Source organism: Talpa europaea (genome assembly GCF_964194135.1).
Source record: "Talpa europaea genome assembly, chromosome: 7".
Lineage (NCBI taxonomy): Eukaryota > Metazoa > Chordata > Mammalia > Eulipotyphla > Talpidae > Talpa > Talpa europaea.
In genome coordinates this window covers 16,093,501-16,237,679 of record NC_140074.1, presented here as the reverse complement: position 1 = coordinate 16,237,679, position 144,179 = coordinate 16,093,501, and the positions used below count along the sequence as shown (strand labels likewise).

Here is a 144,179-nt window from a genome sequence, read left to right as displayed (position 1 = left end):
TTAGATAAGCCATTCACAAAACAAGTATAAAAACTAAAATGAGATTTTTGAATTTAACTTCATTTTTATTTCAAAATCACGAAACAGTATGTTCACTAACAACCAGGTAATGCCATGGATGAAAGGCATACTTAATTAGTTGAAATAACTTTGGCATATGTTCAAGAAAGACCTACTACAAACCAAGCTAAAATACTATCTCATTTTCTGTTATCATTTGCAAAGATAAACTTCTTATTAGAGGAAGTCCAGATTGACATGAAGGTGAAAATATTTGATACAGTTCAAAAGCAAAATGTGAATATTTCTTTATCAAAGTAAACTATAGTTCATTTTTAAAAGCCTTGCTTAGTCTTTAATTATCTTTTGTTAAAATAAACTTTGCCTTAGTTTACTGGAGTAGGGAGGGATGCCTTAGAGGTTGACCGGTCCAATCCCATCCCCCCTGCTAAGGGAAAAAGCATGGACCTTGTGTCTCAGGATTAGGGGAAATGGCTAAGAAGGAAAGGAAAAGAAAATTGCTTTTCCAGCTTCTGTAACTTCCCATGTAACCCACAGAGAAAAGCAGGCATCCCTTGGGAGGAAATAACAAAAATGCCACAGTAGATCAGTAGATGGATGAATGAAGCCTGAGTCCCTGCAGTGTATTGGAGTTCTGCCCTTTACAATTTCATGTAAACCCTGTGCCTTGGTTATAGTGGTTTTCAGAAGGCTAAATGGACAATTACTACCAAATAGCCCTCTCCTCCTTGGGTCTGTACCCTTGAAGCTGTTCTCTTTATCTCACTAGAAATGTCAAAGTCAGAGAAAAGTAGAGAAAAGTCTGAATAAACTATAAAAATCCAGTTGCTTTGTTTCCTTTTCCTAGGGCATACTTGAGATAGCAGTTTAGATCATAAGAGGTATTCCTAAGAGACTTAGGAGACAGCTAATTAAAAGGAATGTCAGGTAGTAAGAAATAAGCCTCTTTTTTTTTTTTTTCCAAAATTACTCACCACTGTTTTATCTCTAAGGTATTCCCACCTAAACCAAAAAATGGTCCCTCCCCCAAAGTAATCATCCATCCAAAGTTTCTGTAGTCAGTATCTTTTCATTCAGCATCGATTGGCTTCATAATACAAATTGGGCTATATTCAAATCATAATCTGACTTATCAGATTTTTGATTCCTACAATACCTCATCACCTCACTATACACTGCTATCTCCCTCCCTCAACAATAACCTCAACATGCATGACAGGAGTAGGTATTTTTCTTAATTATGTTCTCAGGAAGAATTAGCATGTGAAATAATGAAAATGATTTTTTTAAAGATTTATCTATTTATGCATACAAGAGCCAGGGCACAGGCCAGAAGTGTGGGGGGTGAGAGGACCCACCAGAGACAGAGTGGGGAACAGAACAGGCAGACTGACTGAAACACACTGCTGAGGGGAGCAGCGGGTGAGCCAGGAGAGGTCTGCCACGCCATGTCCATTGCTCTCTGGCTGGCCCAGGGGATCGAACTCGTGCTGCAGTGGCTGCGGACAGCCCCATAGGCCGCATCTCAACCCTTTGTGCCACCAGGGAGGCCCTGAAAATGATTTTTTCAAGTATATCAGATTATCTGAAATTCCAAGTCAATGTTTTGACGTTGTATGGTCGTAGCTTAAGAAATTGTAAAATAAACAAATTGTAATGTAAACAAAATGAAGACTTCCAGATGAAGACTGGATAGGAAAATTAACTTTTAACACATTGCACCCAGGAAGAAAACTTCCATGTGGTCAGACCCTTTGTTCTGTCTCCTAATAATCTGGTTTTGTCCCTATTAGTCCATTGTGATAAAAGCATCAATCACACAGACACAATACACATTTCTTTAATCTCTGCAAAGATTTCTTCACTTGCTGGGAGAGATGTGCCTTTTTATATTACTTAAACTAGCCACACACTTCCCATCATTCTTTTCTTCACCACCACCTTCTTGACTTATACATAATTATTGAGGAATGTTACTTAACTGAAAGGAATAGTGCTCTGAGTTTGAAGAACCAGCTCTGAAGCTGGCTTACTACTTGAAGGTCTTCAGGGTCCTCACTTATTCTTCCTGAGAGACTATTTCTGGTATATAAACCCTGTTTCCCAAGCTATTAAGAATGTATCCAATGTGTGCAAAATTGCTTTAATGTATAAGTGCTATAAAGTTGTAGTTACCGAAACTCCCCTGGTGGCCTAGCGGTTGACCACTGGGCTGCGAAGCTGCCTCTGCAGTGCCTCTGCAGTGTCAGTTCAAGGGTCCCACATGGCACGCAGACCTCCCCTGCCACCCGCTGCTCCCCTCAGCAGTGTATTTCAGTCCATCTGCGTGTTCTGTTCCCCGCTCTGGCTCTGGTGAATTCTCACCCTCCCGCACCTCTTACGGTTCCCCAGCTCTTGTATGCATAAATAAATAAATCTTTAAAAAAAAAAGCTGTGTGGAGATTTCTTGACCTACTAAACATAGAGCTTCCATATGATCCAGCAATTCCACTCCTAGGTATTTACCCAAAGGACACAGAAACATCAATTCCAAAGAACACCTGCACCCCTATGTTTATAGCAGCACTATTTACAATAGTTAAGCTTTGGAAACAGCCCAAATGCCCAAAAATAGATGACTGGATCAAGAAGATGTGGTACATATACACCATGGAATATTACTCAGCATTCAAAAAAGATAAACACATGCAATTTGCAGCAACATGGATGGCGCTGGAAGGGATCATGCTCAGCGAAATAAGCCAGAAAGAAAAAGAAAAATACCGGATGGTCTCACTCATAGCAGGAATTTAGAAAACTTAAATAAGGGACCAGGAAAATGAATAACTATAAGAAAGTAAAAATCAAAATCAACAAAAATCTATGAACCAGAGACACTTTTGGGGGGGTGGGTGGAGGGAGGGGAGGGATTGGGGTCAAAATGGGGGGGTTGAAATTGTATGGGGAATATAAAAATAAAATTTATTATTAAAAAAAAAAGTTGTAGTTACCATATTTCCTTAACTTGTTCCTTAACTTGTTTCCTTCACTTGTTCCTTAACTTGTTTCCTTAACTTGTTCTCATCACCATTGCCTGCACACAACATCTATGATTAGTACCCAAATCTTCCCTTCTCAGTTGCATATGTCTTAGAAGCATAGTGTCTGTGTCCCTCTAAAAGAAATCCCTTCTGTCCAAGGCTAGTTCTACCACTGGTCCTTATATATATATCCCATATTGTACATGAATCTTCCACACCCTCTAACTGTCCGACAGTTTCTCCTATGGTTTTAGCTTTTTTTCATTGATTTTTCCTCTTTATATAGAAACGCATTAATCTTTCTTCCATTACTTTCAGATTAAAAGTTCTTAAGATTAGTCTACTTCACATCCCAATTTTCTTTCCAAACACTGCTCCCTCTTCTCCCCCGAAATTGCTTTTGTGAACATGACAAGAGATATCTTAAATGTTAAAATTATTAAACTTTAAACTTTTATTTCAATATAATTTCTTTGTGAGGTTTAACATTGTTAACTACTTCCTCTTTGAGATAACTTTTTCTTTTGCATTTATGACATGCAAAGAAATTAATTCTCTTAATTCTCTTAACTTTTTGTCCACTCTTCATTATTTTCCCCTAGACATCTCATTGTTCTGCTTCTACAAGAGATTAGTGGATTTTAGCTTGCCAAATTAAGTAAATTCTTTCCTTTTGGCTATTGGATTGATTCCAGAGATCCCTATGCATGAGGCTAACTTCATTCTATGATAGTGATTTTGTGATTTGTATAACTATATAATGAAAAAATGGATCATGACTACTTATTTTCCAGAGATTTCAAAAGCATAAGTGGTTATAATTTCTAACAACAGTTAACATGAGTTCAGTTTAAGTCTTTTCTAAAGCTATGAAAGCCTCAGTGGTAACAATAAAAAACCCACAAAAATCATTAATAGATATGCCCTGGATGCCATTTACTAAACGGTAAAGTACCAGGGTCATTTGAGCATTTTATTTCCATCAAATACTACAAACATTTTCTTTCTCCCTCATTGAGGCAGGTGTCAAGTGGTTAAAAGAACTCCACTCATTTCCATTAAAGTATGAGGTCTTCCACCAGTCTGTGAGCTCCCTAAGGTCTGTGATGTGTCTTCTCCTCCGATCTCACAGTGAATGTTTATTGAATCGAATTTGTTTGGGTGACATAAACTAAAAAGGCAGGGGAACCACTTTGGAAAGCAGCTTCAAAGTTCTTTAAAAAGGTAATAATTGAGTTATGACATAATTCCATTCATATAGGTATGTACATGAAAAAGTTGAAAACATTCACACAAAAGCTTGTACCACAAATGTTCATAACAGCAATATTCACAATGGTCTAAAAGTGGAAACAACCCAAATATCCATCAGCTGATGAATGGATAAATAAAACACAGTATTTTATAAATATATGTACACAAAGGAACATTATTCGGCCATAAAAAAGAGTGAAATACTAATATATGCTATAACATGAGTAAATCGTGAAAGCATGATGAAAGAAACCAGTCAATAAAGGAGGCTCCATACTGTATGATTCTCTTTATAGGAATGCCCAGGTCAGACAAATTCAGAGACAGAAAGTATATTAGTGGTAGCTCAGTGATGAGAAGGGAGAAAGTTGAAGGATACATGTTTATTTTGGAGTAATGAAAATGTTCTAAAATTAATTGAAGTGATATTTGCACAACTCTGAATACTAAAAAAAATAAATTATACACCTGAATGTGTATATATATATATATATATATATATAAAAGATTTATTTATTTATTTATACAAGCACTGGGTACAGTCAGAAGCACGGGAGGGTGAGAGAATTCACCAGAGCCAGAGCGGGGGAGCAGAACAGGCAGACTGCTGAAGTACACTGCTGAGGGGAGCAGCAAGCATGGCAGGAAAGGTCTGCAGACCATGTGGGACTCTCGCCGGCAGCCGGGGATCGAACCAGCGCTGCAGAAGCTGAGGGCAGCTTCGCAGCCCAGCGCTCAACTGCTGCGCCACTGGGGAGACCGTGAATGTATATTTTGATGAATGAATTATATCTCACTTAAAATATATTATTTAAAAAAACTCTATAACAGTTAAAGGAAATGTAAATCTAGATTAAAAGTCTGATTAATGTGGAAGAGACTTAATAAAATTACTAATTATTTTTTAGATAAAGAAGAGGGTGAGGAAGTTGTGCAAGAGCCCTTTGATCATTCTCTCCAATTTTGCTAAGAACAGAAATGTCTAGCATCACTAGCAGAAGAGTTTAGCACCACGACGGTAATTCAAGGGGGCCATTTTGAAACTTATGCAAAGATAGGCAAAGTTTCTGTTCCTCTGGGGATGTTTAGGTAGGTCAGTAAGTAGGCAGGCAGGTGGGTGGGCTAGTGGGAGGATGGGTGGATGGATGGATGGGTGGATGGATGGGTGGATGGATGGGTGGATGGATGGATGGAAGAACGATGGATGGATGATTACACTTGTTGGGGGGGAAAAGCAAATATATACAAACTTGTGTTTTTATAAATATAATTCAGAGTGTTCTTTGAGATGGAATATTAGAATTGGTAGAACTTTTATAGTTTTTCTATTACGATTTTTTTAAGATTTATTTTTTATTTATTTATGCATAGAATTGGGGTGAAGGCCAGAGGTGCGGGGGTGAGAGAATTCACCAGAGAGAGTGGGGAGCAGAACTGGCAGATCTACTGAAATACACTGCTGAGGGGAGCAGTGGGCCAGACAAGAGAGGTCTGCTACTCCAGACATATATTAAATAATATATGTGGGTTAGCAACCTGGTCAGTGATGGAACTCTAGCCTCAGTGGTGCTAGAGCTGAGACTTAACCCCTATGCCACCAGGGCGGCCGTCTATTATATTTTTGACAGCTGCTATGGTTGATTCAATCCTATTTTTTACTGTGGTTGAAGTATGCCTGTTGAGATTTGTCATCTAAGCTCCCATTTGCTAGCCTTTGCATATGGTCAATCATTTGATTATTTCTAAGCAACATTTTTTCTTAATAAAATGAGCGTTCCTTCTGTAGGAATGTATACAACAAAAAGTAGAAGTGAAAACCTTCTAACTTAGTCTGGTTACAAACTTGAGTACCTATACCCCTGGTACAATTGTCAGTCATTTAAACCTCTTTGTAACTATTTAAAAAATGGGGCATATGACTAACTCCTTTTTTAGACAGTGGTAGTAAATAGATGCTTCAAAATGTTGAATTAAAGATATATTTTAATGTGTGAGTATATTATAACTCAAACATGTCTAATCAGGAATGAAGCTATCTGATCCTACAGGAGGAAATACTTCTCTGATGATTTAGGGTCAGTGTTGTCTAGTAGAAGTATATAATGTGAGTCAAATGTGCTAATTTTTAATTTATAGTACTTATATTAAAAAGTAAAAGGAAACAAAATTAGTTTAATAATATTTTGACCTAAGATAGCCAAATATTTCAAATTTCATTAATAGAGAAATTGTTAAGATATATTCTTTCCTTTCTTTCATTCTGTGTATCTTAGAGATCCTGTGTATTTTACCATTATAGTTGATCTTAATTTAGATTAGCCATGTTTCAAGTAGTGAATTGCAACCTATAGCAGCTACAAGTTGAACAGTATAGATTTAGATTTTATAAACTTTTATTCTGATATAGGAAGGGCTGAACTGCCAGAGGAAGCCAAATGGCAGTTTTGTTAAAAGGAGGAAGACTGTTTCATAAGGGGTAAAGAAACTTTCCTGTGTGAGATTATAATCTAAAGTAGGACATTATGCATTTCCTCTGATTACTCTTAAGTTATAGACACATTTCATTGAAGAGCAATGTTAATTCGTCTGATGAAGAAAAAATAATATGTGTATTTGTTAGGATTATTTTAGGTGCTTTCTTCTTAGTGGGCTTTCTGAAAGATTCTGGCCAAATCTTCTGTAACTTCACTCTCTAAAAATATCAGAGGGTTGGTGCATTTTGCTTATGCTATTAACTCTAGCATTCAAAAACATTTTGCAATCCATGTTATATGGTGTATTTTGTATGATGCCATTATCAATAATATTACTTCATTTTATCCATGTACCTAAAGATTAAGCCTTAATTGCCAGAGTTGAAATTGAAAAGCTTTGAATTATGAAACTTTTCTAAGAAAGAAAACCTTTAAACTGATACCCACATTGGAAGAATCAGTACAGCACACAGTTTCCAGTCTTCCCTCCAATGCCCCCACTTCCCCTGTCAAAAAAATAATACACTGAAAAAATCTGTTTCACTAAGATCACTTTTTTATTTAAAATAATATTTAAATAAAATTAAATTATTAAAAAATAAAATTAATATTTACATGGGGTAACTAATAGAAGTTTAGGTGAAGTTACAATTTTCAATAAGGATTTATTTTAACATGATTTTTTTGAGGTTTTGCAAATTATCCAATATTGTTTAACAGTATTTAATGTGAGCTGGATCACACAAATAAACTTACATTGCAGTCTGCTACCTCTGCAGCTCTGCATGAAGCTCTCCCTGCCCCCTCCAGACACACTCTGCTCCCCAGGCCTTCCTCTCAGCCTCACAGATCTCTGGCACTAATATCAGCAGAGGAAGGAGTGGGGATGAAGGCAACTGGATTAAACAATGGGGAAGGGAAGAAGACAGAGTAGGCAAAGTACCCTGTGACCTTAAAATAACGAGCCGTGTTTTCCTGTGTGTCTGGTGAACTGTCTCTAAAGACAATTCCAAAAAAGAAGCTATAAAAATATTTAGAACAGAGGCCATAACCTTGAGCTAAGAGCCTGCCCTACCAATTTTGCTACCTTGATACCCACCCCACCTTTGAATGTAACTGAAAAGCTGATTTCAATGTTTGGAAGTTGAGGAAGGGGGGGTGACGTGAGGATCAGTCTTACTCCTTCAAAGTCATTGTTTATAATTTCATGATCTTGAAACAGTCAATTTAGCATCCTACTTCTTTTAATGCTCCCATCTTTTATGAAAAGATAGTTAGGATCTCTTAGTTGAGATAGAAATAAATTTTCCAGGGCCTCCCGAGTAGCGCAACGGGTTAAGCACTGCACTATGAAGCAATCTGCAGCCTCTGCAGCAGGAGTTCAATCCCCGGCCAGTCAGGGAGAAACCCACACAGCAAAGTAGACCTCTCCTGTCTCGCCCAATGCTCCCCTCAGCAGTGTACTTCAGTCAGTCTGCCTGTTCTGCTCCCTGCTCTGTCTCTGGTGAATCCTCTCACCCTCCACGCATCTGGCCCATACCCCGTTCTTGTATGCATAAATAAATAAATCTTTTTTTTAAAAAAAAAAGAAAGAAATTTTACATTTTAATGACTTGAAGTGGGACTCTGATGTGTACCTTTTAAATTTATTTATTTTTTTTTTACAACAGAACAACAGCATAGTGAAGGAGCAAAGACGAGAACTTCAAGGCAATGAGATTTTTAAATAGCTGTGGTATACAGATTAATGGCTCCCAAAGATGTTTACATACTCATCTTCAGAACCTTACATGACAAAAGAGACATTGTAAATTTATTATTAAGTTAAGGATCTTGAGATGGGAAGATTATTCTGGATTATCTGGGTGGACCCAATGTAATCACAAAGATTCATTTAAAAAGAGACTGGGCGGGGGTGGGGGGAGCGGGTTCAAGTTAGACACTTAAAATGTGAGGATTAGAAGCAAATGTTGAAATGTTATACTTTATACTTAGAGGAAGGGACCCTCAGCCAAGAAATGCAGGCGGCTTCTAGAAGTTGGGAAAGGAATATCCCCTAGAACCTCCAGAAGAATTTTAGCCTAAGACCTCTGAGATAATAAATTTGAGTTGCTGTAAACTACAAAATTTGTGGAAATTTATTTATAGTAATGATATATGCAACATATACCTCAACTCTCTGTAGTTAATTTTTTACCCACTATAGTTTCCATCCATATACTTACTCATCCTAATTTCATTGCCAATAATGGAAATTAATGGTATGAAGTTCACCATTGTGAAGCAAAACATATCTATACATATAAGGGCAACTATACCAGCAAGTAAAGCTACCTATTTCCATTTACCAAATTAATTACACTTATACATATTGAATAAAGAAGTAACCAAAACCAAAATTCCTGTCCAGATGAAGGTTACGTTGTAATGGAGGAGACAGACAATAAACAAATAATGCAGTTTCTTGTGATGATACTTTTCTTGGTAAATGGAAGTAGTGACTGATTCCGGAAAATTAAGACAAGTATCCCTTTGAAAATCCAAAATTGCCTTGACCCACAAGTCTAGAAACCTTTCCTGACCACCTAATCTAACCCCCATCGCCAACATACTGTTGACATCAATCTATTTTATCCTATTCATAGTACTTACATATTTTCTTAATCTCTTTCTACTTCTTAAATTTTTTATTAATGTCTGCTCTCATCCTTGACCGCACTAGAATTTGAGCTTCATAACACAAGAGAGATGTTCTATCTTGAACAATTATAATAGGAATCTAAGATTTTGTTAATAAAAATGAAATCAATAACCATACCATAAATCTGGTATAGCTTATAGTATATTTTAATATGTAACTGAAAGTGGACCAATGCTTATCAATGATTCCTGGAATAGTGCTTTGTATATGATAACGGCAACTACAGTTTAATAAGCAAGTGATTAATTTTGTTATTGTCATAAAGTTCTGAATTAAGAAGCATGCTCAGTGTTGGATAATCAAAGGAAATTGTGGGATAATAACTAAAACTAGACAAGCATCACACATACAGTTTTTCTTTTTTTTGTTGTTGAAGTAATACTGCTTTACAACATGATTCAGCGGCATAGTATCACACCTCATTAGATGCAAGTTATCACACCTGCCACAAATGGACCCATAGTCTTCCACTATCATTCATTCTATATAGAACTTTCTTCATGGGTTTCCTTCTTCCTAGAGATATCACAAAAGCCCGGTAGTTAGTCCTACATTGGCTAACAAGATTGTGATATCACTACCTTTCCAGGAGAAGAAAGAGTTACAATACAGAGGATATCTGGTTTCATAAAAGTGGCGAACAGATAAAATAGTGGCTGAGAGCATGGGTTCTGGAGTCAGAGAGATCTGGGTTTTAATTCTAGGTCTGCTACTTGTTAGTTAGGCAACCTCTCTTGTCTACCTTCTCTAATTTTCAATTTAGTAACTACAAAGTAAGGAAGTAATGTCTCCCTCATTAATTTAATTAGATGAAATTAACTAATGCAGTAATGTACCTGCACAGCACCTACCACCAGAGTGCTCAATAAGTAATAGCAATTAATACTATTAAATGGAAGTTACTCTATATTCCCAGATATTATGTAATGGAAATATAAAGATTTAAAACTTTAATGGGATTTTAATTTTGCAGTCTGGCTGTATTGTATTAAGGATTTTTTTTTTCACGTTAAGAACAAATTGCCTCAGGTGATCTATTTCATATCTTGACTCTCCGTTGATGAATTCTAATAGATATGTACAATTTTCAAGTATTCTTGCATAAGCCTTTTATTTTTAAAATGTTCTTCATTGATACATTCACATATTTAAATGTATAATTTTAGATAATGCATGAGTGTGATCGTATACATGTTTTCAGAGGAAAGATTTTTAGTCTCCTCTCTTTCCCCTCCCACTTTAGCCTCCTTAATATCCCATTCCCTTGGGAACCCAGGTTAATAGCCTAATATGTACTCATCAACTTTTTTCTCAATTTATATAATTCAGAGCAGAACTTATTCACACATATTTATATAGCTATGAACATGCAGGTTTTTTGATCATTAATTTAAACAATGGGGCTGCATTCTTAAATATGTTGGTTTTCTCACCCAACAATACCTAGAGGAAGTACCTCCAATTCATTTGAGTATAACATGAATTTGTATTTTAATGGCAGCACAATACTCTATGATTTAGATGTAGCATTACCTATTCAGTAGTACCCCAATTGTTGAACATTCATTTTGTTTCCTTTTTTTGGCACTAAAAATAATGCTGCAACAAACATCCTATATGTTTTTATCTACTGATGTGTTTGTTTCCTTGGATTGCTAGGTTGAGAGATATGTATATTCTCAATTTTAATAGATATTGATAAAATAAAATTCTCATGTTTTGTCACTTTTACAGAAAAATGCCACTTATACATAACAGTTATGTAGCAATAAGTGTGACACCTTCAAAAGATAAAAGAACAATAAGTTTCTGGTAAGGAAGTTCCAAATAAAGATGCATTCCATTGGGATATGTCCTTCTTTCTAATTACTGTAATTGGGAAGTGGAACTGGGTAGGGGATGGAGGCAGGGAGCTGGGGACTTGAAGAAGAAAGCATATGTAAATAGAACTCTTTCCAAGTTTACTTTCATCAATAGGTGACTTTCCCCTCCTTAAGTGTGCTGTCTTAAAACAGGATGTCTGAACATCCTGGTAATACACAGCCATGTAGCTGTTACACACTTTTTCTTGCAAGTTCATTGACTCATTCTTCTGGCTAAATAGTTTGTGATGTACAGCATGCTGGTACATACCACTGAAATGTTTTTCATTAATTTTCGGTGCTAATGAGTAGTAGAAGAAGAAAGAAAGAGTCCTAAGAGCAAGGACTGTCCTGTAAAAGGAGAGATAATGCTTTCATGTACTTCAACAAGTGCTTAAAGAAGTCTTATAGTTATTTTGTGCAGTTCACTAAGTTTACAGTGCACCTTTATAGGGAGCAGAGTAAAATGTCATGATTTACAATTTGGAATGAAAAAAATGTTCATAAAACAAATTTATCAGGCGAGAGAGGATAGGAGTGGGAGCAGAGGGGAGAGGGGCCCAATAGTTTATGGTAAAGGACTGTGGGTGCTTTGGTGGGGTGTGTGGTGGGGAAGAGGCATAAACCTATTCCCCTCAACATATATAGTAGTGTAAACCAACATTATCTCAATAAAGAAAAATTATCAGACCAGTTTGATAATAGGAAGAATAATAACAGTGACTAGTCAGCATTTTAAAAAGTTTCTCCATTAGTAATTTCCATAAGGAAATCCATAATTATATATAATTATATAATATATAATTATATATTTCCATAAGGAAATATATAATAGAAGAGAATGACGTATTTGCACATTTACTTTGAAAATATGTGAAAAGATGAAAGTTGGCCATAAAGAAACTTCAAACTGGCAAATTCACAACTATAAGACCTTTCCCCTGAAGATCACTGGAAGGGTCAAATTAATTGAATCAAGTAAACTGAAAAAGACAACATGGAAATGAAATTTGAAAAGAGTGGATATAAAATTTCAAAGTTAGCTCAAGAACAAATCAAACTTTCTTACACATATGTTCCATTTATCATGAAAATATGTATTTTTCAGTATGTTTGTCTAGAATTCTTATAGAGCTCACTTTCTCAGTGTATTGACAAAGTAGGTAATGACAATACCACCTTAATTTCTTAACAATTTTGTTTTCTTGCTTCTTGAATCACAATTGTGCTTAATATGAGAGTGTTCTGGAAAATATTTACAAGTATTTTACTGAAAAATTAGTTATCTTTTTAAAGAACTACACACACTTTTATTATTTTTAAAAATATAACTCACATTAAGTGGGTAATGTGTTTGTGAAAAGAGAAAGATTCTTCCTCAATTCCTCAATTCCTGGGAATAGTTGGGGCAGGAGATTTAATGCTCTCTTGCAGCAGCATTGGCTTTGTCTTTCTTCATCAGTTCTAGGTTTGGACAAACTCTGAGTCTGTTCTTTATCAGGTTTCCACTGAACTGAAAAGAAGGGGTGAAGGTACAGACCAGGCATATCTCCCAGCGTGGGAATGTGACTAAGAAGTGCTGTGTCTCTTCTTTTAAGTCCAAATCTTCAAAGAGGGTAATGATTAGAGGATAATTCAAACTATAGAACTGAGGAAATGCACAAACCTAATACCTGTCAATAGGAGTGATTCACAACTTGGTTGCATAAATGGAGGAAAAAAACAATCTTTGATATTAAAAAAACTTACATATAGTTGCTGAGATCTGCCCAAACTCCAAATAATTGTTCCCATAATTTGGAGAAAATTTTGAAAATTATACCTTGGTATTACAAAACTAATCTAGCAGCAATTCAAATTCAACACAAAGCAAATAGAAACCTCTTCCTCACTAAACTGTTTCTCTGCTTTCAACTCCTGTTTCTGTTTGACAGAGCCTGTTAACTTGTGTTCTGTTTACATTTTGGATTCTGTTACTCTGTGTTTTTAGAGAATTCAGAACAGGAAAGAATTAACTCTTTCATAAATACTGTGTAATAGACCCTCTCCTGACTTCAGGTCCTCATTTGTAAATGAACCAAGCCATGTGGATAGAAATAATATAGAACTTGGGTACCAGAGATGTTTGTTCATACCACAACTCCTCCAGAGCAAAGTCACCCCTGAAACCCCCACCCCTAGTCTTCCACGTGGTATAAAAGTTATGGTTGCTCCACTGTCTGTGGTATAAGCAATGACTCAAGGATCTAACTTGTTTTTTGAGAGTAGCTTTATCAAGACATAATCCACATACCATAGAATTCATCCAATCAAGGGACCCATGGATTCTGGCAGGGAGGGGGGTGATTTGTGCTTTGGTAGTAGGTGTCATCTGATACTATCACCTCGGTGTATAAGTCAGTGGTTTTTAGTAAATTCACAGAGTTGCGCAACAATTACCATATCAATTTTAGAAATTTTCATCCCTTCAAGAAAGCCCCTAGTCCTTAGCAGTCACCCACCCAACCATCTCCTTCATCTTCCACCACTCCCTACCCTAGACCTAGACAACCACTAAATGGATCCACACAATATGACTGGATTCTGTCACTTAGCATGTGTTTTCAAAGTCTACCCTTGCTGTAGCTATTTCTGGCTAGTACACACATGTGTACTAGATCTTGTGTGAACGTGTTTTCATTTTTCTTGGTTATATATAGAATTCCTAGGTCATATAGTAACTCTATTTAACCTTTTGCAGAACTGTGGGTCTGTTCTCCAAAGTGATTGTATCATTTATTTACATTGCTACAGCAGTGTACCAGTGCTCCAGTTCTCTACATCCTAGACAATTCTTGTTATCATCCGATTTTTCTCATTATAGATGTTCTTGTGTGTGTGTAAATGGCATCTCATTTTGTCAAACACGTTTTTAAATGTACTTTCAACTACTCTGCTTAATTTTAATTTCATCTTATCTCCTCTTCCAGAGGTACAAGGAGTCACTAATTTACAATGTTTTAGAGATTCTGCAATGTATATTACACCCCTCCCTGTCCCACCAGTTGATTAGCGGTGCTATTTCTATGCCTACTTTATCAGGTAACTCTGGCCCAACCATTTTCCAGCTTCTAAATTTTTTTGGTTTCTGTCTTTTCTCCCACTTTCTTTATCTTGTTGATTTTATTTATTTATTCATTTATTTTAAATTTATTTATACAAGCACTGGGTACAGTCAGAAGCTAGGGAGGGTAAGAGAATTCACCAGAGCCAGAGCAGGGAACAGAACAGGCAGACTGACGAAATACACTGCTGAGGGGAGCAGCGGGCACTGCAGGAGATGTCTGCGCACCATGTGGGACCCTTGCCGGCAGCCGGAAATCGAACCGGTGCTGCAGACAGCTTCGCAGCCCAGCGCTCAACTGCTGTGCCACCAGGTGAGGCCTTATCTTGTTGATTTTTAATCCTTAAACAATTCATTTATTTTAATGGATTTTGAAAGGGAGGAGTAGCTAATGCATCTGATTAATTTACCATCTCTAAACTAGAAGTTCATTTTCAGTTCTATTTCCATGTTGACATTTGTAAAAAGGCAAATAATGAAGTTTATGAAATGTTTTCTGTTTTTTAAAAGGGCAGTCAAGGCATAAGCCACATTGCTTTAGGAAATAAATGATAACACAAATGTACTTGAATTATTTATGATAATTTTCTATTGTGTTTACTTAAAAGTTACATAAACATTACTTGTTTGGTATTTTTATTATTTTTCATATCACTAATTTATTTAGCCTTTCAGTGTCTAATATGGCTTTTCTTCATCCTTTAGTTGAATATTAGACATGTGACGTTAGATTCCTTTTATGTGATTAGTATTGTCTTGGGATTTTATGTTTTTGTATAGGAAAGTGTATCAATTGCTTTAAATACATTTCCCCTCCTCTTTGGAGTCTTTAAGTGTGCTGATGATTTATGGAGGTTGAGAAGTCCCAAGGTCTGTTTGTTATAGGACAGGGAGAGGGGCAGCCCAAACCCCCGCAAACCTGCCTATTTTAAATGGGTTCTGCCATTCGCCGCATCAGCACAAAACATAGGAGACTTTAATGGGAAGGAACGTTAATAAAACTAGGAAACAATACAGGTAAGGCAAAGAGTCTAGTTTCTAAATGAAGCACCCAAAGTTACCCGTCCCCTCGTGGGTAAAAGTCCATCCAAATGGGATTGGCCCAGAGCAAGGCCCCAAAGCCTGCCACAAGTCTAAAGCATCTTCCAGTGGGGACCCACAGAAAAGGGTCACAAACAACCAGACAAGCCCGGAAGGAAAAGAGCAAAATCAACATCAAGATAAAAGCTGCCATTGTCACCTCCCCATGGGTCTCACCCACATCTGTGTCACCCTGTCCACGACCAAAAGGCAAGTGCAGTTTCTTCACGTGTCTCTAGGCTCCATGCGCCTCCTCCAGGTCTCCTTCTGGCTCCATCCTGCTTCCTTCCTCAGTCTCCTCTGCAGCTTCTCCTCTTCCTGCTCAGCTCCACCCTCCCTTGGGTGGGGCAGGGAACCTCCCCCTTTCCTGGGGACCACCCTGTTACATGTTGTCAATAAGCTGGGATCCCAGCAAAGTCAATGAGTGTATTGCAGCCTGAATCTGAAGGTCTGAGAACCAGGAGCACAAGTGTTGGCCAAGATGTGGAGGAACTGGATTTCTCCTGCTATGCTCAGTTGATCTCTGTCTTACTACTCAGCTCCCAGATTTTTCTCGTCCTCTGGGCTCCAGTGCACAAGCCTGAGCTAATGCTGTGGCTTTTCTCATTTTGGCTTTGTCTCTTCCTGAGATTCTGGGGTTCCTCTGCTTGAACCTCAGCAAGGTGATAAGGCCCTTGATATTTGCTGTTCTTGGTCCTCCTTCCTCTTGGATGCATATAGTAGTTCCTGGATGGAGCTTGCTGCTGTCTCACTATGAACAGTTGTTTTCAACTTTCAAGTTAATTACTGAGATATAATATTTCAAGGGATGACTTTACTTAGATACTTAACTTACTGAGATAATGTTTTATGACATGTTTTAAGTGTACAGCCTTACAATTTAACATGTGTGTAAACATCACCATTAGCAATTCTAAATTTCATCCACCACCATACAATTGACTCCCTTTACCAGTTTCACCCATGCTAAAAAATTACTTTGTACGTATTCTATCCCAGGAAATATGCTAAGCATGGTACATACTTGCTTTCATATAATCTTTACAAAAACCTCCGTAGGGAAGTACTTTTAAACAGCTATTATAGGTAAGGAAGCTGAGGCTTAATGTAACATGCTAGGAACTGGTGGGCTTAGACCCTTATATTTGCTTTTTTGATCTGAGGCCTGTTTTCTCAACAATATGCTGTATTATACTGGGGGAGACTCTCACTTGATCAATTTATAGACAATCCAGGTTGGTCAAATCTGCCAGAGTATAAATTGAGTGTCTGTCTGTTTCTACACTGTTCATGGGTCTTTAGATATTTTGTATTTTATCTGTATTTTTGAAAAAATGTCTACAGAAATTTTTCATGGATCTGTAGATATGTTTTACATTTTAAATTAAACACATGTACATGATTTAATAAGCTGATCCTCCTTATGGATTTTCTATCCTTTAAAACAGATTAAAATACGTATAATTATCATCAGTTAACATTAACCTGACAGGAGGCTGGATTGCCAGTTTCAGAACTGAAATATGCAGGAGGAAAAAAAAAAAACCTCCTTACTTCAAAAAACAACCACCTAGTTTCTATTTCGAGTTGTTTTGTTAAATCCTCATTACAAATGGCTTTTTGTTGTTTCTGCATCTGACAAGGATTGTGATTGCCATCTCAATGGATGGGTGTGACTGAAAAGATGATACACAATCTAACATTCTTCCCAAGTTAATTTTGTTCTCCTTTTCCATCTCTTACCCACTTCACTGAAGTGATTAACAGAAAGAGCTTTTAAGACAAAGGAAAAACTTATTACAAAGGCCCCAAGAGGGAATGGCTTATGGACTATGAGTTTAGAATGTTCCAGGAACAGTGAGGAGGGCATTGTGCGTAAGCAGAGGGCAAGGGGAGGGCAAATCCAGATAAAGCTGGAGAGGTTGGCACGACTACTCCTTCAGGGCACTGCAGACCACACCCAAGAGTTCACACTTTGGAGCTGATGAGCAGTCACAAAGGGCAGGAACTGGCTATGTCACCAATGCCAGATGTAAGAGATTATCTCATTTTACCTCCACAAATCAAGAGAAAGATTTTGACCTGAGTTCTTAGTAGTTTTTTAGGCAGTTTTAGAAGTCAAATAATGTTTTATTATTTCACAGTGACATGCTATATTATTCATTATCCTGGAGAAGTTATCTTCACTTTCCTCTATGGACATATACACATGGACATATAAATTTTATGTGCATATAAATGTTATGTGCCAAAAGCAGCTTCTACATAGAGAGCTCTTACGGGATATTTAACACATCAGTATTAATTGAACAAATGCCTATTTTGTAGAAACTAGTCGAACTGCCTTTATTTGGTCTTCTAGAGTTTTCAGAATTAAGTTCTTCAAACTGAATATTTCCTAAATAGTATTTCAAGGCTCCATACTTCACGTGTCAGTTCTATAGCCTTTTATAGAAATAGCTGCTTTTTCATTCTGACATATTTCATTGAGCATAATTCCTTCTAGCTCCATCCATGTTGCTGTGAATGGTATGAGTTTATCTTTTTTGATTGCTGAATAGTATTCTATTGTGTTTATGTACCACATTTTCTTGTTACAATCATCTATTCTGTGTGTAGGGTAAGGAAAAATGTCAGGCTTTTCTGCCCTCCCGCCATCAGGATAGATGATGGATCCTTGTCCTGAATGCATGCCTGATGGCAGGCACCTGCAGTAGGGTGTGGGCATAGGTAGATAGGATTCAACTGGGCTAAGACTGGGCTTTTAAGGGCATCACGGGGACGCCAGCAGAAGCAGAAAGAGAAGGAGAGAAGCCAAGAGAAGCTGAAAGAGAAGCCAAGAAGCCGAAAGAAGAAAAGAAGCCAGAGAGCCCAGACAGAGTGAGGACTTCCTGGAGGCTGGGAGGACTGCCAGTCTCCCGGCCCCCCAGCACCCCTGCCTGCCATATGCCTGGTGAACCCCAATAAAAGCCTGAAAACCCGCTGAGGGCCCTAGGACTCTGACTCCTCCTTTGCCCGGTCTGCTGGATCGGAAAACCTGCTCCGTGTCTAGTCCTGCCTTTACACTGTGACATTTAGGTTGTTTCCAGGTTTTACCTATTATAAATAGGGCTGCAATAAACATAGGGGTACAGGTATTTTTTTGAACCAACAACATGTGAGTTCTAATTACCTTATGTCCTACTATTTGGTATTGTCAAGTTTTTAAAATTTTGCTTATTTTTCACAATTGTGTAGAGATTTCATTGTGATTTTAATTTGCTTTTTCCTAAGAACTAATAATGTTGAGTATTTTTTCATGCTGGAAACATTCCAAATAATGAATAAACTGTGGAATGTCCGTACAATGGCATAGTAATAGGCATAAGAAGGCGCAAACTATTCATACATGCTAGTACATGAATTTGTCAAATGAATTATGCTAAATGAAAGAAGCCAAATAGAAAAAAAAACTATACATTTATAATGTCTTTATATCAGACTCTGGAAATGTTAAAACAATAGGGACAGAAAACATGTAAGTGATTGCCTAGGGTTGTAGATTAGGGGAGGGGATTTACTGCAGTGAGGCCACAGGGAATTTTTGACGTGATGGAAATTGGCATAATTAGAATAGTTATTATATGAAGGCATGCATTTGTCAAAAATTCATAGGGCAATACACTTAATTTTCACATCACACCCATTAGGATAACTACTATTTAAAAAAAAAAAAAAAACACCAGAAAATAAGTGTGGGTGAAGATGTAGAGAAGTTGAAACCTATATGCCTTTTTTATAAGAATGTAAAATTGTGGGGTTGTTATAAAACACAGTGTGGGGTGTCTCAAAAATTTGGAAATAGAATTATCGTATTATCCAGCAACTCCACTTCTGGATATGTAATATCCGAAAGAACTTATTTGCATACACATGTTAATTGGGTTGTTATTCACATTAGCCAAGAGACAGAAGTAACCCAAATGCCCATCAAATGATGAATGGAAAAAGGAAATGTGGTATGTGCATCCAATGGAATGCTCGTCAACTTTCAAAAGAATGAAATCCTGGTACTGTAATTTGTATGAAACTTGAGGACATTTTGCTAAGTGAAATTAGCCGATCACAAAAGGGCAAATACTGTATGATTCTACTTACACAAAATGTCTAAAGTAGTTAAGCTCAGTAGAAGCAGAATTGTCAGAAGTTGGGGCAAAGGGTGAATGGGGAGTTGTTTTTCATCAATATAGAATTTCAGGTTTCTAGAGAGCTTCTGCAAAACAATGTGAATATAGTTAGCACTATTGAAATGTATATTTAAGTGACAAGTTTTAAGTTATGTTTATACCACTATTATTTATTTTCAGGTTTTTTTAGCATTACTGAAAATAGGTAATGCATCTGGATTAGTTTCCAGACATAAATGTTGGTGAACTGTTCAGAGTGCCTATCACTTATTACTGTGAAAAATTCTGATTATTAGCAAATGTTTGAGAAACACTGAGACCATGGCATTGTCCTGTTTCTCAACACACTTTCCTCTTCAATGTTTGATAATCCTTGTGTAAAACAATCTACAACACAACACAACAAACTTTCCTGCTACACAACTCCTTCTAGTATATTTTTATATCTTCGTTGGAGGAGGGGTCCACTACTCATAATGATAAAACAATATTGCAAAGTGCCCTGAAAACATCAGCCCCTTCATTTGTTGACTCAGGGACCGGCGCCAGTATTGGGGACTCCAGAGACCCTGAAATGCACTGGATAAGGGGGCAGGCAGAGTTGGCACCTAGGATGGAGGGTGCAATGTTGAAAAGTTGCAGGAGTGAGGGTGCAGAGTGGAAATTACTGACTTGAAACTCAGGCTCAATACAGAACAGCTGGAGCCTGAATGAGGTGGAGGGGTTTGGGGGGAACAGGTTGGGTTACCTATGTCTCCTCACAGAGGTTGCTACTCACCATTTAGCTGAGATAGTCAAAATGTTATAGCACAGGGAGAGGGGCAGCACAAACCCCGCAAACCTGCCTATTCTAAATGGGTTCTGCCATCCGCCGCATCAACACAAAACATATGAGACTTTAATGGGAAGGAACTTTAATAAAACTAGGAAACAGGGCCTCCCTGGTGGCGCAGCAGTTGAGCGCTGGGTTGCGAAGCTGCCCGTAGCCTCTGCGACGCCGGTTCAATCCCCGGCTGCTCCCCGGCCACCGGAGGAGGGTCCCACATGGCGCGCAGACCTCTCCTGCCGCCCGCTGCTCCCCTCAGCAGTGTACTTCGGTCCTTCTGCCTGCTCTGCTCCCCGCTCTGGCTCTGGTGAATTCTCTCACCCTCCTGCGCTTCTGACTGTACCCAGTGCATGTATAAACAAAACAAACAAATAAATAAATAAAACATGCCTCTATTAAAAAAAAAAATGCATGTCTATCTTCTAAAAAAAAAAAAAAACCTAGGAAACAATACAGGAAAGGCAAAGAGTCTAGTTTCTAAATGAAGCACCCAAAGTTACCCGTCCCCTCGTGGGTAAAAGTCCATCCATATGGGATCGGCCCAGAGCAAGGCCCCAAAGCCTGCCACAAGTCTAAAGCATCTTCCAGTGGGGACCCACAGAAAAGGGTCACAAACAACCAGACAAGCCCGGAAGGAAAAGAACAAAATCAACATCAAGATAAAAGCTGCCATGGTCACCTCCCCACGGGTCTCGCCCACATCTGTGTCACCCAGTCCACAACCGAAAGACAAGCGCAGTTTCTTCACGTGTCTCTAGGGTCCATGCGCCTCCTCCAGGTCTCCTGGTTCCATCCTGCTTCCTTCCTCAGTCTCTTCTGCAGCTTCTCCTCTTCCTGCTCAGCTCCACTTTCCCTTGGGTGGGGCAGGGAACGTCCCCCTTTCCTGGGCACCACCCTGTTACAATCCCCCCTTTTAATTTTTATTCCACCATATCTATGGTGGCCTGGGGACCACCCTGTTACAAAAACACCTGCCACTCCCAACCCCAGGGCTAAAACAAAATAACAAAGGAAGATGGAATAAACTAGAATTCAAGCACCTGTTAACAATAAACAGAAATGCCCCAGGATAAGGTTCCTTGCTGGACAAGAAAACTCCAGGCCTGTGACTCCATATCAACTACAAACCATGCCCAATGCTGCATCCAGTGCCCATAATAACTCTAGAGCAGAAGTGGACAGGAGACTATGAGAAACGTGTTTTGCAAACATCCCAGGCCGCCTAGCTTCAGGCAGCTTGAAAGAGCAACTTGGAGCCCTTGATATCATCCCCACAGGTTTTTAATATGCAGGGAAAACAAGCCAGCAGGGAGACAGCAACTTGAACCCCTGCGAATCTTTATTTACACTTTCCTTGGGGGTTTCTCTGGCGTACTCCCATGGTCTCTTCCTCTTGCAGCCATTCCACTGTACCTTGTATGTGACACCACCCCCATAGCCTCAGCCTCAGGCTTAGGTCCCACGCCCATACCATGTTCCAGGTGTCAGCCATCAGGCATGCATGCCCCAGGCCCATGCTCCCAAGCGCCTTCTGCATTCAGGGCCACAGGTGATAGCCCTAGAGGCTGGCAACACAAAAACCTGACCATCTTCATTTATCCTACAGACTCTTAAGACTGAGGACTGGTCTAGAGGGAGGTGCCACTGTGGATCCCACCTCACAACTCTGGTACCCCAGCACCGTAGGAAGCTTCAATTCCTGAAGGGACTCCTTTGGTGCCTTACAGCCCTTGTTTCTCTTTTAATCCATTACCCCTCTCAAGGACCAGTTTTCCAATTACTTCAACAGGTTGAACAATCTGAAAGTCTACCCCGATCACAATCCATAAAAATTAAAAATGGGAGACAGAAGAACATGCCACAAATGCTGGAGCAAGCAGCACCCCTGAGAGGAGTCTCAATCCAGCAGAACTGCAGATTGTGACGGAAGAGGAATTCAAGGTAAGAGTGCAAACACTTAAACTCAAAAAAATCCAAACGAGGGCATAAAATAGAAAACTGGGAAAATATTGCTTTGTCTATTAAGGATCATATGCTTGTACGTAGAGACTCAGTGAGAGAGAACAACAGCTTTCTCTTTGGCGCAACAATTTGAAGTTACTAAACTTAAAGAGGAACAACTTCTAAGGTGGTCTGTCTTCTAAAGAGAAGTTATTGCTCTGTCTTCTACACAATGCTCAGCTGAAGTTCCCACTTAGAAGCTATTTGAGGTCATTTCTCTACCAAAATACATTTTTAAAAGGGAGTAGAGTGAAAATTTATTGTCTATAAAATCAGCAAACTTGATTTTAAAATAATGATCCAAAATCTTCATTCTAAAAATCCTTGACCTTTGAATTAATGGTAACTTCCTTCTCAAAAGGTGACCTTTATTTTTTTCCCTAGTCTTAGCCTTAGCCATATGGCCTGATTTCGTGACTAGAAGTTGGCAGAAGTAGTGATGTTCCAAGGCCTTATTAAAAGGTAAACTGAGGCTTATTAAAAATTTTTAAGACTTTATTTGAGCAGAAATTAATTCAAATTGGGCAGCAGTGCCACACTGGAAGTGGAACATTCCTCTGGGGGCTTGGGGATGGGAGACATTTACAAGGAAAAGCTGGAAGCGAAGTGTAGAAAGTCATTGGCTAGGCCTAATCTAGTTGGCAGTTTGTGATTGGTTGGCCTTAGCGTTTTACTTTTAAAATCTATGCACTTGCAGATGTAGATTTCCTTAGGTATGCTGCTGCTGCATTAAGAGGCCATGCCAGTCTAGTAGGCTCCGTGTTTAATCAGCTTAAAGCTTAAAGAGAACTTGCTTATTTTCACTTTGTTGAATTTCTGAGCCTGCCATGTTAGCCAAGCTGGCTTGCTAGAGCACAAAAAGTGTAGCTCTTTCAATCCTGTGGCCACACAGCCCCTGAAGCCGACCTATGTAATGATTGGCATTTCACTGCAGACACGTGAGGCAGGTGAGATAGGCCTGCTAAGCTCAGCACTGTACGTTGAGCTGAACTACTGACCCAGAATCATGAGCTATGTAAATATTCATTATATTAAGCCGTTAACTTTGGGGTGGCTTACTAGGTGCTGGTGCTACTATTGAAATAAGTTTTCACAGGTGAAGTGACATCTGAGTTATATTTTGAAAGATGAATGAGTGTCTATTTTTTTCTTGTTTGAAGTTTTTGTTTGGTTCGTTTTTGAGGGGATCATGGCAATACCCTCTGTGTCTGAGACAAATTGGTCTCAAGGTTGTTGTAGGATAGTCTAGTTATTACCCTTTCCTTAGGCCTTGAGATAACAGCACAGGATCACCTGAAATAAAATGCACAGCCCCTTCCTTAAGGGGTGTGCCGTCTAACTGGAAAGGCGTCATACATGCCAAGGAAATAGCAGAAGGGGAAAAAAATGCATGAAATTGGTGTCTCATGGCTGACAGGGTACCCAAGCAAAAGCTACTAAAATTTTACTATGAGTACCACCCTTTGCCATTTAACACACAATGCCTGATTTTGTCATTTAACTTCCTGTTTTGATGCACAGTCTCCTTTGCTGGGACTGTGTAATTCTGAGCTACAAAAGCAGAGGCCTCATCCATATCTGTCTCTCTCCTTACGGTGACAAGCACATAGCTGGCCCATTTAGATGCTTAAAAAAAAAAAAATAAAGGTTTAGCGTAAATGAGGTTTGGAGAGGGTCAGGTATTTTCCACAGCCTTGAGCTTGCTCCAGACCAGAGTGGGTGTTGCCTCTTTAACTGTGGTATCCTGGCTGAAGGCCAACACTTAATTGTTGATGACCCTTCCTTTTCTGCTGGCCATGGAAAAAGTTCATGAATTTCTTAAGAAGGCAGATGTGATGGCTCTAGAGGTTCAGTGCCCATAACCTGCAAAACGCTGAATGCCTGGCTAAGCTATAGGAAGCCGGCACCCCACTCCATTTGTTCACCCCCTGGAGGCCACAGATTACGCAAATTCTTATTTGTCAATGAGTGTTTTTTTTTAATTATTTTTTATTGGGTAACTGGTTTACAACACTTTATATATTTTAGGGGTATAAGTTCACACCTCTCATGTATGCTACCACATCACACCCACCACTACCAAAGCTCCTATGATCTTCCATCACAGCCTGAAAATGGGTGTTTTAGGGTACCTCCTACTGCCCTGGGTCAACTCTCTCAGGACTTCTCCCAATCTTCTTCATTTCTACATATATGCTTGTTTACTTACATGTTGAAATTATACAAAATTATAAAGAAGAAAATAAGAATTACCAACAACCCAGAAATAATAGCTTCTGGTATATATTTGTCACATATATGTAGAGTGTGTATGTGTGTAAATTTCACGCTGTTCAAACTTTTTATTTTCCAAACAGTATGCCACAAATATTTTTACATGTTTCATTGTCAATATGCTTCCGCCACAGCATTTTGACATTTGTCTGTTATTTCATTGTGTACCATGATTTCCATAACATAATCCATTTTGATGACTTAAACTGTTGCCAATCCAAAAATCTGATTACTGTCAACAAGGCTTCTATTATACATAAATGCTCTTATTTATAAATGTAGGGACACATCTGTGATTTTGGCTTGGAGAGTATCATAGAAGTGGATTTTCTGGGCCAAAGGATATGTTTAGTGTTTATTTAAAATGTATGTGCCAGACCACTGCTCAGGTCTGGAAATTTAATGGTGAATATACTAGATATGATCCCTGCTGCATAAAACTTCCAGTTACATGGTTATGGGGCAGGGAAGAGACAGTAAAAAGATAGACATAGATATATGATGATCAATTGCAATTGGTATGAAATAAAAGGGTGAGCTGTTGGGAGAAAATAATGGGAGACCTAATTTGGATGGCATGGTCAGGGAAGAGCTTTTCAGAGTCAGAGACCTAGATAGACAACCAGGAGTTAGTAAGGCAAGGATGCAAACAGCATTTCAACCTGTTCAGTGGTTGGAGCAGCTGAAACCAATAGAAAGCTTGTCTACTGATAGATGGCTACCAACACGGCTCTTCAGGGAATGGAAATGTCCTGAGGATGGACATCACCAGCTTTCTAGAGAGGGGCTGTGGCCATGTATGTGGTATTTCCTTAATATGTTATTGGGGATATGTATTGGGGAGAGTCCTGTCCAGACATGGAAGTAGCCTCTCCCTTCCCTTGGAAATCCTGGCATGCCATCCAGTTTTGCAACTTTTCAACCTGTTGCCAATCAGCTCTGTTGACCTATTGGCTCCTCAGTGCTTGGGGAAGCCTGTACTATTTCTTGGTTGGTTCTCCATAGGGCAGAAAGCTGGAGTAGACTTAATGTCTGGGTGGTAGTGTTCATAAGTTATCTTCACTTTTTTTTTTTTTAAGATTTATTTATGCATACAAGAGCTGGAGTATAGGCCAGAGGTGTGGGGGTTGAGAGGATTCACCAGAGACAGAATGGGGAACAGGACAGGTGGATTGACTGAAATACACTGCTGAGCGGGTGAGTCAGGAGAGGTTTGCTTGCCATGTGGGTAGCTCCCTGGCTGGGGATCTAACTCGTGCTTCAGAGGCTGTGGACAGCTTCATAGGTTGCGTCTTAACCCCTTGCGCCACCAGGGAGGCCCCAAGTTATCTTCACTTTCAACCTGGAATTTACATACCAGCTATTCAAACACTTCAGAAAAGTTGGTTGGCCTTTGACTAACTGCAATCACAGGCTTAGAAAATCAAGCAGTATTTATCAAATGGAGTCAAAGAATATTCAGAGAATATCACGAATAGGTTAACAGTAAAAAGGATTAAATGGGATAATCATTCTGGTTCCTGGAAAGTAATATTATTTTTTTTTTGAACTTTTATTTTTTTTTAAATAATAAATTTTATTTTTATATTCCCCCATACAATTGCAAATGCCCCATTCTGACCCCAATCCTTCCCCTCCCGCCCCCCACCCCCCAAAAAGCGTCTCTGGTTCATAGTTTTTTGTTGATTTTGATTTTCACTTTCTTATATTCATTTTCCTGGTCCCTTATTTAAGTTTTCTAGATTCCTGCTATGAGTGAGACCATCCGGTATTTTTCTTTTTCTTTTTGGCTTATTTCGCTGAGCATGATCCCTTCCAGCGCCATCCATGTTGCTGCAAATTGCATGTGTTTATCTTTTTTGAATGCTGAGTAATATTCCATGGTATATATGTACCACATCTTCTTGATCCAGTCATCTATTTTTGGGCATTTGGGTTGTTTCCAAAGCTTAGCTATTGTAAACAGTGCTGCTATAAACATAGGGGTGCAGGTGTTGTTTGGAATTGATGTGTCTGTGTCCTTTGGGTAAATACCTAGGAGTGGAATTGCTGGATCATATGGAAGCTCTATGTTTAGTAGAAATCTCCACACAGCTCTCCATAGTGGTTGGACCAGTTTGCACTCCCACCAACAGTGCAGAAGAGTTCCTTTTTCTCCACACCCTCGCCAACATTTGTTGTTGCTAGTTTTTTTAATATGTGCCATTCTCACTGGCGTGAGATGGTATCTCATGGTAGTTTTGATTTGCATTTCCCTGATGACAAGTGATGTTGAACATTTTTTCATATGTCTGTTGGCCATTTGCATTTCCTCTTCAGAGAAGTTTCTTTTTAGCTCTTCTGCCCATTTTTTGACTGGATTATTTTCTTTGTTGTTGCTGAGTCTCATCAGCTCTTTGCAGATTTTTGTGATCAGTCCTTTATCATTAGTGTTGGGTGCAAAAATGTTCTCCCAGTTGGTGGGGTTTCTCTTTGTTTTTGTTATTGTCTCTTTTGCTGTGCAGAAGCTCTTTAATTTGATGTAGTCCCAGCTGTTTATCTTTGTCTTCACTATCACTGCTTTGGGTGATGTGTCTGTAAAGATGTCTTTGATGTGCAAATCCCGTAGTGTTTCGCCTATATTTCCTTCTATGTATTTTATGGTTTCAGGTCTTATGTCTAGTTCTTTAATCCATTTTGAGTTGATTTTTGTGTATGGTGTGAGGTAGTGGTCAAGCTTCATTCTTTTGCATGTAGCGACCCAGTTTTCCCAGCACCATTTATTGAACAAACTTCTGGAAAGTAATATTAAACTACATAACTCTTTTGGAAGCTAGACAAATAAGTTATACTATGGCACAGCGGTTGAGCGCTGGGCTCCGAAGCTGCCCGCAACCTCTGCTGCGCTGGTTCCATCCCCAGCCACCCAGTGAGGGTCCCACATGGCGCGCAGACCTCTCCTGCCGCCCGCTGCTCCCCTCAGCAGTGTACTTCATCAGTCTGCCTGTTCTGCTCTCCACTCTGGCTCTGGTGAATTCTCTCACCCTCCTGTGCTTGTGACTGTACCCAGTGCTTATATAAATAAATAATTAAAAAAAATGAATTACAGAGAAAAGGAAGAAACTGAACCACTTATTCTGGATAATGGCAGGAGAATGAACTTGCTAAGAATTTTGGGTAAGCATAGATATTTCTGGATAACAGGGGTAAGAGAAAACTGGGTAGCTTTTCTGGATAAGAGAGAGGCAGCCCAGAAAAGGAAGTAGGGTTGCACCTTCAGTCCATAAAAACTAACCACCAGAAGGGAGTGTGAGCAATGACGACTTCCTTGTGTGGCCATAAAGCACAAACAGAGGAAGCTTGTGCTTAGGGAGGCAGGTGCTCTGGAGCTTGTTTATTCCCCAAACCCTCCATTGCTGCTCCATATGGTCTGGAGTTGGTGGACCTCACAAAGTATCAACCACCACATTCTTAAAATAGAGTACATTTGTGACCCTCCCAGGTTTTCTTAGAGACAGAAATATAAAACTAGCATCTTGGAAATGCCCAGATGAAAGGACCTGGGAATCAATTTAGGGATGCTCAGAGTTGGACAATTTAGTGGCTTAGACATGAGATTTTACAATTAGAAAGGAACTGAGTCATATCCAGTCTGAATCCCTTATTTTACCTTTGAGGAAACTGAGGCCTAGAGATGGGAAATGACTTGGCCAAGGCCTCACAGGCAGATCATGGCAAAGCTGGGACTAGAAGCCACAACCTCCAACTCCTGGACTGGTTCTTTATAATGACAAACTGAAAGCCATCTCTCAGGAATTGAGAATAACTTTCTGGCATAAGCTATTAAGACTGAACTCTGGGACAGAATGGAAAGACAAAAATGAGTGTTAACACTTAAGAGGAGCCTTCTGTGGAATAGGCACAGTGCCATATGTGTTTATATCATTTTAAAACTCCTTTAATCCTCTTAAAGACCTCATGGAGATACTGCCATTTTAGAGCTGTTAAAACTGAGAATCAAAGAGATTAAGTGACTTGTCTTAGACCACACTTATGACTGAGTCGGTATTGCAACCCAGGTGTGCCAAAGCCTTTCTACCCCTGCAAATTGGAGACATCAGTTTGCTTTCAAGATCATTACTGATGTGATAAAACCTGGGACAGAAATTAGGTAAGACTAACAACGTTTACCTTTTCCTGTGGTAAGTGGGGGGGAAAAGGAGAGCAGATAATTGTTTCCTCAGGCACAAAGGCAGGGTGATGGATTACTCGATTTTAAAGTCATAATTTGTATTATGGAGAAATTATCTGGATAAATTTAGGGTCACTAATATCACTTAGCTATAGTTACTTTAATGACTACTTTCCTTTTGGCCTGTGTACTCTCTCTGCTCTTAGGAATAATATTTTTATCACAGTCTAATTACTTATGTTTGGATTTTAACCAGGTTACTTTTAAATTTTTGGATAAAATTTACTTCTGTAAAACTTTTGGCTCATAGCCATGAATCCCTCTCATTACTAAAATTCTATGGCAAGTTTTTTAAGAAATTAGATTATCTTCAGGTGAATTGTTAATTGAAATGAAAGCTATAGCCAATAGCACAGATACCTTTGGGGTCTCCACCAACAAATAAAACCATCTGTGTTTAAAAAAAAAAACAAAAAACCCACAAAAAAACAGGCTAACAATTTTGGACTCTGGTGTCCATGGCTACATTGAGCACAGACCTCCCTGATAATCACTCCAACTTTAATTGCCTCTCGCGTTGTGTTTTCTCATCATGAAAAACTTTTCCAATTCAAACCATGTGCCTTAAAATGAGAAAACAAAAGCAAAAACTGCTCCCCGCCCCCCCCTCAAACCCCCTTTTGTCAGGGCCCCCAAGTGGTCCCGGGAGAGCTGTTAGCGCTCTGAGAAGGACTGGTCATCATCACATACCATACATAGGTGGAGAGCTTGTTATTCTCAGTTTCCCGCCTATGAGAGGATACCCCTATTGTTTCTGAAAATGCTGACCAGGACCCACACTTCAACAAAAATTCTTCTACCTCTACAACAGCAGCAAAAGCAGCAGCAGAAGCAACGGCAAGAGATAAGTGTTTTGATGAATTGCAAGATGAATAAGACTTGCCGGTGCCCCCAGTCTTGCTGATACCAAATGCCTTTAAGATACAGCCTTTCCCATCCTAATCTACAAAGGAAACAGGAAAAAGGAACTTAAAACTCCCTGTGCTCAGACAGAAATGAGACTGTTAGAGCTTGCTTCTGTGCTGTTGCTTCTTGCCCCTGACTTGTAAACAAGACCTAGGAGAACATGCCAACGGAAAGTCATAAACCGCTGGGTGTTTGAAAGGATCCTTGGGACCTCATGCACATCTGCAGAAACTGGATGGAGAGATTTGGGGAAGCATGGACCCTTTAGCCGGCTTAGTTCTCTATGGAGTCAGCTTGCTCCTGGCTGGTAAGGTTTGACTTATTTTTTTGATTTAGTATTTTTTGAAGTAGAGTTAATGACTTTTGGGTTCCCTCACCAACTCTTCATACTGGGTAACAAGGGGCAGCTGTGCTGTAGGCACTGTTTCTCTGACTCCATTTAAGGCATGCATGGATTGAAATGCAAAGTCCCAGTGGCATGAACTGATTTTTCTAGTTTCATTTCTGGACAGTTGCCTCTGCCACAGATTGCCAGATTGTGAGGACTGATTAGGTCACTTTATTTGAAGTGACTCGCTTAGTAGGGTGGATTATTTTAGTTTTTCTCATTTAGGAGTGTTTCCTTAATTAAAAAAGAAAAAAAGAAACCCATTTTTATCTGCTTTAAGGAAAATCTTCAGTAATTTTTAACAATAAAATTCATGTTGAGAATTATGGGGACCCTCTTAAAGCAATGTACAGAGCTTCACTTTAAAATACGAAAAATAAACAAGTGCTTATCTATAATGATTCAGTATTTGCATTCTATTTTAATCACTGCAGTCAAATGCTAGGCTTTTTGTTATTTCTTATAGTTGGATTCAGGGGGATTATTGTTATATACATTTTATTTCTAAAAATATTTGGCATACAGTCCATAAAGTCTTTATTGACCCAATGAAATCAAAGCATTTTACCAAATTAAGGCATTTACCAAGATGACTGGGCGGAGGAGAGTATTGAAACCTGTGTTGGAGATAAGCAATGGTGGGTCTGATTGCTTTTAGATTTAGAGTTGTTGTCTGTGGTGACCTTCTCTAGATAGTGTGGCATGCCTCAGTAACTCACTTTATGGAACTCTGGTTAAAAGTGCGACCAAAACCTGAAGTGCAAATCCCAACTACTTTATAATTGCCACTAATCTCTTCCCTTTAGTTCAAAAGCATTCTAGTTACAGTAATGAAAATAGAATTGATATTGAAAGTGGATCTGGGGAAATTTACTAGACTTAACCATGCAGACTATATTAATATACTTTGATCCAAATATACACAAGTATTTGCTATGTTATTTTTATATCCTTCTGTTTAAAATATTCTATTATTAAATATTCAATGAATTAATCCGGTAAAATAACAAAATTGCTTATGAGATAATTTTATCTCTTCAGTTTGCTTTCAGTAACCACATGGTTTGAGAATTTAATATTTTTAAGACAAAGAATGTGTAATATATTTTCTGTAAATGAAAGAGTTATCGAGGTGGTTTTATATAATGTGTAGAAATAGTTTGTTACTGTAGAAAGAATATAGATTTCTTCAATAATACGTACCTTTAAAGCAAATGATTATTATAATTTCAGTTTTGGTTCCTTTATTTTCCTGCATGAGCTATTTATCAGTGACATTAAATCTGGAGCTCATTCCACACTAGGACTTGTAATGCAAAGCCCAGGATCTATCTACAATTGCTCTCAGATACTGTTGAGGTTAAATACACATCCACATATATGCACACACTTTTACTTTTTTCCTCAAAGTAACTACAATATGTTATGGCACTTTACAATATAGGCTTAAAAGGGCTACCATAAAATCAAACAGGAAAGTCACATGGCCAAATGATTGTTCCATGTCTACACCTTAATTCCCTGAGAATACAGTACTGACTTCATCAGAGAGAGGCTGAAAGATACGGAGGAGTCCTGTTCTTGTTGGTAATGAAGGGCGATGCTAGTGAGGTTGGTTGGACGCTAGTGAGGATTCACTGTGTTGAATCCTAATTTACATTGTCAGCTTAAGCTTCCATGAATACAAATATCCAAGAATTGCCGATTGCAACAGCTAGAATACAGTGTGATCATGTCTAATCTATAGAAGCCCATTCTTCAGCCCCACTGGTGGACTACAATAATGGAGCAAGGGACTTAGGGTTCTGGGTATCTTGCTAGTTGAATTGATTACTTTTCTTTCTCCTCTTTTCTTTATTTATTTTTTGACCAAACAAAACTTGCAAGTATGCCACATTTGCTTTGGTTCTGTGTGGTAGATACTGGACCATGTGAGGATTGGAGGAGATGTGAAGTTTTCAGACGCCTTCCGCAAATCTTCCTGATTCTGATACAGTCCCTTCCCAATTAAGAATCATAGCCAATTTAATCTTGCAAACAAGTTCTAATAAACATACTTGTTTTTTCTCTCTCCCCCATCCTCTCTAAGCCAGGTTGCTTTATATAAAGAGTTGTATAGAGAGAAATGAAAGCACTCTTTTTTTAAATAGTATAATCTTTTTTAATATTGTATTTTATGTCTTACATCATTTTTCATTTTTGCACAATGTATGCATTTTCATTTTGGTTATAGTCCCCAAACAATAGCAACCCCCTTATTTTGACCCTGATCCTTCCGCTTCCCCAGCCCCCAGTGTGTCTCTGGTATAGTTGCTTGTTGATTTTGATTTTTACTTTGTATTAACTAGTCTTTTTCCTGGTCCCTTATTTAGAAAGCACTCTTTATCATAGTTTGTCCTATGTGATCAACAATGATCACAACCTTATGGAAAGTCTCCAGTCTTATGTCTTCATACGTTCTTTCCTTTCTTATTTGACATTTTCAGTAACTGGATCCAAAGATCAAGGACATCTTGTCTGGAGTAGCAGAGGAAATTTGATCATTAGGTTAGGGAGGTGGTAGCAGAGACAACATTTTCATTTGGTCTATCTTGGAGGCAAGTATCCAGGCTGAGTAATCAAGGGTAGTGATCTAGATCATAGACACACATGGGAATTATTCTTGGAGGAAAGGATTTTGCTTTCTTCACAGATGTTCCCTTGTAAGCATTGTCTGTGTGAGATTTCAGCATTTCCCTTTCAGCCTGTAGTGGCAGGAAGGCACAATGCAGGTTTCCTATGATTCGAGCAGACTAGATAGGTAAAGGAGAGTCCTGGAACCCTCAGTGGCTTTCTCAGGCTTTTATTGAGCTTTTTACATGTAGTGCAGCAACTAGGTACACAGCAGGCAGGGGAGCAGGGGGCCAGGAGACTTCCAAGCCCCTGGCAAGTCTTCACTCTGGGCTTCTCTGGTGTTCTTTCTGCTCTTCTCTCTCCTGCCTCTGCTCTGCTTCTGCTTCTCTTGGTGACTACCTCACTACTACTGCTGCCATGGCCCACAGAAGTAAACAACATAGCTTGCAACAATGTAACCACTGAGGGTGCCCCATCAGGCAGGGCAATCCTAGTGGTGGGAGGGCAGAAAAGTCTGAAAACCATTTACCCTACACAGCCCTACCCTGGCAGAGCTTCCTGCAAGAGTTCTTCTAAGACATTCCTTCAGGAGGGAGAAACTCTTGAGACCATGTCAGAAGACTTATGTTGTGTCCTCTTGGGGGAGGGGGTGTGGTTAGATGTGTGAGTCTGGAATTTTTCTAACCTCAGTTTGTTTAATGTCAAATATACAATACCCCCTAGAAGCATATTATGTGATTATGGACATGGCTTACTGGTTAGTGCACAGAATCAAGATTTAAGTAGGTTGGAAAGGTAGAACAAACTGAAAATAGACCATTTCGAAATAGATAAATCTTATGTGATTGGGTTAAATAAATTAAGAATAGTCAATCTGGGAGAGACCTGGTTTGCTGAAAGTTCTTATGACTGGCACCCAAGTTTTGGTGATATACAAAATTCCTAGTAGCCAACACAAGCTTTACTTGCTAAAAATGCATTGCTGTAAGAGTTAGTATTGTTAGGAGTTGGCGCTTCAACTCCATCCGGGGTTCCCAAAGACCACACAGAGCCAGAGATGCAAAAGCAAAAAGGCTTTATTGCTAGCTTAAGCTAAGGCCCAACTCTGTCTGGTGTACTGACAACACAGCAGTCTCATCAGGTTAAGAGAGGGACCCCGGCCTGATTGGGTATCTCTCCTTGGCACTAGTGAAGTTTCATTTACCCTTGTCTTGTGGTTTTTACCCTAGTCTGGTGGTTTTTGCCTTGAAACAAAACTAGGGGCATAGCTGTGCCCTTTAAAATGCCTGCTTTTCTTAAAATGGCTGCTGTCTTGCTATGCCTAATTCTTTAATATCTTGCAGTATTAGAAATGAAATGTTCAACTTAAAAATGCTAATAATCTCACTGTACTGCTCAGAGGATATCAATTAAACACTGAATACAAAGGAATTTGACAGCAAGAATACTAGGTAAGCAGGAAAGTAAGTGCTTTAGAAGCTTTGTCTCATGGGAGTATTTAGCGAATAGAAAAGAAATGAAGCACAACCAGTATTTTTGAGAGTTTCCACATGAATTTATAGATTGACATTGTATTTTGCTAAATCTTGGATCTAGGCATGGAGGGTGTTTCATAGAAGACAGTTTGACTTCCCTGCAGGAAATCATGTAAAAATTGATTACCATTCACACAAAGATTGAACTCCCACACAGAGAATGTTCAGGCATGAGTGAGATGAGTAATAGGTTGGATGATGGTCTATTAGGGATGTGAAAGGAGAATGTGTGATGGTTACTGCCTTTCAAGTCCTTTTCATTTCACTCTCTGTGGCTCCTAACTGATATATTAGCAGGAGCACAAGCGTTCAGAAAGGCCACGAATATCTTTGTCCAGTTAAACTAAACAGTGTTTCCTGAATATGGATGCAAATATGTGGGTCACAAGTTAATCAGCTATGCTTATGGGAAAAAGCACATGCACTTGTGCTTTGATGACTCCTGTGGAAACCACAGCTCTATGGAACAGCCCTGGAGATAATCGAGAATGCAGGGGGAGTAAAGACTATGGACTGTGAAGTCACAGACTGAGGGGTTAAGCTCAAAGGGATAGAGTTTTGGCAAGTTATCTGATATCTCTAAGCTGCAGTTTTCTGATCTCTTGTGGATGAGAATACTTATTTCTCAGAGTTGTTACAAGTATCAAGTGTGATAATGCATGTAAAGTACTTAGTCACTGAGAACTCTCTTAATAAATGAAACTATATAATCAGAAAAGGAGTATTGCTGTGAGGATCACTGCTCTAGTTCTAGGCTGTGTAATATTTTCTGTGTAAGTATTTTGGGAAGTGAGTTAGTTACTGTAGAAGTGCTTTCCTTTGAAAACAACCTCAACTTCATTCAGTTCTCCAAATTCTTTGCTGGTCACTGCTGACTTCACAAGGTAGAACACAGGTGCTATTATTCAGTGGCTCCCCTCAACTGCTCATGGCTTCTCCACTCAGTCAGACCATCTCCCCAGTCTATGCATCCTTTCCTTTTGACTTTTTCTTTTTAAATATTTTTATGTATTTATACATACAAGAACTGGGGTACAGGCCAGAGGTGTGGGGAGCGAGAGGATTCACCAGAGACAGAGTGGGGAACAGAATAGGCAGATCTACTGAAATACACTGCTCAGGGGAGCAGCAGTTAAGACAGGTGAGATCTGCTGTGCCATGTGGGTTGCTCCCTGGTGGGGGATCAAACTCAGGCCTTAGCAGTGATAGTGCTGAGACTTAACTCCTAGGCCACCTGGGAAGCCCTTCTGTTGACTCTTGTTCATGATATCCCATCCATTTGGAAATGACATTCTCCAGCTCCGCTCCACAAATGCTGTTCCACCCAACTCGTGTAGGCCAGCTCTTCTTCATGATGTTCTGCCTCTGTTTCTGGGTCTGCTCACCACACAGGGTGTGTCTTTGAACTTTGAGCCCATAGATTTAGCTCAATGAGCATCTACCATCTTTAAACACAGATGTTTCTTTTTTATCCTCTCTCGTGCATTTATGTAATGTTCAGCGATCTTTATTGCATACAACTTGAAATGTCATAGTAAACAACTGTTGATTTGTCACAGCAGATTGGAAAGGATGAATAGGGTACAGAGGTTTTAGTTGCATATACATTGTAAATGGTGATCATAAATGTCTCAAAAGTTTGGCTTGTGTTTAAATATTTGATGTAAATAAGTTAAAAAGAATATCCTCTCCTCCCATAGATGGTGGAAAGGAATATACTCATGAAAGTGGGTTTAAATGTGCCTTTACTTAATATTAGGCATTGTAAGATTGTTGAATATTACTCAAAATATATGCAATTTTTGTTCAATAGATACTTATTTAGTTATTGCCTGCCTGCCTATCATTCATTCATTTATTCAACCAACATTTTAGTTAATGTAAACATACTGAAAACTTACTTTGTACTAAGTACTGTAATGGGCATCGAGAATGCAAAAAAAAAAAAAAAAGATTGAGTTATTTTTTTCCCCTCTCACTAAACTCACATTTTAGTAGGAAACGTAGGCAGATAAATTTTAAGATTTGTGGCATTTGACATAGTAAGGATTTTGTTATAATCTGAGTTTTTCAAGAGCTACAAAAACTTTTACTGTAAGTAATCAAAAATAATACATTCGTTGTTAAACTTAGTGTGACTAGGATTAATAACATTTGAAAACCATTTATAGGTTAGATTTTCCTCATTTTATAAAAACTCCTAAATAGTTGTGAATATTGCCAAAAAATCTCATGGCCAGTTGTATTGATGAGTTACTCATAGCCAAACTAAGATGATACAAAGCCAAAGGGAGGAAAGAACACCCATTAGAGGGAACAGAGGGTGTGAAATAATAGGGTTTAAGTGTGAGGAAGCTGAGTAACACTGGAATGCAGGGTGGAGGTAGAGAATTACAGTTGGGGTCAGACCAAGAAGGATCTTGTAGGCCATTTAAACTAGTTTGTACCTCATTACAAATGCTGAAATTTGGCAGGCTGTTTGTTCTATCATATTTCATGTATGTATTTCCGATAATAGTGTTGAGGATGGATTAAAATGGCACAGAATATAAACTGGGACCAATTTGACTTCCCAACAATCAAGACAAAGGCCTGGATGAAGAGAGGGATTGAGAACATTGAAGAAGTTAAACTGCAGGGATTGGTGATTAGTTGCATTAAGGTGGTTGAGAGAAAGGTTGGGGGGTGGGGAGATAATCATTGTTCCAGGGTTCTGTTTTGGATAATGGTGGTGCCATTCAGTGTACTGGAAACTCGACAGAGGAACAGATTAGAAATAGGCTGGGATGACATAAATCCTTAATAATACATGTTGATTTTAAGGTTCCATGGAAAGGGGAGCATTTAGCAAAATTTGGCTCTCTGGGTGTGTTGGGCAGAAGTTTGAGGCATGGAATCTTTGGTTTATGTTAAGTGAAGCCATGGACATGGCTATTTACCAAGATTTGAGTGACACGAAAAGAAAAGGAAGACGGTCAAACATTCTATGATGATGCATCCAGGGGATAGGTACGAGAACACACCCAATCAGACTCCTTTCCTAGGATATTAGAGAATTGATATTGTGGTAGCTAGGCTAGGAGAGAGTTTTTAACAAGGGCTCAGTACAATGGGGGCATCAAAGGGACAGTCTCTAGGTCTGGTGTGAGGGCACCAGGCTGCAGGTGGGTTGTTATACAGAGAGCCTGCTGCACTGGTAGCATTAGCAACAGGATTAGAAGGGATGTAGGAGAATCAACTGGCATCAGTCCCAGTCTTCAGGAAAGGGAATGTCTAAAGTTGCCTCCCTTATTTCTGGAATTTGAGCTGATAACTCAATTCCCACCAGTCTGGCCAGACTATTCCTTAACTTTCATCGCACATACAAAATGTTTTTTAGCTTGAGCCATGCCTGCTTCCCTCTAGACCCACCCCCACTGCCTCCTCTTGTCCCATCCTTTCCCCTATTTTCCTTCCTAAAGGCTGTAGTGTGGGATGTGGATCTGCCAGATGGGCAGAATCCTGACTCTTTTAATATATCTGTTGATAACAGTGAGGTCATTCCCACTGCCTGCTGGTTGCATGTCTAACTTGGTATGGGTGTTACAAGAGAGGGAGAAAATGCAGAGTCAGTGGAGCCAATTGAGGGGCATCCTGGGTGTCTGTTATTTGCTCTCTCCTGTCATAGCTTCTTGCCCAGGGACTTGACCAGTGAGGTGTGTGTGTGTGGGTCACACCCATCTCAGTAGATCTGTTAGCTTTCCCGCTTTTGTTAGAGGGTGATATCATGCTTCCTGGGGGGAGCTCTGGAAGACAATGCTCGGCCACTTTCCTCCAGATACAATAGGCGGAGTCAGGAAGGCAGTATTGACATTGCTGGGCCTGGAGAGGCACTCGCTTCTCTGCGGCCGTCAGATGGTGAACCAGCTTAACCTTGGCACACAGGCCCGGGTTGTGCAAGGCGTCTGGCTGCAGAGCCAAAGGGGGCTCCGCCCTGGGGACACAAGTGCTTTAGACATCTGGGGATCTGGGATGGGCTTCAAATTCTGATCCCTGTATCAAAAACAACCACAAAAACAATAATAGTACCAGGAATTATAAAAATGACTACCGTAGATCACCTGCCTCTCTGTGTCAGATGTTTTAATATGGTATTCAGTATCTGCTAAAATCTTGCACAACAGCTACTATTCATTTTTTAGTAGATGGTAAAACTGAGGTTCACAAAGTTTAAGTGCCTTGTCTGAGGTCACAAAATTTAAGTGACTTGTCTGAGGTCAAAATATAGTAGATATTCATTATTTTGGATTGCCTCAAGTCTGCTCTTCTAGAGCTTCCATGCTTTGCTTCTACATGGTTCTGATAGGGCTGCTCTGACTGTAGCATTTATTTCAGGTGGAGGATGCTTGCGTGACCCAGGATGCTTGCATGACCCAGCATGGGCCTAGTTAAATTCTTCCTCTGGGAATTGATAAGCGAGATCTTCTCCTTCATGAGGGCACTGTATAAATGGGGTTACCAGCTTCTCTGGCCATTCGAAGGAAGCTGATGTTTGGTAGGAGGGAATAATGACAATAATAGAGAACAGAGTCAACAAGCATGCTGCACTGTTCGCACCCTGGGTCCAGTGATTTTATTTAGGGATCATCTCTACCCCTTCCAGCCAAGGGAGCCAGTTACCTTTATTTAGTTGTACTGTTTTGTTTTGATTTTGTCTTTTGACAGTGAATAGTCCTGAGTGATCCAGTGGTCTCAGAAGGAAATGATGGAGCAAGGGATAAACTGAGATTGACCTCAGCCCAAACCCCGGGCTTTTTCATACACTTCACTGTTCTATCTTCATCTAGTGTTTCAAGGTCATCTTAGGCTGTTTCCTGGAAAACAAGGCTGATAACAGTACTGAGGTGGATTTGGGGGATTTAGAAAGTACCTAAAAGTACTTAGTACAGTATTGGCACATAATGAACATTCAGTACAATTCACATGTTCTTATTATTTACTGATAAATGATACTGAGATTCTTATATAGGTATATACCAGGCAGTGCATTCCATGCCACATTGAGCTCTCTGGTTTCCTTGGTTCAAGTCAACATTGGCACTCTAAATCTGGCCTTGTTTCAGGGACAAGGAGAGAAAAGTTTACAGCTGTGTATTCTTCTGCTTTTGCTAAAAATCTGGAGTATTCTGTGGTTTTATCAGTTAGTGAGATATGCTCGCTGCTTCTCTCCTGCAGCCTCTAATTTCCTCTTTTCTCTGACCTTTTTTTCGGAATTAAAAAAAATTATTTAATTTTATTTTTTATTGAAGTAACAATTTACAGCACTGCATAGGTTTCAGTGTGTACAGTTTTCACATCAGCAACTGTGTATAACACACCATGCCCTCAACTAGGTGGCCGGACACCATTCGGCCTCCAATTCGACACCCCCAACCAATCGGCCTCCTCTACCTGTCCTAGCTCCCCTTTTTTCTCTGGTTTTGACTCAAAAGAGGCTATAATAGGATCATTTGTCATCTGTACATTCTCATCTCATTTATCTTAAAACTACTGATAATATCATTAAAATTATTATTACTGTTGACAACTTATTGTGGAATTGTGCTGTGTTCTGACTCATTATTGGATTTTGGACTCATCCTTCAGAGTGTGTGAGTGCATGTGGGTGTGTGAGAGGAGGGAGACACCAGCTTTGTCACCATTTTCCTTTAATTCCTCTTGGTCTCAATTTCTCTTTGAGTGTAAAACCTCTTGAATTTAGAAAGCATTTTCTTTTTTAATGTTATTTTTTTTAAAGATTTATTTATTTATTTGTTTGTTTGTTTGTTTATACATACAAGCACTGGGTACAGTCAGAAGCGCAGGAGGGTGAGAGGATTCACCAGAGTCAGAGCGGGGAGCAGAGCAGGCAGAAGGACTGAAGTACACTGCTGAGGGGAGCAGCGGGCGGCAGAAGAGGTCTGCGCACCATGTGGGACCCACCTCCGGTGGCCGGGGATCGAACCGGTGCCGCAGAGGCCGCGGGCAGCTTCGCAACCCAGCGCTCAACCGCTGCGCCACAGGGGAGGCCCTAGAAAGCATTTTCTAAATAAAAACTGACTATACTATTTATCGCTACCACTTCAGAACTAAAACAACCAAAGAACCTATAGTAGTTGGTTGTGGTCAGAAAGGTTTAAGGAGCCAGTGTGCCACCTTTCCAGGCTCTTATGAGAGACTTAGTGCCTCAGGTTATGTGGGAGGGGTATTCCAGTCAGGCCAGGCATTTGCAGTTTCCAGACATACACTTTGAAGCCTCCATGCCTTTGTGTGGGCAGTTTCCTCTGTCCAGAATGGCCTCTCTATTCTCTTTTTCACCTGACTGATGTGTTCTTCCTTGAAGGATTATCTCAGGTATCATTTCTTTTAAGAAGTCTCTTTTACCTTACTTGCATGGGTTAGGACCTTGCCTTAGGCTGGGTTTTACCTAAAATACGGCCTAATACAAAGAGATTGTGCAGGCAGATTATTTGAGAAGTGATCCTGGGGAACAAAAGTGAGGGACTAGGGGGATGGGACTGTACTGGGATATGTTACCACATTGGCCACAGCTTTGTCTGCCTGGTGCTCCAGACCTGCTGAGAAATGAGACTCAGACTATTCGCCTGAGGGGGGAAAAATGGAAAGGTATTAATCCACTGCTTCCTTCCCCTTTTGTTCAAGGGTTATGTAGATGTAAGAAACTGGTGAGTGACTGCAGGTGGCCTGTGTTCTGCCAGAGGAAACTTCAGGGAGGGGAATGAGATAGTCTTGTGGACTCTAAATGAGCTATTCTGTGGTTACATCTGTTCAGAAGGGTGGAGACCTGCTCAGTAGTGGCTCCTTCTGAAACAGCTGGAGCAAGAACTGGGATAGGGAGGATTTGCATTGGCACTCAAGAGATATTGGATGCAAGCACCGATCTGCTTGCCTCTCTCACTGAGGACATATTATATTTTACAGACATAAAATTATGTTCACTCTGCAGTTTCCATCAGGAGGTTATGAGCTATGTTTGGCATTTTAATATTCTCAGGACCAGGCATTGTACACTGATTGGCAGAGAATGCTTTAATAAGTGGATTATTCTAGATTAAATGTTCTGATCTCCTACTCCTCTAAGTATACTATATAAACTATTGGTGGCCTGAAAGATTATAGGATGTGGTACTTGGAAAGTTATTTGTCACCTTAAAAAAGATGAGTTAATTAATACCGTGTTCTCTTCCTTAAGAAAAGCTGATTTAATCCCAGTGTTCAATTTACAGATACCAGCACCCAGCCTATAAAGTTTAGCACTTTGCCCAAGCTCATTCACCTCACTGAGTCTAAGTAGAGCGAGGAAGGCAATGTGTACTAGACCATAATGTGTGTGCCATGTACCACCTTGCTTGCATCCACCTTTATCTGTGTACTGGTCAGCTATTGCTGTGTAACAAACTAGTCCTAAAACTCAGTGGCTAAACCAGTAATTGTTACTAACTTATCTTTAGGTGATTCGAGGTTCAACTGATCTAGTCTTGATCTCTAAAGGCCTAGGCTCAAAATGAGTGTACTGCTAATCATAGGCCCAAAGTCAAGGGCTTGGAAGTACATGCTACCCACCATAAAGCCAAAGCAAGTGTGTAAATATAAGGAGGATTGGAGAGTTGGAGCCAACTATTCAGTTCACTATAACCACTGCTAGATTTATTCTGTGGTCCAAGTTACTTGGCTTCATCTATAAAATAGCATCATTATAACACTTACCTCATGGGTTTTTTGGGGTAAGAGATTAAGTAAGCTAATTCATGTAAACCATTTAGAGCAACTAAGAAAACACTAAGGAAATGTTTATGTTACTAGTTGGATCCATCCAACCATCACCACTTATGAATGATGGAGGATACATTTTTGCTATTAGAATAGCTGTGGGAGAGTAAGGGTTGACTGCACAAATTGTCCCAGAATCAGCCATTCTCCACCAACAGAAGGACTCAAAGGAGCAAAGTTCTGAAGTCTCCAAGTAATTCATTTGTAAATTCCTTTCTTTCTCTTATAAGTACTCACTGGCCTCAGATTCAAGCTCCCGGGTAGCTGGGTTTACTCTGTGATGCCTGGCTTCCCAGGCCCCTTCAGCCTGTGTATCTTATGCCTGGAGTCAGCACTTTTCACACAAATCATCTGCCAAGAGGTGTGGAGCTGGAGCCAGCAATGTGCAACAGCTGCAGAAGCTCAGCCACATCCAGAGGCCTGTAGTAATCTCCTAACAGGCCTGGACACAGCCCCATTCCCCGAGTGACTCTCAAGTGCATAAGCCATCAGCAAAGTGTGATTCCAACATGAGTAATACATGAGTTCTGGCAGCTGCTTCTGTAATCAAACAAAAAACGGTATTGTTGCTAGTGGGGGTGGGGGGTGAGGGATCACCATTATCATCGGCATTATCATCCCATTAAGGCTGAGAGAGCCAGTGGCTCAGACTAACTTCTGTTAGACTTCTTCTTTTCCTTGAGATCACTTTCTGGTGGCACTCCTGGTTTATAACCTTTACTATGTCCACCTTTTGCCTTAACCAGGTGATCATGAGAACAGACTTTGGGGATAGATAAATCTGGACTGGAGCCCCATTCAGCAATATGGTAACTGTGTGACCTGAGACAAGTCATTTCACCTTCCTGTAGAATGTGGAACACTAGAGTGTTGTGAGGATTATGTGATGTGAAGCAGGTCAAATTTTAGCTAAGTGCAGGGTCATAAAAAATTAGCAATAATTATATCTACCCATGCCACTATCATTATTGCTTCAAAAAGTACCATCTCCAAAAATCTGTATAAATGTTATTTTATTTCATTCCATCCCATTTTAACCTGTCTCATTTCTTACCAACCCATTTTATTCTATAGATATTTTTGAACTCTTACTCTATGCCCAGCAATATGAATGAAAGACACTTTGCAGATACCAAGGTGAATAAAATAATGTCATTGCTGCTAAAAAGGTGGCTGCTGGAATGTGAGTTGTTGATGACCATTGAGTTGATTCTCATTATTCATAGTCGTTATGTTGTGTAAACCATGAACAAGAGGTTAGATTCCTACAAGCTACAACATTGCTGTAACATGAGCAATATATAACCCAGTTTTTTGTGTGTTTTTTAGAGGCAAGTCATTTAATATATATGGCTGTTTCATTAAAATGGTATCCAGAGCCTGAACATAGCTTATTTAACATATGTGTTCTTACTGAAGGCACAGCACAGCATTCTTACACTTAGAAACACTACTAGACAGCATTTCAACTTTATGCTTAAGACCATCTTAAATGGTGAAATTGCTAGTGAAAGCATACAAATATGAAAAACTGGCACTAAATATGGCATGAAACGGATACCAATTACAGTATGAGAGCTGAGCAGAGCAATGACTTGTTTCAGCTCTTTTGGGAACACATGTGTGTGAGGCCTGTTTTCCCTGCTCTGCACTTGTGTTCCAACAACTGGGAAAGAACAGGGTGCATTGATTTGAGGTTATAAATCCTAATTGATAGGCAAATACAGATACAGAATCAGCAAATAATGAGGACAAGCCAATTATATGAATCATTGAACGCAGACTGCTATAAAGCAACCGCAGTTGTATGGGGCAAGCAAAGGAGAAAGAAATGCATTCAGTCCAGGAAAATTAGGCTCCACTGACAAAAATCATTCTTCAAAGGCAGAAGGGCATTTCTGAAAAAGCGGACAGTAAGGATGGAAACATGGAGGAATGGAAGTAGGTGGTGAAGTGCGTGCAGCAGCTTATTCAGATTAGGCTGGAGGGATTTCTGCCTTCAGCACTGTGCTATGGAGTCCCAAATTCACTGGATTCCCTGAAGCCCATTGGGTTTCCCATCCATTTGGAAGTGAGACCCAGCACTCTGAGATTGTCAAACAAATGTAAAACAGATTTTTCTCTACAGTGTTGGCAAGTCGTGAAGAGTTTTTAGGAGGTCAGAGAAGTTGATTTGTGTTGTACAGTGTGCAAAACTAAATAAATCTCCATGTAGACATCTCTGTTCCTATAGCTCAGTTACTCTACTGCCTTTAGTATTCTGGGAAGTTCCACTTTAACCCCTCTTTGGCATACCCCACTCTGCCAAACAAAAGCCAGTTAGTTATCCAGTCCCCTGTCCTCAGGAATCTTAGCAAGAGCTTTGTGTGATTACTCAGGCTCGATTTTCCAGGTTTTTACTCAACCCTCCACTCCTGATCCAACTGACTTATCCAGATAATCACCCAGCAAAACATTTTCTTCATGTTTTGGCACAAGCAATTAAGACGAGTCCAGATGAGCTGACACTCCCTATCACTGATTTGCCAGCATGAGTATTTTCTCAGCTTGAAATCATGATCCATGCAATTTTAACATCTAGCCACACAAAATTGTCAATAAATTAATATATTTCCACTAAACTGATAATTTTGGAAAAATATATCTTTGTGATGTTTTCTTCCACAAAGCTGATATACATTTTTAAGTTTTGTAGTCCTCTTACATATGTCACAGCAAGGTTTTATAATTTTCATGATGTAAGTTCTAAGTATTTCTCCAAATAATTCTCATCATAAGCCCCCAAAATACTGTTTTTGAAATTTAACTCAATCATGGAATTTATCTTGAAGAATAAACGGGGGGAAAAGCTAAGAAAGTTATGAGAAAAAGAGCAATGTCTTGGGGATAGCTCTATTAGGTCTCTAGGTAGGGTATAATATTTTAATAGAGGCATGCAGTCAAGGATTTGGACACACAGATCAATAGACTAGAAATACCAGACCCAAATCTGAGTTTAATTAAAATTTTAATATCACATATAGAATACAAAACAATAAGGAAAAGAATAATCATTCTGGGAAAATTAGTTTTCTGTTTGGAAAAATTGTTTAAAAAATCATGTTACTACATCCCTAAGTAAATTCCAAAATGATTAAAATGTAAATATTAAAAATCAAACTATCAAAAGATGATGGGATTGAGTACTTACTGACCTGACTTTTCATATGGAGGACTTTAAGTTTAAAAACAATGGAAGAAACCACAAAAATAATTTACTTAGCTACATAAATTTTGAAATCTTATAACATTTTGATTTACATTGGGAAGTTTTTTCCTAGACAAAAGTATATGAGAATGAACATTTCACCAAACACAGCCATGTATTACTGAGTATTTTCACTTTTAATTCTTGCTAGTTTGACTTATGAAAGTGGTATCTTACGTGATTTTATTTTAGAGGGTGAACTTTCACATGCCTATTAGTCATTTGTATTTCCTTTTGTGAGTTATTTGTTCCTCTCTTTTTAAATTTTTATCACTCACTGAGCTTTCATGAAAATACTTTCATTTATTATATGCTACATTTACTGCAAGTATTTTCTGATTTTGTTATGTAACTTTTAATTTTATCTTTTTTTAAAATTTTTAAAAGATTTATTTATTTATTTATACAAGCACTGGGTACAGTCAGAAGCGCGGAAGGGTGAGAGAATTCATCAGAGCCAGAGTGGGGAGCAGAACAGGCAGACTGACGAAATATACTGCTGAGGGGAGCAGCGGGCACGGCAGGAGAGGTCTGCGCGCCATGTGGGACCCTCACCTGTGGCCAGGGATTGAACTGGTGCTGCAGAGGCTGCAGGCCTCTTTGCAGCCCAGCGCTCAACTGCTGTGCCACCAGGGGAGGCCCTTAATTTTATCTTTAAATATAAACCCAGTTTCTCATTCCCTTGTATAATGGAAGCTGAGAGAGAAAAATAAAAGTCTCAAACATAGGATCAATGGATATAAACCAGTTAGGGACCCCAGGGAAAGTGGAAGCCACATATTTAATCCAGGTCTTCTGAAGCTTCCATACTATAATTTAGTAATGCCTGAAACAAACACTTTCAACTTACCCCTGAACCCCTCTCATAACTTATACCTGACCCTGGGGAATGTAGAGAGGATTGGGTAAAGTTGAAGGGATGAGGGTAAAATGTCAGAAGCATGGTTAGAATGTCATAGATGCATTATTTGTTATTAAAGAAAAGAGTCATGGCTCATTTATAGGGTTAAGAAATAGCTGGGAATGTGCAAGAATTACTGGTGTCAAAGGGATCTTTCAAAATGTTGTGTGCTTCAGGTTCTGTGTCTTCAATCTTTACTGTACCATCTTCCTTATAAGCCAGTCCCATGAGTCTGAGTAAAGGCTGGTACAGCCACTACTGCTACCTTCCATAATCTTCCACCATGGGAATGATTTTAGTTCTTTTAGTGGCCATGAGAATGTCCAAACAAGAAAGCCAGTGTTTTCATTTTTTCACTGCCCTTAGTATTTGTATCCAAGTTAGTTATCAGAGCATGGGATATTTTTACAACTCTCATTAGACTAGATAGTCCAGTGGTTTTCAAACTTGCTTTATAAAGCTCTGGGGGGTTCAAGGAGGTGGTGCCTGTATAGCTACTAGAGGTGATGAAGGTGAGTTCTATGCCTGTCAGTCTCTATACTGCTCCTTCATCCAGCTTCAATCCAAGTAGCTACACTTTCATTTAGTTGACATATTCTATATAGTATTCCGTTTGGTAAAAGGATGCCTTTGCTTGAACAAAATCATGTTGGGGAACCACTGACCTAAGTTGTAGGATATGCTCTAGCCAAGATATCCCAGAGCTGAGAGTGATGGACAAGTGTTCTGTACAAGGCATTATGGCTAAGCGAAGTACAGGTTTTGAGGCTGACATATGAGACATGGAAAACTGATTGGTTTCTTCCAATTACTGTAGACTGTTAACCAGTTAATCACATCTGTATACACAGACTAGTAAGGTGTTGATTGAAGGTTTTGAGAGACTCTTCTAGGAGTAAAGAAGGTGCATTTTAAATCATGGATTTTATAACATTGATTTTTGTTGGTTTGATGGTAGTTTGTTTGCTAGAAAACAGTTTAGAGTGGATGAGCTGTGGCAGCTATGAAGTTGTACAGGAGCTTGTGGAATCCTGAATGTGTGCAATTGTTTCTTCCACATCGGCGTTTGAGTGGTGTTCCCTTCTGAACTTTAAAATTAGCCACACAGACTTCAGCATTCAAGTTTTAATTTCAAGCACAAACACCAGCAAAATTGTGATATTCTTTGAATACATTCTGTATTATACAATCTAAGAACTAATTTGCTTTAGTTCTTAACTCCATTGGGAGTCAAAATCAGGAATATCAAACACTCTAGTTGTAACCTAGGACTCTGGATGTTTGGTCATATATTAAAATTCTGAATCAAGGGGTTTTGGACTTTAGTTTCCAGGGCACGTAGTAAATCTTGCTTTCTCATTGTGACTAAATTACAAATGTATGTCATCTTTAGATGGAGTCAGATTCCATCATTAAAGAAACCACAGATTAAATCTTTGTGGCTCCTACTAGAAGTCAAGCCCACTTGAAGAGCTAACAAATTAACAGAATGGAAGTTTTAGCTATGCAGCCCAGAATGTCAGGATTTAGGAGGAATGCATATCACAGTTCTCAGAAATATATGCTAGCCGATCTCCTTATCCATGATTATATTCCTTCTCTGGGCTGTTACTACATGGAAAAATGAGACAAACAATATGTGAAGTAATTTTGTTCAACGATGCTTATTGTAATGCACCATTATTGTGCAGGCAGTATTAACACCTTCTGGTCTCATTTTCTCTGGATATAAGATAATGCAAATGTCAGCTTTTGTCATTATTAGCTCTGCAGGCAAGCTCACACCAGGATGGTCAAGTTGTGACTGTTTTTCAGGAGAGTGAACCCCATTTTCTCCTCACTGGACTCACAGTTTTAAGGAATCATAAATCATCATCATTATCACTGTCTGGTCATTATCAAGGGAAACTGTTTATTGACTAGCCACTATTTGCCACACACACAACAAAAAATTACACAAATTATATTTTTCATAACTTTTGTTCAATAAATTACAAAAGATTTCTTTACATGTATGTAGAGCTATAGATTTATCCACCCTGAGCCAAATGTTTAGAGGTAAGTCTTACCACTGCCATTTCATGGATAAATGTTCCAAGGCACAGAAGACTAAATAACATGCATGGTGCTGTGTCACAGAAGTAACACAAGGCAGGTATGAGATTCAAAGCCAAGGTGGCTGGAGTCCCTAGTGACCACATACTTCATTGCTCTGCTGCTTGGCAGTCCTGAACTTCCAGGCCCTCTACTGCGTTACTCTGTCTTCTGAGACAGGCATAGTTCCCCAAGGAGCCCCCAGGCCCAGAAGACGGTTTAAACCATCCCCTCCATGAAAAGTGCTGCTGTAAATCCAAGGCTTAGTGTGCAGGGCACAACCCTCTTGCTTTCCTTCCACTTGCTCATTTTAAAATGTTTATCTTTTTGTTCTGTGTGTACAATGCCACCATCCAGAGATAGCCACTGTTAACATTTTCTAGATAAGATTGACTTTTATATCCCTCCCTGTGGAATTCAAAAGCCCTCTGCCAGGGTTCCCCTGTGAACTCCCAGGGTCCTTACATTCTCACGGTTCCCTCTGACACTGAGCTCCAGCTTCCTTTTGCATTCAATTCATGCGCGATCTTGCTCACTCCAGCCCGTTCAGTCTCTGTTCAAGTTTTTCAAGCTAGAGGTGCAGTTCAGAATTTCACCTTAATTAAAAATAAGAATGGCAAAATTTCTCTACATAGACCCATAGGTACAGAGATACTTACACACAATCATAAATGCAGGGCTACCCAGACAAATAATGCATTCATGAGTATAAGTGATGAGTAGAGACAAAGATGGGGTTTATACTGTGAGCAGCAAGCAGTTTCACTTGGAGTATTAGACACTTGTGTTTGGTAAAAATCCTCCAACCGCTCATCATATCATGAGGCTTTTTTTTTCTCCTTCTCTTTCCTCTTATGCTCCCCATTGTGAGTGTGTTAAATTTATGAATTAATTCAGGAAAAATTATCTCGTCAACATTCTACCTTTCCACGTAAGAACAAAGGTCATCTTTCTAGGTCTTAAATTCTTTATCTTTTGGTAAAACCTCATAGGTATTTTCATATAGGTTCTATCCATTTTATGTTGGGCTTTAGTGTGATGTATTCTGTTGGGCTATTAAGGATGATGTGCTATGTTAAGGCAATTGTTACATACTAAACCTTTTTGACTTCTAGGGAAAAAACCCATAGTTATCTACAGGAGATGAATCATTTAACAAACTGCTGACCTGATTTACTAATATTTTATTTAGAATTTGTGCTTATCATAAGTGAGATAAGGAGCAGATTTTTTTTTTTCTTTAGCTGTTTTTAAGATTAGGTAACAGGATTATTTATGCTAATTTATGAGAATGGGTTGTTATCCTTTAAAAAGGTTCTTACATAAGCACATCACCAAAACCAGCTAGTCCTATGAATTTTTGATGAGATGATTCAGGGTTTGTTCTTTATTTTAACTTTAGAAATTTGTATTTCCTAATAAAATCATTTTTATGTATTTTCATATTTATTAGCTGAGAATTATACATGGGATTTTCTTAGGATTTAAAGCCTCTTCTCTACAAAAACTAATTTACTTCTTATTTTACTCATAATTTTAGAGTCCACACCAAGACCCAGCTCTTGGAATTCTCATTTTTCTATTTTTAAGTTTATTAATATCCTTATTTATCTTACTGTTCTTTCCCTCGCCTTTCTGAACTTTTATTAGTTCTTTTAAAAATATTTCCTGAGTGGAGTTCTTGGCTTATTTATATTCATTAATAAGCAAAACTATCATTTTGTCTCTGAAAGCAGTTTCAGGCTCATTGTAACAGTTTTGAAAGTAGAGTCCTTATCTTTTATTTTCTAGAAATCTTATATTTGGTTATGATCTTTTCTGAGAAGTAAAATTATTTAGGAGGCTGCATTTTGATTTTCAAAGGTTTTTTTGTTCAATAATGTTAAATCTCATTTATTGTATGGGATTATTTGTTATGGCTTGGGATTATTGTGTGGACATTCTTTTATCAGCTTTATTGAGGGTGTGTCTGTGTAGGAAAGCATGAATTACAACAGGACTGATATTCCACACTGAACTACTGTTTCATCTGTATTGGTTGTTACAAGGGAAATAAAGTTGTGTCATTTGGTCAATAACAGCCACTTGGGTCTCCTACATTTCCCCTGTCTTGGATCTTGGCTGCCTGGATCCCTTGCTTAGGATCTCTAGACCTCCCAATAATTCAGCAACTAAAGGGTTAATGTTTGGCTTATCTGGGTCGCATCCATTTTAATTTGGCCACAATTGTTGTATATTTTGAATATCACCTCAAAGCCATGCCAAACTTATTTAAATTAGACAAACTCAATTATATGTACTTGATCCAAAAATCATAAAAATATAAAATAGTGCAAATGAATTCACTTGCCTTTCCACTTTATGGACATAGATCTCAGGCTGAGCTTGGTTTCTAGTATGTGACTTCAGGGGAGGGTTGTGACAATCATGTTTGAAGGCATATTATTTTTCTTGTGCTTCCGGGTTGCTGTACTCCAGTCTACTGCTTTATGTGGTTCTCACCCAAAGCAATAATGATCTGTTTCAGTGCTGGAGGGAATCCTTGCTGTTACATTTGTGGGTAAGTGATAGACTTCCATAGTACTTGTATGAGGGATATAAAGGGCTGACATCAGTATTTTTTTTATAATAAATTTTATTTTTATATTCCCCATACAATTGCAACCCCCTCATTCTGACCCCAATCCCTCCCCTCCCCGCCCCCTACTCCCCATAGAGTGTCTCTGGTTCATAGTTTTTTGTTGATTTTGATTTTTCACTTTCTTATAGTTATTCATTTTCCTGGTCCCTTATTTAAGTTTTCTAGATTCCTGCTATGAGTGAGACCATCCGGTATTTTTCTTTTTCTTTTTGGCTTATTTCGCTGAGCATGATCCCTTCCAGCGCCATCCATGTTGCTGCAAATTGCATGTGTTTATCTTTTTTGAATGCTGAGTAATATTCCATGGTGTATATGTACCACATCTTCTTGATCCAGTCATCTATTTTTGGGCATTTGGGTTGTTTCCAAAGCTTAGCTATTGTAAACAGTGCTGCTATAAACATAGGGGTGCAGATGCTCTTTGGAATTGATGTTTCTGTGTCCTTTGGGTAAATAACTAGGAGTGGAATTGTTGGATCATATGGAAGCTCTGTGGTTAGTAGGTCAAGAAATCTCCACACAGCTCTCCATAGTGGTTGGACCAGTTTGCACTCCCACCAGCAGTGCAGGAGAGTTCCATTTTCTCCACATCCTCGCCAACATTTGTTGTTGCTAGTTTTTTTTAATATGTGCCATTCTCACTGGTGTTAGATGGTATCTCATGGTAGTTTTGATTTGCATTTCCCTGATTACAAGTGATGACATCAATATTTTTAATTATACCCAATATTTACCTCTGATTTTTGGAACCCTTACTCCCATTCAATGTGTTGCTCTCCTGGGTATACTGAATTTTTGTTAAGTACGGCATAAAAAATTACCTTTGCTTTTTTTTTTTTCTTTATTTTTAACTTTTTTCATTTCTTGGTAAATTCTTTGTTCATTTCTTTGTTTTTAAGATTTTCTGATTTTAAGTGAGTCTCCCATAAGAATTAGTTGGAAGATTTATTTTTTGTGTTCCATTTTGACTTTCTCTAAGTGATTTTAAAACATTTGTCTTCAAATCATAAATAATGCTTGATCTTAACTCCTGATGTCTAGCCTTACACATTTTTAAAAAATGCTCTCTTGTTGTTTCCTTTTAGTATTTTTTCTCTCTTTTGCTTATTTGGCTTTTTTGGTTTATATTTATCCTCTCGAGCCATTTGTGAACCTCTTGTTATTAGTATTTACCTTTAAGTTTTTCATGTTATTAGTATTTACCTTTAAGTTTTTCATGTTATTAGTACTTACCTTTAGGTTTTTCAAAAATACTTTTTAACCTGTACTCCATTTATAAACTAAATAGTGAAATTGTGTTTTGAACATCTGTGTATCAATAAGGAATTCAGCACACCTTTTCTCCCTTCTACCTTCTAAGTCTTTCCTAACTTTAGTATCAAATTTAAGATCCAAGTTATTTTTACAGTACCTTCTTTCAATTTCAAGTGGAGCCTTTGATATTTTAATAATAAAAAAAATTTTTCCTGTTCTTTGTGTCCATTTTTCTGGCCTTGTAACTACAAGTTACAAGATATTGACTATCATTTGGCAATTTTAGTTAGTACTGTAGTTACAATCCTTTCTTTTTATTTTTAATATTTTAATTAAAATTTTATTTTTAATTAAAAATTTTTATTTTAATTTTTTAATTTTTAATTTTTTTCTTTGATAGGGAGTTGGGAAAAGCTAGTCAAAAGTGCTAGATGGATGACATTTTAAATCTGAGGTTCAGATTTCAAATACAAAGGGAATATATTCCCATTTCAGGTTATTGCTAATTAAATATGGCTTCACGATTGGTATGTCTTAAAAATCCTTTGTTTCAATTCAGAAAGTGTTATAGTGGATACGCCTATTCTGCTTCCCACTCTATCTCTGGTGAATTCTCTCACCTCCCTGCACCTCTGGCCTATACCCCATTCTTATATGCATAAATAAGTATAAATCTTTAAAAAAAAAAAAAAAGAAACCAGATATGGTGGGTTTGGGTTTTCAGTTACAACAATGTGTAAATTTAATTTTTGAATTGCAAAATAGTGGAACACAAATTCCTAATACCATTGAGATTTGAGGTGAATCTTGAAAGGAATTGAACAGATAAATACATGTATTGAAGGGAATTCTTGGCAGAAGGACGATGTCAGCAATGGCTAGGAGAGGAAACCTGCAAAGAGGTTGGGGCCAAAGAGATCAATGGCACTAAATTTTTGCAGTTCAAGTGAGAGACAATGAGGCATGAAAGGGAGTTGAATGTGAGAAACAGTTTGGAGTTAGAGTGGGTAAAATGTGGTGGCTGGATGTAAGCAGTGAGGGAGAGAAAGTTGGTGGTGGTAATTCAGTTTTGAAGCATCTGTGATTGGAAAGGTGAAGGATTAACAGATACTGAGAGAGGAAATTAAGAAAAGAGAAGCTTCTGCATGCGTTCTAGACATCCTGCCTTTGAGGTGCCTAGCTAGGTGTCCAGCAGGTATTTTTAAAACTTGGTGATAGATGGGGAAAGGCTAGAACCAGAGACTAAGATCTGGGACAGGTGATAACTGAAGTCTTTGGAGTTGATGAAATCACTGTGAGAAAGGGAATGGGGTGTCCTGTAGTACTGATCAGGCCATAGGCTTGGGGTTAAAGTCATGACCATTAGCTGAGTTTTGGTAAGGAGGGTAAATGGGAAATCAGATCTAGGAGAAATCTGTTATTTTTCAATTAATTAATTTTTTACATCATTGTTCATTTTTAAACAATATTTACTTCCTCCCCACCCCTCAGGTGTAGTCCCCATAGTTTCCTTCATCCATGCACCCGTGCACCATCACCTCAGTCCCCTGTGCTCCTCCCTCCCTCTCTCTGATCCCTCTCCCTCCTCCTTCCTAGCAGGATGTCTCTGATTTATAATTGTCTGTCTTTGCTTTGTTGTGTTTTGTACTGTTATTTTTTTACACTGATGTCTTATTTGGTTCCCCTGTATTCCTGCTATACATGAGACCATTCGATATTTTTCTTTTTCCTTCTGGTTTATTTGACTGAGCATAATAGATGGAGAAACCTGTTATTTTAGATTCATAGTCTTATATGGGGAGTGTTCGTGTATGTCAAATGGGATGATCAAAGTCCGAAGGCAAATGGCTGCTCTGTCAAACAGTGCATATGGAGAACTAACATGCCAAACTCCATCAGTGAAAAGGAAGAATTATAAATTCTAGCACCGCTCCTGATATTTTACGTTTAAGATCTGTCTTGACTGTTGCTTATTTTGTCTCAATTTCCTCATCTGTGATATGGAGATATAAATGACTAATTCATATGGTGCTTGTGAGAATTAAATAATGCAGTTAAATTATCTGAATGCCAGTAGTACTTAACTATTATTACTAATAATTTTAGTAATTAATCATGTAACTGACACACTGGTACTGAAAGACACAACTAGCAAATATTGGAGAATAACAATGTGCAGGCTCTCCTTGAAGAAATAGCAGCTCTAGGGAGAATGCCCAGGCACTGATTTAATGTTGGGGAGTGGGTATAAAGCTGGGCTCCTATTTTCCTTCCAAGCATCAGGAAACATGGTTTCGTCTTTTAGATATCAGCACAAAATTGCATTTGTATAAAGGGACCCTCTGAAAAAATGAGTGTTGTTGGAAAAGAGTACAGACATGAAAGCATAGGGGAGGGAACAATTAACCCAATGGAGTTAGAGCAGTGGCAGGAGAAGACTATCCACCAGAGCTGGCTTCTGCAGATGGTCAGCAGGGAGGAGCTGGGAGAATGGACACCTGATCACACTGTCCTTCTATCCTTCTCCTTCTTGTGCTTCCAATTGGCCCTTCTAACATAACAGGCAGCTTCCATAGCTCAGGGCTAAGGGACAAACATACCTTGTCAAAAAGAAAAGAGGAATAGCCTGGCCTTAGAAAGTGAGACTCCTATACTCTTATATTTAAGTTTTTTTTTTTTTTAAAGAGTTATTTATTTTGTATACAAGAGCTAGGGTACAGGCCAGAGGTGTGGGGGGGTGAGAGGATTCACCAGAGACAGAGTGGGGAGCAGAACAGACAGACGGACCAAAAACACTGCCGCGGGGAGCAGCGGTCGAGACAGGAGAGGTCTGCCGCGCCATGTGGGTATCTCCCTTGCCAGCCGGGAATCGAACCCGCACTGTTTGTATACTAAATTTAACTTAAAAATAGGCCCAACACATGCCCATAACTTTTGACTAAAATATTTAATGAAATAACCTCTCTGGTTTTCATGTTTTTGGATTACTTTCCCTTAACCTATCACACAGACAGACTCTCTTGGCTGCCAGAACACCCTAAGTAGATCTTAAATTGTCTACCTAGAATGATAAAGGAATTGTTGTTCTTCTAAACCATTAGAATGATCAAGCTGCCAGGCAGCTGCTATAGATAGGATCACTGTCTGTCATACCACCTTCCCTGTTAGGTACCATGTTTGTGTAGTAGGTGAGACATAGCTCCTCCCTGTGGCATCTGGAAGAGTCCTAGAGTATGTGTTAGCCAGATCCAAGCATTGAAGCTGGTAAACAAGGTTTCCCAGTCAAATATAGAAAGAGAAGGTTGGAGGAGAGTAACACATGAGGAACACAGCTCATGCAGACACTCTTAAGTACAACTCCTTAAGAAGGACCCACACCAGGCTTCCATGGTGGCACAAAGGGTTAAAGACCAACCTATGGGGCTGTCCACAGCCTCTGCAGCACCAGTTCAATCCCCCGGCCAGCCAGGGAGCAGCCCACATGGCGCAGCAGACCTCTCTTCACTCGCCCACTGCTCCCCTGAGCAGTGTGTTTCAGTCAGTCTACCTGTTCTGTTCCCCACTTTGTCTCTGGTGAATCCTCTCACCCCCACACCTCTGGCCTGTACCCCAGGTCTTGTATGCATGAATAAATAAATCATTAAAAAAAAAAGGACCCACAGCGTGTTTGGGATGATGTGATTGCACTGGAATAGATACGGGGCTTGGAAAGGGTACAGGGAATTATACTATCTAGGGTCACACCCAGGGTTTCTCATTCTGCCTCTGAAAGAGGATTTCAAAAGCCCTATTTATTAACAACGAGACATAGACTAGCACCTCTGGAGATGTTCAGGCCTGCAGTTTCTTAAGGGAAAAATTGACAAAGTTCAGTTGTAATTCTATCTGTCAAATGTATCTGTAGTTTGAAATGATACAGGATTTTTTTTTTTTAACAGAGGGGTGGGAATATAACCAGACAAACTGGTTCCCAAATAGCTGACTCCCAATAGCAGAAATAATCCATTTAAGATTTGGAAGGACAATAGCTTATGTACATTTCTCAGTAGCCCGGAGGCTGCCACCACACCACCAAGTTGGTTGTGAAACTTTTCTAGAATCACTTGCATGTGCAGAGATTTCCTGTTAAGGTCAGTCCTGTAAGAAAGGGGGCAAGAATCAAAAGACTTTGGAAGGAAACACAGGGAATCTTCCTTAGCTCATGATCCACCTGTTTCCTGCCCATGTGGGTTTGAAGGTGAGGGAGGGTGGGCACAGCAGGACACAAAGTCTTTAGTAGTTCTTCCTTCTGTGGGTACCTTCATTCCAAGATGACCTAAACAAATCCCCCTGGGGTTCACATACAGATTCACTTCATCAAACTGGCTTCATGCCATGCTAATACAAATAACTCTTTACATAAAGTCCATGATTCATTCCCCATTTCACAGATGAGTAAAATGAGGCGGAATGTCAGTACCATAACTCTTAACTACTCGACTGTCCTGTTGATGGTGCCGGACAATTAGGAATTCAGCAAATAGTTACCTGAGTTACAATGTACTACTTTACTGTTGAATTCTTCAACTTAAATATATTTAAAATATGTACAGTCTGTCAACACATCATGCTTGATGCTGGGGAGTCAGTCCTGTTCTGCAGGGAGCTCACAGTCTAAGGAAGGAGACAGATATGTCAGTAATTAGAGCGCTGCATTAGATTAATTAGCTGCATTGCTTTTCTACAAATAAAACCCTTTATTTTAAAATTACAGGAGAAAAGCAAAAATAAGAATGCAAAGCAATCAGTGAATACCTCCTTCTCCCTGCCACCCCCCATCTTTTATCCCTAAGCCGAGCAACTGCGTTAGCCAGAGGTACCACTATTATCAGATTGGTTTATGATTTCTAGGCTTTTCTTTATATTTTGGCAAAAAAATGACATGTGTAGTGTTCTGCATCTTGTTTTCTCCACTTACTATACCACAGACATAATTCCATGCAATTTATAATATTCTATTATATGTATAAACCATAATTTGCCTAGCTATGTTCCAGAACTTAAACTTCATGTTTCCAGTTTGTGATTATATGCTGCAGTGACTATTGTTGCCACGTCCTTGTATATGTTCAGTGGTACTTGTGAAAGATGTTTTTATTAAATTTTTAAATATTCATTTTTAACATCATTAATTTTTGGACAGTATTTGATTTCTCCCCTCAGGTGTGTTGACCCATAGTTCTCCCACCACCAAAGCACCTGTGATCCATCTCCCCTGTCCCTTATGCTCTTCTCTCCCCTGTGTATGTTAAAATTTTAATATTAAATACATTATACTTAGTGTGTATGTAGAGCTCTATGCATTTTATTTATTTTTTAAAAGATTTATTATGCATACAAGAGCTGGGGTACGGGCCAGAGGTGGTGGTGGGGGGTGAGAGAATTCACCAGAGACAGAGTGGGGAACAGAACAGACAGACTGATTGAAATACACTGCTGAGGGGAGCAGCGGGTGAGCCAGGAGAGGTCTGCTGCGCCATGTGGGTCACCTCCCTGGCCTGGGATCGAACTTGTGCTGCGGCGGCTACTGATAGCCTCATAGCGCTGAGACTTAACCTGTTGCACCACCAGGGAGGCCCCTATTAGTAGTTTTTGTTTTGTGTTTTAGTTATTCTAATATGTGGATAACATCTCTTTGAGGTTTTAATTAGTATTTCTCTGAGGATAGCGATATTTAAGATCTTTATGTGCACTTCTTGCCCATCCATCTGTGTGCTGCTTTGGTGAAGTGTCTTGAATCTTTTGCCCATTTTTAAAAAATTGCATTGTTTTCTTATTGTTTAGTTTTGAGAGGTATTTTTTGTTAAATGTATTCTGGATACAAGTTGTCAGAAATGTGATTTGCAAATTTTTCTCCTGGTCTGTAGTTTGTCTTTTTATTTAAAGATTATCTTCCATAGATCAAAGTTTTAAATTCTGATAAAATCCAATTCATCAATTTTTTCTTTAGGGATCACAGTTTTGGTGTTAACAGCCTAAAACTCAGGCCTAACCCAACATTATGAAGATTTTTCTCCTGTGTCCCCCAAATTTTGTAATTTTATGTTTTAAATGATATATTTTCTGTTAAGTTTTATGTAGGATGAGGTTTTAATTCAGGGCTTTTTTTTTTTTTTAACATTGGGATGTCCAGTTGTTCCAGTTATTGAAAAGAGCAACATTTCTTCACTAAATTCTTGAAAAATATGTTTTTATATAAACTGGTATAACGTGAGTATGGTCTCATTGTTGAAAGGATGAATTTTGAAAGCAGTCTGCCTAAATTAGGATTTTAGTTCTATCACCAGTTACCTATGTGGCAATGACCAAGTACTTAACCTCTCTTTACCTTTCCTTTTCTATAAAATGAAGTTAGATGCAAGATTTCTATGTGAATTAAGTGAATTACTATGTGTCACACACTTAGAACAGTGCCTGGCATAGAAGTGAGGAATTGGGTAGCTTTTATGTAACTTTGCAATTATTGTAGACATCACAAACGTATCTTGCAAAAATATTCTACTAATGACATCTCCCTCCACCTACATATATCTTCCTGTTTACTTGCCAGCACTACATACTATAATAGACCCTCTCTGGTCTTTGTGTCAATTTGATAAACAACTAATATGTCCTATATATTAGTATGTATTTTGGGATTTGTTAAAACAACAAACACTTATTGTATCTTGTCATTTCTGTAGGTCAGTGGATAAGTTCTTTGGTCCAAGCTGGACTGACTATTTTCTCTGGTCAGCTGATGGTTTGCCTAGGACTGGATGGCCTGGGGGAAGGTTCACATATGTGTGTGGCAGTTGGTATGTTGGACCTCAGCAGGAGTGTCACATGGCTACTCTGTGTGTTCTCTCCTCCCCAGCATGTTGGACTGGGTTTCTTCTCATGGTGGTCTTAGGGTTCCAGAGAACAGCTGGAGAGGGCAAGTCCAGTGGGACAGCACTTTGAAAACCTCTGTGTCACATTCGCATACTACATTGATCAAGGACAGTCCCATGGCTGAGCCTGGATGCAAAGTGTAGAGAAGCAGACTCCCTTCTCAATGGGAAGAAAGACAAGCTTTGCGACCATTGTTTTTCAATCTACCAAAGTTGTCTATTTGCATTTCTTTTTCTATAGATTGTTAATGATTTATATAACTTATATATTATACATATTAAGTCTAAATTTGTATATAACAATATTTTTCCCACTTGGCAATTTGACACCAGTTCTTCTGTTGTGTAGTAGTTTTGATGTTTTCTATGGTGAGATTACTCGTATTTTCCTTTATGGCTTTGGGTATATTCATGCCTTTAGGTGATCAAACTGTAATGCAGAAACCATATTTTATTTCTTTTTTTAAAAAAATTTATTTGTTTATGCACACAAGAATTGGGGTATAGGCCAGAGGTGGGGTGGGGGTTGTCGGTAGGGGGATTCGCCAGAAACAGAGTGGGGAACAGAACAGGCAGACTGACCGAAATACACTGCTGAGGGGAGCAGTGGGCTAGTGATGAGTCAGGAGAGGTCTGCTGCACCATGTGGGTTGCTCCCTGGCCAGCGGGGGATCAAACTCCTGCTGCAGAGGCTGTGGATAGCTTCATAGTGCTGTCTCAATCCCTTGCACCACCAGGCAGGCCCCCAAATTTTATTCTTTCTTCACAGAATGCAGCACCAAATCCAACTCTTAATACTTATTAAGTCATCACTTATTGAATGAATTCAATCACAGAATACCAGTTTTATTTACTGACCCATTTATTCACTTGTCAGGACTTGCTGAACACCTATTATCTGCCTGGGATTTTGCTAATTGTTAGGCCTATGATGGTAACCAAAAGGCAAAACAGACGTCTCTCACGGTGCTCAGAATGAAGCATAATAGGTCATCATGGGGCTTATCAGTGAGAAATGGGCTCAGATTCTGTTTTTCTACATGTGTGACCTTAGGCATGGAACTTAACATCAGAGTGTCATTTTTAAACCTAAAAATAGATTCTAAATACTTTCCTTAAAAATTATTGTGAGAATTCCAGTGGACAATGTTTGCAACATATCCAACATAGCACCTAGTGTGTTGTATATAATAAAAAAAATGTTAGCTTTCTTCCCTACATGATATAATCTGAGGCCTGCTAGGAATGTTAGCTTCTTTCCATTATCTCCTCTTAGTAGCTGTGATCCTGAACTGTGTTCATTACAGTTTCATTTCTTTGGTTTGCTCTTTAAATAGTTCTCAGTGGGTTGTCACTGAGAGCTTGTTGCAAGCAAGTCAATAAAATTTCCTTCTCTATTGGGAGCTGAAAAAGAGGGACTGAGAAGTTAAATAATTTTGTTTAATTCTCTCTTAGATAATAGAAATATTTGGATGTAGGAATGAGCATGTACGTGTTCGGACAGCATAGAGCAGATAGGAACTCAGTAGGTATCTGGATCAGGGTGGGTGGCGAGCTTAGAAAGAGAAGATGGCCTGTTCCAAAGACAGGTTCCTCTCATAGCAGATTGCTTTCCTGGCACTGGATAAACATGGTCCAATTAGGGTACATCCCTCTCTTGGGGTCAAGTAGTTAGGAAAGATTCTAAAGCAGCATTGTAAGCTTTGGGAGATTTATGAGCTGGGCAGACCTCACTCTTGGGTATTCCCAATCTCTGTCCTGTACCCTTTCCAGATTTTTGACCACCTCTCCTCAATGTCTGTTCTCTCTTGCCCCTGTTTCTCACAAGCTCTAGGTACCATTCTGACACATTTGTAAACACGCCAAATATCTTCACATTAAAGATTTGTTTATGGGCCTCCCTGGTGGCACAAGGGGTTAAGCACCACACTATGACGCAATCCACAGCCTCTGCAATATGAATTCGATCCCTGGCTGGCCAGGGAGCTACCCACATGGACAACAGACCTCTCCTGTCTTGCCCGTTGCTCCCCTCAGCAGTGTATTTCAGTCTGCCTATTCTGTTCCCCACTCTGTCTCTGGTGAGTCCTCTCACCCCCTTAATCTCTGGCCTGTACCCCAACTCTTGTATGCATAGATAAATAAATCTTAAAAAAAAAGATTTATTTGCTCTGCTACTACAGGTGGTAGAAAGGGCACTGGAGAGAAATGGTCACTTGAAGGCTGCCTCTGTGGAAAGCCTTCCCTTTCTGTGTGGCCACCAAGCAGTCTCTCTTCTACGGACTTCTGTTAGCCCTTTAGAAAGGGCGAGACTGGTATCAGACAATGTCTGAAGCCCCTTCCAGTTCAAACAATCCTTGACTTGATGGTCTGGTGCTTACCTCCACCCATACCATACAGAACAGAATCTGCAGCTAAGTTGACACATGTGGCTGATACTTAATGAAGTCTCACTTTATGGAGGCTCTGCCTATTCCCTGGAAATAAAAAACTTCCTGACAACTGACCTGTGCTAATTCTAACTAGAACATGTGTTATTTATCCTGGATGGAAAATTTCTGGTATTTGAAGGTGGGTCGAGGTTGCCAGCAGAGAGACACAAGGGTTCTATTTGGCTGGGCTGCAGGGATAGGAAATGGGCATACCTCTTTGGGCACACTGAGTTGGCACAAATCTTGTGTGAGAACAGTTTGTTGTGCGAGAGATACAGCCTAGTCACTTTAAGGATGTCCTTGTGTACCTCCAAACTCCCAACATTACAATGAAAAAGTTAGCCACTTCCTTTAGTTATTTCCAGTCTTGTGCATTTTGTTATCTTCTTGTTACTTACACAATATCTTCTTGGAAGGAAACTTGAGGATGAAGTTATTGCTCAGACTTACTACATGCATAAAAATATCACGGAGAACAACGACAACAAAGATGAAAGCATTGGAAGCATGCTTGGAAGTGGATTTCTTCAGGAGAGACAAAAAAGGCAGAGAAGATATTAAAAATACATTTACATAGGGTTGGCACGTAGAAATGACACCAGTGGTCTCTAGGCTCTAATAAAAAGAGATTAATGCCAAATTTAGCATAGATTTAAGAAAGGACATTTTAGAAGCACATCCTATTAAACACATACTTGTTCTTCAAAACCATACACAGTCTTTACCCTTTTAGGGAAGGCTTGTCTATCTTCTCACATCCTTTTTCACTTATCCTGCATGATTTTAACTTCCCTTCAAGGGAGTTAGGTGTCACTTCCTCAGAGAGACTTACCTGATCCACAAACCCCCTCCCCCTCCCCCAACCAAGTCTAAGTTCACCATTATACTCTTTCAAAGCACCTTGTAATTCTGTCATGGGACCTATCATGGATCCAGTGTTATATTTTGTTGAGTTTTTTTTTTCTCCCCATACCTGTTTTTCACCTTTGCCTGTAAGCTACATGAGGGTTGATCATATCTGTTGGGTTACTTTTTTCTGTTGGGCCTATAGAGCCAATTGCTCTATAGGGGAGGTACCCAATGAATTTGTTCAATGAATGGACAAGTGGAACTGTAACTGACTTAGTATTTTTCTCTTTCCACCCCTTTTTCTTTTTATTTGTGAGTGTTTTTTCAAAATATTTCTTTATGTTGTCCAGAAAAGGAAAAACTAAACTAAAGTCCAAACTGTTCTACCAAGTATACTGGGGCTGGCTTTGCTTCTTCGGCTCAGTGCCAGGCCCTTGATTCCAGAAATGCTTTAGCTAAGACCTTTTCATTTTACTGCCAATGCCCTGCTTTCAACATTGCTTTTGGCTAAGGTAGTGCTCAATCCAGCATTAAATATTTAGAGCTATAAGATATCTACTGCTGTTACAAAGATGAGGTAAGTGAGATAACCAAAAATACCTTGGAAAAATTTTAAATGTCATCAATACCAAAGATCAAGAAACCATAGAGACCGTTCTTCTGAAGACATGATACCTTATTCCAAACACATTCTAGTGACACTCCACTCATCACTACAAGTCTGAGATAAGAAGTACAGGGACAGTCTTTTTTCTATGGGCCTCAGTAATTGTTACGTAATAAATTAGCCTGCATTTTCTTCTTAGGTTGCAGTGCTTAGAAGATCAGGGGGCTGGGTTAGTTAGAACTTGACTGTCTGCAGCTGTGGTGAACTCGAGTGTGGTGGGGTGGGGTGTGTGTGAGTGGAATAATGGGCTAATTTGGAGTAAGCATGTTGTGATGCAATGGAATGTATCTTCATTGATATCCATATTTAATCTTTTATTTTCTTCATCTGTAAAAAAAATCAGTTAAAAGTGATGACTTAGAAAGTTTTATGTTTTTATTTAAGCAAAATCATTTTTTCCCCAAATGAAAAGTGATATGAAATTCAACTGTGAAAAACAGATGAAAGCAGAGCAGCTTAGTGAGAATAGATATGAATGTGGGCATATCTAGAATCCACTCTGTTGATTTCATCTCCACCACAAAATGACAAATGAATTAACTTCATGAGAAACAGTTAGAAAAACATAGTTCTGTCTAATTCCTAATTCACTTTAGTTCTGCCACGTATATGTTAATTTAGGTCTGCAATTATTTCTGACTTTTTTTAAAAGATTTATTTATTTATGCATACAAGAGCTGGGGTACAGGCCAGAGGTACAGGGGGCTGAGGGGATTCACCAGAGACAAAGTGAGGAACAGAACAGGCAGACTGACTGAAACACACTGCTGAGGGGTGAGATAGGAGAGGTCTGCTGCGCCATGTGGGTTGCTCCCTGGCTGGCTGGGGATGGAACTCGTGTTGCAGAGGCTGTGGATTGCTTCATAGTGCTGTGCTTAACCCCTTGTGCCACCAGGGAAGCCCCATATTTCTGACTGTTTTTAAAGAAAGATATTTCTGTGTCTTAGTTAATGGGTCATTAAAGCAATACTCAATATGGTGGTATACTATAGGTGATTTGGTTGTGAACACACTACTGTGGCAAGACCTGATGTCCTTATGTCACCTCAGTTAAAAATAAATACATTTTAAAAAAATCTAAATGTAAAAAAAAAGATTGGAACAGTACTCTAAGCTCACCACAGTGGTATTTGGTGAGGAAACATTACTGTGGAAGATTAGGTGTTTAGTACAGCACATTAAAAAATATAATGAGCAAAGCATTTAAGGATATTGTTATGCTTCATTTGTGATGAAAAACCACTTGTTAACTCAGTGAATGCTATGCCATGACAGCAAGTATTTCCTTACAAAGAATACACACTTTCCTGCAAATATTGAAAAGTCTCTGCCAGATATTTGCTAAAGAAAAATAGTATCAATCCCTCAAACATGTGAAACATATGAAATTCAATATGCATCTTATTCACAGAAAACTCCCAGCGTTGATGATAGAAGTGTAAGTTGAACTAATGAACAAATTTGATCAGACCCCCTCAGACTATGGAGGTGGTGAAACAACTCAACACCAATGTGATTAGAGAGTGTAGTGCAAGAAGTGGTGAAATAGAATCTTTCTTTTGGCAATTATCCTTAGAAAACTGACCCTCAGAGCAGATTGCTTGGGTGGCACAGCCACGCAGATGTAGTCAGACCTTTCGGTGTCAGCAGCACTACACTTTCACAGCTGCCCCACTGCAGTATGGCCTGCTCTCCTCTGTTCTCCTTAAAAGGCCAAATTTGGCCACCCACTCTCACCATTTTCTTAAATTTTAATCCATGGTGGTTGTTTTTTTTAAGTGTTGTAGAATGATATCGTGTTTCCTTTTATTAGTCCAAAAAGAATGAGAGAAAATGGGGGTCTTCCTGGTGGTGTTTAGTCAGGGCACTATCACCTTGACAGCCTGGGTTCGATCCCGGGCCAGGGAGCTGGCCCACATGTAGCGCAGGAGTCCTCTGCTGTTTCTTCCGCTGCTCCTCTCAGCAGTGTGTTTAAGTAGAACTGCCTATTTTCCCTTCCCCCGCTCCCTGCACCTCTGGCCTACATCCCAGTTCTTGTATGCATAAATAAATCTTTTAAAAAATACAAAATGATACTTTCAAAAAAAATGAGAGAAAATGCATTATTTGGTTGCAATCCAGATTTGGAATGGGTGTAGGGATATGGGTAAGAGACATGCATATTTCTATGACACTGGGTTTCCCTTCCAAATTCACCTTTCAAAGAGAAGGGCGATGACATTTACTTTTTTACATTTAATTTTTATGTGCAGTAATATTTAAATGATTCAAAAATCAGTAGACATAAGTATACAGTGAAAAGTCTTCCTCCCATCATTAGCCTCTACTACCAAGTTCTCCTCCAGGTCATCCTTGCTCTTATTTCAACTATCACCTTCCAGAAATTCCTTATATATATATATATATATATATATATATATATATATATATATTTATTTTTTTTTAATGCGGGAGGGTGAGAGAATTCACCAGAGCCAGAGTGGGGAACAGAACAGGCAGACTGACGAAATACACTGCTGAGGGAGCAGCCAGCGCGGCAGGCAAGGTCTACGCACCATGTGGGACCCTCGCCGCGGCCGGGGATAGAACTGGCGCTGCAGAGGCTGTGGGCAGCTTTGCAGCCCAATGCTCAACTGCTGTGCCACCAGGGGAGGCCCCAGAAATTCCTTATATACAAAGAAATACAGGAAGAATTCCTGTTTTGGAAACTAAGCAGATGATTTTTAAGATCTATCCTAGGAACCTGGTAGGTATGTCTTCTTATAGCCCTGACTCATATACAAAGTCCATCTGACATTTTTACTGTAAATAACATCACCAAAGACAGAGAACTATAAATGGCATGCTGACTAAGGATTGCAAAGTGAAGTCATGTCCAGATGCTCAGAGTACACAGTTTTTATATCACGGAGAGGAAAGGGAGAGAAGTGAGAGGAACAAATTGAAAAAGCAACCAGATCTATACCTAGGAACAATCACAGATGAAGCATGATTGTCTTTTCAAATCAACTGCATTTTTTATTATTTCCTAAAGTCATTAAATGGCCAGGGCCAGTGTAGTTCAGTGAGATCAGAGCAGATCCCTTGGTTTTGGCAAGTCACTCAACTGGCCCTAGAAATGGGATTGGATTGAACTGGAGCTGAAAGAATTATAGTGTTTCCTTCCTCCTGATGACTCTCTCTGGGAACATGCCTGGAATGACTGAATGTGGGAGGAAGGGCCACATATGCATGGGGTGGGAGCGCTGTGCACCCATGTTATTTTTGGAGGCTGTAATTTCACTGTTAGGTTTCCTCGCTCATCCCCTCTGATAATGTTTTTCTTATCCTAAGCTCTAGGATAAGACCCTCTGTACAGGTCTTAAAGTTCCCCATGAGGCTAGAGTCAGATATTTTATTTAGGGTCAGACTTGGAAACTCATTCTGGGCAAGATTGCCCTCTGTTGATGCCATGTACTGAATTGCCATTATAAGAAAAAAAAAATGTGGGGCCTCCCTGGTGGTGCAGGCAGTTGAGTGCAGCCCTGTGAAGATGTCCGCAGCCGCTGCAGTGCGGGTTTGATCCCAGCTGGCCAGGGAGCAACCCACATGGCGCGGCAGACCTCTCCTGTCTCGCCCACTGCTCCCCTCAGTGGTGTATTTCAGTCAGTCTGCCTGTTCTGGTCCCCACTCTGTCTCTGGTAAATCCTCTCATCCTCCTGCACCTCTGGCCTGTACCCCGGTTCTTGTATGCATGAATAAATAAATCTTTGAAAAAATGTAACTCCCACTTACATTAGAACTTAACTTTAAAATTCTTCTAGTGTATCAGATAAAAATGTAGCTTCTGGTAGGATCCTCCTCAGAATATCCCTGTATTCATCAAGCATTGGCAGTGCTATTAACAACAAATTCTATAACCATCATTGGAGTCAAGAACATACTCCATCCACATTCAGCAAGGAGAGAGAATAGGCAGATTTCATGTACTCATGAAGAGAGAGAGAGAGAGAGAGAGAGAGAGAAATATAAAGAGATACTGAGAAATTTAAATGAGGATTTTCTTTTTTAAAATGTTCTTTATAATTTATGGATGCATTTTAAAGTCCAAGTGGAATTTTGTTTTTACATTAAAGAGGATTGAGATTTGTGGCTTGATTCTTAGGAAACAGTTAAGGTTATTAACTCTCCCATATATAGCAATGGTTATTAACTCTGGTTATTAACAATGGTTATTAACTCTCCCATATATAGCAGACACAGTACTTGGCAAGTTACATACTTTATCTCACTTAATCCTCATAAGAAACCCACGAGGAAGGCCTTAGATTGTCTTACTCATTTTAAAGATGAGCTCAAAGTGAAATGCAGATTCACTCAGTCCTTTTCTCATTTTATATAATATAATTTGGAATTGGCAATTTTTTGATTATGACTAGTCTCTAAAGTTAGCATACAATGTCTGCATTTCATTAGAATATCTTATAATCTGGTAGTACCATGTTTTCATTAACTGATGAATAAGTAATGATAATAATTAATGGTAATTACTAATCAGTAAAATTAATAACAATGCCATTGTCATGAATTTGTTCACTGGATGACTGTCTCAGGCACTATACTGGGTAGAGATAATGTATGACTTGTTCTGGAACAGAGAAAAATGATAGTTGACCACAGCAAGGGTGTGCAGTAGTTAGCAGGGACTAGGTGATAAAGGGTGTTGATGCCATGGCAAAGAGTTTTGGGTCTGGAAAGAGGCACATGATATGAGCAGTATTTTATTTTATTTTATTTTTTAATTTAAAAAATTTATCTATTTATGCATAAGAGCTGGGGTGTAGGCCAAAGATGCTGGGGGTGTGGGGTGGTGGTGGTGAGAGGATTCACCAGAGACAGGGGAGTAGAACAGGCAGATCCACTGAAATACACTGCTGGGGGGAGCAGCAGGCAAGACAGGAGAAGTCTGCTGTGCCATGTGGATCACTTCCCTGACCTAGGATCGAACTTGTGCTGCAGTGTCTGCCTATAGCTTCATAGTGCTGAGACTTAACCCCTTGCACCACCAGGAAGGTCCAAGAGCAGCATTTTAGAAAGTCTGTCCACACAACTATTTTTAGACCAGATTTTCTAAGCATATTTACCCTGTTGGGCCAATTTTAGTCATACATTTTGTTTCCTCTTTCCTTTTAGGAACAGTGGATGGTGCCATGGACCTGATCTTGATCAATTCCCTACCTCTTGTGTCTGATGCTGAGACATCCCTCACCTGCATTGCCTCTGGATGGCACCCCCATGAGCCCATCACCATAGGAAGGGACTTCGAAGCCTTAATGAACCAGCACCAAGAACCACTGGAAGTAACTCAAGATGTGACCAGAGAATGGGCTAAAAAGGTCGTCTGGAAGAGAGAGAAGGCCAGTAAAATCAATGGTGCTTACTTCTGTGAAGGGCGGGTTCGTGGAGAGGCAATAAGGATAAGGACCATGAAGATGCGCCAACAAGGTAGTGTGCCCTTACTGGTGGGCAGGTGAGGTCCCCCGAGATACATATATGCACCTTCTGTTTCAACAGTTACTCGCTCAGGCTGGGCATGAGCTGCTGAGTGTGGAGCTTGCAGACCTGTCTTTCTCTTTTTCAAGAATTGCTGTGTCTGGTGCATGGAGATCAGTGCCAGCAAGTTCCCTCCCACACAACCCCATTCACTAGGTCTTGTGCCTAGTCCATAAGAGGGAATGAAATATATATTTTACCCGGGGCTCCTTGGTCCTTGTGGCGATATGAACATGTTACATGTTCACGGCAATGAAGATGACTAGTTATCACCAAACTTGTGAGTGTTTTGAATTTTCACATTCATTTTTTACATTATTTGTTCTGCTTGCCCTTGAGCATTCTTAACAGAAGTCAATATTTTCAGGGGAAACTATGGCAGAAGTGAACCATTAAATTTTTTTTTAAATAGAAAAAAATTTAAAAATTAACTAGGGCAAAAATGAAAAATAAATAAATAACTGGATTTAATTGGCTACTTGCTGTATCAGTTATCTGCTGCTGCAGTATTGCTGTGGAACACACAACCACATACATGGTTTACAACAATACATATTTATGTCAGCTGGTGTGATTAAGTGGCTCTGCTAATCACCTGATCGTGGTTGGGTTTTCTTATATGTACTGCTGGTGGCTTTTTAGGCTGGCTTTGCCTGGCACAAATTGGCTTCATTTCATGTGTCTAGCATAATTTAGCGAGTTAACCTAGGTAGGTTCTCATGGAATTGGCAGAGGCGCAAGAGAACATAGGGAAACACATGAGATTTCTTGACACTAGTTCAGTTTTGTATCCTCTCATTTCTGCCTCATTGTATTGCCCAAACAAGTCAAACAGCTGAGTCTAAAGTCAGCATGGGAAAGTGCTAGAAACTTGAATAGCAGAGTGTGGTACAGGGACAATGAAAATTTGGGGTCCTTTTTGCATGCTACCATTCTTGGAAAGAGACTGTGATTTAATTTTAGCAGATGAGTAACGAGGCCCAGTTCACAGAACTCCAGAACTCCCCTCATGCAGGAGAATGCTGTCTTCTGCAAGGGAGGAGTGGTATTCTTGGCTACAATCTCATAAGGCCTTTCTCCCAAAACAGAACTGGAAGCTACTCTAACTTTGGTCTAGCCCACCAAACTAGTGCATTTGGAGGAGATGGCATTGCAAATATTATTTAACCATTCTCTTCTTCCCTGAGTCTCCCAGGCCTGGATAGGCAGGTAGACTTGTGGTGCTCTTGATGCTACCCACTGGGAGGAAGATACAGAATTCCAGCAGAAAAGACTTCTTTCTCGGACTGGAACAATCTGGTCCTTCATCTATTAGCCCCTTTCTCTGGGCTGCTTTTACCTGAAATGTCCTTGCCAAATTGATACCATAATCACAGGGAAATGTGAAGGAGTATGTTATTTCACTGGATAATAACACTGGGAGCTCTTTAGAGTTTGTTTTTTAATTATTAAACTGATCTAGAGGAGTAACACCCCTCTGTATGCTTCTCTGATTGGGAGCTCTGATGTAAGCTTCTGCAGAGGTTTTTTTTTTTTTTTAGGATCTGTGCTTCTCAAAGTTGAAATTACATATAAATCATATGTGGGTCTTGTAAAAATGTACACTGATTCAGTAAGTCCTTAGGGAGAATCCTGAGAGTCCACATTTCTAATAGGGTGCCAGGTGATGTGGTGCAGCTGGACTTTGGCTCACACTTTGAGTAGCAAGGGTTTAGAGTCGGTCTCCAGCTGGGATCCACCTGAAAACATTTCTTTAAATTTACTGGTGGTGGTAATAAAAAGATGTGAAGGCTGCTAGCTCATTTGAAGGTTAAAAATGATAACATCACTATTCTTTTCAAATGAAAGAAAGGGTTTTCTTAGCAAAACTGTAATGTTCACCTTTAAATGACACCAGGGCGAGTGGGAAAAGAGCGCAACAGAAATTCCCAGGAATGTAGCTCTCCGGTGAGGGAAGAGGGGTTGAGCAAAGGGATGTGAGGTGTGCCAAAGCTATCAGGGCCGAAAAATCAGCTCTATTTTTTTTTTTACATGTGTCATTCGGATTTTGACTTGTTTGAAGAGTTACGTCCTTCTGCTGCTACTTCTACATTCTGCATGAGATGGTTTGAGATTTGTACCCCAGTGGTTTCAGGGATGAAATGTGAAGTGGTCTCCATGTACTTTCTGGCTTTGAGATTGTCTTTGATGATGAATAAATAAGAATCTGTGGAGCATGTCCAACCAGGACATTGGGAGTCAAACCCAACCGTAACAATCTCTCCGAACTGGCAGTCCAGGTCAGGACAAATAAAGGATAGCTGAAATTCAGCTCTGTAAGGCAAAGTTAGGCTTGGATAGTGAATGTGGAGAGAATACAACTTTTAGACTCTTAGTTAACTGCATTTTAATTCTTGCTTCGCTTAACAGCTGTATGGCCCTAGATAAATTATTTAATTTTATGAGTCTCATTTTTCATCATCTGTCCAACAGGCTTAACAATACCTTCAAATTGTCTAAAGTTTTTTTTTCAGTTGTATTTAGCATTAAATAACATGCTATATGCAAAAAACATCAGTTCCCATGAATGCATTTAAAATAAGAATTGATTGATACAATGATGTGTTCCTGCTGTGTAAAGTGAGGCACTGCAGAATAAGTGATGTGATAAGAGAACAGCATTTTGTAAATGGTAGGAATGGTGCCATAGACTCTGAATTCAGTCCATCTATTTATGACCACTGTGTTAATCATCCCCTACTTTCTGAGCACTTAAAACCCTCAAAATCAACCCAGGGCGCAGAGTAGAGTTATGGAGTGGAAGTCAGCTGACTTGGGTTCAAGTCTAACTCTGCAACTGAATGGTCACTTAATTCAAAGTTACTTAACTGAAAGCAGTTTTTTTCCATTAAAAAATGCAATAGAGATTTCTCTACATTTCAGAATCAAATGAGCCACTTAAAGATCACCTTCATTGTCTGGCTCTCATTAAATGTTCAGTAGTTATTATTATAGTGTCTTGGAGTAAGTCATAATTCAGTGGGACTATTCATTTTCCTACTCAGTCATGAAAATTTTTAATATCACCTACTAACATAGTTGCGGAGGTTTATACAAAATAGAATAGGCATCACTTTCTCTCCTATACTTTAATAATAATTACTTGGGCTGTTGAATTGGTTCTCTTTATTATGCTTACCATTAAATAGCTGAAATATGTTGGGAAGAAAGCAATGTTCTTTATGATGAATCAGGAAAATCGCCAACGCTATGGCTTCATGTCGTTATTCATTCCCTAGTAAAACATCATGGGAACTCAGCAGTGCCTGCCCAGGGCCACAGCAGGATAGGATAAACATCAATATATTCCTGCTTGCTGCTGACTCGTGCATCTGTGGAGGAAGTGGAAAATCCATTTGAGATGTGCCAAAACACAGCTTAAGTTGGCTCATGGACTCTAAATAGCCAAACTGTTTTTATCAATGGCATCATCCAAAAAAATTCATCAGCACTTGATTCAAACCAAACTGACAATTTCGTTTGGGGATAGGGAGTTCTACATGAAGTTTGAAACATTTTCACGTCCAAAAATCTGCTTGAGAATGCGCCGCTGGAGGACAAGTAGTTTATTTTCTTCCTATTTTCATTTGAAAAATAGCTTTACCTTAAGAATATCAAACTTCTCAACCATGATTTATGAAGTTGGTAGTGAGGAACCATTTGTATGTAAATAACATGTGAAAGCATGATGCAGATAGGAAAATTTGAAATCAGATTCATTCATTCTTTCATTCCACAAATATTCTTTTTTTTTTTTTTAAAGATTTATTTTATTTATTTATTATACAAGCACTGGGTACAGTCAGAAGTGTAGGAGGGTGAGAGAATGAGTGGAGAGCAGAGCAGGCAGAAGGACCGAAGTACACTGCTGAGGGGAGCAGCGGGCGGCAGGAGAGGTCTGCGCGCCATGTGGGACCCTCCTCCGGAGGCCGGGGAGCAGCCAGGGATTGAACCTGTGCTGCAGAGGCTGCGGGCAGCTTCGCAACCCAGCGCTCAACCGCTGCGCCACCGGGGAGGCCCTCCACAAATATTCTTAATCCTCTGTGCTATATGCTGGAGTTGCAATGAGGTTAGCAGTTTCCGGCTACTTATTATGTCCCTAACATTTCGCTGGCAGTTTTATTACTACATAAGTCAGTCTTTAACAAATGCATACCTGGTGAGGACTATTGTTACTCTATATTAACAGATGAGGCGCAAAGCTATTGTAACCTGTAAGCCTTTAGGCACCTGGTTCCCAGAGGTGGTCGTGAGATGGTGAACTCAGGCCTCATCCCAGGGGCTGGGCACTGACCACTACCCTGTGCTGCCTTGCAAAACAGATATGAACTGCCTACTGGAACACTCAGCCTGGTAGGAGAGATACATGGGAAGTAGGCCTGTGATGGCCAAGCACAGGGTGCAGCTATGGGCGATTCCAGGGGCTCATTAAGGTCCCTGGAGGAAGTGACAACTAAGTGGAGATTGATGCATGGATAGGAGTTGGTGAAGCATAAAGGAAAAGTAGGAGCAGAAGAGCAGGAAGGAAGTTTATGACTAGAATATGAGTGTTCATGTCATCTGTCTGGGGGACTGAATATAGTTCAGAATGACTGGAATTGAGGGCTAAGGATGCAGCCTGGAGGATGACGAGTGTTGTAGAACAAGTGTGGAGGTCTGGAGTTTTGTGTCTTAATTTTCGCATGGTCACTGTTATGAGGCCTTGCGGAAGGATCTTAGTCATCCTTAGCTCCTTCTCCCACATGGATAGACTGGATATACTGTCTGTGCAGTGCTGCTGTGAAATTACACAATTAAAAGTCATAAAAGTACATTATTACATAAAAGTGCATTATTTTACTCATCTATCATTAAATCAAAGTAGACAGCTAAAATTTAGCTCAATTATTTTTCATCCATGAGAAACGTCTTTGTAACTTTTACTACAGTCTATTTTCTTCTCTAGCCCTTAAGGAATAAGCGAATTAGTGTTCTTAAGATCTGTCAGTTAATTAGCTCAACCAAATGACCTTGAGCCAATCATCTTATTTATAAAGAGTGAGAAGATAGGACTTTCAAGTTTATTGGTGCTAGCATTACAGAACCTATGAAAATTTCTATAGTTACCTGCTTCAAATCCTAGCTCCCCCATGAATTGGATAGGTTACTTAACCTCTCCGTTCCTTAATCTCCTCATTTGTAAAATTAGGATAATTGTAGTACCTGCCTCGTAGAGGTATTACAAAAATTAAATTTGTGTAAAGTGCTTAGAACCACACCTGATCCATAGTGGGCACTGTTAAAGGTACTTACTGTTTATATGATCCAGTTAAGTCACGCGACATCAATCTGTGTGTACTGTATACAAGCCAGGCTCCTGTGTTATAGGAACACCCCAAATGCAGCAACACAAAGGTGTGGACCCCTTCCTGGTACTCGGTGGAGAATAATCCATCTAGAGTAGAGACATTAGTGCAGGAGGTAGCAGGCTGGATGGACAGCAGTGGAATCTGGTGTGACTGCGTTGCTACCTAAGAAAACAGGGAGCTTCAAAAGCACCAAGTCTGAAATAATAAAGAGCCACAGAGTGGAGAAAAAGAAAAGCTACCTTGGAATTGAGCCTAGTGGGGAATCTTGGTTCCTTTTCAGAACACAATGCTGAGTGAGAAGTCCCACGGTCAGCTAAACAATCTTCACACAAAGGGGCAGAAAATATAAACAAACATAGAAAGGAACAACAGCATGAAACGATCAGAAAAAAATTCTCCCAGGAGCTCAGAAGAAGCCAGGGAGCAAGAGCTGCACACATCAGGCCTGCTAAAGAAAGTACCTTGTCAGCGTGAGAGGGGGACCCCTAAGCTCCCCCTAGCCTTTGCTAGTCCCCTGCCTGCCTGCCCCGCATGGCTGGCCCATTCTACTAGTGATAATAAAGCTGCCACTTGTGTCCACATTACAAATGTCAGTGCAACCCTGTTGCCATTTATTTATATTTGGGAAGATACCGACCTTTTAAGCAGCTAAGGGGTTGATGTATGTCATTTAATATTCTTAACCTTTCAAGGTAACTACATTTATTTCCAAACTACAGATGATGAAACTGGGCTGTGCAAAGATGAAGTAGCTCACTCATTGTAGTCCAGGAAGTGGCCTCAAACCCAGGACTGTCTTATCCCAGCACTCAGGGTACACCCTTTGATAGACACCATTCTCCTCTGGGTTCCCCGCATGTCGTCATCTGCACCAGAGATGCTTATATGGGAGTCCAGGCCGGGCACCGTTCCTGGGTCAGTAGGCACAGAGAACAGGCAGACAGACTTACAGCCCTACCAGGGTGGATCTCGAAGCCAGTGATGCACATAACACTTGGTCAGCCTCTCTCAAGCCACCCACCTGAAAGCCACTAATTTAGGATTTGTCCTACAAGATATATTTTTTAAACATTTATTTATAAAAGAACTGGGGTATAGGCCAGAGGCGCAGGAGGGTGAGAGAATTCACCAGAGACAGAGCGGGGAGCAGAACAGGCAGGTGGACCAAAAACACTGCTGATGGAAGCAGCGGGTGAGAGAGGAGAGGTCTGTTGAGCCATGTGGGAATCTCCCTGGCCACCAGGAATCAAAATGGTGCTGCAGAAGCTGCGGACAGCTTCTCAGCGCTGCGCTCAACCCGCTGCACCATTGGGGAGGCCCTGTCCTGCAAGATATTATTTGATATTTATGGAGATGTACTTTGTGGCTTAATAGGAAGGCAACAGACTTGAAAATAACATGTGTTCACATAGCTGGGCACCAGGGCTCATGAATATCCAACAGATCTTTTATTATGTTATTTGAATCTGTGTTTTTAGCAATTTCTAGTCTGATTAATAAATTTCAAAACTTTCCACTCTACTTGTGGATTTGTCAGTTTCTTCCTTAAATTCTGTCAGTTTTACTTCATGGGTTTTGAACCTGTGAAGATTCAGGACTATTGTATCTTCCTGGTGGATGGATTCTTTTTTTATCACCGTACAAGACAATCTTTAAAATTTCTTTTTCTGATATATTGCAATACCAGCTTCTTTTAGCTAGTATTAGACTGATATTTTTCCATTTCTTGTGTTATGTTTAATGTGTAGTTCATGCAAAAGAACACACACATACGTGTGTGTGTGTGTGTGTATGTGCGCACATGAAATTCATTCTGAGATTCTCTGACTTTTAGCCTATACATATCTGGTATGATTTCTGCTCTTTTATTCTGTATTTTCAGTCTGCCATGATTTTCCTTTGGGGTTTTCCCCTCATTTTATGTCTTCTGTTTCCCTCTGTTCTTTCTTGCCCTCCATCTTTTTCTTTCCCTTTCCTGATAGCACTTTATATTTTAGAAAACTGGCTTAATTTAATAAAGCCTGAAGTCCAATCCCCCTTATTCACATAGTTGTGGCTTTCAGCATATTACGGTATAATTTAAAGGATTTCGGAACATGTTATGCAGTAAACCAGGGAACTCAGGCAACGTTGTGTTCCAACCAGACAGAAGACAGAAGTTTCCAAAATGGTTTTTATAAGCAGAATATACAGTAACTTTCTCACTTTCCAACTAGTACTATCCAGACCCATGACTATGTGAGTTTACATATAGAAACTTAAAAGATAGAAGGCAATATATTGGATTCCATCATTGCTTTATACTTAAATATTTCAGTATTCACACAACTTGTAATATGTCCAGCATTGTGCTGATTCCATTTGAGAAATGCTGGGGCATTCTAAAGCAATTAGAAGTGTTTGGAGCAACTTAAAAGGATCGAGGAAAAAGTCATTTGGCAAATATCTGGGCATTCATATTCTTTTCCACTTTGAGGAAATGTGTGGCAGATACTTAGATAATATATTAATAGTTTATAGTTAATATTAGACCTTGGCTTGATAATAGGTATTAATCAGCACAAAGTCCTCACCTCTAAACCAGTTGCATAGAAAATGTGTATGTGTATATTGTGTGTGTGTTTACATTCTTACTGAGATGACCATTCCTTTCACTAGATTTTTTTAAAAGTATATATTAAAAGAAAATTTTAAATCCATTAGTTACCACCATTTTTGATATCATAAAATCCAGCAGATTCCCAACATGTGCCTCAGTCCTTATCTTCTGAAATTTAAAGATTAGTTGTTCTTGGAGAATGTTTGACTTCATTTTCGGTATTTATTTTCTCTCTCTCTTTCAAAAGCTTCCTTCTTACCAGCTACTTTAACTATGACTGTGGACAGGGGAGATAATGTGAACATATCTTTCAAAAAGGTGTTGTTTAAAGAAGAAGATGCAGTGATTTACAAAAATGGTGAGTATATGTTTTGTTTCCTGAAGCACTGTGCTGTGAGACATCTGACAGCATAAAGTACATTGTGTCATTACTCTCTTGTAGTCTTGGGGCAAATGTTTGAAGTAGAGCTGTTCTGAAGCAAGCAAAACAAACTCCATGGTAGAAGTGCTCTTAGGCAATGTGCTTGGTTTCTTAATCAGATAAATTAGAGTGGATATTCATGTACACATATGAATTTACATACTTTGAATGGTCATACATCACTTAATAGGGATACATTTTGAGAAATGCTTCATTAGGTAATTCTGTTGTGTGAACATCAGAGAGGCATTGTGTATAGAGCTGCATTGCACAAGTCTAGAGGGCGTAGTCTACCACACACCTAGGCCACATGGCTTAGCCTGTTGGGACCACTGTCATATATGCTGTCCAACTGAAACTTTGTTAGGCAGTGAATGAATGAATGCACTGTTATGAATGTATAACATGAATTATGAATTTATAATAAAACCCCATCGTGGTGGGATAAGTAGTGTCCCAAATACAGCCACATAAAATTTGATCGTGTTTGATTACAAAGTCAAAGAGTGAGCATGGTAAGTCAATGGCAGCAGTTCTGGGGTCCAAACTGTGCAGTACAAATATGTCCAGTCCAGTTCTGGATTGGCGCTACCTGGTGGCAATTGCCTGCACCAGTTGAAATACTGATGAGGCCCATTCTGAGCTTTGTGGATGGGTAAAATTTCCAGATGAGAGTAGTAGTTCTAGGTATCTCTCAGTTGATCAGTTGGCAGAGTTTCCTGACATTTCAAGAAGACTCTGATCTTCATATGTTTGGTGGTAGATCCCATCCACTACCCTATCAACAGAGCATCGAATAGCTGAGCCTTTTCATACTTACATATTGAATATGCTAGAACACATTATCTCTACCAGGTCAGGGGAGCTGATCAAGTGGCGGGCCCAGATAGGAAACACTCAAAGATGAAAATGAGTGTGACCCATTTTTTCCTACTCTTCTCCCTTACTAGGTTCCTTCATCCATTCGGTGCCCCGGCATGAAGTCCCTGAAGTTTTAGAAGTGCATCTGCCTCACGCTCAGCCCCAGGATGCTGGTGTGTACTCGGCCAGGTACATAGGAGGAAATCTCTTCACCTCGGCCTTCACCAGGCTGATAGTCCGGCGTAAGTGATTGAGAGGCTACCCTCTGTGATGGTGTCATGGTTAAGCTTTTTAGTTGCGGTAACAGAAACTAACTTTGGCTCCTCAACTAAAACAAGAGACTGGTTGAAAGGATAGTCAGGGCTCTTAGAATAGTAATGGAAAAACTGATAAGTAAGTTCCATAAGACAGGCTTTAAGGATCTGGGGCTCAAGATGGAGGGGGTGAGGTAAACTTTCACTCAAGGATGCTGCCATTATCCTAAGTAAACTATGTTTACTTCCAAATCTTAAATAAAGAATCAGATTTCCCTAACCTACATTAAACCAGTGAGCTATAGACAAAGGTACAGCCATATACCACCATAGGGCACTAGGGCCTCACATTTGAATAGCAGCATATCCCCATAAAAAGAGGGAGTCACTGTGAGTTTTCAGACATATGAAAGTGTCTGCTACAGGGTAATGAGTTGGGCCCCTTTGATAAGTCTGACAGCTAAACATTCATCTCCTATAAAATCCACACTTTCTGGATTATTTAATGTGATTTCTATTTTCAGATTTGAAAAATGCAATACTTAGAACTAGTAAAGTCCCCTCTGCATGAAAACTATTGAAGTGGGGAGAACTATCAACAGAAGTTTTTTACATGAACATGATCTATAGAAAGTAAAAAATTTACCCTGAATTTTCCCCAGCTGTGCCTGGTACTCATGCTATTACATATTCAGTCCTTGATATCTAAGTAATTGAGCTGCCCTGTCATTCTTTAATGATTCATATCTCTAATTCACGAAGAGTATTTATTTTTGCTTTGTATTATATTCATGTATTCACTCATTCAACAAATATGTGTTGATCATAACTGTGCCAGGCATTGTTGATTGAGAATACAAGGATAACAAGATAAACCAATGTCCCCTGGGTAATTTCCAATCAGAGAAGACACATAAATATTGCAGTGTGACAACAGAAATACAGAAAGTGTCTAGTTTGGGCAGGTGAATTTCCCTTTTATTCCATTACATTCATGGAGAGTTTGAATGAAAGGACACAAATTTCCATTCATTTCAACAAATGGTTCCTCTCCAATCTGAAACAACACAGTGTACTATGGTGCTCAGTATGGAATAAATGGGCAGCTTTTCCAGCAATATCAGAAATATTCAATGCTGGCTTAAGGTAAAAGGCCTTCAAGCTTTTTTTTTTTTTAATGTCAAAACAAACATGACTTAATACAGACTAGAATTTAAAATTCATCTGCTTCTTAAGATACAGTTAAAGACTTCAAACATTTTGATATCCAAGTTGTCACCTTTTAAACTGCTGGGAGCACATGTTCATTCACTTTTGCTTTAAGGAATAGTTCCATGAAACTGAGATGCACTGATACTATCTAAAAACATTCTAAGAAAGTTTGAGCTGGGCCGTAATCATTCCAGTTGAGAGTATTTTCCCTGGCATGAGCTTGGTGATGTTTACTAACAAATGAACTACAGCTGGAGGCATTTGCATCTGCAGGTATCTCTCCAAGATGAATTGAGCCCAGGAATAGTCAGTGCTTAAAGATTTTGTATTAAAAATTGACAGTGGTTATATGTATAGGATTTCTTTTCAGTATAACTTCTCTCCCTGACAAAAGATTTCCAGCAAATGTTAAAGTGTATAGAATTTTTTCTCATGCCATGAATATATGGTTTCTTAAAATAACAAAATCACAAAACTTGAAGAAAATAATGGAAACCTAATTATGTACTTGTTTCTTACCAATAAACTCTTCTCCTGATTTCTTTACCCCTAAGAAGTCACTGCTATTATTACCTTAGATTTTACTTCTTTCTCCTTCCCAGGGATAGGAGCAAAGCGCTGGGACTGGTCTAGAGAGAACAGGGCTAGAGACAGTTTAATGTTAACAGAAACCCATCTTCATTTCCATAAGCCATTAATTTTCAACACGTACAAATAACCTGTGGTCTAACTCTCAAGAAATCACTAGTTGTGCAGAAGCATTTTTCCTTTATACATTAAGACATGTAAATATTAGCTTTTTAGGCATTTTGCAGTTTTATCTATTAAGTGGGAGCCTGTAAGAAAAGGTCTGTGTTAACAGTCTTCCTGATTATTTCAGAGAAAATACTGATAACCAGGAGTGCTTGCCAAAGAACTTACAAGGTTACATCAACTGTAGGCACAGGTCCAAATTTACCAGCAGGAGTCTAAAATTCAGGGACTAAGATACTCATTCCTTTCAGATGAGAAATTAAATGAAATTTCTTTAAAAGCAAACAAAGAAACAAACACAAAAGCCCCAAGAAATCAAACTTTTGACTACAGAGGGTCATCCCACCCTTACCTCTACTCCAACCCTGGGTTTCCCTTATAAGGTATTCTTGGGCCTGATTAACAATCCAAATTACAAATACTACAGATGAGTAGCCAAGAACTATACATCTAGAAGCATTTCACTGCCTTTGTACTTCAGATTTTGTGTACCTTGTTTCATATTTTCTACCTGAAAAAAAGATGGATGCTGTTAGCTTCTGATTCTCCCTTTTCTTTTTTTGCCATATTGTATCCCTCCACTACACTGTAGATCACATGTTCTCAAATTCTGGCATGCATCAGAGTCATTAGGAGCACTTGTTAAGCATAGATTGCAAGGCATTTCCACAATTCCTCCTTTAATAGGTCATGGGTGGAGAGTCTGAGGTTTGCACTTCTAACAGATTCTAACAGATTCCCAGATAAGGAAAATGCTCCCAGTCAGGCATCACCATGAAAACCACCGCTCTTGTCTCTAACCATACCTGCAGCTCCCTGGGCCTGCTGTGCCCTCCTTCTACTGCCTCACCTTTGCTGGAGCACACACTGCAGCCTGGTCTTCTTTGGACTGGTCCTGCAGATTCACATTCCACCTCCTCTGGGAAGCCTTCCTTTATGCCCTCTTCCATTCCCAAGACAGGATTAGGTACTTTATGTCTTTGTTCCTCTCATTACTTCCTGTTTACGTCTGTTTCCCACGTTAGACTACTAGCTTTCAGAGAGCAGAGGTTGTATTTTATTTATCTTCAGTGGCTAGTGAAATAACTGACAAGTAGCAAGTGCTCAATAGAGGTTGGTTAAGTGAACATGCTCTACTCACCACACTATTGTTTTCCTTAACAAAAGGATGTGAAGCCCAGAAGTGGGGACCTGAATGTACCCGCGTCTGCACTGTTTGCATGAACAATGGTGTCTGTCATGAAGATACTGGAGAATGCATTTGCCCTCCTGGGTTTATGGGAAGAACATGTGAGAAGGGTAAGTCAAGAGCACTTGATGAGAAAGTTGTGGATATAAAAAACTATCATTGCTGGATCTAGAATTTTAGACCTGGACAGAGCAGGGATAGAAGCTAAATGGCCTCCCAGGCCATATGGTATCTTTGTGTGAATTAGATAAAGGTGCCTTTTCCCAAAGGTTTTTTATCATCAACCCCTGGAAAGTTGTATTAACCCTTTGCACTCCGCTGTCCCCTCTCAGGGGACATCGGAATTCTAGCATATCACTGGGATGTCCCCTCTCAGGGGACATTGCAATTTATTAGTGATTACGGGGAATTGAGGTTATTTCAACGTAACTTTTTGAGACATGCATGTTTCCCTGAAGTTTTATCTTGAAATGGCACAAGAAATTAAATCAAAATATCGTAAAATGGTTCGGAGTACAAAGGGTTAAGTATATAAATCTGCGAAGTCTGTGATGAGAATGTGAGCCCCTAGATTCTTGCAGTAGATGCCTATACAACCGTGGATGTAACCCTGATATTCTCACTGTGGGGACGTTTCATTACATATAACATCGGCTATAAGGGTGTGTTCTGCCCATGCCAGAGCCGAAACTGAATTATTTTACATGTTCACTGGCCTAGGAGACACCCTTGAAAGAAGAATTATGTATTTCAAGGGGTTGCATATTTGACTCTGTATCATCTTTTTCTCTACCTAAAGCTTGTGAACTGCATAGATTTGGCAGAACTTGCAAAGAAAGGTGTGGTGGACCAGAAGGATGCAAGTCCTATGTGTTCTGCCTTCCAGACCCCTATGGGTGTTCTTGTGCCACAGGCTGGAAGGGCCTGCAGTGCAATGAAGGTAAGCCCCGGTCACACCTTACACAGAAAAGGTTCTAGCGATGGAAATCCAGCTTTCTAAAAATCACAGTGAAAGCTATCCCTTAACTGCTCAGACAACTACCCATTGCTGAGTATGGTGTTTTGAATACCAGCTATTTCCATTCAAAGTTAATTATGCTTTCACATTAAGACTCTGGACCTCATAGAAAGCACTTCACAAGGCCTGGGATCTAATAAAAACATAGACTGTGATTCTGTTGATCTGGATTTGGGCTTGAGGTTTGTTCTGCCTTTCTAATTAGCATCCAGGTGGTATTGATGCTGTTGCTTTTCAGACCACGTTTTCAGTTGAAAGGACAAAGATTTGTGTTTTCCGTGGGTCATAAACATCAGCCCTTTGGGTTAGATCCAGATAGGATTTGTGATTTGAAAATTGAGGAAGTTAAGATGTTATCTTCTCTGGATCTTAGTAGTACTAAATACTCAGATTGCCTCTGTCCTTTCTGAAATATACTTTCCCGTTTATTGAGGCTCAGTGGTTTGCTTCCCATTCATTTGCCATTATGCCTTTTACAACTACTGTCACACAATAGTTGAAGATGACTCTGCAGCCAAATATGTCAGATCCTGCCTAATGAATGCTAATGTGATCACTTAGCCAGAGCTTAAAGACTTTGCAGTGTCCGTTTTTTTCACATCTTACATATTGGGAGCTATGATGGGATTCCCCCCTAAAACCTGATGATAACAGGGCAGAGAAGTTCAGTTAGACATATAATCAAGCCACATATAAAATTAAAGAATTTCTACTAGCTTCCTTTAGAACATAAAAGAACACTGGTAAAGTAATTTTAATGTTTCAGTTAAACCAGGGTGTCAAAAATATTACCAGTTCAATATGTAATCAATAGAAAAGAGGATTAATGAGATGTTTTACATTCCTTTTTCCATGCTAGGGCTTTGATATCTGAATTTGGACTAGCCATCTTTTAAGTGCTCAAGAGTTGCACATGTCAGGTTCTACCTTGCTGGACACCACAGTTGTAGGGTCTTGGAGGAAGAAGTTAAAGGGAAATGTTACACAAATGTAAGCTGCAGCCACTTGCAAAACCTCAGAAAATCCCTCTAAAAGCTGTGTTTGTCTCCATGGAATATTGAGGGAGCTATGGCAGTGGAGGAATCCCATCTGGTCTCAGAAATAAACATCTTAAAGTAAAAGGTGATTCTAGGTAGGGGCAGATCCAGTCCCTCTTTAAAAGGAAGAATATTAACAAAACATGCAAATTACAAAACGTGTGTATGTGAACACATAGCTAGGATCGAATAAGGGGTGCATGCACGTGAAGAGTCTAAAATGGAAGCTTCATCAGCTTCAGGGTAAATGTGTCTCTAGACCCACACTTAACAGAGCACATCTCAATAACTCAGTCCAGTCTGGCTCAAATATTCTAATTCCCCCATACACCTTCCCTGAACCACCAATTATATGTGTTTTAGATCTCTTGATATTGTTCCATAGGTCCCTGTGACTCTAACCATCTTTTTCTAACCTTCTTCTGACCTCTTCTTCAGATTGGAAATCTACTGATATAATTTCAAGTTCATTGACATTTATCTCTGTCATCTCCATTTTGTTGCTAAGTCCACATAGTGATAATTTATTTTAGATATTGCACTTTTCAATTCTAAGAATAACTTTTTGGTTATTTTTTATAGTTCAAACTCCTCATATTTCTCCTTGTTTCATTTGTTTTGAGCACATTTTCTTGAGCATAATTGTAGTTGTTTCAAAATTCTTGTATACTATTTTCAACATTTGATTGGTGTATGCTGACTTTTAAGAATGGGATATAAGTCTTTATTTCTTCTTAAGTTGAATACTTTGGATTTTATCTTGGCTATTATAAATGTTACATTGTGGAGTCTCTGCAATATGGTATATTCTTTTGAGGAATGTTGATTCTGTTGTTGTGTTTTAGTAGGTAATTTAGTTGGTAGGACTCATACTGAAAACTCTGACTTGGGCATCAGCTCAAACCCACTTCGGTTCTTTTATCCTTGGTAGGGTTGCTTTTAGTCTATATATATTTTTAAGATTTATTTATTTATACAAGAACCACAGTACAGGCCAGATGTGCAGGAGGGTGAGAGGATTCACCAGAGACAGAGCAGGGAGCAGAACAGGCAGACTGATGAAATATACTGCTGAGGGGAGCAGCGGGCATGACAGGTGAGGTCTGCTGCACCATGTGGGACCCTCACCGGCCGACTGGGATTGAACTGGCGTTGCAGAGGCTGCGGACAGCTTCACAGCGCGGCACTCAACTGCCTGTGCCACCAAGGGAGGCCCAAGTCTATATTTATTAAGTGTGATTGGTAGGCCAAATATTTGGATTTCCTTTGCCTCTCACTTTTTAGATTTTTTCTTTCCCTTTCCAGTGGCTGTGGTTTCCTTGACTCTGTCCTCTGGTTCTTCAGGTTTTCTTTACATTTTAGCTTCCCCACATAGTGTCAGCTGTACCCAACCATTAGATTAGAAGCTGAAAAATGAATGACATTCCATTCCTTTCTTCCAAGTTTCAGTTCCCCTTCAGGACCTGCCTGGTTGGTTCCCCTCAATTCTAAGTGCTTCCAAGAAGTTTTTATTTCTTTGTTTTTGTTTTTAAATATAGTTGTTTTCTATGAGACAGTTGGTAGAAGCTTATCAAACAGGCCAGGAAGCAGAATTCTTCAACCTTTTTAAGTTCCATATAATTCAGATAAATAATGCTATCAAATTACATATTGACTTAGATGAATCCACAAGACTGACAGCTTGGAATGAAAATAAAATCAGCCATTTGTAGTCTTAGTTTCCTCCTTTCTCTATATTAACACCAATTTTGATGTTTTTTTGTTTACAGCATGTCAGTCTGGTTATTACGGGCCAGACTGTAAGCTTAGGTGCAGGTGCACCAATGGGGAGGTGTGTGATCGGTTCCAAGGATGCCTCTGCTCTTCAGGATGGCAAGGGCTACAGTGTGAGAAAGAAGGTAAAGCAAGGTAACACTGTAGTAGAACCATGTCCAGCGTGACTGAAGCAAGCTTTGTAGCATTCTTATCTCAATAGTGCAAGAACCTCAAGCTACTTCTCTTTCCATCCAGAAGTTAGGAGGAATATATACCAAGTCCTAAAGGATAGTGTTCTAATGTATTTTTAAGGACTCTCACATTGGCAATCGTTTTTCCTTTCACTAGGAATAGACCAGGTGCTCTTTGTCACATATTAAGTGATGACTGGCCAGTTAGGAGCTCTGCCTACTTCTCCCTTCAGCAGGACTACCCTTCTCCCTGGCCGTGAACAACAGGAAGAGAACTACATTGGAGGGACCTGGACAAAGGATGTTTTTTAAAAGATAGAAAGAATTAAAAATAAAAAAGACTATTCTCACAATGAAATACTTTTAGTTCAAAAATTACCCTAGAGCAGATCAACAAACTCTGATCCAAACCACTCTCCTATTTAAAACAGAAAACAAAACCAGCTTTATTGGGATGTAATTTTTATAGCATGAAGTTCAATCTTTTCAAATATATAACTCAATGGTTTTTAAGTCTATTACTAGAGTTGTGCATCCATCACCATAATCCAATTTTAGAATATTTCCATCAGACCAAAAGAAATCTTGTACCTATTAGCAGTAGCTCCCAATTCTTCCCTTCCTACCCTTGCAACCATTGATTTGCTTTCTTTCTGATTTACTTTTTCTTGTCTTTTCATAAACTGTAAATGGGATAATACAATATGTGGTCTTTTGTGACTGATTTCTTTTAATTATCATAGTGTTTTTGAGGCTTATCAATATTGTAGCATATGTCAGTACTGTATTCCTTTCTGTTGGTCCATCATAGTTATATAGAAAATTTTGTTGGCTCATAGCCATCCTCGTTCATTTACAATAGATTCTCTGTGGTTGCTTTTGCATGCTAGCAACAAAGCTGAGTAGTTACCACAGAAGACATATGGCTTGCAAGCTGAAAATATTTACTATCTAGTCCTCAGAAAAAGCTTGCTAACTCTTGTCCTAGAATACTCTTTTCATAATTAAAAGCATAATTTCAAAATTTTGAACATAATAAACATGTAACTTTTCTCAATCAAATAAATACAAATGTTAGTGTAAGAAACATATCCAGTGAAATGTACACTCAGAGTCGTAAGACAGTTACAGCCTTTTTCTGTTTCTGAAATCAGAAAAAATATGGGAGGGTAGGATAGCAACAGTTGTTTTCTCAAAGGCATGAGCTTACCAGCTTTGTATTTTTTCTTCTTTCCTCAGCAATTGGATTTTGCCACAGGGTAAAATTAGAGTCTGAGAAGTTCTAGGAAAGGGAAAAAATGCCTTGGGGCGATCAGAGGATGAGATTGAAAATGGGCAACTCACATATTTAAGGAACTGAACACTGTACTTTAACTACTTTCTCCCTGTTCTAAGGCTGATGCTGTGAAAGTTGTGAGACTCTCAGACCTAGTTCCCTTTCCTTACCTGATTTCATCCTCCATCCATGTGTCCACCTTCACCTCCATCCACCTGCAGAAAATGCAAGGGGACAATGAAAGAATTACATGCCCTGAAATGGTCAAAGTATTTTTCAAACTTTCTGTGTGAATGGCTACATAAGGCGGGGCATTTTGGTAAAATTTCTAATCACAATCTGTCTACAGATAAATCAAAGAATTCCCTTTGTAGTAATTAGACCTCTTTCCCTCCTGCTTTATGCCCTTTGCTTGGTTCATTCTAGGCCTAAGAATTAGGCTATCAATCCAAAATATCAATATTGATGTGCCTCCCTTAACCCCACCTGCTCCCTCCACTGGTAAGAAATAACATGTAAGTACAGCTCCTCTTGGGTGCTGGCATGTTTACTAAGTATTGGACTGTTCTCAACACTGCCTCACATTTAATTACAAATAATCTCAGGTTTTCTAAGACCCTACAGTTCAGAATAAAATAGATTCTTTAATCTCTACTATGTGGATATTAAGCAAGGAATCCCTGCTACCTTTGTTGACACCAGGACATTCTTCTTTAATACTAGTAGCAACAATTTTTTATTTGGCTGTTGAATAGAAATTCATTTGGGAAAATTATATTCCTGTCACTTCTTGAATAGAAATGTAAACATTTTAATCACCTGTCACTTACAGACTTCTCCATTGATAAGACATCTCATATCAAAACTGAGGATCTTATTGTTGATCATCAATAGTATTGGATTTTGCTGAGTAGAACAACTAGTGTGTCTATATATAGGTGTGTGTGTGTGTGTGTGTGTATTCTCTTAAAAAGTAAGAGAGGAACTGAACAATAAATGAAGGGGAGATGTGGCAGTGACCATCTTTTCAATATTGAGACTGAAAGCTCCAGTCCACTGAGGCAGTACAGCATTACTGTGAAGTGTGAACTCTGGATTCATAAAGATCTGAGCTGAATCTGGGCTCTGAGCCTTGGTCTCCTTGTCTACATAATGGATGATAATAGCTCATAAGTTTATAATGTAAAGGTAAAACAGTGTATTTGCAAAGTTCTTGCCCAGTGCATGACTGGGTAAATTGCAGCTACCTGTGTTATGACTATTCCTACTGTGTTAAAGAGTAGAATACATAGTGCTGTTTCCTTCATTCAGGTGTGCAAAGGCAGACTCCAAAGATAGAAGATTTGCCAGATCATATAGAAGTCAACAGTGGTAAATTTAATCCTATCTGCAAAGCATCTGGCATGCCACTACCTGCTAATGAAGAAATGACCCTGGTGAAACCAGATGGAACGGTGCTCCATGTAAGAATTATTTGCAATCTGTCCCCATTACAGCATTAATGCTTTTACTATAGTAATCAACCTGCTAAGGACTGCATTCCACTCGTGGCTTGCATCCTTCTATGCTAGAGTATTACTCGCTTTGACAAAATGCCATATTCCTGGGGAGGCAAAGCAGACTTCCTGCAGACTTACTGGTCCCCCTGCAGTCTTCATGACCAGCCCCTTCAGTGCCAGGTTGGAAATCTGCCACAGTGAGACTGAATGAAGTTGAGTGCCAAGAATGACACTCATCCTGCAGAACTGTCCAGTTCTCTGTGCTAAGAAGTACATGTTAGCCTGTGCAAAGCTCTGCCCTGACAATATCCCCCTGGCTCTGCCCCCTTATATTAGGGAGAATGAGGTGGGCCATGAAGGGGTGCTGTGACCGTGAATCAGCATAAGATTTTTGTGCTAGCTCCCAGGTGTATGGGACATGAAACTGGTCAACTGCTATCAACCTCTTTGGAGCAGCAATTAGCAGAGGGCAGAAGAGGAGAATTTAACACAATCAATTTTAGTATACATAGAACTGTTTCCACACTTTTAATAGGATGAACTCTTGAGGTCTGAATACATTCCTTGGGTCCCCATCCCTCTTCACTTTGAGTCATTGCTGGTGTTCACCATCGGTTGGGGCGCAATCACAGCGAATCTTTGCTAGAACTAAACTATTTTTGAAGTATGTTTCCCTTCTCTCTCCCAACAATCCCAAATGCAGCAATGACAGACCCCCAAAAGTACTCTGTCACAAGTGATTCTCAGGAAGTTGATGTATTTTCTTATCTAAAATATTCGAAATAGTTATCTTACTTTTCTCTCAAAGATGGCCAAAATCAACTTGACCAGAAGGCTGATCCAAGTGACCTCTTAGGGGAAGGATATGTAGAATATGCCATTATGGACACCCACACATCAAATGTTCTTGATGCCACTAAAACAACCCATTAGGTCCTAGAAGTCAATGAACAGTTTCCAAAATCTTGTTAGCCTTTTCATGAGTTAATGGAAGTAACAGCTACCACACAGTGAGGACTGACTGGACTATATACAATATCTTACTTAATAGTACCTGTCCTCTTTTTGCAAAAGTGGAAACTGGCTGACTGAAGTTAAGTAACTAAGAAATTGGTCAAAAGTGGCAGCACCAGTTTGTGAACAGAGGTGCAAGAATCTTCAGAGCTCTGGTTTTTTCCACAGCACCACACTTGACAGCCCCTCAAACACTTTTGGAAGCCATTTTGTCCTCCCATTCAGCCATGAGACTGAAGAGGAACAAATGTTATCAGATGCCATTAAAAAGGAATTAGACTCCTTGCTTGTAAGTGTTTATTCCACACTCCAAAACACACAAACACAACAGCAGGATCTGTGAGGGCGTCAATCCAATATAAACTTTCAGGGCTACTACAATAGCTTTGGAAATAAGCCAATGATTATGCTAGTATTGCATTTAGCTTCTTAATCTCTCCTAGAAAACTTCTCATTAAACAATGAGATGGGGTCAATGTTATAGACCTTTGTGTTTATGCCTCTAGAAGTTATTTTTTGTGTGTGCACTTGCCTTTTCCAGCCGAAAGACTTTAACCACACAGGTCAACTCTCAGTGGCCATATTCACCATCCACCGGATACTGCCCCCTGACTCAGGAATCTGGGTCTGCAGTGTGAACACAGTGGCTGGGATGGTGGAAAAGCCTTTCAACATTTCGGTAAAAGGTAAGATCCATTTTCCAAAGGAAAAAAGCTTATATCTTTGATGGCTATGTTTTTGTATTGCTGGATGTTGCTCCTATACAGAAATACTATCTGATCACTGAAATACCTTTTGGCTGTTTTCCAGGATGCTAAAATAAACAAATGCATGAAAATGGAATGGAGAAATTAAGGCTATGACTTTTGAATTCATACAGTCCTGGGTTTGATTTTTGTGCCTAACGGCTAGAAACGTTTCTCGTGGCACTGAGCAAATTAATTTAAATTCTCTGGGCCTTTATTTGTAAATGAGCTCTACTTACTACCTTTTAAGATTATTGTTAACATTTATGAAATTATAATACATTTGGAATTGTGTCTGGCACAACATGACTATTAGTATGTATATTCCACAGGTTGTTTAGCCTCATCATAATTTGACTTCCTATTCATTATCAGAGAAAATAATTTGGAGAAATTTTCCTTTGAATATTGCTAAGCATGAAGCCCAGGCTATACTGTATAATTAATATGAATGGGTTTTCACATATTCAGGGTTGTGAATAATTTTCCAGCTCTGAAGTAGTATTTCAAAATTTAAGTGGATATGGCATGAAAGAAAGTAGAAGTAAATCCAAGTTAGCTTGGCTGATGTACATAAATACAACAAGGAATTTTAAATTTGAAAGGTACTTAGAAGCTCATTTAGAGAAAACACCAAACAGGTCTCTGGCATATATTCCAGGAAAGATAGTGAGCTAAGTGGTTCACATACATCATCTAATTTAATATTGTATGAATCATGTGTTATAGATATTGTTATCCCCACTTTACCAGTCAGGACACAGCTTCAGCAGGCTGAGCTAACTTGTGTAAGGCAGCATAGCTGGTAAGCAGAAATCTTAGCTTTGAACCCAAGATTGCTGAGTCCACACCCTGTACCATCTCTTGTAGACTACTGAGCTTTCTGAGTCTCTTGTGTTACAGATGAGGAAGCAAGATATCCAAAGTTGATTTGTATTTTACCCACCTCATTACTTAATTGGGAATGTTTTGGTGATCCCAGATGTAATTTCTAGAAATGAAATTGATGTAGACACTCAGAACGTAATTTTTTAAACACCAGTAGCATACTCTCATAACTTTGGATTTTCTGCCCTGAGAATACATGTAAATCCATCACAGAATCTTTAATATTTTTTATTTTCCTGGAAAAATGGCCAACTCTTTTATTCTGAGAAAATTCACATGCACATGATCAAAACAATTTAATTTTGCATGTTTGGGGAAGAAAGGAAATAATATGCAGCAAAGACAAAATTATCTTCTTTTTAAGCTCCTTGGAATTTTTCTACCCATGGAAAAGAAATAATAAGTAAAAAAACAAACCATGTTGGTAAGATTGAGGAGAGTCATAGTTTCTAATTTTTTTTTTTAAGATTTATTTATTTATACAAGCACTGGGTACAGTCAGAAGCGTGGGAGGGTGAGCGGATTCATCAGAGTCAGAGTGGTAAACAGAACAGGCAGACTGACGAAGTACACTGCTGAGGAGAGCAGGGGGCGGCAGGAGAGGTCTGTGCACCATGTGGGACCCTTGCCGGCAGCCAGGGATTGAACTGGCGCTGCAGAGGCTGCAAGCAGCTTCGCAGCCAGCGCTCAACCGCTGCACCACCGAGGAGGCCCTCTAATTTTATGTTTTAATGAAATACACAGCACACAGCCTCGATGCATAGTAGCATCTCTAGTTCTTAGCTATTGATGCCTCCTCATTGTTATGTTGACTAATATCCATGAAGTGGAACTAACCATCAGGTAAAGTAACGAGCCTTTAATCATAGTACTAAAAAAAAATCAGATACTAAATTCTACTACCAGAATATAAACTGGTGCAACCACTATGGAAAACTGGCCATATAGACTAAAGCTAAACGTATATCTCCCTGTGACCTATCAATTCTATTCCTAGGTATATGCTCAAAAGAAATGAGAGAAATGAGTGCATATGTTCAAAAAGATATTTCCAAGAATGTTTACAGCATTTGTAGCCCCAAACTGAAATAAACCCAAATATCCATCAGCCTTTCATGTGATAAATTATGAAACATTTATGATACAATTATGATACATTTCTATTCAGTAGCTTGTTGGGTTGCTGTAGTGAAGTACCACAGACTGGGTGCCTTCAACAACAGAAACTTACTCTGCAGTTCTGGAGGTTGGATGTCCCAGATGAAGGTGTTGGCAGGGTTGGTTTCTTCTGACCCTTGCTCCCTAGCGAGTGGATGGTGTTCTCCTGTCTTCACGTGGCCTGCCCACTGTCTGTATGTCCTAACTTAATCTTCTTATAAGGACATCAGTCATGTTGGACTATGAACCATCCTCATGACCTCATTTTCTCTTAAACACCTCTTTCAAGATCCTATCTCCAAATTCAATTGCATTGTGAAGTGTACTGGAAGTAAAGACTTCAACATGTGAACTGGTGAAGGATAGACACAATTCAGCCCAAACCTCACGCAATAGAATACTAAGCACCATCTTGAAAAAGGGAATTGGTTCCTACAACAATATGAATGCATCACACAGATAATAATAAGCAAAAGAAAGCACATACTTTATGAATCTATTTCTATAAAGAATAGGTAAAGCTAATCTATAGTGACAAAAGTCAGAATAGTAACTCCCTTTTGACTGAGAAGGTATACAGAGGTACCTTCTGGGCACTGGAGAGATGTTCTCTCAGTGTGGATGGTGGTTACATGGGTATGTGTATAGGTGAAGTTCCTTGAGTTAAATATACTTAAGAATTTATACTTTATAGTATGTATATGTGTGTATATATATAAAAGAATAAATGTGCGATAAAAAGAATGATAAATTACTAAGAGGAAGATTTTGGAACATTATTTTTATAGGATACTGGCTTTAATGACTATACTAAAATATGTTATTTGATGATTTAAACAAACAGGTGGTCTTATTTGATCATGGCTTGGTGAATAAATTCGTTCATAGCAGTGCCCTCTTCAGAAAATGACCAAAGTAAAATGTGTATCCAGTTAACTTACCCAGTTCGATCCTGGAATTGTCTCCAGTCAGAGAATACTGCTTGATGACCAACTTTATTATCCTGACCTTGGATGGCTACTCCTAAATGTGCAGTCAGTCAATAAGATTTACTGAAGCCCTGTTTTGTTCAGACCCTTGTTTAGGCACTGGGAATGCTGGTGTAGGCTGGAGGAGTGACTTTAATTTTTTAAAGATTTATTTATTTGTACAAGAAATGGGGTACAGGCCAAAGGTGCGGGAGGGTGAGAGAATTCACCAGAGACAGAACGGGGAGCAGAATAGGAAGATGGACCAAAAACACTGCTGAGAGGAGCAATGGGCAAGAGAGGAGAGGTCTGCCATGCCATGTGGGTATCTCCCTGGCTGGCCAGGAATTGAACCTGTGCTGCAGAGGCTGCGGACAGCTTCATAGCATTGTGCTGAACCCACTGTACCATTGGGGAAGCCCAAGTGAGGCCCCATTTTAAATGGGGGTAGTGAGGCATCCCTGAGAAGATAATATTTAGGTAAAGGTTTGAAGGTAATTTCTAAAGATGGTGAGTCAGAAGGAGACAGAGAGAAAAAGTGGCTACTGAGCACTGTAATATCCCCCCAAATCTGAAACATCCTGCATTTTATAATATAAACTCTTTGGGAGGGAAAAAAGAAAACCACAACAGTTATGCATTTCTAAGAAAGTCAGGCCGATGGAGCTATGGTAATCACTGGACATTCATTCAGTTGACAAACATTTTTCAGAACCTGACAAACCTACATGGTCTTTACCCTAGTAGATCTTAGAATATAGTACAATGTTTTGCAACCTTTTCTTTATCGTTATTATCCAATTAATGAACACTTTTAGGAATTTTACTCCAGGAATCTCCTCCCGTCACCATAAAATGTCAGTGTCACAGATGTAATATATGCCTGTTTAGGTACTGTGGCTCTTTGGAAAGTCATAAACCATTGTACTTGCTAAGAATTTTTTTTATCCCCAAAGAACCAATTCTCACACTTTTACAGTATATTTCCTCTTATTGAGAACACATGGTCTTTGAGATGGGGAGATTTTTTGGAATTATCCAGGTGATTTCACTCTCATCACATCTGCTTAATGACAGGGAATCTTTCCTGGCTGTAGTCAGAAAGCGATAACACAACGGAACAAGGTCAGAGAGGAAGGGGTCATGAGCCAAGGAATGCAGGTGGTTTCTAGCAAATGGAAAGAACAAGGAAACAGATTCTCCCCTAGAGCCTTCAGAAAGGACACAGCCCTGCTGACACCTCGATCTAAACCCAGAGAGACCTGACTTTTGACTTTTAGAACTATACAGTAATAAAAGTGCATTGTTTGAAACTGAGAGAGACTAAGGGGAGCTGAGGGGGTACAGAGAGATAATAAATATATAGTTTAGTGGGAAAACATATCAAATAATCACATAGTATCATAAAGCATAATAAATTCTGAAAACACAACAGGGAAAAAGTGTAAGTCCTGTGAAAGTGTTTGTGACACAAGCCTAATCAAGTTTCAGATGTAGCCTCTGTGCAGAAGTCACATCAGCTGAATGAATGATGGGTAGAATGAAACAGAATAGTGGGAATTAATCATTTCTCACAGGAGAACATCTATAAAGATGCCGCAATAAAGCTGCTTGGTGCATCTTTAGTTGGATGAACTGAGATGAGGTCAGTGGGACTGAGGATTGTCCAAGACTTGGCAGTTCATGATTTAAATCTTAGCTTTTATTAGATTTATAAGTGGGATAGCATTCCATTGTAAGGTCGAGCAGAGGAGTGCTCCTATTTTAAGAAAGCATTTGACTATAAATAATGGGTTGGAGGGACTGGAGCAAAGTAAGGTGATCACAGTGCAGGGATTGATTACATTGAATCTGAACTGAGAGCTTTCCAGGAGGGCTTTATTGGAAATGTAAAGGCACCTACCCCCACCCCAGCTAACAACAATGATAAATCCCAAAGTCTAAGACTAATCTTATTGCTGATGTTTTATTTAGTTCTTCCAAAGCCCTTGAATGCCCCAAATGTGATCAACACCGGACATAACTTTGCTGTCATCAACATCAGCTCTGAGCCTTACTTTGGGGATGGACCAATCAAATCCAAGAAGCTTCTATACAAACCTGTTAAACATCACGAGGCTTGGCGGCATATTCAAGGTAAGGTTTGAATAGGAAAGGCTCCAGCTGAAGATGTGGCACTAGGAAGTAAATATTCCCCAAAACCAGAAATCCCTTCCCTGTCATAACCATCTGCCCCAAGGTGGTAGGAGAATATTACGTTGCAAAGAATCCAGGAGAGACTGTGGCCCTCTGAGTTCTAGGGCTAACTTTCTGCAAGTGGTGGTGTATTATGGGATGTGGAACAGGCCACCATCAAGAGTTACTATCGATATCTGTATTTCCTTTCCAGGCTTCTCTGGATTGCCAATTTTTTTTTTAGTTACTCTATCTTACTTAGTCATGGTGAAAAATACTTAAGTATAAATATGGTCATTGGAAAAACCAGGGTTTCTGGAAAGACAGGGACTCTGTTTAGCTCCTAAGGATGATTGTTGCCGATCTAATGATTGTGTTTTGTTTTGTTTTTTCCTTTTTACATTGGGTCTTACCCTGCTCTGCAGGCTCCTAAACCACAGAGATTTTGAGAGGAATTTGGAGTAACTGACTGTAGCAGACGGGCAGGGTAGTGGGGGCTGAGGAGTCTAGCCAAAAAGAGCTAAGAGCCCTTTCGCCCAACTTCCTGAAAAACAAACAATATAACAAAATGTGATAAAGTATCAAAACTCTATGAAAACAGTCTCACTTATTTAAAAACACAAATTACATTTCTGTTTGTTGCATGGTGTTGTCAATTGACCCTACTGCTTGGAATATGCCATCTAGTCCAGAGAACTGCCACTAAGGAGGCTGTAAGTGATTTGCATCCCTACACCACTACTTAGCCTCACAATGCCTGTGATGTCCTGAAAAGGGTCCTCTACTCACCTCACGTTGATAATTGAGGAGGTTATGAAAAAAAAAAGAACTGTGAGGTTTGGGCTAATAAAACTAGCTGACCTGGGTACACAGAGTAAAGTCATGATATTAGTACTGAGCTTTTCACATTCTGTTGTAGATGCAACCAAAATTCAGCGTCCCAGAAATGTAAGACTGATTTACTAGATTGCTGCTTCAACATTAATAGCTAGGCCTTGCGGAGAAAGCAGCTGCTTTTCTTTTTCCATAGAGTGGTAAAAACCTAATGTCTTTTTCTACAAGCGAACGCCCACAAAGTGGTCTTCTAAGAACACTTAAAACAGTCCAGATTTTTTCGGTACCGACTGGAAACTTACCCTAAGGCAGGGGGAAAAAAATCTGCCTTCACAATATCCATGGAGAAACAGAGGCTGGCTAAAGCAAATAGCTAAGATTAAAAAAAAAAAAAATACACCATTTGTTTATGGACTCTATTTTCAAGTACTTCAGGACCCTTCTTTTGTGATACAACCATTCTTCTTGTCATTATCAGCAAACCTCCAAAGAGCTGTTTTATCAAAGTTTGATTGCACTCAATTATTTAATATTCTGATTGAGCCCCTCCCCCATACATCGGATTGCTATTCCACATCATGGAGGATGGGTGCAGTCTTATTCTAAAATGAAAAGCCACTAGCTCTTCTAGAGCCGAAATGTGTGACTTGGACACTTCTATGAATGTCCACATCATGACCTACACACTTCCTCTAAAAAGCCATATTTTCTTTATATTAGGAACAGCAAGGCCCTGAAGATGAATTGCTTCTCTGTTTCACTTAGACATTGTACTTTTAAAAACCAAACATTAGTTAGTTCACATCACAATAAAAACATTCCAGTGTAAAGAATGTAAAAGAATGCCAACTGAAGTTTCCTGGACTTTCTCCTCAGTGACAAATGAGATCGTTACGCTCAACTACTTGGAACCTCGAACAGAGTACGAGCTCTGCGTGCAGCTGGTGCGGCGTGGACAGGGCGGGGAAGGACATCCTGGACCTGTGAGACAGTTCACAACAGCTTCTGTCGGTCAGTGGAAGCAAACAGCGTTTATTCACGAGCTGGGTGGGGGGGGGGGGAGAGGAAGGGAGAGAGGAAGGAAGACCAGGAAGGGTGGTGGTGGGTGAGTGGGTGGGTGGGTGGGTGGGGATAGAGGTGGAAGGAGTTTGCTTTTCAATGGGTGGGAAAGTGACAGGAAGGCTAACATCTTTGAGCCAAACCATGCCTTTATTTGGGCTGCACTCCTGGTCTATCTCCCTGGGGGAGGGTGTCTGCAGCCATCCATGGGGACAGAGAAGGAAGCAGATGAACCTTCAGGAAGGCAGGGACATCCCTGAGGAGTTGGGATTTACTTAATAGCAACTTTGCTGAGCTTTGGCTCTGGTGTTTCACCACCAGCTTCCTGTTTCCATGGAAAAGACCTGGGCCAGGTTCTTGCTGCCTATCTCCTTCAGAAATTCCAGTTTATTTATTCTTAAAAATAATTTCTAATTTTTCAAAGTCATTCATGCACATAGTTAAAACATCAAATGGAATGAAACACTTTTATCTAAAGAATAGTGGTCCCGTGGTCCACCGCTTGACCTCCGGCTTGCTGCCTATAGGCACTTAGTTCCTTACACTGTTTCTCATAACCTCCGTGTCTCTAAGTCACTGGTTCTCAAATATTAGTGTCACCTGGAGAGCTTGTTAAGACAGATTTCCAGGGCCCGCTCTGAGTTTCTGATTCAATAGGTTTTGGGGGGTGAGGGGCTCAAAAATTTGCATTTCTAAAAATTTCCAAGTGATGTTTGATGCTGCTAGTCCTGGATGCACATTTCTGATAATATGTCAGCGGTGTTTCTTGATAGGTCACTGGGAACACTTGTTTATCGGCCTGCTAAGGTGTGAACTTCGAAGTCCTTGCATTGGAGAAGTTTCTCTGATGCTCATGTGGGTTGCACCTTTTTGCTGCCCAGCCAGCCATTGCGCAGCATTGGAGCAGTCCATTGACATAGTTCTCTTTTCCACTGTTCATTGTGTATATCTACTCTGGCCTCTGTCCTGCTCATAGCTTCATAGTTACCAGTGCACCTATGTTTAATTCATATTACCTTAGAGGGCAAGAATGATCATCTTCCCCATTGTATTGATTGAACAATAGAGTGTCAGAGAATTAATAATTTGCCTTTGTCATATGTCTTATGCATCACCATCTTTAATTTTTAGGCTTAATATTCTTTTGTTTCTCCTATTATCATCGTTGTTGTTGTTGTTGTTATTAATGTGAGAGCCCAAAGGTCCCATTTCCTTATCCTAACTGGTAACATTTCCAGTTAAGTCCATTTACTGAAAGCCAGAGGCTATGGAATTATTGAGAAAGAAGGAAGCACATCTAGCTCTCCTAACAGAGGTGCCCCTTCCATGCCACCCTCCTACTTTTCCTCTCACCACCAGCATCTTGAAAGAACCAAGTAGGACTCAAGAGCTACTCTGGCATTTGCAGAAGCATTGCACAAGTAAGAAACGGCTTCTTAGGAACCCAGCAGCTTGCGAATACAGAAAATAATGCCAGAAGGTGTATGTAAGTTACAGGATAAAGGCATCACCGTGATTATGATCACAGGGGCCCTGATATTTCATCAGGTTGCTGCTAAAAGGCAAATGGTAGTTAATCTTCTCTCAGCTCAGTGCTGATGAAGCAAAAGGGGAAGGTCATAATCTGACTCAGGATGGAAAGTATTTATGGAACAGAACATGAAACACTTCTGAGACCCACACTGTACTGTCTTCAGTCCTTAGAATATGTTCCAGCCAGGATGTATTTGGAGGTCTTTTGGAATATTTCAAAGTAGTTCTCAGGGGCAGTGGGAAGGGAATTCTTGAAGGTTCTTCTTTTCCCATCATTGGAAATTTGCTGATGTTTGTTTTTAATTCATCTGGAAATTGCACTATTTAAACGTGTGTTGATTGAGTAGTGGAGGCCAGGAGGGGAAGGAAAGGAACACATTCTGAGCTCATGACAGAGAGAAGGTTATAGGGAGGAGAGAAAGGGAGGAAGAGGCGAAATGACCTTTGATGGCCTTCCTCCTCTGTACCAGGCATGGTCTTGGAAGATTAACAGGTGAGCTGCTCACCACCACCCTGTTCTGCTTTCTCATTGTAAATCTGCCTAACCACTCTACTGGCTGATTTTGGGACTTAAAAGTTAGAAATGAGTGAAAGGAGTTACTATCCCCTCAATTTGCAAAGGTCCTAGTGAAAGAACAAATAAGACTAAGCAAATGGGAAGACCTGCTTTTTAGTTGAAGAGCAGCTGGCAGGCGAGTCACTCTTCCTGTGGATGGATACAGACCTTTTATCAGTGGTTCTCAACTTAAAAAGGTTATCTCCCCCTGTGGAGTTTTCTTAGGGATCCTAAAAAACTATTGTTCTAATGTCTTCTCTGCCATGAAGTTTTAATACCATGATTTGTGATTGTGTGTGTGTGTGTGTGTGTATGTGTATACCCTCTCTCTTCTACATTCAGTTACCTCTCCCATAGCATAGATTCTTTTTTTTTTTACATTTTTTTAATTTATTTTTTTTATAGAGGCATGTTTTTATTTATTTATTTGTTTGTTTGTTTTGTTTATACATGCACTGGGTACAGTCAGAAGCGCGGGAGGGTGAGAGAATTCACCAGAGCCAGAGCGGGGAGCAGAGCAGGCAGAAGGACCGAAGTACACTGCTGAGGGGAGCAGCAGGCGGCAGGAGAGGTCTGAGCGCCATGTGGGACCCTCCTCTGGTAGCCGGGGAGCAGCCGGGGATCGAACTGGCGCTGCAGAGGCCGCGGGCAGCTTCGCAACCCAGCGCTCAACCACTGTGCCACCGGGGAGGCCCCATAGCATAGATTCTTGTGGCTAAAATTCTGCAGCTAGTATGTAGCCATAGTCCATACCGTTATGTGATCGGAGCAGGACTGGGCCTGGCCCTCCCTCCACAGCTGTTATGATATCTGAAATTCTCCTTGCTACAGAGAAATAAACCCTGAAATTTCTTTCCAATGGACTGCTCAAATCATAACAGAAACACTGAACAATAACTCACAATCTCACAACTTTGGCAAATTCACTGTTTTCATTTTTATCTGTTTCCTTCCTCTCTCTCGCCAACTGTAGACATTACTTTTACCAGATGGCGGTCAGAGTTTCTTCTGCTGTATTGTAAATATTTTGAATGGGTTTCCAGATTTTTTCCAATTATCTATTTTAATCCATATCAGAATTATTCAAACATTCTTTATTTTGAGCATGCAGGTTTCCTTCTAGTTGTTGCTGTTGTCAACAGTGTAATGAGCTTGTTCATGCACATAGTTTTTCCTCTTCCCTGGGTTTGCTTCTGCGGGATAAATGCCTGGTAGCCATATTAAAAAGGTCAAAGTATATGGTCATTTCTAGGTTTCTTGAAAAATTTTCCCAAGTTGTTATCTAAAGGGGTTGATTTCCTCTATCACAGTCACTCAAACTGCAAATTAAAATTACCTTAAATGTTATTCTGATACGGAAATATGTTACATGGCAGCTCACGTGTATTTCTTTGATAGCTAGTGAAGTATATTACTCTAGAAGCCAAGCTTATTCTCTAAAGCTGCCTTCTGGCGATGTTGTTACTTTCATCTTCTGTAAAAGGATGATCTTTTCTGGTTTCTCCTAGGTCTTCCTCCTCCAAGAGGTCTCAGTCTCTTACCAAAAAGTCAGACCACTCTAAATTTGACCTGGCAACCAATACCTCCAAACTCTTCTAAAGAGGACTTTTATGTTGAAGTAGAGAGAAGGTCTGTGCAAATGAATAGTGATCAGCAGAATATTAAAGTGCCAGGCAACTTGACTTCAGTGCTACTTAACAATTTACACCCCCGGGAGCAGTATGTAGTCCGAGCCAGAGTCAACACCAACGCCCAAGGGGAATGGAGTGAAGATGTCACAGCCTGGACCCTTAGTGACAGTAAGTATAAGTAACGTGGGCTGCCCCAGCCTTGCTTGAATGACATTTGGACTCTGCCATTTGGCCTTAGCTGCCATCACTTCAAGACTGTTATTAAGAAATGATAAAAGGCATCTGGTTGTGAGTAGAAGTTGATAGTGTCAGACGCACACACCAAATTGTTTTAATAACCTGCAATATAGAAGAAAGCTCCCTGTATTGGAATTTGCAACAATTCAGATGGAGATATTTAAAGAGTAAATAAATAACATGAACAAGATTTATTAAGTAAATTAATAATATGAATTAGTTTTTCTAGGGCTTGTGCATTATCAGTACTGTTGGATATCTATACCCACAGATGGTGATAAATTACAAATGGGCCTTTTCTAATCTTAAAAGCATGTAATTTTGCTTGGGAAAAAATCCTCATAACAGACAATTCTTAGAGTTACAATATATATTGGAAAGAAGTAAAATCACTTCTTCAAACTATTCTGAAGTTCAGACTTTCTTTACTTCAGATTGATCGTTTAAAATTGTTCAAAACTTCTTGGATTTCTTCAGTTTTGAAAGCGATTTTCATCACAGAGTAGGTTTCATGCTGATTCCCTGTGTTTAGGGCCCTTAGGAACACTAGCTATTTCTTGGTCACACCAGTTAACACTTTTGTCAGGATCATGGGGTATGAGCCTCCAAAATCTGTGCTGCCCTTTGCAGCTGGCTTCAATTTTCTCAGTCAGAGGTGTAGACACTGGCTTAGTGTTGGGTAGTCTTTTCTTACTGATTTGGAAAAATTGTATAATTTGGATACTATTGTTGTTATATACATGGCAAATGCATTCTCCTATTTATTTTGTTTATAGTACATTTTTTTTCACCCTCCAGACAGTTTACATTTCAGTGTAATCAGACCTTTGTGATTTGTACTTTTTGTGTTTTGGAATTACTCCCTGCAACCAAGGTCATAAATACATTCTCTGTATTTTTTCCAGTAGTTATAGTATTTTGTTCTGAATGCGTAGGTCTTCAAGACATAGGGATGTTATTTGGGGTTCTGATATACACATTTTATTCTTTTTAACTTTAATCTTATTCATATACAGCAAACCAATAGTCCCAATGCCATCTAGTGACTCCTCATGCTTTCTGTGGCATATACCAAGTTCTCATAATTGGGTTTACATAATTTCTGGGCACTCTGTTCTCTTCCACTGATCTCTGTGTTTGTTCCCATACCAGTTCTAACTTGTTAAAATGGCTATAAGTTTATTAAATGTCTTGATAACTTCAGGATGAATATTTTTCTTTTCCAAAGTTGTCCAAATGTTCACTCACTGTTCTGTTTAACTTTTATCCTCAGAATTAATACTCTCAAAATCACATGAGTATCAGACTTATAGAAGCAAATGAAAAGCAGGTAGTAGTCACTGTAGAGTAGACTCATCTTGGCAGGTTGTATGAAACATAGTGGGGGTGGAGGTGATGTTGGAGGTGATGGTAGAGATGCTGAGACTGGCAGGGTAGGAGCTGGTCTCCACAGAGTGAGGAAGTGGGTCAAGGAGGATGAGAATGAGAAATTTCAGTCTTAAGTGATATGTTTGTTGCTATATTATATTGTCACTGGCTGATCATGATATAGGTTGTTCTGAAGTAGAATTAATGCTCCTAGTTAGAAATTTTATGTTGATGCCCAATCTAATAATTATACCTGGTAAGTGTAAAGACTACAATGAATTATATTTGGCTCCAAGCATATGTAAAACATATATATATATATATATATGTGTGTGTACAATTTGTTCTGCATGTGTATTTGTAGAGTAGCTCCTTGTGACACTTAGGATGATTTTTACGAGGAAAGTAGAGTAGTAATTATCATATTTAACAGATGAAAAAATTCAGATGCAAGGAAGGATAAGCAACTTAACCAAAATTATGAAGCTAGTAAATTGTGGGGTGAGGGCTATAATTTACCTTTAGATTCTGTTGCATTTATTTTTGCCAGACAATGCCATCCACTTTCTCTTTGGATGGACAGCAAAATGCTCAAAGTAGTTCTTGAATAAATTCCTTCTGCAGTCACAGCCCACTCCTAAATTGCTTATCAGAAGAGCATTTCCTAAAGTGTCTTAGAATCTACTTTGCAGTCACCTGGGGAATCTGCTAACATGTAGATTATTAGTCTTGGACTCACAAAATCTAAATCAGTGATCCATCAAACTAGCCCAAAGGGTGACCTTTCGGCCATAAATCAATAAATTTGTATATGTAAATTCAAGATGTTTAGTTGGCACCAAAATTGTGTTCATTATTCTAGCAAGTGTTTTATGAGGCACTGCTTCCTTTTGTGACATTCCTAGGATACCACATGATTTTATACTTTCATAAAGATATACCAAAAAAGTCTAGTATTTAATGCAGAGGAAGTTAAGGCATGACATTAATTATGATTCTCGATTATTAACCACTTCTTAGACACAGAAAATCAAAATCAGATAGGGAAGATTCAAAATCTAATATTTAATTCTGATAAACTGCCAGTTACCTAAAGAGAATGATGTGGGGTGTCAACATCATGAAAAGAAAAAATTAGAATAAAACTGCATCTTTGAACTTAAATCAGAAAGAAGGCACTTTAAGACATTTCTCAAAAAAAGACACTTTTTTTTTCCTGAAGATTTATTTATTTTATCCATACATACAAGAACTGGGGTACAGGCCAGATTTGCGGGAGGGTGAGAGGACTCACCAGAGACTTGGGGGGGGGGCGGAACAGAACAGGCACACTGACGAAATACACTGCTGAGGGGAGCAGTGGGCGCAACAGGAGAGGTCTGCCGTACCATGTGAGACACTTGCCAGTGGGCCGGGATCTAACCTGTGCCGCAGAGGCTGCGGACAGCTTCACAGCACTGTGCTCAACCGCCTGCGCCACCAGGGGAGGCCCCACACAAAAAAGACACTTTTCTAAGGTTTTCTAAGGTTCCAATTTGCATTTAAGTAGTAACCATGTTTGTTTTCAACCCAAAGAGCTTGTACTCAAATATACAGAGAACCCGCTGAAAAAAAATTAAGTGTAATAATACACAAACATATTTTAACTTATAGCACTTTTTTTATTATTAAGGTAATTCTGGTTTACAACACTATTTGTTTTAGACATACAGGCTCACACTTCAAATGTGTGTTACCCACTACCAAAACACCAACAACCCTTGACCACAATTCATCGGAAGCCCCCACCCTTTCCTGCCAGTCTCCCTCCCCTACTGATAACCTCCGGTCTGTTGTCAGAATCCAAAGGTTTGCTTGTTTGTTTTTTTTCTGTTTCTTTACTATGTTCTTTTATATTCTGCATTTGAGTGAAATCATTCGGTATTTGTTTTTTTTCCTTTCAACTTATTCACTTAGCACAGTCCCTTCCAGTTCCACCCAGGTTTTCACAAATGGCAAGATTCTAGAAGTAAAGCAGTAACTTTCCTGTGGAAAGACAGTGGTATGTGGAATGGAAAGGCTTGGGGCTACTGCTTGCTTACTGGGACTAGTACAAACCTTCATTTTTGATATGTTTTCTCATCTCTAAAATTTGTATAAAATTGAACTCTATACCTGCCTGTGTGATGATGAGACTCAAGAGAGCCTACATAGGGAAGCACCTTGTAAACAACCTCAAAAATGTAGGATACAGTTGATATTAAAAGGAAGACCTGGAATTTTTCCTTTCCTTGGGTCAATTAGTTTTAGGCTTTATGGAGACAATAACTTCTCTTTCAGCCTGTACGCTTTATCAGAAGGGAGCTTGAGTAAGAGTAAAGGAGAAATGCACAAGTCTCCTCTGCTTTGGCAAACCTCAAAGAATTTTCTCTCACCCTGTCTATACCCCTGAGAGTAATGTGGTCTTTCTTTTCCCTAGGCTCTTATAGCACTTTGTCTACTAGTGCTTAACATATTTTCTTATGTATACACTCACTTGCTGCTACTCCATAAAGCATTCAGGGTAAGGATGAACCACATAGGGTAAGACTATGGGCTATGGATGTGACTATCTCCTATACTCAATCGTATAGGTAATATTTCTATACTAACCATTTCTGGGCCTCAGTGGTAAGACTGTTTTATAGTAAGATTGTTATCAAGAGGAAATGAGTTATAGTCTGGAAGGGCCTATGTAAATGTCAACTCTAATCTTTTTCTGTAGTTTCCAGCATCAAGAAGTGTGTAATATAGGCCATTATTGGAATAACAATTTGACTCCTTAATTTAGTATAAGGATGGCAAATATGTGATATAGGTACTGCTATTTTCCCATTTTATGCTGTAAGTCTACATGGAGCCCGCTACCAGTTGATTGGAAATATCTACGTCAACTGAATTAACTATTCAGTTTACAGGTTGACATTATCTCTCTCTCAAAAGCATAACAGTGTAAGACATGATAGTATGTTACATGAAATATGTTTTTTTTTTATTTCTAGTTCTCCCCCCTCAACCAGAAAACATCAAGATTTCCAACATCACAGACTCCTCAGCCGTAATCTCATGGACAATCTTGGATGGCTATTCTATTTCTTCTGTTATCATCCGTTACAAGGTTCAGGGCAAGAGTGAAGACCAGCACATCGATGTGAAGATCAAGAATGCCACCATCACCCAGTATCAGCTTAAGGGTCTTGAGCCCGAAACAGCTTATCAGGTGGACATTTTTGCAGAGAACAACATAGGGTCGAGCAACCCAACCTTTTCTCATGAACTGACAACTCTTTCCAAATCTCAAGGTTGGTAGAGTGACAGGAGTTTATTTCTTTTTTTTTAATTTTAAAGATTTTTTTAATTTTAAAGATTTATTTATTTAGGCATACAAGAGCTAGGGTACAGGCCAGAGGTTTGGGGGGGTGAAAGGATTCACCAGAGACAGAGTGGGGAGCAGGACAGATTAACCAAAATACACTGCTGAGTGGAGCAGCGGGCGAGTCAGGAAAGGTCTGTTGTGCCATGTGGGTATCTCCCTGGCTGGAATCGAACTTGTGCTGTAGTGGCTGCGGATAGCTTCATAGGTTGTGTCTTAACCTTTGTACCATTAGGGAGGCCCTAAGTAGAATTATTTCTGGAGAGCATTAGAAAAACCTCACTGTCTTAAGATTTTTCCACATCTTTGTGTCTAGTGATATCATTCATTTGTCCTAATGGGATTCACTATCTCCAGAGAAGTCCTTAAAATGAAATGCCCCTGCGAAGCCTCCCCTATTGATCCATGTTCTGTTTTTATAAATTATTATTTATTTATTTTTAAAGATTTATTTACTTATGCATACAAGAGCTGGGGTACAGGCCAGAGGTGTGGGGAGGGGGTGAGAGGATTCACCAGAGACAGAGTGGGGAACAGAACAGGCAGATTGACCAAAGCACACTGCTGAGGGGAGCAGCGGGCGAGTCAGGAGAGGTCTGCCTCGCCATGTGGGTAGCTCCCTGGCCGGCCACGGTATCAAACTCATGCTGCAGAGGTTGCAGATAGCTTCACAGGTTGCATCTTAACCCCTTGCGCCACCAGGGAGGCCCCTCATCCATGCACTATTTTTAAACCTTAGACTAAATTACTCTAATAGCACTCCCCATCCAGCTATCAGAGCTCTGAGGAATATAAATTTGAGTCTGTGGGAAAAGAAAAATGTGGAATCAGTGGAGGCGGAGCAGTGTGGGTGTTTCGGCGGGAGGTTCCAAGAACTGCACTGTAGCCTTTGTCCAGACTAGCTCCTCTTTGAGCTTGTATGACACTCTGCTATTCTAATTTTCTTCTACTTTTTAGATTCAGATTATTATGTCTCCACATCTGCCACTCACCCCCAGATTATTATGTTTCCACATCTGCCACTCACCCCCAGAGACAGTCGGCTCTTTGACACAGAGAGAGACCTGTCAGAGGGCCACACAACAAGCCCAGTGTTTGTGATGGATAAACCCTGTTGAGTGTTAGTGAACAAGGGCCTGGGGTGAGTGGGGCAGCCCTCCCTTTGAAGCCTGTCTGAAATGGCACTTGCTAGTCCTGCATACTGTGCAGCAGTCACTTTCAAGGTGATTTTGAAAGAAGGATATTAATAGGATAGAGTGATTTTTTGCAAATTTATAATTTCTAGAGTCCATTTTTACAAAAAAATCTTATAGGATGAAAAACTTTTTGGTACTTGTGAGGGTTACCTAGGGCTAAAGAAATAAAATCACATAAGCTATGTTATCAGTGCTGATTCTTTGGAATATTTTTGAAATGTCCAAGGAGTGATGAGTTTGCCAATTATATAGTTTAATAAATGCTTATTTTTATAATTACTTGTGTTTTGGTAAAATGTATACATTTTAAATCCAAGGTATAGTAATAGTATACAAAACAAAAAAAACTAAAAAGCTAATATGTACCAGAACAATAACCCATATCATTCTGTTCCAGACAGCTTTGTAACATTTGCAGAGAGGGAAAGATAAGTCATCATAAAAAGAATACTAATAACAAGATAGCATCTTGCTCTCTATATTGTTTGCCATAAAAAGAAATTGAAATTTGTTTTATTTGAATTTAAATAAGGGGGAAAAATGGGAGGGATATACCATAGTCGTTAATAGGTTATTTTGAGGGCCTCCCGCTGGCGCAGCGGTTGAGCGCTGGGTTGCGAAGCTGCCCGCAGCCTCTGCAGCGCCGGTTCGATCCCCGGCTGCTCCCCAGCCACCAGAGGAGGGTCCCACATGGCGTGCAGACCTCTCCTGCCGCCCGCTGCTCCCCTCAGCAGTGTACTTCGGTCCTTCTGCCTGCTCTGCTCCCCGCTCTGGCTCTGGTGAATTCTGTTACCCACCCGTGCTTCTGACTGTACCCACTGCTTGTATAAATAAATAAATAAATCTTTTTTTAAAAATAGGTTATTTTGACTAGAACTCTAAATTTAATGGTTCTTCTCTCCCCTCCTTTCTTTCCCTTTTTTGTAGGCATTGTCAGGTTCCCCCCATCGGTTCATAAAGCTGAAAATAAAAACACATTATGTATTCTTAGCGCTGAGCATCACAGAACTTTAAAGCTTCTCTAGATGGAGAAATTGTACAGGGAGCTTCAGTCACTTTCCCAAAGCCCTATGTCTAGTCAGTCATTCTTGTTGCGTCAGCAACACCGCACTGATCCAGAAGCAGGAGTCGTGGAGCAGGCTGGAGGATGCAGGATGCTGGATGCTCTCAAAGAGCAAGATCCTGGCCCTTTTATTGATAGGAGAACAAAAAGAAAAGGGTAGGTCAAACTGGAAATAGGATTATGTTATTTAGGGCTTTAGGGAGGGTGAGTTCACTGATCAGGTAAATCATAATCCTGACCCCTGCCCATGGTTCCACTCTTACTGACAAGGCGTTCCACTGATCAGTCTCTGGGAAGCAAAGAACACCAGTCAACACCCCTCCTCAGGTGTTTCCAGTCATACCTGGTGATGTATACTTGTTGTCCCAGGATGATCCAGGGATGATCCAGCATCCTGCTCTTGTTTAACTTGAAAGGAACCTTGTAGGGTCTGGTTAGCAGACCCCACATTCTCACTGTGATTTGATAATGTTCATGTGCTTGGGCATCCACTGAGAAGTAACAGTTGAACAAGTGACAACGGAGGTTAGCATGCTGCCATTTAAAAAGCACTTTTGCATATCGCCAAAAAAAAAAAAAAAATAGATCTTACAGCAAGTCCCTGAGTCAGACTCCTCTACACTGAGTTTCAGAAAATAAATGAGTAGCCCAAGGTCACTTCGCAATTAGGTGGCAGAGCCGGGGCTGCCAGTGCATTCCCATTATACTGTGACCTCTCCCACAAATGGGGTTGGCGTATCTCTACCTACCCTAACCCCGCTGCTTCTCCTGTGTCCTGCACAGCGCCTGGGGACCTTGGAGGCGGGAAGATGCTGCTTATAGCCATCCTCGGCTCGGCGGGAATGACCTGCCTGACGGTGTTGCTGGCCTTTCTGATCATGTTGCAATTGAAGAGGGCCAACATCCAAAGGAGAATGGCCCAGGCCTTCCAAAACGTGGTAGTGTCTCATCTTCTTACTTGTAAAGCAAATGTTTTCCTTAGGCAAGTCTCACCTTTATTTTTCCCATCGTGACTACATAATTTCTTGTGTGAGCAAGAATAATGTTGAGAGTAAAAAGGTTCTTAATAAATATGCAGGCAGCTGAGTCTAAAATGGAACTATTGCCCCACCAAGACAAGACCTATGGTCATCCTAGTCGTAAGTCACCAAGAGTAATCTTACAATATAAAGAATTGGACATTTTTGATAAAGGAAGAAATGAGGGTAATCAGACATTGGTGAAATGGATAATGATGTATGCATTAAGCACATTTCCCCCCAGTTTCCTATTTCCAGTTTTCCTATCAATCCCGTGTGTGTGTGTGTGTGTGTGTGTGTGTTCCCGTCCATATTCTGTATGCACGTGTATCTCCCATTCCTATACACCTTTCTGTCTGTAGTCATAGTTCATATACTTAGTCCTGCCTCGTTCCTTCATCTACAAATTTTGGCCAGCAGCAAAAATGTATAAAATCATACTATCCCACTGGAGTCATTCTGCAGGTGTCCTACAGGCCACATTGCTCTAATTTATGATACAACTAATTTGTAAAGTTGATTTGTATCCAAATTTATCAATTCTGACATAAAATTTAAGTGTATTACATGTTTCAAATAAACTATATGTTCATGTACATGAACCCCAAAGTTCCCCCTCTGTATAGGACAAGGGGAACTTCATTATTGGACTGACTCGGTTCAGGCTCTCAGTGGAGAGGCGGTTGGGAGTGCGAGAGCTCATCTTGACACCGGTGCTTTGTCATTAAGTGTCAGCAGTCACTTAAACTCAGGACAAAGGGAGACACGCTGTGGAGCTAGGCTCTAAGTCTCAGTCATCCTGGGATCAGAGTCTGTTCCAGAGTGGGTTTGAGAGATTAGAAGCTTTAGGACAAGCAGGAGAGAGTGAGTGTGAGCCAAGAATAGACGATGCTAGGAAAGTTCCTGCTCAGGTGTGTGCTGTGACTGCCCCAGAGAGGATCTCAGTTCTTTCCAAACCAGAAATAAACACCTGCTCATCCACAGCAGAGCAGAAACTCAACTGTGACTGAGAGATGTGTCGTGCTGTGGCACACGTGCTGATTCCCCCTTCCCATGGTCTCGGCAGACATTGCTAATTGATTGTAACTGCTTTCCCACTGAGACCTGGCACTATGACCCTGTGGCTCTATAGGCAACCAGTTCATTGGAGTGGGTCTGTTAGAAGAAACCTATTTTTATCTCTCTTCTAAAATCAGATACACCATTTCTCTTCTCAGCTGGTGTGGATACAAACAAGGGGAGGTTATCACCTTAGAATTATGAAAAATCCTGACACAGAACCATGAAATATTTTTTTTTTCTCCAGAGGGAAGAACCAGCTGTGCAGTTCAACTCAGGAACTCTGGCCTTGAACAGGAAGGCCAAAAACAACCCAGATCCTACAATTTATCCAGTGCTTGACTGGAACGACATCAAATTTCAAGATGTGATTGGGGAGGGTAATTTTGGCCAGGTTCTCAAGGCCCGCATCAAGAAGGATGGGTTACGGATGGACGCTGCCATTAAGAGGATGAAAGGTCAGTTGCCTGGCCAGATGGAGTCAGCATTTCACCAGGGTTGGGAGAAAACTTGATTTCCTATTGAATCTTTCCTCTGTGGTCTTAAATTCTTTTTTTTAAATTTTTTTTAAATAATGATTTTATTATTTATAAAAGCACTGAGTACAGTCAGAAGCGTGGGAGGGTGAGAGAATTCACCAGAGCCAGAGTGGGGAGCAGAGCAGGCAGAAGGACCGAAGTACACTGCTGAGGGGAGCAGCAGGCGGCAGGAGAGGTCTGCGCGCCATGTGGGACCCTCGCTGGCGGCCGGGGATCAAACCGGCGCTGCAGAGGCTGCAGGCAGCTTTTTAGCCCAGCTCTCAACACTGCACCACCAGGGAGGCCCATGTGGTCTTACATTCTTTAAACAAAAAACTGGCATGATGTCAGAGAGCTGTTATGTGCAACTGAAGGTGATGTTTCCTTTGAGGTTGAGCCTGCGATAGGGTCAGAATGCACACATGAAGGTGTGAGCTATTTAAACACCACGGGCTTGATTCCTGGGAGGTAAGAGTACAGAGCTCAGACATACGTTGCTGACTTTTGGGGACACTTTTCTTGTAATGCAGTGGACTTCACATTGAATGTGTATCAAAATCACATGGAAAACTCATTGAAAAATCAACTGCTGAGCTGCAGTTGCTGATTCTAATTATGTTTCGGGCAGGGTCAGAGATTTTGCATTTCTAATTAGTTCCCAAGTGACACTGATGCTGAGGATTTAGAGATCACAGTTGGTGAGTCCTGCCTTCACAGATTATTTGCATTAAAATTCCTGGAGACATTGTTTAGAATGCATCTCCTTGGATTTCTCCCATCCCTAGTTTTACTATATTCACATTTCTGGGGTGACACCTGAGAATCTCTGTTCTTAACAAGTGGTCTCATTGATTCTCCTGAGAAAACCACTGATCTAAGGCCACGAGAACAAAATCTTTTCCAGTTGTGTTCATCTCAAGACTGTTTGGTGCCTGCCCATTTAACAACACTGCATAAGAAACATCTGAGAAAGCAAAACACCTGCTTCCCTTACCATACTAGCTGGCTTCTTGTCTATGTGACACTCAACTTAGTCATAACTTGACTGTAGAGCTGCCCTGTTGCTCTTTCAGCACACAGACTTGGTGAGTGGTGTGTCAGGTCACGAATATAATTAATTGTTATTGTCTGGTGCTCTGTAATAAGGGCCCTTGTAGGTTGCAGATGGGGCTTCCTTTGTGTCTAATATTGAGCCAAAGATGAGAATTAACCCTAAATCTTACATAATCATCACTGCTTTCTGCATTGTTAAGAAGAGGTGTCAGGGGCCTCCCCTGGTGGCGCAGTGGTTGAGAGCTGGGCTGCGAAGCTGCCCACAGCCTCTGCAGCACCGGTTCGATCCCCGGCCGCCAGCGAGGGTCCCACATGGCGCACAGACTTCTCCTGCCACCCGCTGCTCCCCTCAGCAGTGTACTTCGTCAGTCTACCTGTTCTGCTCCCCGCTCTGGCTCTGGTGAATTCTCTCACCCTCCCGTGCTTCTGACTGTACCCAGTACTTATATAAATAAATAAATAAATCTTTAAAAAAAAATTCCTTTAAAAAAATAATTAAGAAAAAACAAAAAGCAAAAAAAAAAAAGGCATCAGTGTGAGAAAACAAACAGAACAAAACATTATATTTAGAGATAGTAACACAACCCTTTTGTTTTGCTACCTTAGTCACAGGGAGTTGGGAGCATTGAGGCTATCAAGAGGAAAGAGGGTGCAGAAACTTATAAAGCCATTTTTTCTTGGGAGCTAACTTGAGTCTGGTTGTCATTTTCATGCCCATGTAAAGAGGTAACATAGCCTAACCAGGGCAGAAAATGTCTGATGTGAGTGATGCATCTAAAGGAGGGAAGTTACTGAAGGAAGGGAACAACCTCATTATAAAGAGCTTCATTTTTAAAATGCTCTCAAGGTATTGATGTGGACAGGGTACTTGACTTAGAATTGCCTGTTAGTCTCGTGGGAACCTTGGCCCACAGAAAACATTCCCATGATTCCAAGCATGTTCAGGCCTTCCCACAGCCACCAGCAAGCTTCCTAATCCCTCCCATAACATTCCTTGCATATGATCACACACTGTCACCAATTCAGGGCTGATAAGTTTGTGGTATGAACCAAATAACCTTTTCATCCTCGTTAGTGCCTGAGGGTTCTCCCTCTGATCAAAGTGCTAAGTGGAGAGGTTGAAAAGAATAGAAACAAATGCAACTCAGTTTTCTGACTACAAAGCAGCTGCTATAAAAATGTCATTGGAATTTGAAGTTTTTAGCAGGTCTGGTTATGAAAAGGCAGGTTAAAATTATTAAGGGAAGGTGTGTGCATTGTTGGTGATGTTTCTCTGAAACTGGTCTGTCCCTGGGCATTCTGTCTCTGAGTGGTAGGTTTTGGGAGAGAGAGCTGGGTCTGAAAGTGACAGCTGCACTCTCTCTCCCAAATCTCTTCCCTGCTATTTGGGAGTTTAAAGAAGAAAACTTCATAGCAGGGCTTCTTAACTGGGGGTGATTTTGCCCTCAGGGGACCTCTGGAAATGTGTGGATGCATTTTTGGTTGGGTTACTCTTATTTACTTGCAGAGCTAGAGAAGGTATTAAATATCCTACTATCCACCGGACAGCCCCCAGCGACAAAGAAGTGTCGTTTCAAAGCATCCACAGCGCCGAGTACTCCGTGCAATTACAATATTCCTCCTCATCTCTGCTCTTTTCCAGACCTGATGGTGACTGAGAGCACTGAGGCCCTGGGAATTGAGAGAGGGCAATTGTTTCTTAATAGGTATAATGGGAAGGGTTGATGACTCTTGACTTTCTTCCCAGAATATGCCTCCAAAGATGATCACAGGGACTTTGCAGGAGAACTCGAGGTTCTTTGCAAACTTGGACACCACCCAAACATCATCAATCTCCTGGGAGCATGTGAACATCGTGGTAAGATGCTCTTTCCTGTTTTTGCTGCCAGATTTTTTGCCCTATTGAAACAGGCACATTCCACATTGAAATTAGGAAAGATAATAATCTTTAAAAGGTTAGCTGTTTTTTAAGGTGCAGTTTCAACCTGAATGTCTAGTCTTCATTTGTAGATGATTGAGGTTTGGCATCTTTTTGGATGTAAGTGCCAAGGCTGGATCATTTGGCCTCTGATGTGGTTCAGCCATGACTGCCCAACAGTATCCACAGCTCCTGCCTACCCTCACCCTAGCTCCTCCAGAGGTTTTCTCAGCTCCCTGTCCCAGGTGGGTTGGGGGTTTCCTCAGCATCAGAGTGAAATGCATTGGTTTGCTATTGCCTACCTGTTAATTTTTCTTGCATTGCCCCAAAACCCATATATGCATGTTTAAATGCACTAATACCAACAATCCACTGTTATGTGAAAGCGCTTTGGTTGAAATAATAAGTGCTTTGTTTGAAATAATAAGTAACAATAAGTGTCTCTGACAGTGCCTTGTTTTTCTCTGAAACAAAATTACTGTACTGTCAAGTTGGTGTTTTCCAATTATCTTATGTTGTATGTGCTCTTAAAGTTCAACTGACATTATTAATGCAAATATTTTTGAATGCTTCCTATTACACATCACAATGTGTAATTAGCTGTGAATGAGCAGGTAACAAAAACTCTTTCATAGGTTTACCTTTGCATGCTACCCGGGCTTGTAGTTTGAATCTGTGTTTAAACTTACTCATGGAAAAGTTTGCTCCCATAAAAAAGCTCCACGCGGTAATTATTTACAAACTTGACAACCTCTTGTTGATTTTGCAGCACAAACACCAACAATAGAAAAGAGACTACTTCCTTTTCCTCAATTTATTAAACTAAAAATACTGGTGCTTCAGACAATATATCATTCTGAGGTCTAATAAGGGTATAATTCTGAAAGTCAGATCATGTCCCTTAGGTTAAATAATGATGTAATGACATTTGTTTTTGAGTGATTTCTGAAAAAAGTAATCAGTGTGGGACAGCAGTAAATGAATGTTGGGGGAAAAAAGCACTGATAGTGGAAAAATATATTTTAAAATTTTGCTCTAGCATGACATTAGCACATAGTTGGTTGGCTCTTAAAATTTATAATTGTGAAGAAAAGGGCAAAAAAGCACATTCATTCCAGAATAGGTACAGAAGTGAAGTGCCAGAAGAAATTTTGTGTCCAGATTTTCTATTTCTTAGAATAGCTTTAGAGTTCAAATTCACCTGACATTTTAATTTAAAAATTATTTTAAAAATTAATTTAAAATTTAAAAAATTTATTTAAAAAATTTAAAAAAAAATTTAATTAAAAAAATTCTACATTAGAAGAAAGACCACTTTATTTTTCTAGAGATCAATATTTTTATCAAGACAGCTTTTATATTTTATAAAAAAGGAGAAGAATTTGGAATAAAAATAAGACAATGACCAGAATTTTTTTCAAGGAACTGTTCTTTTTTTCCCTAAAAGTTTATTTTCTAGTTTCTGTGAGCAAAAGGACATCCCACACTAGCATGGCTGACCATCAGCCGATCTCAGAAATTTCACAGCCACTGTTAAAGGGGTGCTCCTTCCCTTTCCCCACAGGCTACTTGTACCTCGCCATTGAGTATGCCCCCCATGGAAACCTCCTGGACTTCCTACGCAAGAGCCGCGTGCTGGAGACCGACCCGGCCTTTGCCATTGCCAACAGCACGGCGTCCACACTCTCCTCCCAGCAGCTGCTGCATTTTGCGGCAGATGTGGCCCGGGGCATGGACTACTTGAGTCAAAAACAGGTTTGTTCTGAGGACCTTGCTCTGGAGATCTAGCCACTGAAATGCTCTATTGTGAATGAGAGTTCAAATGTGCACCCTTTTCTCAAATTCTGTTACCTGGCCAATAGTTAACTGTAATTTGGGGAGTACAGCTTCACACCTCTGTGCACATGCTTTATTCACTCAGTTTGCACTTTTTTTTTTTCTTCATTTTTTCAGTCACTCTCGAATTCCCTTTAACTGACTCCCTAACTTGAATCTCTGGTATATATTCCATCTTACATAGAAGTTAATGCCTAATATTGAGAATACATTTCTTTAGTGAATATCATATATATTTGAAGTACCTTAACATCCTTAGTTTTATTTGGTTCCAAGTAATGCACAATAGCCAAGGCCTTAAATTGTCAGTAAAAGGTTTTGGGTTTTTTTTTAAAGATTTATTTATTTATTTATACAAGCACTGGGTACAGTCAGAAGCTAGGGAGGGAGAGAGAATTCACCAGAGCGGGGAACACAACAGGCAGACTGACGAAATACACCACTGAGGGGAGCAGCAGGTGAGACAGGAGAGGTCTGCACACCATGTGGGGCCCTCTCGGGCGGCATGGATGGAACCGGCGCTGCAGAGCCTGAGTGCAGCTTCCCAGCCCAGTGCTCAACTGCTGTACCACCAGGGGAGGCCCCTGTCACTGAAAGGTTTAACAAGCTGTTTTCCCCTGAAGTGACTCTCCTAAGGCAACGTGGATCAGGTGGCAGGATTTGCTCAGGATTTTGGAGAGGAACTTGAAAGGGAATGGATTTGGGTGGCTTAAGACCCCTCTCTCTTCTTTAAACACCCTATCTTCTCTATTTTCCAAAATTCTCCTTAGAGTGTATGCTAATGAAATCATGTGAGAAAGTAAATATGCTGAAAATACATAATTTTTGTTTTAATTTCAGTTTATCCATAGGGATCTGGCTGCCAGGAACATTTTAGTTGGTGAAAACTATGTAGCCAAAATAGCAGATTTTGGATTGTCCCGAGGTCAAGAAGTATATGTGAAAAAGACAATGGTAAGTTCAGCACAGACACTGATAACATCTCCTGATGTCACTTCTCCGAGAATACCATTGTTCTCTGGTGATTGAGGCATCTGACCGGGGATCCCAGTAGATACTTTCCTGGCCCAGCAAACATCCTCAGTTTTGATCTCTGAAATGAGATGAGAGGGCCCACGTAGACCAATGAAGAAACTCTGCCTCAGGTGGCCAGTAACTGACCGTGCAAGCCTAGCCAGGCAGAGGTCTGTGTCCATGCTCACCCCTATGCCTCTCACTCCAACACCTCTGGGGAGCAGCCACCATCCCCTATCACACAGACCCCTATGCCTCTCACCTCTGATGCCTCTGGGGAGCAACCACCATCCCCTATCACACAGCAAATCTAACAGGGTAACAGGTGTGTGACATACTTTCCAAAAATCAAGGAAAGAAAATGGTGGAGGGTGGCCCTAGAAGACAAACTCATCTCTAAAAGGCCAAGATTTCCCTCTTCACTGAAAGGTCTCTGCTCACTCTACAAGCCCAAAGCAAATCCTCTTTGCCCACTCTCCCAAAGAGTATTTTATCTTCAAGTCCCAGATCCTACGGGAACCACATCATAGCTTCAGAAGAGGAAGCTGTAGTCCTGCTTTTCTTGCTCACCCTGGAGTCATAACGCAACCTAGACACACAACATCCCTGGGCACGAGTCCTGACCTGCCATCCCCTCTGCTTCCCTGATGGGTAGGCAAATGTGGGGCCATGGGGGTGACAAGTCCCATGGTCTCCCCTGTGTTCAGTGGGTCTCCCCCAATGTAGGGCTTTGCCCCACATTACTTGGGCTCGGCTTTCTCAGGATGACTCCAGTTTTCATGACACGGGGGTTCTTTTCCTCTGCAAATTCCACATTCTCTCAGCAAGACTCAGATTTCTGCATTGACCCTCAAACTCTGGGTCCCTTTCTTTCCACTACACTTATTGTAGTTACTGACAAGATAACCTGGAAAAAATGTTCCAGAATATTTTGAAAAGGATTACCTCCACACCTTGATACAATATTTAAAATATTTTTTTACTTAGAACTTTCTTGCTTCCACAGGCATATGTAACTTCTCATAGTTCTAACAGTGAGCCAATCTCTGGACCTTTCCACACCCTTCTGTGATTAGGGCTTGAGGTGGGGCCCTGGGAGTCCTGAATACCACCACACAGCCTGGCCCTAGACACGCATCAACAACACTTTCTGAAGCCTGAGCTTCAGACTCTGCCCCTCTCGCTGCAGACATGCCTTTTTTTTTTTTTTTGTGGGACCCTCACCGGTGGCCGGGGATCGAACTGGTGCTGCAGAGGCTGCGGGCGCCTCGCAACCCAGCACTCAACCGCTGCGCCACCAGGGGAGGCCCAGACATGCCTGTCTTAAAGCAGCACGTCCCACCACTCACCCATCTACTCTCGCTCTCCCTTCTCCTCGTAGGTCACCTGGAATTCTCCCCTGTCTTTAATGAGTCCCTTCCCTTCACTCCAGCATTTAAGGGTTGTGGTACCCTTAATGAAAGGTGGAGCCCCAAAACTTATGCAAATTATATGATAGAAGCTCTGTTCAATGTCCTGAGGCTAATGAGAGCTTGCTCGGCATTTCATAAAGGACAGGGATTGCTGCAGTGTGGGGAAGCTTATGGGGGATGCTTAGAGGAGCAGAGCGGAGGCCTCAACTCTGTCTCCTAATAACAGGGTAAAGTGATCTGTGGGAGGGAAGGGACAGCAGGAGGAAAGGCTGGAGAAAGGAAAAGACCTGGAGAGAACGGTGCAGTGTGGAAAGACACCACCAGAGGGCAGAGTGGCTACCTTCTCCGGCTGATTTTTTAAGTCAGAGATTTTCAAATTTCATTTCACCGCAGAATCAATCATCTGGGAAAGTTTTCAGAAAATACAAATGCTGAGTTCTACCTCCTATGGGTTCTGCTCTAGTTTTTCTGGTAGTGTACTGCTTCAGTTTGTTGTTGTTCTTTGTTTTTTGAAATGCCCCAGGCATCAATACTGGTAGTGTTGTAAACTAATACACATGTAATGAACAATTGTAACAGTTGATGTGTGCCTAGGAAAGCACAGGTGTTATAGGACACTAAATGGAACCTGTGGACAGTCATGGAGGGCTTCCTGGAGGCATAATTCCTGAATTTTATGGTTGATACTAGAAATGTCAAATGAATTGGGTGACCTGGAGGGGGTCACCCAGTAAAATCTCAGAGGCAAAGGAAAGTAGAAAATCTTTGGGGATTAAGTAATGTAATGTGGCTTGAGCATAATGCAGATAAGAGGGAGAATTAAAATTCAAGGTTGGAGGAAGAAGCAGGGATAAATCTTCTTGAAGAGTTTTGCTTCCTAGCGAAGGATCTGAGATCTTGGGACAATAGGAGCATTAGAGAATTCTAAGGATAGGAAGCATGTGGTTGAAGTTGCCATGTAGAGTGATCATCCTGATTGGATCTTTACAGAGTGAAACTAGGCAGGAAGTTCGGGAGGAGAGGTGGCTCTCGTCAGGCAGGACAGGAGGATGACCTAAAACCAAGGTGATGTTAGCAGGACAGACAGAAGTGGACAGATCAAAAATAATCAAGAGAAAAATGAAAAAGTGGAGAAGAGAGTAAGTCGTTAGGGGTATGAGGTCAGAAGCTGGAAGGTAGGGAGTAAACAACAGCAAAGACAACACAAAATGTCTTTTAGACAACTTTTTGCATTCCTTAGCTGGGAAGAGGAAGAGCTAGACTAATAGGTGGGAGGTGGGCTGGGTGGGCATGTGAAGGGATGGACGATGCTTGTGTGGAGAACACTGAAGATGTAGCTGTGAGAAAGGATACAGGACAAAAATGTCATTTGGGATTTATGGTCAGTTTCAGAGTATCACCCACTTCACAATGCACTGGGAGAGGATTGTGTATTCCAGAACCATCCTTAGCATCAGGGCGGGGCTGGTCTCATGGAAGGCTGCTGTGGGAGAATGCCTGCTCTGGTTTCAGGGGCTGCTGAGAAAGATCCTCTCAATACTCCTGCTTTTGCCTGCCCACAGGCCAATGCGGGTCATGTCACCATAGAGCTGTAACGCATCTCCGGTGAGGAAGGGTCCATTTTTTCACCTTGGGTCCCTATGATTCCTGGGGCGGGCCAATGAGAAGGAAGACTCAAATCCTAGTGAACTTGAGACTAGAAAAATTCAGAAATAAAAATTTCCAGTGTCTAGTCCTTATCTCATTTTCTCCAACCTGGACTCAGCAAGCCAAGAAATGGGAACCACCTGGAGGCAGTCAAAGACAGGCACCGAAAGGTGCATGAGTGGCCTTAGCCTATCATCAAACCTGATGAAAACTCACTGGGCAGAAGTTACTTCCTCCTCTGTTGATACAGATGCACACAGTGCACAGGCCTGAAAGACTCTTCTCCTCCGTCTACCTGGTAACACCTACACATCTCACAGCGCCCCCCTGGCCACCTTCCCCACTCTGCCAGGCACACTTGGTCCCCTAAATACAACACATACACACCCAAATTTTTCTTTATATGAAACTGCTGTAGGTATCCCTTGAGGGAAGTAGGACTTACCCTATTTTCTTTGAATTCACACACGTACGTGTGGGCAGGACATACACAATTCCTGTGTCTGCCGTACCCTGTGTCGTGGCAAGCTGGGAGCCTTGTGAGGGTCACCATCCTGCTTAAGTGACATTGACCTTCTTCTCTCCAGGGCAGGCTCCCCGTGCGCTGGATGGCAATCGAGTCGCTAAACTACAGCGTGTATACAACCAACAGTGATGTGTGAGTAGCCAATTAGAGTCGAATTCCCTTCCCCTCCCCCAGAAAAATACACACTTGAGAGGTTTTTAAAGAGAAGTATGACTATGACATCCATAAGCGCAGGCAGTAAACTCACAGAATAAATGAAGTCACCAAGGGGATGGTTTTCAGGATGTAAAACGCTGGCAGTGACCCTCCTATGACTTCATTGCCCCACAGGCCTCTGCGCACAGGACCTGGATCAGAGGAGGGGCCCAGAAGAGGTGCTGGGGTTCAGAGCTGGTGGGCACAGTGGGAAGGCCAGATGGGGCCTGCAGTGACAAGTCTCAGGCTGGCTGTCAGGGAAGAGCCAACACTGAGAGTCAGGCAGCCTGCCTCACACCCCCTATTCTGAGGAGGAGACACTAAGACTCAGAGGGGTGAGGCGGGGGTCTGCTCACACCAGGGACTGGAGGGGCTGCAATGCCTGTATCTTCACTGTTGTCACCTCAGATCCCCTCTGCAAAACTTTGAGGTAGAAAGTGAGGACTCTGAGCAGATTACACTAAGAGGCCTCAAGAGGTTCAGTCACTTGTTCCAGTCATGGGAGTATTCATTGTCAGAAATGGGATTTAACTCCGACCTGTCCAGCTTAGAATTTTTTTTTCCTAAAGATTTATTTTATACAATAGCTGGGGTACAGGCCAGAGGGTGAGAGGATTCACCAGAGACAGAGCAGGGAGCAGAACAGGCAGACGGACCGAAATCACTGCTGAGGGGAGCAGCGGGCGAGCTAGGAGAAGGCTGCTGCGCCATGTGGGTATCTCCCTGGCCAGGCGGAATCAAACCCACTCTACAGAGGCTGCAGACAGCTTCACAGCACTGCACTCAACCCGCTGCTCCACCTGGGAGGCCCCAGCTTAGATTTTTATCTGCAGTCCAGGGTACCATCTCACATCCTCTAGCTAAAGAGAGTGGGGCTCTGGCAAAGCTTACACTGTTTCTTTTATAAGCCTTCCACTGGGCTAAAGGGAGAGAAATGTGTGCCACGTACAAGGCCCTATCTCAGGAAGCAGGAACTATGCATTTCTAAGAAAGGCTCAGTCAGCCTAGCTTTTGATGTACAAAATCCATCTGTTAGCTGATTATTGGTTTCCTGTCGCCCTTCTGCAGATGGTCCTATGGTGTGTTACTGTGGGAGATCGTTAGCTTAGGTGAGTATCCATATTTACCTACAAGGTAAGACTCTAGGCCTTGGGGATGGGCCCCTCACACTGTAATTCCATGGGTACCATTTGAATGTGGTGCTATCAGACGTGACTTGGAAATAGCATGCCTGGAAACTCCTGCAGTTCTATTTGCATGCTTCTCTTTTCAGAGGCCCCATATCTAGAGGCATGCTTAGTACTGAAGGACCTGGTAGCCATGCAGTTCGTGAGAGGTTAGTTATTTCTACCTGTGCGGAGATGTCATAGAACATCAATACAAAGTTACTTCTACACCGTTCAGATGGCATATTCAGCCACAAGTCACATTTTGAAGGCCATTCCATATGTAAAAATGTGCATGCCGAAACCCAGAAAAATTTCACATACACTATGCTCCCAGTTTTGTAAATATTGCACATCATAAAGACTAGAAGGATGACACAGATAGAGAATGAAAGTGATTATGTTTTTCATTTGTTTTGTATTTCCCAAGTTTTCTACCATAACCATGTATTACCTCTGTTATTAGTATTGGGCAGTAACTGTTACAGATAAAATAGGAATTGATTACCATCACTATAGGCTTCTTTTAAGAAAAATATGCCTCTCACTGGCACGATTCTAGACTGAGAGAGGAGGGACAGCGCTGCAAGTTAGGGCCCCTGTGCTGGATCTCTCCACGGAAGCTGTAGCATAAGGCCGGTTCTGAGGGCCAGCCGGTTCGCCAGAGGCAGACTGGGTGCTCACTCTGCCCACCGTCTCCATCTTTCACCTGGTCTCATGGCTTTGCAGCCGGAGAGCAGGACACTACGGCCTTCCCCACTGCAGGGGCTTACAACTCTGCTCCCTGTTTTCTAGGTGGCACCCCCTACTGTGGGATGACGTGTGCAGAACTCTATGAGAAGCTGCCCCAGGGGTACAGGCTGGAGAAGCCCCTAAATTGCGATGATGAAGTGTAAGTCACACCTTACTTTATGGGGCCCTTTGATCTTAGCTGGGTTCCTTCACAATTCTGAGACTCACTAATAGAGGAGTTATGTGGTATGTATCCATAGCCCTCTCTGTACGTACACACACATACACGCACACACAACCCAAACAGCTGGAAGGTAGGGAGTAAGAGCTTTCCAGGCATAAACATCCAGGAGAAATTTTAGATGAGGAGTTGTGGGAAGGTTGAAATATGAAAGCAACAGACACAGAAAAGAACTGAAATTCGTGATCCTGGCCATGAATAGATGTATGAAACCTTGAGACAAACTTTGGGGATAGAAATTTCAGAGCTGTCACTTAGGGAAGATGGATTTTTCTTTGTAGAATCTTGTGTTCTGCAAGCCCTGTATTCACTTCAGCACTATTTATAATAGTCAAGATAATAGTCAAGATATGGAAACAACCTAAATGTCCATCAGTGGCTGGATGAGTAAAGGCCTGTGCGTACACACACGAGGGAATACTACTGAGCTCTAGAAATGAAACCTTGCTCTTTGTAACAACATGGATGGGCCCTGAGGGTATTATGCTAAACAAAAGTATCACACAAAATCAGGCAAATACTGTCATTTCACTGGTGGAAATATAAAAAAGCAAAGTGAGAGAATGAACAAAGCAGACTTAGATACAGAGAACACACTGGTGGTTATAGAGGGAAAGGAAGCTGGGGAATGGGGGAAACTGATAACTTCCATGGCGTTGGATGGAAACTAGACTTTTGGTGGTCACATTGTCATGTGTATGTTGTATACCTGAAGCTTCTATAATGTTATAAACCAGAGTTAACTCAAAAATTTATTTAAAACCTGGTTAAACAGGTTTTTGTTTTTGAATGGCAGGACTTCATGGAGCGTCTGTTGAGACTATGCTTATCCCTAAAAGGGAGCTGCTTACAAGGTGGCATTTTTGCAAATCAAACACTGATTTTTTTTTTTATTTATGAGAACGTTATTTATTTATTGTTAATGAAGAATCAATATTCTACATCCTTGCTGGTGTTTCGACAGTATAGTTTCCCCGCCCTCACCCCCAACCAGGTATAATCACTGTAGCTCTTCCCCTGTTGAAACACCAGTGTTCCTGCACCATAGTCCATGTGTTCTCCTGCCCATCCCCCTATTTTCATCCCTTTCTCTCCCCTCCCCCTCTGAAAATCCAAGGTCAAAAGTCAGTTTTCAAGGGTTGGTTTTAAAGTTTGATTTTGTTTGACCCTTTGTTTTTTCTTTTTTATTTAAATTTTATTTTTATATTCCCCATACAATTGCAACCCCCTTATTTTGACCCCAATCCCTCCCCTCCTCCCACCCCCCCCATAGGGTGTCTCTGGTTCATAGTTGTTTGTTGATTTTGATATTTTCTTTGTTATAGTTATTCTTTTTCCTGGTCCCTTATTTAAGTTTTCTAGATTCCTGCTATGAGTGAGACCATGCGGTATTTTTCTTATTTTTCTTTCTGGCTTATTTCGCTGAGCATGATCCCTTCCAGCTCCATCTGTGTTGCTGCAAATTGCATGTGTTTATCTTTTTTGAATGCTGAGTAATATTCCATGGTGTATATGTACCACATCTTCTTGATCCAGTCACCTGTTTTTGGGCATTTGGGTTGTTTCCAAAGCTTAGCTATTGTAAACAGTGCTGCTATAAACATAGGGGTGCAGGTGCTCTTTGAAATTGATGTTTCTATGTCCTTTGGGTAAATACCTAGGAGTGAAATTGATGGATCATATGGAAGCTCTGTTTAGTAGGTCAAGAAATCTCCACACATAGTGGTTGGACCAGTTTGCACTCCCACCAACACTGATACTTTGAGAGATGTAGTTTTCCAAGGGAAATGATGTCCTAGAAACATAGTGCATTATAAAAACTGCTGAGACCAAGATTGTGTAGAAATGGTACCTGCAGTAGGCACTAGAGCTACTGGGAGAAGGGGCCTTGGCTAGGGAGGTGGGACCTGAACAGAGACTTCCTGAGCACTGTATCTGTGTCACCTGCTGGCTAAGCTTGATGATCATGTGTAGAATGGTGATGTTTGTTCCTCCTTTTCTGCACAATACAGAGCTGGCTGTGCCTAGTACTGAATAAGAGTTAATCCTTTGATGCTTTGTTTCCAAAGGTACGACCTAATGAGACAATGCTGGCGGGAAAAGCCTTATGAGAGACCCTCATTTGCCCAGATCCTGGTGTCCTTAAATAGGATGTTAGAAGAACGCAAGGTGAGGACTTGGGAATTGGAATTCCTCAGGTGCTTGGTGTAGTGAATAAAAGTAGTTGATGTAATTCAACATGTTCTTTTGAGTTTAGCCCTAGGTACCACAGGGACATAAAAGATGTGGCCCCTGACTTGGAGGAAGTTACAGTTTGGGAAGAAATAAGATTTCTAGACAAGATACAGTTAAACATGGTAGAATAACCTATAGAGTTAGCCAAGTTGAGCAAGAAGGAGTCTTCTCAGTCATAGATCCTGACCCTTTTAATTTCATAGATGAAGAAACACTCAGAGGTGAAAGTGACCAAGGACACAGAGCAAGTAGAAAATAGGGTCTGGAATCCTATGCAAATGTCTAGAACGTAGTTATCTATATAGGTCTGGGGTTCAAATGACAAATCTAGGTTAGGGAGGTAGATTTTGAAAGCCATCAAGACCCTAGTGGTCATTAAATCAGAAGTGTGGGGAAGATAAAAAGTAGACAAAGAAGGCTTAGAGAGCCAGACATGTCAAGAGGGACAAGAGACCATGAAAAACAGAAAGCAGCTCAGAGACCCAGGAAAGGGAGACCATGAACTCTTACTTGCAGCTGCATGTCAGCAAGAAAGTCATCGAATGCAAGTGGGATTGAGGGTAGAAAAGCACCACCACCACCCCTCCCCGAACCTAGTATTTGACCTGAAACAAGCCAAAAAAGCCAGAGTTTCTGGAACCGCCTGGCAAAAGCAGTTATTGAAGCCACCATGTTCTCTGAACCACTCTTGTCTTCTAGACCTACGTGAATACCACCCTTTATGAGAAGTTTACCTATGCAGGAATCGACTGCTCTGCTGAAGAAGCAGCCTAGAACAGTCCACCTTCATCTGTATACTCTGTTTTCCCTTCACTGGCCTGAAAGACCCTTCACGCGCTGATGCTGAGGAAGCAGAGAGACTCTGCCAAGAGATGTGACATAGGAGTGTACATATCTGTGTGTCTGTGACCTTCACCACAACCCCCCCGGTGTGGATCTATAGTATCCTCTGACTCTGATAGGGCTGTATATACTGTTTTGAGTAAGAATGTGCTGAATCAGAATGTGTTTGTGGTTTCATATGTAATAATATATTTTTTCTAAAAATGTGGACTTCACGGGAAGGTGTGAGAATACAATTACTAGAATGTGTATCATTATTCTAGATATTTTTATATTTACCTTTATATTGAATGTTATACAATGTTTTGCTGTGTAGAAGTAAAATATTGTTAATAAAATGATCCAGACACTATGGGTGAGAAAAGTGAAGCAAATGTATGAGTGCTAAGAGGACGCAGCTTACCTTGGAGAGACTGCAGAATCCAACTTCTGTAAAGAAATAGCCTTCTATCTCTAAATTTTCTCCTCACCTGTAAAAGCCACTCCAGTTTCAATGTATTTACAGAATCCACAATACTAAAATGTACAAGTAAACTTAAATTTCATTCCTTCAAAGCCTAAGAATCTTTAAAGTATAAATAAGTTTAATCCAAAAAATTATGGGATTTTTCTCTGGTAACATTGTGTGTATTTTAAGAAATAAAAACAGAAGTCCTAGAGTCCTATTTGTAGACATGATATTTATCACACCAAATACACAGCCTGCACACTGTAAAACATTTTCGCTTTGATTCGTTGCGAGTTTATCATTTATCCTGCAGCACATGTGGCACTGAGATCATACAGTAAGTGAAGAAATGCCTTATATACCTACCTTTGTTCCAGGGGTGTGTCTCAGAAGTATTTCTAAATGCCTTTTAAGAGAAACTCATCAAATTATCAATTCCTAACTTGTCAATAATATATATAGAACAACTAGTAAGTATACTTTACCCCACAAGGTGTCTCAAGTTCACAAGATGGGAAGCATCTCCGAGGAGTGTAATGTCTGGGTCATTTTCTTGCTCCGGGCAGGACACCCCTGCTAGCGTTCCACTGTGAACAGAGGATCTGGAGTTAGAATCCCTTCCAGTTGTATTGCAGTGTTAAATAGTTAGACATACTGCATAACATTGCCTATTCCTGCTGTCTAGTAACCTTATGTATTCAGAATTTATGACCAGGAAATTGAATTCAGTTATAGCTATTATAGAAAAAACTTACTACATAAGAGCAGTTTGTTTTCCTGGAATAGTTGTTGCATTTCCTCTAACCTTGGTGGCATAAATTTTAAAAAATTATGTCAGTATGAAATTATTTCACATCAAATGCATGACTTCAAAGTCAGCACATGGCTAAAAATATTTGTGGCAGCAAGAAACAGATATTCAATGATAATTAAGATTTACGTGTCAATTGAAAATACCAAGGCTACCAACCAGAGGTATGTTTGCAGACATAACATCACCAACTGTCAGAAGGCAACTAATTTATTCTGACTGAGATATATTATTGGTTACTCTGAGTCATTCATACCATTGGCAAAGAAATGTTTGCTGTTCTGCAGCTTATTAGCAGCATTAATACTGAAGATGCATGGCCTCTGACTCAAAGCTTAATAGTCAAATTAAACAAAGGCAAATAGTTCCCCTAAGCCAATTTCCACACTATCAAAGAGAAATTAAGAAAAACTAGCCCTTCAAAGGGTTTAGACAGCAGGTTGGAAATAGAGTAGAACTTAATATGTTTAGGAGATCCATAGTATATATACTACTTTAAAAAATTGGTAAGTTATTATGCATTAAAATTGAGTAATAGAGCAGCAGTTAGAATCATGCTACACAAGAGCTAAATGACCAAATCTTTTTGTTAACTGAGTTTGCTAAAAGTTTACATGTACTTCCATAATTTGTGAGGAAAAACTCTTCTACTTATATATAGGAGATCTAGAGAAAACTGTCAGTTTTGTGAGGTAAAGAGGTTTAGGTATTTAGAGAGAAAAAGAAATGTAGGTGATGTGGGAAATGATCTTTGGGAAGCCTTGAACCTGTTACTTCACCTTGAAACATCTTCCTTTGTTCTCTAGTCAGCACAATGAGTTGAAAATTGAAACCAACTTAATTCTCCCCCCTCCTGCTCCAGTCACAACTTAATAAATCACCATGGAAATTTAGCCTTTAAAGTGTAATAACCAAACCTCAACAACACATTTTTTCTCCTCTTACTCACTTTGAAAGTGTCAAGAAAGTTCGCCATCGTAGACCAAGCTCTGCAGCTCGCAGCGGAGGCTAGAGGAGTCGTGGACATGGCAATGCAGAGAGTGAAGATGTTCCTGGGCACAGTGATTACTTCCTTCCCCTCAGGTCTTGCTCGACCTTCCTGAAGACCAGTTCCAGGCAGACAGTTGCATTTGCAATTGAATGGTGACCTTAAATAATACAGAATATAAAATAACACATTAGACGTAAGGCAATCATATAGGTAACATCTGTGTTACAGATGTCCTCAAAACAAAGCCCCGAGTTTCTGTTTATAACAAGATTTGCAGTAACCACTTACCAAAATATAAAATGGCCTCTAATGTTTGCTCATAAATGTTTTACATGAATCTAGATTAACAAACATCTCCCTTTTTGCATGTAGTGGGTCCTCAGCTATGTTGTCACTATTTGCTGTGACTCAATGGCATGTTGGTCTCCACGTACCTATGTCTGGGGAGATGTTACAACAAAGTGGCAGGAATCCCTAAAGGACAGAGATCAAGCAAGAAACCAGAAATACAGAATGCTGGAAAAAGCATACTTCTCGAAACTAAAGAATTAGACAGATTTCATGGTTTTAGAAAGTAAATGAAATTTACCCAAGATGTAAAGCTTTTAGATCCAGTGAGGATAAACATCTGAATTTCAATGAAAAATCATACAATCAATACTTCTAAAATGATGTGTCTTTTTTTGTCTTGCTCTGAGAACACGATAGTATATAATATTTCGATTTTGCTTTCTAGGCTACTTTTTATTGTTGAGTGAAATATTTTATGTCCAGGGTTCAAGATTGTTTTTCATAGAGCACATTAAGAATTTTGTAATAAAATTTTATAGAATTGATACATGAATTTTTGAGATGACATAAAAACCCTCTGCGAGACACTATTAGTTAGTGGTTAGTAGACTGATGGGAGAATAAAGACTATAGGATAAAATCTGTATTTTATGATCAGACCAATGACATGGCCATTGGAGGATCCTTAAGTATCTCTAGAAACATACAGAACTGTAACAGAATTTAAACATACTCAAATTTAACTCTCTATTTAGAGGGTCTATATGGGCTTAACAGCATATGCAGAGTAACCTCCATGTAAAGCCAGAAACTAATAATTTGTATATGGCAATGCCTGTAGCAGGGTAGTTTAACCTTGCTTATATTTCATCAGAAAAGCAAAATGAAAAAAATAAATATTGAGAGCAAGATCAATCATCTTCTGTAAAGCCAAGTGTCCACATAATGAATCTATTGAGTTTGAGCTACACACACACACACACACACACACACACACACACACACACCTTTTACTAAGTGAGATAACCTATATTCAATCAATTCTAGGACGTTACTTGGCTTAATGAAAAGCACATAGGAAAAAAATTGCAGCACGTTTTAGAATGGAATTACATGTCCACACCTACAAAAATTTTATGCATGGGTTCAAAGATTAGGCAACTTGCCAAACAATTATCTGGTCACCAGTCTCAGTATAATTGCTGTTTGGGACAGTGGACTTTGGGGTTTTTCAAAATCCTGGGACAGAACCCATAGAAAAGAACCAATAGTAAGCCTTTTCAACAGCAGCTTTTAACCATGGACCTCATGATTTATTCAGTCAACTCAGACTTAAGAACTTGGTATTAATCATAAACGGGCTCTTACCTTCATCCTGAATAATTCTCTGCCAAGTCACTGGACTCAAGGGATCTTTTGTGAAGTCAGCCTAGCCGATGAGGAAACATAACTGTCATGTCCACAACTAAAATATGGAGTAACTGTCAAATGAAAGAAAAACCCTATCAGAAGCTCTTGGCAATGAAATGAGGTAACTAGCAGCAGTGATTATGGTATGATAGCAAGTAGCAAAGTACAGTCACGTGTATCAGCCACTTACCACTTTGAATGGGTGGCCTCCCTACTGCAGAGTAGTGACATGATGCCCCATTTTCAGGCAAGAAGACTGAGGCTTTGAGAGATTGTGTAAACTTCGAGTACAAGGAAATCAAATCTAAGCAGTCTGACTGCCTCATTCTACTGTGAGAGCACCGCCAGGGGGCAGCATGAGTCAGAGTGTTTCTACCACTGGCTGTGGGTCTCCCACTTTGTGACTGGGTTGAGGGGGGAACATCTCTATTCAGCTCAAGTACCCTTCGCCCTATTGCATTTCAGTGGGTTACTTGTCTGTCTCCTGGGAGGGAGCATGAGTAAGAACTTAGTCCCACCCAGCTCCAAATCCCCTGTGCTTACACACAAAGGTGCTGGGAAAACAGGATATATGATGGCATAGATATGGGAGAAGGGTCAGATAACTTAGAGCCTAGAAAGTCAGTTTGGAGTCCTCACTAGGAGGGCTGGATTTTGAAAGGAGCATTGATGATTAGCCTCAGGACAAGAGTAATTTAAAGATTGATAGGGTGGTGTCCATTGAGATGTAAAGTTTTCAATGCCTTGTTCAATAAGCACTTGAATGTGTCAGCCACTACCAAAGCATTGGTCCTGGCTTCAAGATATTGACTAAATCAAAGAAGGTGGGATAGAAATAGAGAAAGACGGGAACATCCATGGTTTATCTGGATGTAAGAAACCTGAATACAAGGAATGAAGAAGCATGTGGTCTGAATTGTCTGGTGTGGGAGAAAATAAATGCTGGAAAAATCATGGTGACAAAGTTAGCGTGATAGGTGATATCTGCGAGGGGACATCACAGCTCTTCCCTGAGGAGTGTTTCACAGAACACTGAGGTCCCTGTCTCTCTTTCCCTCTGTTTAATAGGGTGCAGACAAAGCACATCCCCGTCTCTTGTGTCACATGCACAAGCAACACTGCTATGTGAAACAAGCTTCTGTACTTTGGACACCAGCTTTATAGAGAAAAGGCTGGCATTCACTTATGAAAATTCAATGGCCTTACTTTATTCTTGCACTGAAGAACAACTAGCCCTTCTCTCCGGGAAGACAAGTCCTCAGGTGGCTGGAGCTAATCTCAGTAAAGGCTGCCAGCATTCTAGAGCTATGCTGTGCAATGTGGTAAATGCGAATCACATGTGGCTTTTTAAATTTAAATAAAATTCATTTTCTCACTTGCATTAGTCCTATTTCAAGGGCTCAACACACACACACATACATTGCTGGTGTCTACCATACTGAACGGTGGCAACACAGAACAAAAAGTTGTACTGGAGAGCACTGTTCTAGATCAGAGGTGCCCCCCAAATTGACACCAAATCAGAGGTGTCGGACTGTAAATATTCGGCTTGCATGTCATGTGGCCTCTACATGAGAGCAGTTATAGAATATGTGTAAATGAGTAGGCAAGTGGCCTCATCCCAACAAAAGTATTTGCAAATATAGGAGATCACATGGGCCAAAGAGTTCACATAACTGTTTTACAACACAGCAAGAAACAGACAATTTCAACACAGAGTATATATTCATGTCTATCTTGCCAAGCAAAGGAACATGATATGATTTTATACAGCCTACCCAATTAAATGTGAAAAAATATCTCCAAGCATGTAAATATCTCAAACTTAGTTGAATATTAAAGGTATCAATTAAATACTAAAGATATCAATTAAAGACAACGTGAAAACAGTGATTTTGATTTGATCATAACTGATGATGAACATTCTGATCCTAACTAGCCAAGTGATTTCTGCTACCTGATGTTGCTGCTGGTGTGTCCTGGCTGGACTATCAGCTTTGACATCCATAGACCCATGTCTTCTAGGTTAGCACATATCAAGCAACAGCGACAACACAGTGATGACCACTGTCATAACACAGAGCTTTGTGAAAATTCTTTACCGAGTTGGAAGCTATGTCCAATTAGTACAGTTGTCGGCGCTGAACTGGGCTCACAAGGTGGCGTGTACATCATGGACTGACGTTTTATTTTTTTATTATTATTTTTTTAATATTAAATTTTATTTTTATATTCCCCCATACAATTGCAAACGCCCCATTCTGACCCCAATCCTTCCCCTCCCGCCCCCCACCCCCCAAAAAGTGTCTCTGGTTCATAGTTTTTTGTTGATTTTGATTTTCACTTTCTTATATTCATTTTCCTGGTCCCTTATTTAAGTTTTCTAGATTCCTGCTATGAGTGAGACCATCCGGTATTTTTCTTTTTCTTTCTGGCTTATTTCGCTGAGCATGATCCCTTCCAGCGCCATCCATGTTGCTGCAAATTGCATGTGTTTATCTTTTTTGAATGCTGAGTAATATTCCATGGTATATATGTACCACATCTTCTTGATCCAGTCATCTATTTTTGGGCATTTGGGTTGTTTCCAAAGCTTAGCTATTGTAAACAGTGCTGCTATAAACATAGGGGTGCAGGTGTTGTTTGGAATTGATGTGTCTGTGTCCTTTGGGTAAATACCTAGGAGTGGAATTGCTGGATCATATGGAAGCTCTATGTTTAGTAGAAATCTCCACACAGCTCTCCATAGTGGTTGGACCAGTTTGCACTCCCACCAACAGTGCAGAAGAGTTCCTTTTTCTCCACACCCTCGCCAACATTTGTTGTTGCTAGTTTTTTTAATATGTGCCATTCTCACTGGCGTGAGATGGTATCTCATGGTAGTTTTGATTTGCATTTCCCTGATGACAAGTGATGTTGAACATTTTTTCATATGTCTGTTGGCCATTTGCATTTCCTCTTCAGAGAAGTTTCTTTTTAGCTCTTCTGCCCATTTTTTGACTGGATTATTTTCTTTGTTGTTGTTGAGTCTCATCAGCTCTTTGCAGATTTTTGTGATCAGTCCTTTATCATTAGTGTTGTGTGAAAAAATGTTCTCCCAGTTGGTGGGGTTTCTCTTTGTTTTTGTTATTGTCTCTTTTGCTGTGCAGAAGCTCTTTAATTTGATGTAGTCCCAGCTGTTTATCTTTGTCTTCACTATCACTGCTTTGGGTGATGTGTCTGTAAAGATGTCTTTGATGTGCAAATCCCGTAGTGTTTCGCCTATATTTCCTTCTATGTATTTTATGGTTTCAGGTCTTATGTCTAGTTCTTTAATCCATTTTGAGTTGATTTTTGTGTATGGTGTGAGGTAGTGGTCAAGCTTCATTCTTTTGCATGTAGCGACCTAGTTTTCCCAGCACCATTTATTGAACAAACTTTCTTTGCTCCAATGCATAGTCTTTGCTCCTTTGTCAAAGATTAGTTGACCATAAATCTGTGGGTTTATTTCTGGATTTTCTATTCGATTCCATTGGTCTGTATGTCTGTTCTTGTTCCAATACCATGCAGTTTTGATGATTATGGCTTTGTAGTATAGTTTGAAGTCTGGGAGTGTGATGCCTCCATTTCCTTCTTTTTTTTTTTCAGTAGAGCTTTGTCTATTTGGGGTTTTTGGTGATTCCATATGAATTTCATCAATAATTGTTCTATTTCTTTGAAGAATGCCATTGAGATTTTGATTGGAATAGCATTGAATCTGTATATTGCTTTTGGTAGGATGGCCATTTTAATAATGTTTATTCTTCCAATCCATGAGCAGGGGATGTCTTTCCATTTCTTTGTGTCTTCTTCTATTTCTTTTAACAGTGTTTTATAGTTTTCTTTGTATAGGTCCTTTACCTCTTTTGTTAGATTTATTCCCAAATATTTGATATTTTGTTTCGATAACAAAAGGGGTGGTTTTTTTGATTTCTTCTTCTTCAGATTTATTGTTTGTGTATAGGAAGGCTACTGACTTTTGCGTGTTGATTTTGTATCCTGCCACTTTACTGAATTGATTGATGAGTTGAATTAGTTTTTCTGTGGAGATTTTGGGGTTCTCTATGTATATTATCATATCATCTGCAAATAGTGATAGTTTGACTTCTTCTTTTCCTATTTGGATTCCTTGGATGTCTTTCTCTTGTCTTATTGCTCTGGCTAGGACTTCCAGTATTATATTGAAAAGCAGTGGTGAGAGTGGACATCCTTGTCTTGTTCCAGATCTTAATGGAATTGCTTTCAGCTTTTCACCATTGAGAATGACACTGGCTGTTGGCTTGTCATAGATGGCCTTTATGATGTTGAGGTATGTTCCTTGTATCCCAAGAATTTCAAGGGCTTTTATCATGAATGGGTGTTGCATTTTGTCGAAAGCTTTCTCAGCATCTATTGATATTATCATATGGTTTTTATATTTCTTTTTGTTGATGTGTTGGATAACGTTGATTGATTTTCGGATGTTAAACCATCCTTGTGCCCCTGGAATGAATCCAACTTGGTCGTGGTGAATTATCTTATGGATACATTGTTGGATTCTGATAGCTAAAATTTTATTGAGGATTTTTGCATCAGTGTTCATTAGGGAGATTGGCCTATAGTTTTCCTTTTTTGTGTTTGGACTGACGTTTTAATGTTCCTTGTCATCTCCTGCTGCACCAGAAAACCTACACCAAAAGGACATGCAAAGCAGCTAAGAATGTAGCTCAGTAGATTTCATCACATATAGTCAGGACACATTACTCAGCCAAGGTTGCAAACATTTGCTAAATAAAGCAGATTTTACTCACATGACTGCCAATTACCCCTTTTTTAGATTATATTGGTAACCTAGTAAAACTTATAATTTGGATCAAAAACAAGTTTGTAGAGTTCATTTTGAACTCTGATCTCCATACAATCTGAGGGCTTTATTTACTGACAGGTAGTCTATTTGCTATTAAAATTAGACTAACGATGAAATGGGGGTGGCATGGAAACGCACATGGCATTCTAAATGCCCTGGGTTTGAATTATGCTATGACTGCCCACTTACTATATTTGATTTTCAGCAAGTTAACTTCTGGTCTTAGTACTCTCATCTGCAACGTAGGGGTAATCACCAACTTTCTGGTTTATGAGGATTCAATGAAACTGCATGCAGGAAAACAGACTACTTTGTGGATTTCATGAAGCACATACTAAACAGATGTTCAGAAACATGGCTACTGATGTGCAATTTAGGAGAAAAGGAATGGACAAAAATACCGCAAAATATCTTCAGCTTACACTATGTGTTGATATTATTGTCTCCCATATAGGATGAACGTGAGTCGACTCCATCATCCTGCTTATAAAATGTGATGCACAGTTAAGTAAATATTTAAATTAGGGGGAAATTATTATAGATGGAGTACTAGGATCCCTTCTAAAATATTTTTAAAAGAATGCAATGAGGGGCCTCACTGTGAGGCTGTCCATGGCCTCTGCAGCACGGGTTTGATCCCGGCCGGCCGGGGAGCAATCCACATGGCACAGCAGACCTCTCCTGTCTCACCCGCTGCTCCCCTCAGCAGTGTATTTTGTCAGTCTGCCTGTCCCCCGCTCTGTCTGTTCCTCGCTCTGTCTCTGGTGGTGAATCCTCTCACCCTCCCGCATATCTGGCCTGTATGCTGGTTCTTGCAGAAATAAAATATTTTTTTAAGAAAAAAAGAATGCAATGAATTGAACGTGTTTAAGGTTTGTTTTTGAAGAGTCAAAGTTTATTTTATTTTAAATGCAAGTTCTTCAGTTATTACTTCGGCACTATGAATTTTATAGAATTACCAAAATACTTTCTGATTTGTTCCAGATCAGTTATGAGTTAGGGAAGATCCTTAACCATGAAAAATAAGAAACAATACAAGTACAATAACCTTAAGTACATTACAATTACATTTGTCAATTATACCTCAGTAAAACTGAAAAAAAGAATACAACAGAGGAGTCTAGGAGGATAATGACAAAATGAGGAGGATGAAAACCCAATAGAATTGGAGGAGAGATTAAATACACAAAAAACACTTTCTGATAGCTACTTTTTTTTTTTTTAGTTTCTATGCATTCAACCATTTCTATGAACTGTGAGGAAATCCAGGTTAAAAATTGCTTGCTAACAGAATTCTCTATAATTATTCTCAATATTTATCATCAAAATAGCTCTTCTGCCCATTTTTTGACTGGATTATTTTCTTTGTTTTTTTTGAGTCTCATCAGCTCTTTGTAGATTTTTGTGATCAGTCCTTTATCATTAGTGTTGGGTGCAAAAATGTTCTCCCAGTTGGTGGGGTTTCTCTTTGTTTTTGTTATTGTCTCTTTTGCTGTGCAGAAGCTCTTTAATTTGATGTAGTCCCAGCTGTTTATCTTTGCCTTCACTATCACTGCTTTGGGTGAAAATAATCCAGTCAAAAAATGGGCAGAAGAGCTAAAAAGAAATTTCTCTGAAGAAGAAATGCAAATGGCCAACAGGCATATGAAAAAATGTTCAACATCACTTGTAATCAGGGAAATGCAAAGCAAAACTACATTTGAATGTACTTAAGTTAAAACTTCACATAAACTGCATGTTGACTGTGCTAGTCTCAAAAACCACCCCCTTTATAAAATGCACACTGAATGTTATTGTTAATGACTCCTCTTGGTTTCACAAATGTGCCACCTGGAGGCTGAGATCAACTAACGTCACTCGAGTAATTTCCAAACCTTTGGCTGTAAAGCACTGTAAAGTGGGAAATATCAAATTTATATATTATATTGAATTGGCATATTTTCTTTTAACATCTGAGTATCTTAAAGGGATGTTTCTAACTAGAATATACAATTTTATCATTCAGTTTTGCTAACAGATGACAGTCAGTGCATCTGACAGTCAGATGAAAAGATATTCCAAGCTTTTTCTTTCCTTAATTTTTATTAAGGAACTGTTAGTAATTATTTCTGCTAATAAAATAATTTCACTTTCTTGGCTTAACTTTTTACAATTTTTATTAGAGTTCAGCATTATTCAGCAGAATCTTCTGTGATGATGAAATGTTCTAGTCCTGTGCTATCCAAAATGCAGCCACTAATCACAAGTAGCTACTGAGTAATTGAAATATGGCCTGTGTGACAGTCTGAATTTTTAACTTGAATTTTAATTAAATTTAATAACCACATGTAGCTAGTGGCTACCATTATGAACAATGCAGACCTTACTGAATGGTGCTTCAACACAGCATCCGAGAGCACAACATGAAACTGATATTTGATTTCTAAGCCAAAAACAGCCTTCATGGTTCCCACTTAAAGACATAAGCTTCAAAACTGAACACTGCCCTTCTACATTTATTATAATTTAAAAAACACCATAGATCTGCCTTCCAAATATACAACAGTGAATAAAAATTGAATTTTATATGTATTGTTAAAGGTGACTATTTACATGACTTGACAATTACAAAAATCTTCTATATTAGTATACCGGATTCTCATAGTCACTGTGGAGTCATTATTAACCCATTGATTTATAGATTAAAGTAGCCAGGAAACTTGCTTGTGGATAACGACTAGGAGTGCTGGAGCACGCCAGGTCTCATCATGGCGAGCTCTGCTTTTCCCCTACTTCTTGGTATTGATTCTCATATGAAGGAAGATAAAATTTCTGTAAATACTGTACTGTCTCTATAAACAATAGTTTATTATTAAAAATCAAGCTTTTATGCAGATTTGGGGGATAACAATATTTTCAGCAATTTGATGAACTGATCAAAGTGTTATATATAAAAAAATTTCATTTTAAAAAAGACTACGGATGAATTCCGGCCTCTACCACTTACTAAATGCATGAACTCTGCCAAGTCACCTAGTTGTTCAGCTTCCACTGCTTCATCTGATAATATGTACATTCCATGGCAGAGCTATTTGGGATTGTGGAGAAACCTAAGGAAGTGCTTCACACAAGGCAGAGTGTTTTATAATCCTTTGGTTGTAGCTACTCCCATAAGGTAAAATATAACACTGACTTGCCAACTCACACTTCACAGCAAAAACACTGTGATTACCACAGGGGGTCCGGAGGGGGTCGTGGTGGAACTTGGCAAAAATCTTCACAAATTCCTTTAAGTTTTCTTTTTGGTGGTGACCATGAAGCTGAAACAAGCACTGCCAAATACATTCCTGTATGTCTCTGCAAGAGCAATTAAGCTCATAATATTTTAATCAACTGAAAATGAGCTAATTAATTCTTTCAAATCCTTATGAATCTCCAAGGCCTGCGCTGGTGGCAGCAACCCCGGGGCTGAAACAAGCAGGAGGATTCAGAGGGACAAGCCCTACCTTGGTGACCTGAAACCCGGGAGATCCAAGGACCCCTTCACAACAGCCATACTGCCTTCCTATGCCACCCAGCACGACAAACCAACCAAAAAAAAAAAAAAAATCAAAACAAGCAAGCTTTACAAGGCAGAGCAGCTTACTCCCAGAGCATGTGTCTCATCCTCAAACACCTTCTTCAAGACTCTACTGCACAAGTGACCTGATGTCACACTCTCCATAGCCACTCCTTTAGCTGTTATGGACGGAACAGAAAAAAGCAACCCCTGCAGCAGAGTCCTCAGGGGTTGTGCACTGAAGGTGAAATACAATCACCAATACCTGAAAAGCATCTCCTTCTTCCCTCTCCCGCCCCCCTTATTTACTCTGTGCCTCAACAACCCTCTGGCTTCTCTTGTTTATCAAGCTTTGATTCAACATCACCAACCCTCTCAAACATCTCCTACTCCCTGAATTTCTCTGCTGGATTCACTTGACTGGTGCCAATTACCACCTGTGTCTTTTTGTATTGGAGAAACATTATACAATGATTGAGACCATCATATGATGTTTTCGCCAGCCAAGACACCATGCCCCTACTTCCTTGGCATCCTTGGCCAGTCACTGTGCATATTTTCACGGCAATAATCCTGGGGTTTCTTTTTTTCTCATCCCATTTTCATTTTCCATCTCATCTATGCTGTATTCCACTCCTTCTTCCCTATTTACCACGGTAATGTTCTCCCAACTGCTCCCTAACAACTTGCTCTGCTTCCAACGGTTCTGCACCAGGCCTCCTATCAAATCTCAGTGGTGAGATTATCTTCCTAAAGCACTATTTTCATTACATCACTTTCCTCAAGTGGTTCCCTTGTATGTTACTGATGAAATGCAAATTTGTCAGGTTAGCACTGAAGGTTCTTGCTTAACCAACCTTAAATTTTTCATCTAATCTTGGCTTTCCACAACTTTCCCTGACCTGTGATGAGAAAGGAAGACATAAAACAGTGGTAACAGAACATTCATGCCAAACATGTGAGACCAAACATCTTCAAAGCCAACCAAAACCAATAACAAGTTGTGAAAAGTTAAATCTACCAAATTACTAAAAAGGTCAGGATTTCATAACTGTCAAAGCTAATTATTTTATCAGAGTATATCTAAATTCAAGTCATTGGGTTCTAGATCATAATTTACCAAAAATGTACCAACTTGCCAATTACTTTTATTTATAGGAACTATTAAAATATGATCTTAGACATTTCTCTTCAATTTCTGTGGTATATTTAATATGAAAAATGGAAGAAGAGCACCATGAAAATAATGAGGTCTTGTATATTCTAAAGATTTATTTATTTTTATACAAGAACTGGGGTACAGGCCAGATGCGCGGGAAGGTGAGAGGATTCACCAGAGCCAGAGAGGGGAACAGAACAGGTAGACTGATGAAATACACTGCTGAGGGGAGAAGCAGGCGAGACAGGAGAGGTCTGTTCCGCCATGCGGGACCCTCGCTGGCTGGCCGGGATTGAACCGGCGCTGCAGAGGCTGTGGACAGCTTCACAGTGCGGCGCTCAATTGCCTGCACCACTAGGGGAGGCCCGGTCCTGTATATTCTAATGCATGCATTTGAGTTTATTTAAAGTTTTGGAAAAAATCATAGATGAATTGTTTTTGTATTCTTGAGATTGGAATAGGCTTGCTAAGCATGACATAAAAGCCAAAAACAAAACAGGAAGAAATTGGTTACACTATAGCTTCTCTACTATAAAATCTTCATAAATAAGACTGAAGAAAGTGACAAATGGAACAAGTATCTTTGAAGCCCATAGAGGAATTGTTATAGGACAGGGAGAGGGGCAGCCCAAACCCCGCAAACCTGTCTATTCTAAATGGGTTCTGCCATCCGCCCCATTAACACAAAACATATGAGACTTTAATGGGAAGGAACTTTAATAAAACTAGGAAACAATACAGGTAAGGCAAAGAGTCTAGTTTCTAAATCAAGAACCCAAAGTTACCCGTCCCCTCGTGGGTAAAACTCCATCCAAATGGGATTGGCCCAGAACAAGTCCCCAAAGCCTGCCACGAGTCTAAAGCATCTTCCAGTGGGGACCCACAGAAAAGGGCCACAAACAACCAGACAAGCCCGGAAGGAAAAGAGCAAAATCAACATCAAGATAAAAGCTGCCATTGTCACCTCCCCACGGGTCTCACCCACATCTGTGTCACCCAGTCCACAACCAAAAGACAAGCGCAGTTTCTTCATGTGTCTCTAGGCTCCATGTGCCTCCTCCAGGTCTCCTGGCTCCATCCTGCTTCCTTCCTCAGTCTCTTCTGCAGCTTCTCCTCTCCCTGCTCAGCTCCACCCTCCCTTGGGTGGGGCAGGGAACCTGGAACTTCCCCCTTTCCTGGGGACCACTCTGTTACAGAATATGCAAGAGGTTGTCCCAGATGAGCAGAAGGGAGCGAGGTCACAGAAGGGACTAAACAGGAACTAAGAGAGAGAAAGGAAAAGAAGGCCTTCATCATCACAGTAATGATTTTTTTTTTTTTCTTGGTCTACTCCTTCACACTCTGAAAGAGGATATATAAAGTTTGGTAAGGTGTGGGAAAAAAACACACTCCAACCTTATTGGTGGGGAATGTAAATGGACAAATCCTTTCTGGAGATGGCTGACATTATTTGCCATTAATTAACTTTAACATCATTTAAATAATTTGACATTATTTAACTTTAAACATGCAAGTGCTTTCTGCTAGCTTCTCTGCCACAGAAAATTATGCTAAGAATATCTATGTTCAAGTATGAGAAAGTGTTAGAATTCACACTAATATTTATCACAAAATTTTATAGGCAAAAAATGTAAGCAATTTACATGCTATATGAATTTTGTGCATATTACAGAGTCCATATAGTAGAATATGTTATTTATAGTCTATACAATTGAAATATGTGTGGTCACTAAGAAGCATGGCATAGATCTAGTTATTAACAGTCTCAATAATTGATTAGAGACCTTGATACACCTTATTCAATGAAAAAGACTCGACAAACTACACATAAAATGATTATATTTATTAAATTGTTAGAATTATATACATCTCTGTAGTCCAAGGTAAAGAGGCCCAAAAAAAGATTTGAAAGAGAGAGTTGTCTTTGGCTGCTTATTAAAAAAAATATTTTCTGTGTCATTTGAATTCATGCCATGCACCCTTGATGTGGGTAGAAATACCCCAAAGGGTACAAAATTGGCTCTTGTCTCTAAAATTTAACCTTACTTGACAAAATATTATCCTTCAGCACTTAATTTTATTAGGGGCTGGAGGAAAAAGAAAAAAAAAACAATATCTAAAAATATTTCTTAGGCAGTAAATAATGGGAAAGAAAAGGTTGGGAAATACTTTTCCAGATGGATGTGAGTTACTTTTATAACCAGAATCCAAATTTAAACATCTCTCTGATGAATTCTGAGGTTAGAGTTGCACGTGCAATTTCAAATCTGTTATTTTCAACTAAAAATGTCACCTGCACATTCTACTCAAGAGAGTATTTAAAATATACATTCCATTGAATATTTAAAAACAACCATGCTAGTGAAAAAAGCAGTGTCAAATGTTAATCACAAATTTTTATCTTATCACGTTAAGAATTAAAGAGAAATTACTTTGCTCACTCACTCAGCTTTTTAAGAATATCACTATGTTCAAATTTATTTCTGCAGCAAAAAGTCATAATTTTCTTCCATTTTAGACTACATCACAAAGTGAATAATAAAGGTATTAAGCCCAAAGTCTATGAACAATAAATGTTACTAAAAATATACCGGATAGGGCCTCCCCGGTGGCGCAGAACAAGAAACATGGGGTGGGGGGTGATCCCTTTCTCCAAGGTGCAAACAACAGCAAATGGGTGGTAACATGGCAGCTACCTAAGCTAGGATTTCAGTTGTGCAAACAAGAACCTGACCAGAACTTTAAAAGAAAATCTTGGAGAACTAGATGACGATGATGAATATTGAAAATATCTGGCATATTCCTAGGGCTGAAAAGGTGACCTAGGAAAGACCTGTGCAAAAAGAAGACGCCATTCATTCACTGTGTCTGACCTTGAAGTCTATAAAGCAGGAAATAAAAGTTAAGGCTGAGTTATAAACAGCACCAAGTTTGAAGGCATGCCTGATCACACAGATAGTCCTTGGCAAAAGAAAACATACAGATAAGGCATTTAAGAAACTTTCTTAGCCATTTGGCTAACCACTAAATTATACTGACACAGCACAACCCCCATGAAGCCAGTCTTAAAATAAAACATAAAAGCAAGAAATAAAAATGATACCATACATTTAGTGGTCACACAATGAAAGAGATACAAAATCTACAGAATTAGTTCAGGAAAGCCAGGAAACAAAGAAAAACAACAAAATCCAGCAATGAAACAATAAAAATATATCTGACACTAGAATTATTACAATATACTATTAAACTAGTTTGCTACAAAAATATCATGAGCTATATAAAGAAACAGGAAACTATGCCACAGATAGGTTAAGAAAAAAACAAACAGCCAAGAGAAATGACCATGAAAAGTCCAGATTTTGTAGTAGACACAGACATTAAATCAGCTATATGATAAAAACTAAGGAAACCATGTCTAAGGAATTAAAACATGATAATGATGTCTCATTAAATAAAGAATATCTATAAAGAGAAATACAAAAATAGAAACGTCTAAGAAGTTCTGGAGTGAAAAAGTGACATGAAAAACACAAAAATTTACATGAAGCAGTTACTATAGGGGCTCAACAACAGATATGGGTTATTAGAAGAAAGAATCACAAAACTCGAACATAATCAAATATTCAGTTTTAGGCTTAAAATGAACAAAGAAAAAAGATAAATGAATAGAGGCTCAGATACCCATTGTGTACCGAGCATACTAAAATGTACATAATGGGAGTCCCAGAAGAAGAGCAGAGAAAGAAGCAAAAGCATATTTGAAAGAATAACCAAAAATTTCTCAACTGATTATCCAAGACACTCAGTGAACTCTAATTAGTGCTCATCAATAGAGAAACGCACTTATCTAAGTCAGACTGATAGAACTCAAAAAGAAAAAGTCTTGAAAGTAGTTAGAGAAAAATGACTTTTCATGTAGAAAAGGTCCTCAATAAGATTAAAGGCTGATTTCTCATCAGAAACCACATAATCTGAGCTAGACTGACATAAATTAAGATAACTGTAATCCCCAGACAATATAAAAAGAAAATAACAGCCAAGAATTCTCTATCCAGCTAATCTCTTCTTTAAAATGAAGAGGACTTAAGACATTCCCAGATAAAGACAATCTGAGGGAATTAGTCACTAGCAGATCTATGCTATAAGAAATACTGAAAGAAGTCCTTCAGTCTGAAAAGGCTTCTAGATGGTTTCCAGATTTGCATGAAGAACTGAAGAAGCACTAGCAAATGCTTTTGTTTGCAATTCTTTTCTTCTTTTTTAAAAGACAGTGGCATAAAGCAATAATCATAAAATTGTATTATATGCTTAATATAGTGAATAAATTTGTATGACAGTAACAATATAAAGGAGATGTTAGGAAATGAAGGGATATTGGGGCAAAATTTTTTATACTCTTTAAATTAAGGTAGCTTTAATATAAACTAGACTGCCATAAATTAAGATCATAATTGTAATCCCCAGAGCAAACAGTAAGAAAGTAAAAAAAAAAAAACAGTCAAAAAAATGACATGGGTATTTAAATGGTCTACTGGAAAATATCTGACAAAAAAAAGCAAACAGTAATTGTGTAGAGAAAACTAAAAGACACAAGACACACAGAAAACAAATAGTAAAATGGATTATGTAAATTCGATTTTATTAGTCATTAGTCATCAGATTAAATGTAAGGGATCAAATACTCCAATAAAAAGGTAAAGATTGGAAAAATATGATTTACTTGTATGCTGTCTATGAGATACACATTTCAGATTCAAAGACCAAATAGATTCACAGTAAAAGTCCCATAAACACTGAATGGGTGAGTAATGAGCCGTTACTCCGAGGGCAAATACAGGTAGGTTCAAGGAGACTCGTGTCATAACATTTTTGTCAACTATCATGTCATGTGTGTTTCATGCTTAAAAACACCTATTTAATATATTCAATACCAGTAGCACTGTAACTCATGCCTGAACAAAACTCATCTAGCATACTTTCTCTGCAGGGCACCTGACAGTCTTATCAAACTGCTCTGAGAACCAGACAGCACAGCACCTGCGAACCATTTTGAACTGACTTCACCAATGAAAAACAAAAAATGCAAAGCCAAAACAAAACATGACACTAAATAGACCGAGAAAGGATATTTGTTAATAGCATGAGAGCTAATACAAAAAGGAAGTGCTGCCTTGTTCAACCTTAAAACA

General features: G+C 39.8%; 1 protein-coding gene across 6 annotated transcripts; it reads left to right on the top strand.

The window, feature by feature from the left end:
• Nucleotides 1-30,174: 30,174 nt before the first annotated feature.
• Nucleotides 30,175-125,406, top strand: TEK (TEK receptor tyrosine kinase; the record flags this gene model as incomplete). 6 transcript variants are annotated; one of them, XM_084236942.1, is made up of 23 exons in its annotated part: nucleotides 30,175-30,226; nucleotides 68,433-68,744; nucleotides 77,026-77,136; nucleotides 78,150-78,302; nucleotides 81,447-81,578; nucleotides 82,268-82,408; nucleotides 85,293-85,421; nucleotides 88,057-88,208; nucleotides 89,800-89,944; nucleotides 94,993-95,154; nucleotides 96,904-97,038; nucleotides 100,684-100,974; nucleotides 105,432-105,731; nucleotides 108,845-108,996; nucleotides 110,387-110,597; nucleotides 113,458-113,568; nucleotides 115,193-115,383; nucleotides 116,305-116,418; nucleotides 120,125-120,195; nucleotides 121,327-121,367; nucleotides 122,220-122,316; nucleotides 124,467-124,566; nucleotides 125,332-125,406. In XM_084236942.1, 23 exons carry the CDS (start codon nucleotides 30,175-30,177, stop codon nucleotides 125,404-125,406), a joined length of 3,378 nt encoding a protein of 1,125 aa, XP_084093068.1. The 6 variants fall into 6 exon arrangements, with proteins under 6 accessions (XP_084093068.1, XP_084093067.1, XP_084093071.1 ...); XM_084236941.1 differs by having other exon boundaries at nucleotides 108,845-108,999; XM_084236945.1 differs by lacking the exon at nucleotides 78,150-78,302 and having other exon boundaries at nucleotides 108,845-108,999.
• Between the last annotated feature and the right edge of the window lie 18,773 nt (nucleotides 125,407-144,179).